At 42.8% G+C, this 144179-nt stretch overlaps 7 protein-coding genes and 1 long non-coding RNA gene across 9 annotated transcripts; 7 read left to right on the forward strand and 1 right to left on the reverse strand.

Moving 5' to 3' along the window:
- Positions 1 to 3913: 3913 nt before the first annotated feature.
- LOC105897865 (serine/threonine-protein kinase 35-like) lies at positions 3914 to 16472 on the forward strand. Its single transcript, XM_012824844.3, has 3 exons — positions 3914 to 4598; positions 6554 to 7356; positions 12115 to 16472. The coding sequence occupies exons 1-2, from the start codon at positions 3941 to 3943 to the stop codon at positions 7315 to 7317; spliced, it is 1422 nt and encodes a 473-aa protein (XP_012680298.2). The 5' UTR covers positions 3914 to 3940; the 3' UTR covers positions 7318 to 7356; positions 12115 to 16472.
- Positions 16473 to 24920: 8448 nt separating this feature from the next.
- bin2b (bridging integrator 2b) lies at positions 24921 to 34746 on the forward strand. Its single transcript, XM_012824857.3, has 13 exons — positions 24921 to 25279; positions 25429 to 25611; positions 26587 to 26667; positions 27872 to 27926; positions 29312 to 29406; positions 29603 to 29698; positions 30286 to 30393; positions 30643 to 30728; positions 31364 to 31439; positions 31627 to 31709; positions 32159 to 32876; positions 33665 to 33760; positions 33971 to 34746. Exons 1-13 carry the CDS (start codon positions 25277 to 25279, stop codon positions 34082 to 34084), a joined length of 1794 nt encoding a protein of 597 aa, XP_012680311.2. The 5' UTR covers positions 24921 to 25276; the 3' UTR covers positions 34085 to 34746.
- Positions 34747 to 37768: 3022 nt separating this feature from the next.
- LOC116220535 lies at positions 37769 to 39034 on the forward strand. Its single transcript, XR_004163728.2, has 3 exons — positions 37769 to 38145; positions 38301 to 38478; positions 38913 to 39034. It is a non-coding gene; the product is annotated as an uncharacterized LOC116220535 (long non-coding RNA).
- A 3181-nt stretch (positions 39035 to 42215) lies between these two features.
- LOC116220475 lies at positions 42216 to 43871 on the forward strand. Its single transcript, XM_031567182.1, has 2 exons — positions 42216 to 42793; positions 43134 to 43871. The coding sequence occupies exons 1-2, from the start codon at positions 42734 to 42736 to the stop codon at positions 43869 to 43871; spliced, it is 798 nt and encodes a 265-aa protein (XP_031423042.1). The 5' UTR covers positions 42216 to 42733.
- A 1918-nt stretch (positions 43872 to 45789) lies between these two features.
- LOC105897818 (testis-expressed protein 264 homolog) lies at positions 45790 to 86782 on the forward strand. The gene is made up of 4 exons (XM_012824799.2): positions 45790 to 47163; positions 56183 to 56404; positions 77852 to 78032; positions 85161 to 86782. The coding sequence occupies exons 1-4, from the start codon at positions 46906 to 46908 to the stop codon at positions 85658 to 85660; spliced, it is 1161 nt and encodes a 386-aa protein (XP_012680253.2). The 5' UTR covers positions 45790 to 46905; the 3' UTR covers positions 85661 to 86782.
- A 7413-nt stretch (positions 86783 to 94195) lies between these two features.
- Positions 94196 to 124938, forward strand: grm2b (glutamate receptor, metabotropic 2b). The gene is made up of 7 exons (XM_012824800.3): positions 94196 to 94643; positions 95050 to 95300; positions 103169 to 103821; positions 113120 to 113957; positions 116071 to 117134; positions 123061 to 123232; positions 123981 to 124938. The coding sequence occupies exons 3-7, from the start codon at positions 103297 to 103299 to the stop codon at positions 124052 to 124054; spliced, it is 2673 nt and encodes an 890-aa protein (XP_012680254.1). The 5' UTR covers positions 94196 to 94643; positions 95050 to 95300; positions 103169 to 103296; the 3' UTR covers positions 124055 to 124938.
- A 1244-nt stretch (positions 124939 to 126182) lies between these two features.
- Positions 126183 to 132317, reverse strand: rrp9 (ribosomal RNA processing 9, U3 small nucleolar RNA binding protein). 2 transcript variants are annotated; one of them, XM_012824842.3, is made up of 15 exons: positions 132096 to 132317; positions 131698 to 131783; positions 131478 to 131590; positions 131287 to 131354; positions 131152 to 131193; positions 130755 to 130881; positions 130460 to 130584; positions 129847 to 129939; positions 129628 to 129728; positions 129065 to 129199; positions 128597 to 128659; positions 128307 to 128461; positions 128081 to 128160; positions 127131 to 127204; positions 126183 to 126454 (listed from the first exon to the last, which is right to left on the reverse strand). In XM_012824842.3, the coding sequence occupies exons 1-15, from the start codon at positions 132171 to 132173 to the stop codon at positions 126334 to 126336; spliced, it is 1461 nt and encodes a 486-aa protein (XP_012680296.2). In that variant the 5' UTR covers positions 132174 to 132317; the 3' UTR covers positions 126183 to 126333. The 2 variants fall into 2 exon arrangements, with proteins under 2 accessions (XP_012680296.2, XP_012680297.2); XM_012824843.3 differs by having other exon boundaries at positions 128316 to 128461; positions 132096 to 132316.
- A 5876-nt stretch (positions 132318 to 138193) lies between these two features.
- Positions 138194 to 140261, forward strand: si:ch211-213o11.11 (probable G-protein coupled receptor). The gene has a single exon (XM_012824801.2). The coding sequence runs from the start codon at positions 138270 to 138272 to the stop codon at positions 139593 to 139595; it is 1326 nt and encodes a 441-aa protein (XP_012680255.2). The 5' UTR covers positions 138194 to 138269; the 3' UTR covers positions 139596 to 140261.
- Positions 140262 to 144179: the final 3918 nt, after the last annotated feature.

Consider the following 144179-nt stretch of genomic DNA (forward strand, 5'->3'; position numbering starts at 1 on the left):
CAACACTACACAAAAGGACTTTACAGTCACTATGGGGGAAGCTTTACTCTTTATGCAAATATCATTTATATAAAATATAATAAGACCATGGTCACACAGAAAACTTCTATTTATTCGGGATGTTCATTTATTTTACCTCTTTGCACTGAAACACAGCAAATATGCATGTCAAAAGCAGCTGCAAATATACCAACGTTGGGAAATAATGTTTTAGCAACCTTAAAGAGATAGTTTGTCTTACAAGTAGGTTTTGTTTCCATGTGCATTAGCGTCCCCCTCTTCATTTTATGCCATGAACAAGTTGTTTTGAAAGCCTCACCAATGCCTACAGACTTTTGAAAAGTATTGTTTTTGGTGTTCGGTGGACCAAAGGGCTAAATGGAGAAATAATTATGCATTTTAATTTACCTGGGTTAGGAAGCTTGTATGCCTGGTGGATTGGTCATTACATGAGCCAGAGGTGACGTCAACACAGTGCCAAAACCTTTTATGCTCCTGGGGCGCTTGGTTCGCTGCAGTCTTCTCCTAAATGATAGGTGTCGCTGTCGCATAGTGAAATAGACAACTAACTTTTTTCAACGGTATTCATTTGTGGATTAACTACTGGAAGCAGCAATAAGAAGCGAAAATAAATCAAAACTCATACTAGTACTAACCCAGCTCTTTGAGATAAATTGTTCCAATCAGACCCTAGATGGATCCAACCATTGAAGTGAGGGAGCCCTCCCCACATAAGTCCCATAGACACCACAATAAGTGGCATTAACATATACATAACACCAACATCCAGTTAGACCAATACACCCAAAGCTATATATTATAATATTTACGCTCACTATGCACACAACACATATTATTGACATTCATATACAGTACATACATGAACAAAATGAATATCCAACACCCCTAGGGACAATTCCCTTCACCTCCCCTGTGGGACATGGAGAAATACTGCTCCTTAGCGGTACGCGCCTCTGCATAGGAGCAGCAGGACGGGACTGATGACTGAGGAAGTGTGAGTAACAGTATGTATGAAGAAACCAGAGTTTTTTTAGGAACAGGGAGCAGATGGGACATGATCTAGTGGGTTCAGCACTGCATGCCATGGATGGTGAGCAAGTGAAAATTGAGTTTTTAGTATTTTCTGTGATACCACGGTTACAACCATCTATTGGCGTTAGCGCCTGCACTCGTGACAACCCTCACTAATGTCTCATAGATAGCAGTATGGAGGCTAACTGAATATGTGGACTTGAATAACCCGGTATTATTAAGTGGGCCGGTCTGACAATAACTCCCGGGCCACTTTTTTCCCCCAGTCCGCCCTTGCCACTACCCGCAAGGTATACAGCATGGGTTGGACCAATCACAGCCCTGGGGTCTCCGTGGGCTCTCCGTCATTATGACAGATAGTTACAAAATTTGGGAGGTGCACGTCAGGCAACGGAGAGGTGCTCGGAGAGGGTTTGCAACGACGGAGAGGGCTCTGCGTGTCTGTGTGTCTGCGTGTCTGCGTGTCTGCGTGTCTGCGTGTCTGCTTGTCTGCGTATCTGCGTGTCTGCGTAAACGGAGAACCATAAATTGGGCTTTAGTGTGGACAGGACCTAAGTGTTCCCAGCATGTCATGAGTGAGAGATGGTTTGTAGAGTTCTGATTTTTGTGCAAATGTTCTGTTGTAGAATGTTCTTCATGGTTCCTTCTGTGTCTAATGTTAGCATGTATGACTATTAATATTTTATCTGTCTTTAATGCTGTTTGATGCATGTGTAGTTCCACTTTGTTAGTTTAGCATTATCTGTCAACGTCTGTGTCCTCATTATGTAAAAATTAGACCTGTCTCTCATTTTCCATTGTCTGTATGTTTGCTTCAAAGTAAAAGGCTTGCAGCCAGAAGACACGACACTCACGGATGTCTTCTTCGAAGAACCCACCCATGTTACAATATGAATAACTAATTCTGGTTCTATCTAATCAAGTGTACACATACACAAACACAACCATCACTACCAGCTGCACGCAACCCAGAGTGTGGAAAGATAAATTCTGTACAATTACCACCAGAGGGAGCAAGAGCAGATTTTGCCCATGTTTTACTTCATGCAACTGTCCTTTGTTGAAAGTTGAGTGAAAAGGTATTAGCTGTGACTGATAAGATGAGTTTGATACTGATGATTTAGCTGAGACTCATGGATGGGTGACTATGAGAGTCCAGAGGTTGTGCCAGTGATATCAGCAGACTTTTAAACATGCCAAGCTAAAGGTATGTAGAAAGACTGGCATCTTACACATGTTATATAGAGGTCTGAGGAAAGGGTCTGTGTGCTACTGCCTTTGTGTGTTATATGCTTCTAACTAGTACATTAATGTATTGGCCACTGTAAGCTCAGCTCATATTCTCTTTTTCTCTCTCGCTTTTCTCCTCTCTGTGTGATGAAACTGAAAACAGTTTCTGTGGCCTGGGCCATCAAGTAAGAAAATAAAATGAAAATAAAGGTTTGACCAGATTATTGTCCCGTCTGTCAGCATTAGGTTCTTGTGGATATAGTGGATTTTTTATTTATTCTCCCTTTGGGTGAAATGTGTTGATGTCCCTTGATAATACTATAACATTAGCATTCAAGGAAGGCATGGTAAAGAACAAGACATGGTTCAAATGTTTACATTTCAACCAAGTATCAGTATTGTTTTGACACTCTTTAACAAAACTCCGTTATAGGGTGTGAATGTTCCTGGATCTTATTGGTTGAAAGAGTGGAAGAGGGGAAATGTTGAAATGTGGTTAACTGAGGTTTTGAGGTGGTAGGTTCCTGTGAATGATAAATACTCTGCACTTAAGGTGCAGAATTTGGCTGTAGCTATTGTTTAACATCTATAATAATGACAGCAGATGTTTATCATTCTAATACATTTAAATCTTTGCTATAATTAACAGTTGTTATGAGTATTAGACATACTGATGTTGTAAACGGACAGGTCTTTTTCAGCAGTGTATACATCACTGATTTCTATTGCTGATCTTAAAAAATAATTTGACAAAGAACGAGCGTAATGCTGGGATAGATGTCACCCATACTAAATTTGAGTTGGTATAAAAATGTTCTTTTCCAAAGAATAAAGCTGTGCCTGAGTGATATTCTGGGTGTATGTTGTAGATGTAGTCTCAAGAAATAAAACTAATTAAAATAATGTCAGAAGGCTGTATTATGTTTTATATAATGGCCTGCACTTACTGACAATGGGTTTGCAATTTCTTCAGGACAACAGTGATCTTGTAATAGTGGCCAATCACTATTTTAATTCGTTTATCTGGCTGTAGGCTGCCAGCATCGTACGTTCTCCTCTCAACTGAATGTACGCTGTGTTCACGTGCTGGCTTTTCCACGTGCCCCCGACGCGAAACGCACGCACGTGAATACCCATGCTTAACAGGACTGGGCAACCCATTCGAAGTTATTTCGAGGGGGTTTCTTTTATCTCAGTTTTAGCTCAGGTTTTTTTTATGTCATTTTAAGTATTGTTGCTACCTTTGTTTTGGTTTATTTAAGGGCATCATAAATATCGGTCTTTTCAAATATTGCATGTATAAAAAATTACATTTGTGCACTACTGGGTTATGTATTCCTAATTTGTGAGAGCACAATATAACAGAATGGCAATGTAAGCCGTAGATAGTACCCTGATATTCTTCTGAGTGCTGGTGTTCTTTTAAATAGGTTTGTGTCCTGCTCAAGATACGACTTTAAGATTGAAAACTGTAGTTTTGTTATGTAAAGGTGATTCGTGAGTTGGTTGTTGTATGAAGAGAGCTCGATGTTTTGTTTATGGCCTTGCCATAAACCTTGTAATGCTACAAATACACCCCCCCCCCCCCCCCGTATTAAAAAATGGATTCGTCCTAACCTGGCTCTTCTCCATTCAGTGTTTATTCAGAACAGTCTTCATGCGCTGTAGGCCCAAGACGAACAGGGCGTGCGTTTATTCATTCAACTCAAAGAAAAATATTGAGTGTGGGAAAGGCACAAGTTTACAAAGCTGCACACCACCGAAGAGTTATGAAAGCAGAGCGAGACGGTTTTTCAAAGCCGTCTTTCATAACGTAAAGACAGTCATGGATACGTTTGACAACGCGCCTCGGCGAACACGGAGAGCCTGTAAAAGAACCGGCTCCCAAGATGCAACGACAAAAAGGGATAGCACTAGCGTCCTTCGGTCGTTGAGCGTTGGAAATGTAAATGCCAACGATGTCATGGGTGAAGATTTGGAACATCTGAAAAATGGAAAGTTGGAGGGAAGAGTCATGTCCCCGCGCTATAGCTTACTCCGTGAGGTTGGACGGGGAAGTTATGGCGTTGTGTATGAGGCCGTAGCCAGAAGGTCTGGTACAAGAGTGGCCATCAAGAAACTTCGCTGCGATGCCCCCGAAAATGTTGAGCTTGCCTTAGCCGAGTTTTGGGCGCTGACAAGTTTGGAAAAACGACATGAGAATGTGGTCCAGTTGGAAGAATGTGTACTTCAGAGGAATGGCATGGCCCAAAAGATGAGTCATGGGAATAAACATTCCAAGCAGTATTTGCGGCTTGTGGAGACTTCATTGAAAGGCAAGGGCCTATTTTGCCTATTGTATAGTGCATAAAATATGTGTTATTTACTACGTATTGTCAGAGTTATGCAGGTTAATACCTTCTCCAGTATCAGATAATGGCCTGTCCTAGCTATATCTGACGTCAGGCTAAGGGAACAGTGTCCTTATTACAACATTCGTCAGGATTTCGTCTAAATATATGTGATAACTAGGCTTCTGTTTTTTGTCAATCGATTACTAATTGTATGCCACGCATGAGGAGATATCTGTATGTCTGGCCTAGATACAGTCAAGTTAATATCAGTGTGCATATTGTTATGGTCGAATGGCTACTTTGTTGTCTGAAGACGTTTCTTTGTTGAAGCGGTTATTTCGCTTTCATTGATGGTTAGACACTGAGTATGCTATAATGTAATCATGCATATCGTCAACAAAAATCGGTCAAATGTCCGGAACTCCACACGCCCCTCGGTCTGCATGTTATACAACTATACAAGTTGGGGTGGGTGTTTGGCGGTGCGTTTTCTGTAGGTATAATGTGAACGTTTTAACATGGACGCATAGCCAGTGGTAGGTGAAATGAGTGGTGTTTCTTCGTCTAAAATGGCTGGCTGGCACTCTTTTACGCGTCTTTACGTAAGAGTTGTTATTCAGGTCGTTTTAACACTCAGCCATTGAGGACCTCCTAGTTGTATTCAGTTTTTAGACTCCGTTACCTCGAATTGTTCAAAACAACGCTAGGGTTAGAGTTGCTGAATTGTTGCATTTCACCCAAGGGGTGATAATGTGCTGAACCCAGCACTTTTCACGTGACAGGAGGCCATGTGTTTACATGAAAACATGTCTTAAAACATATGTCTACAGTGTTTATTTATGCTTAAGCTTGTAGTATGACGAATATGTATCGTCTCTGTGTTCTGTTTTCCAAACACCACTAATCACATCATTTAAAACTTGACATAATGCACATGCACCATAATATAGTTAAATTGCAACATGTAATTAATCAGTCTCAAATGTGCAATTTGAACTTAGATCAATCTTCAGACTTGCCCCAGTATGGCTCACGTGGATTGCTGTAGTGATTTACTACGAGGTAAAATATCATTGTTTGATAAGCAGTCAAGATAATCTGATCATCCTTGATGCATTCCTGGATCAATGTTTGCCTCATTGACCTTGATGTAAGGACTTCCACTTTTTGTGTTTGTTAAACAAGTGAAGAAAGTGTTTGTGAAGGGGTAAACGTTTATTTTGTATTGTTTATTTTGACGTGCCCAGGTTTTATTAGCGCTGTGAACTTAGTTATTGTATTGTGTATCCTGTTGTTGGTAGTCTAGCTTTTTTTACCAGTGGTCAAACCAGGCACAGTCATTGTGGGAGTGTCGTGCCAGTATTCATGTCTGAAAGTACAGGAATTTGGAATGGTTTACAGAGTTGGATGTTCCCGCAGGGTTGGTATTCATCATGGACTATTGTTTGGAATGAGAGAACCAACTGAAAACATGTTGAGCTCAGCCTCAAACAGGTTCTGCACCAAACATCCCTCAGGGCTGTTCTGAGGAAGGCATGCATATCCTCATTTCTCTCTGTCTTGGTGGGGGTGGGGGGTGATTGCTTGATGGCCAAGGAGAGGACATTTACTTTCATTCTCAGATTGCTGAGAGTTTTCTATTAAGTAGTTTTCTAAACTAATTTCTGCTCACCTTCTGTGACAGTTACCAACCATTGCTTTGTTGGACCATTAGGCCCTGGGATTTAGTTCTTCATTATTGCTGATTGACTGTACTGCTAATCTGAGTCAAGGTCTCTGTGTGCATTTGGCCTTATTACCGCCATCTATGTAGAATCACTTCAGTGAAATATGTTCTAAGGGGTTGTCTTGATTATCTAAAGGAATGTATGTTAAATGTGACTCGTAATAGTTAAATAGAGAATCCGTGTCTAAAAAAAATCACGTCTTTTCCGCAGGGGAGCGAGTCTTGGACTACCCAGAGGAGCCCTGCTACCTGTGGTTTGTGATGGAGTTCTGCGAGGGTGGCGACCTGAACCAGTTCATCCTGTCGCGGCGGCCCGACCCGCACACCAACTCCAGTTTCATGCGGCAGCTGAGCAGTGCCGTGGCCTTCCTGCACCAGAACAGCATCGTGCACCGTGACCTCAAGCCAGACAACATCCTCATCTCCGAGCGCTCGGGAACGCCCGTGCTCAAGGTGGCTGACTTCGGCCTCAGCAAGGTGTGTGCGGGGCTGGGCACAGGCAAGGGCTCGGCCGCCAGCCGCGAGAGGGGCGCCGGCGCCGGCCGCAAGGAGGGTACGTCCGCGTACGTCAACAAGAACAATGTGAACGTCAACAAGTGCTGGCTGTCGTCAGCCTGCGGCTCCGACTTCTTCATGGCACCCGAGGTGTGGGAGGGCCACTACACGGCCAAGGCCGACATCTTTGCGCTGGGCATCATCATCTGGGCCATGATCGAGCGCATCACCTTCATCGACGCCGAGTCCAAACGCGAGCTGCTGGGCACGTACGTGCGGCAGGGCACCGAGATCATGCCGGTGGGCGAGGCACTGCTGGAGAACCCAAAGATGGTGCTGAGCATCCCTCAGCGCCGGCGCTCGCACATGTCCGACGGCGTGAGGCAGTTGCTGCGCGACATGCTCGCCGTCAACCCGCAGGACCGGCCCGACGCACTTGAGCTGCACAGCAGGGTGGGACAGGTCACCTGCGCTGCCTGACCCCCGCACCCACTCGGCCTGTGCGGAAGACACTTTCAGGTAATCACTCTACCTTGTTGATGTGTCCGTAAGTCAATTGTGCTGCAACGCTGCCTGGCCGTTTGACGTCGTTAGCTGTTACGAGGTCTTGCAGGTAGAGATGTAAGTGGTGCTTCACTCATGACCACATGACTTGGGGAAATGCCGTATATTTTGCTCCCTCAAACCGCTTGAGCTAGGTTTCCTTCTACATACCTTTTCTTCCTGACTTCCCTTCCATCACCCTCTATCTGTGTGGACTTCAGACATGTGTTACACAAGAGCTCACTAGGGGACAGATGTGTGCAGGGCACTTTCTTGTAATGTCACCTTCAGTCAAACAGTGGGTTTTTGGAGCTGTGCTTACCAATGCCTTACGAGGTTGTAGCAGGGATTCCTGCTAACATTTTCCATGGTGGAAGGGACCCCAAGAAGTTGACTAGCTCACGCTTGCATTGACAACACATGGGATGATATCTGTCATGCACTGTTCTGTCAAAGGGGCATTATGTTTATGTTACGTTTATTTGTCTAGGGGGCTAACTAGCTGAGCACCCATAGATGACAGCCTGTAGATGTTTTGCAAACACCAACAGCAGCACAGCTGGCATTGATAAAAACCTGCTAACATGCTAGTGTATGTTAGCCTGACGTTGTCATACTCATAATTCTAGTCAGAATATGAGTCTGATACTGCTCCATTGGGCTGTGATTATGGGGGCGTGTTTCAACCGAACCAGGAAAAAAAATGCCTCTTTGCTCAATTGGATATACCTACAACCAATCAGAGCAACGTAGTGTATGACCATAACGTAGACCATCGGGGCCAGCTGATAAATTAAACTTTTACCGGATAGGAAGGATGGCAAAAACATCTTTTTGATCGACAAATGCCTTGATCGCGTTTCTCTGTTCCTCTTTCAAAATGAATGCGCTGTCGATGTCTTCTAAAACAGACTCGAATCTACACATCTCAGCTCTCCAGCGGCAGCCATGTTTGTTGAAAACGAATTCAACCCAAGTGCTCTTTGGTGACGTGGTTGATTACGTTACTGTTGATCATCTGTCCATCATCGTATAAAGCCCGCCCTGACAATTTGATTGGTCCCAACAGCTTCTGTTAGGGCGAAACTATGCCCTAACGGAGCAATGCCAGACGGAACTTCCCGACCTCAAATGTTGTGGGCGGGGCTAAGTACGGCTGGAACCCAGGCTAAGTGTATGTATTTGTCGTGCCAAAAATCTTTTTTTTTTACATTTGGGTGGCGGGTTTTGTCCCAAAGCACAAAACTCCATTTTGAAGAGCCTGGGCTGCTCGTGTGTTTATGTCTCCTTCACATAACTATACACCGTCAAAATGAATGACAAGATATTAATACTAACAAAACTACAAACACTACAACAAAACTGCATGTTGTTGAGTGGACCCTCCACAACAGTTCCACTATCTCATGTGGCCCCTTGGGGAAATTAATTGACCACCCCTGCTCTAACCTAACAATTCAAACCTAGTGGAATGGTATTGTTATTAATTACAGTACACCAAAATTGAAAGTAAAATAAAAGTATCACAGCAATTTGGGGTTCCTTCATTCTTCTTGTCTGCTTGCATGATTGCCTGAGCTGAGATCCTTTTGTTTGCCCTGGGGCATGCTGGGATAGCTGTTACACAACTGAACTCATTCCCCCCGCTTCCCCCCACCCTCTTCCCTCGCTTGGTTCCCTCCAACTTCAGGGAGAATCTATTATCTGCCACACACCAGCATCAAGACGAGGTGATTCACAGGCAGCAGCCAACCTTCACCATGAAGTGCGTGTGGCTGAGAGGGAATTCTTCATTGTTTGGTCATTCACCTGGACAGAGAGGTTGAGTAGAGATTAAGTGGGCACCCATGAATCAGCATTTGTTTGACGTCATGAGGCCCTGCTTGTGTTTAAAGCAGTGTGCTGAATTCTTCTTCAAATTTCCAGACCTTACTGGCCTGGATATTTGTTGAATTTCCAGATTTTGGTGAGACTTGAAAATGCTGTTGCCCCAATGCAGTGTGTCAACATATAGGTTTGCACAGAGAGGTCCCAGTCATGTGTCACATTGCTAACACTGGAGAGAGCGGGGGCAAAGGCACCTTTCTTAAGAATGCTTTTGTCTGATTGGGGGTGGGGGGAGCAGTTCTCTTCTAATGAGGACATTACAGCTGTCCCGAAGCCTGCTCCTCAGAATCACTATTCATGTGTTTCACTACCATCCCCCTTCGTTGTATTCCACAACCATCCCCCCTTCCTTCTCCAGCTCTCTCGCTCGCCCTCTCTTTCTGTATGTTTTTCCCCCACACCTCTCTACTTGTCTGGCATAGTCAGACTGTCTGACACACACAAAGACTCTGTTGCATTTTAGGTTAATTCGGCAGGACAAAGTGCCTTAAGTTCCTGTGGATCATTGGGTTACAGGCCTGACTGTGTGAAAATGTGACATTATTCACCCATGCAAATGGCATTATTTAATCATTTTATGTATTTTTATACAGATTGATATTTGTACACTTCAAAAAGAGCTATAAAGGCATAGCCATAGGTCTTCTCCACACTCTCTTCATAGACCTTGGTGAGGTTCAGTGATCATCTCATAGAATAAGTTGCTTTATCTGATTAAGTAAACCATTAGTAACAGGACCGGGGACCTGTACATTGTTCAGAATGCAACACAACATAACACTAGTTTCTTGTTAGAAGATATAGGGCAGAGAAGGTGCAGCTCCCTTTAGAGGATACAAAGGAAGCAGGGCGAGAAAGTAGGCTGCCGAATGATAGACCCAACACATCCTCAGGGGACCACAACAAGGAGGTTCCCAGAACAGTGTCAGCATATGAGCGAGGTTAATGTGGGATTGTTCAGTATGGCGTGTTCTGCAGGAGCCGTGTGTCGGGATGGCATACGCATTGGGCGCTTGTTCTTTTCGTTGGCCTAAGAGAACGCACATTGAGGTGTGGGTGTTGTGTCTCGATTGCGTGTGGAAGAGGAAGGAAAATCTATGTAGGATCTTTAGCAGATTAGTGGACGGCTGAACTCATTGACCCCGCTTGTGTTTTTCATCCAAAAGCATTGCCTTCGTCGATATGAGCCTTCTCATCGGTGTTCCCCAGAAAAGGGAAAGGGTGAAGTTTGTTATGTGGGTACATATGTGTGCAGATTCTTGAAATGTGTGTGTGTGTCTCAAGGGGATACGTTGTATGGTAAAACCACAGTGGGACAAGTCTGAACTCACTGACCCCTCCAGGGTTTGCGTTATCGTGCAGGATTATGTGCCCCTCAACACAAGCAGATCAGTGCTTTGACAGCTGGGTTAGCAGTGCAGGAATCCGCGCCAGTTGTGCAGGACTTCACCTTCATCATGCAGTCCGAAGAGGGAGCCTGTCATTAGGGGGAAGGTTCACAGAAGAGGAGTGTATTTTGATGCTCTCTGGGTTACTGCCTTCGCTGCAGGGAGTTTGTGTGTGTGTGTGTGTGTGTGTGTGTGTGTGTGTGTGTGTGTGTGTGTGTGTGTGTGTGTGTGTGTGTGTGTGTGTGTGTGTGTGTGTGTGTGTGTGTGTGTGTGTGTGTGTGTGTGTGTGTGTGTGTGTGTGTGTGTGTGTGTGTGTGTGTGTGTGTGTGTGTGTCCCTGTCCCTGTCCCTGTCCCTGTCCCTGTTAGGGGTGGAGCAGGCAGCTGCTCACTCTTAATGGACTGCAGTGGCGCCTTTTACTGCATTACTTACTTGCTTACTCAGCACATACTTGAAATATTTTCTCTCTCTTTCTTTCTTTCTTTCTTTCTCTCTCTCTCTCATGCCATCTGTATGTCTCTTAAAAATCATGTGGCTGAGTTCAGTCCCCTGTGTTTTTCCTTGTTGCCCTCCTGGCCTGTGCTTTCAGCAGATGCCTGTGGCTGATGCAGGCATCAGGATGAGGTGGTGCCCTCCCCCCCCTCCCCCTCAGTGCTACAGCTTGAGCATCACGTCATGCAGCTCTGCAGGGGAGGCTTATTTGTTTGTTTACTTGCCTGCCTTGTCCTTACACCCAGGTCACTGTTTACATTACCCAAGCTCCTCTGCTGCTGTGTTGTGGTCATCATCATCGTCGTATCAGAAAGTGACCCATTTGAGCCTAAGCCACGCGGCACTGGCCGGGGTTATGCAACAGGGAGCAGGACTCGCACGCCATGCCTGCATCAGTGCACTCTTTACTTAGCCCCACCCGCGCCACCCGGCTCACAAAACACAGCCACTGAAAATGAGGAGGAACTCACATGGCCAGGCACGCAAAATGGAGGTGCCAGAGGCCAATCTCACTCACTCACTCACTCACTCACTCACTCACTCACTCACTCACTCACTCACACACAGCTCACAGAAGGTTTCGCTAGTTTGCAGTGGCATTGCCCCAGAATGAGCCGCTTAAATCTAAGAGACTGATCTGTGTTGTTGAGCAAAGTGAGGCATGCTTCTTCACAAATTTTGTCGTGATCTATTGCAGAAATCTTTGAAAAAGTAATGTGGGATTACAGTTGAGATGCACAGCATAAGATGTATAATGGCATGAAGCAGCGTTGCATTATCCATAAGTAAAGATGACAACAGTTGTTTTGTTGAACTCGACTCACGTTTTGTTCTTAATGTCTCTGTTCTTGAGTAATTTGAGTGTAACCCATTATTCTTGGGGGCCTGTGATCAAGTTGTGTAAATTTACTGTTTGCTTGAAGTGACTTGTAAGCTCATGTCTGTCTCATCTCTCTCTCTCTCCACAGATTCTCCTTGTCTGAGCCCGGTTCTTCAAAGGGACTGCCATTTTTGTTTTGTAACTGTGAAGCCCAATCGCCCCCCCATCTATATAATGTGAAGAAAAGAGGTTCAGCATCCTCCGCAACGAGAGATTCCACAGATCTTCTTTTTTCTTTTCTTTATTTACGCTATCAGATGGATTTTGACTTTCGATGACTCGAGGAATGTTAGAGTTTTTGTTACACTTTGTTTTTTTTCTGGTTGCCAGGAGGAGACAGTCAGTGAATGGTTCACGGAGGCTGTTTGTGTAGATCATTTCCATTTCCATTTTCATTTTCATTTTGATTGTTTGTCACCTGCTGCTGTGATTGGTGATGGAGATCAGAAGAAAGTGCCAGCTGCACGCCAGGTTGGGCTTCTGAGCAAGGGGGCGTTGTGTGTTCAGACAAGCCTGTTTGCTTGCTTGGAACTCAAACCCGGTGTTGCCTAATTAAGTCTGCACGCTTATAACAGCCCCACAAATCTCATCTTACCTCCACCCAATACACGCATGCGCATATATACATTATAACTGTACCTTTTTCAACAAAGGCATAATTGGTTATTAGCCCATATGTTTTATGATTTGACTGGTAACCCAACAGAGCAAGCCTGTGTTCGTATTCTTCTCACTTCTGCCCATAAATTCAGTAAAGACACAAATTGCTGTGTAAGAATGTTTGCTAATCAGCGCCCAAGATTGAAACACTTATCACGTTTAACATGCCACCTCCGTGCCTTGAATTCTGATTTATTTTGGAAGTGGATTTAATGTTTTGATTCATTTCTCCAATCGAACGATGTTTGCAGTAAAATCCCAGTTTTTGTTACTCCTAGAAATCCTCTTGTTAGAGTGCAGTTCAAGTCTAAGGTTGCCGCTGCGAATATCACGAGATTATTCTGAGATGAGACCCTCATGGTTGACCTCATCACCCAAAGAAATATCCTTTCGAATGATGCCAGTTGACCTTATTTTTAAATGTCAAAGAGATTTTTTAAGGAGTTTGTGTGAGTGTGGCCACCACCCGTATGTCCCGCTGATTGAATCATTGTGCTTTGTTGTGAAAAAGATTGGAAGAATCGATGGTCAACCCCAAGTGATTTACTGTACAATTTTCTCTGATTGAAATCCGATATCTAATCTTATCAGACTGCTCTGGTATTCAAGGTTTTAGGGCGAAGTAAAATCAATTAGCTGCGCACAAATCAATGTTTAGTCATTTTCATGTGACTCAACTTTGTGTTTGTATTTATTTTGCAGATGCCCAGGCAAGTTGTCTAGTCTTTACTTGCAACTCCTATAAGTCATTAGTGCCAAAGATCAGCCCAAAATATGGATATTGATCTCTACCTGATCTTAGTTTAAAATCATGTATCAAAATAATACCCTCTTAATTTAATGTTAATGTTTAAACTATTCTGACACATTGGGATTTTTTTTGTTTTGATGAATAGTTTAGGAATATTTCAGTTCAGATCCTAGATCTGATTGTCACCGATCATCACAGATCATATGTCTGTTGCAAAGATACTACTCTTCTGGTGTGAACACAGATCCGATCATCACAGATCATATGTCAGTTGCAAAGATACTACCCTTCTGGTGTAAACACAAATGTCCCCTTAGATCAGTAGTATTTCTCTTCACTGCTGTCTTGGCTTTGGCTTACCCCAGCACATCAAGCTTCCTTTATAGATACCTCGATGCAAATTAATATTGATCTTACAACTGTCTCAACTACAAAGACTGACTTAATCTACAGAAATGTGTGTACATGTTACATCAATGTGAAGTGTTTGTGCAGTTGTCATAATCTCACAGTACAGTCTCTTATCAGTGTAAGTCATTAAGAATCATAACCAGTGTCTGGAGTTAGTTTTAGTTGTCTGTGTAGTTCTACCTCAGTGGTTTTGTTGGCTGTCTCCAGAGACTCCAGATCTGCTTGTACGTGAATATGTGTGAACTGGTGATGATTAAGTGCTCCGTGAGGATGGGTAGATGTTTGGGCTTGGACTTGTGGCAATTGGGTTTGTGATGGACCAGAACGACTTCTTTGGAAAGGAAATGGGCTGTTTTCACTTCAGTATTCCTTGTGTGTGTGTGTGATACTTCCTATAACCTGTTTCAAGGAATTTCACAAGTTTTTAGCATTTTTATTTGTCTTTTGGGGAACAGTAACAGGAAGGCTCTGTTGTTATGCTTTAAATCAGTGTTTTTCTTTGGTTAAAATTATTTTTAGTTATTAAGGGTTATGTTTACCGGTGAACCAGGTTGACCAATGCTGAAAGTTTGTTTTTGTTTTACAATAAAACTTGGTGTTTTCAAAACAGAGTTTTTGTTCATGACCACCATTTTAAAGATTCGGTTTTAGATCAAGAGAAACAGAGAAGTGGCATTCTGTTTAGTTGAACATTTTAAAACAATAACTCTTGAAGCACACTTAAAGTGTTTTATTTAAATGTAATATAATTATTTAGAGCTCACATTCGTGTGATGGTTTCTTCTTTTTTCCTGGGTCATGTTAATATTGAGTAAGCTGCAAATACACTTAAAGTACCTCATGTTTCACTACCGGTTTTCATCTTGTTTGCAGTGAACCTTTGAAAAGCTACATGTTTCCTCAACTTGCGATTCCAGTTTTTTCTGGGAACTAAAGGGACTATTACTTTAGTTCTTGTCTGTGAAAATGATATGTTTAATTCGTTTTTTTTAATTTTTTTTATTTAGGGATTAAGCTTTTGAAATGTGCTTTGAATGGACATGGACATAAAACATTTACTATATGGTGGTTTCATGGATTGTGGTTTTTTCATGGATGATGGAACATTTGTTTTGTATGAATTATTTTTTTATGCTTTTTTAAATCCCTGTATTTTTTTTATGTTCTTGCCAAGTGAAAGCCAATTCGTCTTTGCTATTCACTTCTAAAGCAAAATCAGGCGTCATCCTGTAAGGCAGTGGATCTCAACTGGTCTGCCCTACACTTTTATAGAATTCAAACCATAAACATAATAAATGCCTGAATTCATAGCTCATTAGCCTGAGTAAGATTAGATAGATTTTAAATAGTTTTACCACAAAAATCTGGGGACTATTTGACCTTTTGCCCAACCTAATGATTCAAACTTCACGTTATATTCTTGTATTCATCAAATTAGCACATTATACAAACACAGCCTACATGTTGATTTCTTTCCCATACACAAAACTGTATAAAACCTAGCTCATCTCAGTCACATGCTAACTGCAAATTACAAGAAAATAAGTTTTTACTATCTGCCAAAATTATGAATTCTAACACAGAGATTCAGCTAACCTACCAGTGGCATCCCGTACTCACGTTTACAGCACTTCTCCAGCCGAGCCTTCAGACTCATACAGTAGTAGGTTCATGCAGAACTTCGTCTCTTTCTGAGAGATCCCTTTACCCTGTTACTGAGGCATGAGAACCATGAAGGCTGAGCTGTATCCATTTCAAAATAAAAGCTACTGTTCATATATTATCTACGATAAGATCTGAAGGAACACACATTCTGCGACCCATTCAGAATGATTCTGTGACTCACCAGTTAAGAAGCACTGCTGTCGTAGTGGCTTAGTGGAATTTTTAGACTTTTTTTTCTGATATGGTTTAGTTCTGACCCAAAGTCCTATGAATAGTTTGGTAATCAGTTCTTCACAGACAGTTTACAACACAATAGGTTCACTACCCCATACTCATGCATCACAACATAACTAATTGTACCCCATCTTTCACGAGTTAAGAAACACTGTAACAGGATCTGGCCAAAACACTTAAGTAAATTGTGAGACCAGGTCATATATTGTCACGGTGACATTGTGTTTTGGAAGCATTTTGGGGATGTGCTACTGCAGTTCAGTTATCAATTACTAAATAGTAGACAGTGTTCATACCGTCATGCTTTTAATGCTGTCATCAGTTTATTTGATCTGTGAATTCTTTTGATTCTGGGCAGAGTTCCACCATTTTGGCATTGGGTTGTTACAAATTAGCACTCCACTTGAACGCTTGTAACAAACCTGTTCTCTATGCAACCCTACCTACTCTGCACGTCAGGCGAAGCACCAATGTTTGAGTTTTGCATTTCACTGTTAAGAACATGTCGTCTTGTTCTTCTTTTCTGTGTCGGGCAGGGCATGGAGAGAGAGGGTCTGACCTTGTATAATGTGAATATATCCTGTTCTCAACTACATGTACAGTTATTTGTCATAGAGCCCACAGAGCTGATAGACCCTTCAGTGAATTATGTTGCTGTTATTGTAAGCAGTGGATAACTTTTTTTTGTTTTGTTTTTCTTTCAATAAACTCCTGCAAAATCATTATCTCTTGTCTCGTCTGTGTTTGTACTGCACCCGCAAAGATGAATGAATCTCTCACGTGAGCTAATGTGATGAGAATGGGGGAGAAATAGCATACAATACCGTTAGGGGATGTTTCTGTGGACTGGGATAAGCCTGCTGGGACCAATTTCATTTTCTCAGTGCGGGTTGGCGTTGGCGACTGTCTGTGGTTGTTTTGTTTGGCCCGGTACCGCGGTAGTGTAAGTTGGCATGTCATGGTTATTGGCTTGGACAGGATCATCCCTTTTCAAAACAAGACAGCTAGCCGCAGGGAACCTGTGTTTTGCTTAATCACAAGCCAGCTATTACAGAATGGAACATTATGTTCCTCACTCATGAGTAAAGTAAAAAAAAGCCTGCATGTCAGGGTTTGCGGGAGTGGCAGGTAATGACGTTTCAAATACAAGAAGACCAGGAAACAAATACTTGTGATTTGCAAGTAGTTACTTCAGTGGGTAGAAGCAAGTGTTCCCCCACCCCACTCATCCATGGAGAGGTCACCAGTGAAAGTAATGGTCACCCGTGAAACCACATGCTTCAGTGTCCTACACACTTGTTAACCTCAGGAGTCCTCCTTACCAAACAATTGCGGTCACTTCATGTGTAATCCTGTGAAATGTGACCCTTATGGCACTACACTGTCATGATGATCCTCAGTTTATGTAATGTTCAGTTTGGTGTTGCATATATAAAGTTTAACACCTCAGCCATGCTGTACTGTTGTCACGTAACAGCTTCTTCAGACGGGTTTGTGTAATGTATGTATGTATGTTTGTGTGTTTGCGGGGAGGTGGAGACAACACTGAGCTGTGAAAACCTGGGGCTGGGTAGGGCTTTTTAAAGCCCAGGTGTCATGTGCATGTGACACTTTGTGTGTACATAGGAACAAGGTAATTTTCTAGAGCTTTACTTAGAGCTTTACTTAGAGCACTTGGATTGCCTGTGAATCTTATATAGCAAATGACGATTATACCCCCCAGTTACCAAACAAGATTAGTTTTGTTAGCATGGGCATCTCCTCCAAACACACTGTAATGTCCTCTTACAATGCAAACAAAAGCTCTGCTTCCAGGGTGACTAATAGAGGCCTTCTTGGGGGATGGAACAAGGCAAAGTAAACGGCAGCCAAACGTTCGTAGAAACCCGCTGAGACCAGACTGAGCCAGACTGAGCCAGACTGAGTTGAATGTATGGCAATGGTATGTGCTTTGGTGCAGGGGGCGGGGATGTGTGCATGCGCTATATGTGTGTGTGTGTGTGTGTGTGTGTGTGTGTGTGTGTGAGGGTGGGGGATGGGTAAGCCTTGTACTCCCTGACCCCAAGGAACGATGTAAAACGCAGATCTGCAATGGAGGTCAGTCATCTGGTCGGTTACATCATCAGCGGCAGTGTGGGGAAGACTGGAAGTGTGCACCCGTTGACCCCACTCATTATGAATGTATAGACCTATATGTAGCTCAAAAACAGATGGATTTACAATGGAGGATTTTAGTTTTGTGTGCATGCAAGGTCATAATCCTTTTTTTTAAATGCTTTTGTTACACTCTAGTGACTTACATACATTAAAACATAAACATGACCAAGCATGGTGTTTTGTAATTGATTGAAGAGTAATTGAGCTGCAGTTTTGTTGTGGGGGAGTATATTTGATCTGAGACAATAGAAGGTTCTGGAGTAGAATGGGGCCTCGTCCTATCCCCTAGGTTTCAGCATACGTACAGCACACGCAGTGTTGCAGTTAACTACTCCCAAATGACGGCCTCTTGCTCTACATGCCCGGGCAAACAAGTCCCCCTGTGAATACAGACCCAATAATACAATTAGTGAAAATAAGGCTCAGATAAGGAGTGAGTTTTGCACGTGTAAACATCTGGTAAAGAACACACACATAGGCAAAGATGTATGAGTTGGGTAGATTAGGCATCTATGTCAATGCACCATTTCTTCTGTTCTCAGGATATGACTGCAAACTCACTTAGTAGGTGTTTTCCCCTCAACAGACAGTTCATTGTATGTTTACATTGAAACTGAATACACATACAGTACTGAGAGCCCAATTTTAGCCAGTGCTCCTGTAGACACCTGAACAAATGAATGCTAGTTCACCCTAATAATCCTAATTTGACACACAATTACAAGTTCCTTTGCTATCTTGCCTGTACTGCAATCTTTTCATGCCTCCCAGTAGAGACATTTAGATTTCGTTCTGGGGTTAAACAGGAAGTGAAAGAATGTGGATGATTCTTCCCTCCGTAATTTTAACTCTTGCTCCCTATTGATGTGACTGACACATTTAGGCAGATAATTGACAGAATCAGCGAACTGTACCTAAACTCATTCTGTAAACTGTATGGATATCAGCACAAGTAAAGAAAAACATACCAGAACAAAAATATTGACATGTGTTGGCCCGGTTTGCATAATACCTCATTCTGGTGCACAAACCCCACACAGGGGACCATTAAGCCTGACCCCACTAGGGGCAATAATACTCCTTTGTCTGGTGTCATGTTTTGACAGATGCCTGACAAGCCTGCTATTGTATGTTGAGTCTGGGATATTGACGTCCTACTCTACTCCTTGTTCTATTGTTTGGCTGAACTACTGTTTCCGCTTCTCTGTTCTGTCAGGGTCACTACAACCAGTTCAATCCTAATCTCACCAGACTAATCAGGTTTGCTGGGGGGTTCGTGCTGGGATCTACTTCCTGTAATGGTGCTACAGATATATAGCTCGCACCAAACAGTTATGGAGAGGAATGGTTTTTAGCTCAGACTGGTTTGATAGGTGAATGAACAATGTATACATTACAATGATCTGTTTCAAAGAATCTTCACTCAAAGTCAAAGTAGCTTTATTGTCAATAATTGTTCCATATTAGTATGTGCTCGCTTAAGTCAACCAATCTGATTCCAAATCCCAACAAGAGAGTGGTCTAATGTGCTTTATGTTCATTTTTAGCAGTGCTGGATAGAGGACCTGCCATGCAGAGAATGAAATCAATGTGAAATGGACACCAAGGCTGTCCCTCCAGGATTTTGTGATCTTGTGATTTTGCTATATCACACAAATTCAAGGGTTTCCCACAGTTGCAACTGCAATTATCTCTTATTGCCACAATATTTCTGCATTATTTGCGGTTGCTTTTTACTATCAAAATATTATTATCAAAATTACAATATTTGAAAATTCCCAAAGCAAAACAGTCACCTCTGGCAGCAACAATCACAATGACTGCCAAGGACACAAAGCACATTTGTCAATCAGGTAGTTTTGTTAGCAGCTGTTCCAAAATAAATGAATGACATAACTTGCTTATTATCCTCCCTGATTTGTTTGGAGAAAATTGTACCATTGTTGTCATGCGCTCTCTGTAAACTCTGATGAAGTATCTGACCTGTTACAAATGTGAAATGTCTAGTTATCTTGACAAAAATACGAATTAAGAAACTTTGATCATAGTTCCACTTCAAACAAGAATAATGGTGTGAGTACAAGCCCAGAAGATGAACTGTGTGTCAACCTAGGTGGCGCTGTTGTTAAGTCTTAACTGGAGTCAGAATGAGGAAGCGTAGAGACAAAACTACTTCCTGATGTTTAACCTGGATTTCAACCAGGCTGAAATAGCCTTGAGCTCTGAAGCAATCACCATGACATACCATGAAGAGACAGTATTATGTATCTCATTAGACTCATGTCATAACATCCACTGTCTCTTTCAGTGAATGAAAACAACTTGCAGCATATGGACCCAATGACCACATGCCATTGTGTTACCAGGAAAGCCCCATACAGACTCCTGCTCTCGATTTAACAGCCCCTATAGGCTGTGGCTATCCATGTTTAATCTCCATTAGGAGTGCAGCGTTTGACCTGGGGTGGATTAACCAGAGGGTGAATTGGCAAATGTACTTTCTGCTGCAGTTATAAATAGACCAAAGAAAGGGCTTGCCATAAATTAGCCTCATCTGAAATGTTGTGCTTCATTGTTACACTTTCCTACTCCTACATACATGACAGTATCTCATTGATCTCACAGTATCTCACAGCTTTAAGATGTAACTTAATTTAGTTATGTAAAATAATGACCATAAATTCATTAAACTTTAAACCCAGCTAGAGGATATAAGTTCTATATGGGGTTTGGTTGAGTTACCTCATTTGGCATACATAGTATACATATTGTAAACAGTGCTTTGCCAAAGTAACATATAGACTGGGTCAGTTACCAGATATGGATATTTGTGCTCTTCTGCTTCGCTTGTAGTGCTGCGCTTAATGTTCGTCCCTGCTGAAGAACGCTCTGAAATGGCCTTGGTCTTGCTGCGTCACAAATGTTTCCTGAGTGGAATTAGGTCACTTTAAATGGATGGCCAGTGCGTCAGTACAGGGAAAGAAGCAAAGGTTAGGTCTTCGTCAAGGCTGACTTAAAGGGCTTTAACAAACCAGCTAATGTCATGGACACCTCCTAAGGATGACAATCTATTAGGTCAAATCTGTTGTGTTCTGCTACGGCTAGTTGCATTACACGTCAGATGCACCTTCAAAGAAATGCTAAAGATAAAAGCCATAATTACTGACATAGATCTAGGTTATACATTCAATGTGAAATTAATTCTTAAACTAGTTAGTTTGTTTCATGCCATAATTCATGATTCATTCTGAGCTTAAATGCATTGTTGTCAACATTCTGTTGCAAACACTTGGTGATTAGAATGGACACATTTCCATGATTACATTTGAGTAGGTAGTTACTTCTGTTTTAATCTGAAATTATCACAGTTAATTATCTATTGTCACAGTTACACAGGGTTCACGAGTGACACATGGGTTATGACCATCTCTCTCTCTCTCTCTCTCTCTCTCTCTCTCTCTCTCTCTCTCTCTCTCTCTCTCTTTCCCTCTCTCTCTCTCTCTCTCTCTGTGTTTACAAGTATAGCTGGGCAGCAGGTAACAAAGTTGAGGCACTTCTAATTTGGTCCACCAGAATTAATGGACAATGATTAGATGTGCATGCTACAAACAATTATAATTTAATTTAGAGTTTTTAGACCATGATAAACAGCAGATGATAAGCTGAATATGTTGTCATTATGATGGAAACTTCAAAAGAACAACCATATGAAGACTACAGTCCGCTGAAAATATAACTTAAATGCTTCCATCTAGTGGCCAATGAAGGGACACTCCAAAAATAATCTATTGATGTTCTTGAATATTTTGTAAAAACTGCGTAATAGGTGTTCGAACTTCTATGTATGTATAATATGTCATAGGCTCATCTTAAATTGAAGGATCAGTCAATATGTGTCCCTGTCAACATGAAATCACCAGGATAGGAGCATGACAAGATCATTATATAATACAGCTCTTATATAACACAAGTCCAAATTTATCCCTGCTGCTGAGAACGCACTGTTTCCAAATAAATACATAATAAAATAAAATAAAAGATAGTTACATATAGTGATTTATTTCCCTCAAATGATCTGTCATCATTGTTTATTAAATTATATATTATACTCTTTGAATCATTGTTGCAGTGTCCTGGTAGACAGAAGGCAGATTATGGCAGACCATGTTTGCGTTTTTTTCACATCATTTTTTATATTATTATGCATTACAGTTGACTACTTTGGCAGTTCAAACAGAAAACAAATAGAAAAGAACATTATTTAAATGTGTAATGCACACAAATTTAGGGTGTATGTGTGTGTGTGTGCACATACTAGAGAGGGAGGGGTTCGCTCATATGATATCATCTCAGAGCTTAAGTTTAACATACGCCTTATGTAATAATACTTATGTAATAAGGTGTATGACAAGGCTGACAAGGCTTTCAAATGAATGCATACAAACTCAAATGCATTGAAATAGTGAGAGTGAGACATTTATTATTTATACATAAAAGCAGGTGGCTTGACTACCTGAACAAAATATGAATGTTCCATCCTCTGCCCTTTGTGTGTGTGTGTGTGTGTGTGTGTGTGTGTGTGTGTGTGTGTGTGTGTGTGTGTGTGTGTGTGTGTGTGTGTGTGTGTGTGTGTGTGTGTATGTGTGTGTGTGAGTGTGTGAGTGTGTTTTCAGCAGTATGCCTGTATGGAACTATAATACTAAATGGCTAAGCAACATAATACACACAGTTGGATCTTTCTGAGAAAACTGACTAGTTACAAAAACCAAGAGACTCAATTTTGTTAAGAGACATATATCATGGCATATTCATTTTTGCATTATGCCGTAAATTACATTTCACAACACGTGAGAAAAAAACTTGTGAAGTAGGCGTCCAATGTAGTAGGCATTTCTATTTTGTTCTAAGTTGACTTCAAATCTGACTGACTAATTAGCAAGCCAATTTCACATCAAAATAATCATCTTGCTAAATTAAGTAAATAGATAGATATAAATCTATAATGGGTCAGAATAGTGACATCAGGTTAAACGACTTGTGTTAATGTTAAGGCCTACTTCTTCTATATCAGACTTCTAGTGGGGTAGTTCAAATTAAAAGTTCATAACCATTGTGCATTTTATGATAAAAGCATCAAATTTAGCAGAAAAGGTTCTAATTAGATTTTTAAATGGAGGCACTTCACATACAGTGCCCTCCAGAATTATTGGTTTAAAAAAAATGTCTGTATTGTTTATCCTCATGATCTTTCATTCAAAATATTCACAAAAATCTAACCCTTAGTTGAAGTAACATAATTGAAAGAAACATTACATTCTTATCATGAAACAAATATTTTTCTCAAAAATATGTGTGCCACAATTATCAGCACCCCTTCATTTAATATTTTTTGCAGCCTCCATTTGCCAAGATAACAGCTCCAGATCCTTCAGATTCCGAGGTCAACGCTTGGGGACTCTCAGATTTTCAATGGGGTTTAGGTCGGGGTTTATACTGCGGTCAGTGAACCATTTTTGTGTAGATTTTGAGGTGTGCTTCGGATCATTGTCCTGCTGGAAGGTCCAACCACGGCCCATTTTAAGCTTCCTGGCAGAGGCTGTTAGGTTTTCATTTAATATCTGCTGGTATTTGATGGAGTCCATGATACCATGTATCCTAACAAGATGTCCAGGGCCTTTGGAAGAAAAGCAGCCCCACAACATCAAAGATCCACCACCATACTTCACAGTGGGTATGAGGTGCCTTTCTTTATGGCTATCTCGCTGTCTACGCCAAACCCACCGTTGATGTTTGTTGCCAAAAAGCTCTATTTTGGTCTCATCTGACCATATAATCCAGTCCCATTGAAAGTCCCAGTAACATTTGGCAAACTGTAGGCGCTTGAGTTTGTTGCTGATTGACAGCAGAGGCTTTTTTCTGCTTGATGGTAGTTTTGGAGACTTTCTGACCCCAAGACTCAACTTACCTCTGCAATTCTCCAGCTAAGATCCTTGGAGATTCTTTTGCCATTCGAACCATCCTCCTCAACATGAACTTGGGCCTTAGAGGGCCTCATCCCCCTCCCCAGAGTTTAGGAAAGTGGTAGGCCTCGTTTGGGAAAGCCCATCGGACCATCAGACTCCGGACCAAAGAGTTGATGCAACTTATCATCAATGTATGCCACGATAATTTGTTTAATTTTGATTTAGAATGTGTTTAGATATATACTTATGTTATTAGCCTATTTATATAACCTGTTATGGGATACAATTTCACATGGTGCTTGGGGGCCCTATTTGAAGCACCTCCCTTTCTAAATCTGATAATAACACCAAAGTTTATGCTTTTATCATAAAATACATGATTGTTACGCTAAACTGACCACTAGTCAGCCGTGGTCTAACCATAAATTACAATACAATTCTATACATCTGACTGAGCTCGAGCCCTATGTCACGTTTTGATTTGAATGGAATATTTGAGTTTTTAGCATGTTCTTGAAAACTTAACCAGCGTTTCACTACTACTACACTACCGCTGGGTGGGAGCATTTACCAAAGTGAGTAATACATGTCTACTTGACATATGCTTGACCAAAAACAGTCAACACACGTGTCGAGTTTTCCTTTGGGTTTTAGTGGAACTGCATCAGAGTAGTTGTAGGACAACCATGCTAGCGATAGCTATGAAATTAACGGAATCTATCGCTAGTCAGTGACCTAGCCCTGTCATATCTAACATATGCTATCGCTGACATCCTAACATTAGCTGCAACGTTAACGCTCAGAAAGCAACAACGTGCTCATCATGACCTTGCAACATGCCAAGAAATGACAAAAAGATATATGGCTGGTCTCAGTTTAATGCATTGAAATGTAAATATCAAATTGTTCGTAAATTGCTAACGTGCGATAGTTGACATTAGCTATTTGTGAGTCTTCATATTATAAAAAAGAAAAACCTGCACCACTTCTCTTAACTGAACAGGTATCAGCTGTGCTGACCTCAAACGATAAATGAACCCCAGGCAGGGTTGAGGTGTGAAACGTAGGCTACACAACCTAGCTAACAAACATTTGATATCAACCTAAGCCAATTTAGCTATCGATACCTAACTTAATTTGACAGGTGAGTTAAACACGATATGTCTAATTTAGGATGTTCTCGTAAGCAAACTACTCCAGCCAAGTGAAGTATTTGTATCTGGCCATCATCACGTCAGCTAGACTTCTCACTTACGCAAAAGCAATTTTGTGGGTAGTGTTTTTTTTACCTGTCCTAACACATCCCTAACGTGAGTAAGCTTGTGCACGCTCAGACAAGAAACAAGAGGGGGACTGAACTGAACCAAGTCAACTTGCGGTGTAGACTTCTGATTACCACTCTCAGAGATATGGTGTGTAGAGGAAAAGCACTTTAAACAGACCAATGATTTGTTACAGCAATATGCAGTAGCCTACAATAGAGTGTATGAAACGGAGTACAAGTCCGCTAAGAGACACCCTTCTCCGATTCTTCTCCGCCCCTCTTTTTTTTTATTTCAAGGAAGCCATAAGACCGAGGACAACTATCTGCAGCAGGAAACTCGGAAAGAGAGTTGAAAGTGATATTAGAGAAGACAAGATGGCAGAGAATAAGGCGGCTGGCAATCTTAGTGGCAATTTAGGAGCTGGAGCTGGCATATTTGCCAAACGCGTTCAGAGAACATTCAGCAGAGCGCAGGAGAAGGTAACGTGTCTGGATTCTTGGTTTATCGCATGTTTAACATACTGTTCTCTAGACGAAACACTTTTGCTTATTCGTGAATCAGAACAGTTTGTGGTAGCCTTGATAAGATTGTCTGTTCTTAAAGTATGTATTTGGCTGCATTCAAAGATCTAGGAGTGTTATACATGAGCAGAAAGTTGATTAACCAGTTGGGATGGGTGGGGAGGACACATGTAACATGACTGAAAATGATGTATCTTGTTATAATCCTGAACAGTAGGTTTTGATGTACATCAATTTTACTTGAGTTGAATTTTGACTGCAAAGTTATTGTTGGTTAAATACACTTCAAGGTCTGAGCTGGGCGTTCTGAGAAACGGTGATTCTTGAGACAAGATTAACATGAGCATATCACTCCTAGTGTCAGAGGGACAACACCCACGCGATGCCATCACATTGAGAGGCTCACATATAAACATAGTTAATTTGTTTAAATTTGATAGTGCACTCCTTTTTTTTGGTTAGGAACAAATCATTCTCTCTTGATTTTCATCAGTCAGTGATGTGAATGCTTAGCATATTCATATTGCAGCTGTGTGGACACAAAGCCAGTCACTTCCTGCCTCTCAGCTCACTTCCCCTCACCCTGAGCTACTGTTACTTGGTGGCTTTCTGTTTTTGGCCTGGTTTTGGATCTGACACACGGATGCAGGCTGTGGTCTTTCTCCAGCACACCTACGTGAACTGAACCAGTGCACCGGCCAATGACAGCTGCCCAATGGAGGAGTGTATTTCAGCCTCTGCTATGCTAAACAGTTTATGCTTAGCTTAAAGGTTGTTGAAAGTATGTCCCCGTATAAAATGTTCACTGTAACACACTGATGATGTGGGAGAGTTTGTGTTGATTGAAGTATGTGTACGTGTTTAAGGACAGGTCTTGTGGTGATGTATGAATTATGTATTTGTTGCCTGATGCTTGTCTTGTGTCTGTGACAGGTTATGCAGAAGTTGGGGAAGAGTATAGAGACCAGAGACGAACAGTTTGAACATTGCTCTCTGAATCTTACCAAACAGCAGGTATGACACTGGGCTCTGCAAAACACCCACATAGTCCCTGGACCTGAACCGTGGCTTTGTAGTGTACGTCAGGCAAAAGGCAAATGCATGACAACCAATCTGTGTGACTCCAGAAAGCCCCTGTGTTTGGTAAATACGGTGCAGGGGGCATCATTATCAAAATGATAACGATAATAGCCAGGCCATTAACATGATGAGCCTTCTCTGTGTTGATCACTAGCCTCACTCCTAAACTCAGCATCCCGTATTGAAGTCTTTATGAGATAGAGAAAGTTACTTCATCAAAGCTTTGTTATCAGTGTGGTAATTGTAATGAAATCCATTGTCACTTGACATTTGTTGGTCATCTAAAAACATGGCATAGTATAGTAAAGAACACGGAACATTTTAATGTTTTATTATAAACACTCATACGTTTATACATTTATTCTTTCCATACACATGATTTCTCTCCAGAGGTATTCAAATATCCACAGAATTGGCTGCAAATGTGTAGTGCTCAGGTAGACAGACAGTACACTGTTTGTACACTGTTCTGGCTCTATTCATTGATATTTCAGCATATTAGATGTACTTGTTGTCTGTGTGTACACACATGCACATGTATCTTCGCGCTATCACAGGAAGTTACTCCACCCTCAGACACTTTTTTTTAAATTTCCACAGCTACTTAGTGTGGTTGTCCAATAGTAGGCCAAGTTGCCATATTCTTTTGCACTTGACAAGTTCAAATCTCTGAACCAAATTACATTTAAAAACTCAGTAACACTGTCTGAACAATATAATGACAGTCTTTTGAAAATTACATTTAATAAAGAAATAGCCATACAGAAGTAATACAGGAGAATGCAATTCAATTAGTCTAATAAGTTACAAGGAGTGAGTCATTGTTCACCCATTGTGCGTGTATGTGTAGTGGATGAATAGCTGCTTGGTCAAACATTGTGACAAATCCTCATGCTGCAGTACGTCTGTATGCCACTCTGTGTTTGTTGATGGTATCAGTCATCGCAGTAGCTGGTTGCCAATGGGGTGACTGTTCATTCCTATGTTTTATAAGTTATTCTTAATACCAGTGACCTGCTGGTTTAAGTGGACAGTCAGTTTCTTAGTATGTAGGTAGAGGACCGCCTATGCCGGTCTTCATTAGTGAACTGTAGGACTCTCTCTCAAGTGTTCTTTGCATCTCCCAATCTGTTGTCAGACCGACGGAGCAAGGCTTTTCAAAGATGTCAAGGCCTACTACAGCGCTGTCAAAGGTACTCACTGTTTCTCAATTCCTGCAATTTGCTAAGCAGCCCACAAGTTTGTGAGCATGGCTGCAGATTTAGTTTTCATAATCAAATTAAAACTACTAGAGTGTACACTTCTCATTCAAAACTGTTTGGTTTCCTTGTAACCAACTTGTACAGGGCTTTGGTGCTGTGTTGTATATCTTGGATGTCTTTCTAACAACTAATTACAAAGTACAGTTGCTTTTACTGGGTTACTAAATTGCTACACTACAGCTGTGCCTTTGTTCCAGTGATGCGTGCATTCAGCAGGTTTGAAGGTCTGAGTTGGGTGTCTCATGATGATACAGTTTCAACCCAGTCCTTGCAGTGTGTAACAGATTTGTGTTCAGTCCACCAAGGGCCACGCACCGATTTGAGAAGATTAGAATCAGAAATGGCAAAGTAATGACTGCCAGGAAGAGTCCACTTTCTGATCTCGTTTTGTGGAAAAACAAATCAAGAAGTGAATGTCATCTATAATTAGAACACAGGACGTTCTCTGTGTGTGTGTGTGTGTGTGTGTGTGCGTGAGTGAGTTGGGCAATACTGTCTGCACTGCTTTAAGATGAAGGCCCACCCATGTTATGAACTGGTCAGCAGTGTGGCAACTCTACTCGTAGTGTACAGTAGAATAGGAAGATTAAGAGGAGATATGATTGCATTCACTAAACTGTTCATTGGCCCGGCATGTTTGCAACATAGTAGGAAACCACAAGGCGGTTGTTCTAGGCGGAAGTGTAGCCTGACTCTGACCACACGCAGGCACAGAATGCAGTACAAATGCTCTTTGGCTTTGCAGTGCCAGCTATACAGACCATACAAATGCTTACAGCACACTTACTGGAGAACCAGAGAAAAGCTGCTGTAGAAATATGTCACACAATCTGAAATCAGATTAACCACACTAGAGCAATTTTGCTATGGGGTGGGCATTTTCCAGTAAATGTTAAGCTATTATCATAACATGGAAAAGCAGCCTCAGTGTTTATCTTTGTCTCCTGTCCCCTTTCTGTTTTAGTGTACGCAATTGCAAGGCAAATTTAGCTTTCACAGGTGTGCACAGTTTTAGCCGCACTTATCAGGTGCGTGACCACGGGTATGGCAACCCAAGACCAGCTCTGGCAGTTCCCAATCCTCATTTCTTTGAGCCCATACTTATTTCCTATTTTATTAGATATTTTTATCTATCTGTCTTGTAAGTGCTATTGCATAAATGCCACAGCCCTTTAGTTCTTCTAGGGTTTAGTAGGAGTTGTGTTTACTGTAATATTCTCTCACATTTTCTCTCATTGTTTTGACTACAAAAATAATGTTGGTAGAAGTATTGCCAGTAAGCCATGTGTGATGTATCTCTTTGTAAATTCCCTCAGTAATGCATGAGACATCTAAAAAGCTCTCCCAGACACTCCAGAGTATCTATGAGTCTGACTGGGATGGACAGGATGATATACCTGCCATTATGGAGGTAAGACTGTGTGTGTGTGTGTGTGTGTGTGTTCAGTTTCTATACACATGGCTTATCATTTCATGTGTACATCAATGTAGAATACTGAATAAATATTGCCACTGCCTCATTATTTGAAGTCTCCCTGTAAGTCTGCTCATTCAATCTCTTTCTCTTTTATTGTGTTCTGGTCACTCCGTCCGTCTCTCTGTTTTAGAGTGAGGATCTGCTGTGGAATGACTATGAGGAGAAGCTGAACGACCAGATCATGCGCACCATGGAGAACTACAGCAGTCAGTTCCCTGATGTCAGAGTGGGTGTAACACAGTGGCTCGGCTCTCTCCCTCCTGCAACATCACTTCCTGTCACACTCACAGAAAAACAAAGTTCGGCACTTCGGTTAAGACGGGCACCTTCAGTTTGGTTCAGTTGTGGCTTGTGGGTTGCAGCCGTAGGAGTCAATGCATAAACACTGCATTCCTTAGCGCACAGACTCAACAGACTGTTGCGTAAATACTGCACAAGTGTTCTTTCTATTGAAGCCCATTTTTTTTCACTCCCTCTATCCAGTCAAATGTACTCAAGTCTGACATGGTTAACTACATACGAAGCCTCATTTTATATATTCAATGGACTGTCGTAGTAGTGGTAATCCCCTGCGTGTCATGCCAGCCTCGTCAGTCCTCTGCTAGGAAGTAAAACATTGAACAGAACTGGTGGGTTCCGTGCATAGGCTAAACAACACACTTGGAAGTCATTTTATTGTCTGAGCCAAAGCCTTCACTATTGTTACAATCTATTACACTTTTACAGTAGAAGGACTAATCAATTGACATTCAACTCAACAGAATTCTTTAGGTTGTCACGTTGGTTGAGAGCGATGTGCTTTCCTTTCCACAGGAGCGTGTAGCCAAGCGAGGCAGGAAGCTGGTGGACTACGATTCAGCCCGTCACAATCTGGAGACGCTACAGAGTGCCAAGAAGAGAGATGAAGCAAAGATAGGCAAGGTGGGGTAGTAGAAGCTATCAATCCCCACACACTGTGTGTCTGTCTGTCTGTGTGTCTGTGTGTGTGTGTGTGTGTGTGTGTGTGTGTGTGTGTGTGTGTGTGTGTGTGTGTGTGTGTGTGTGTGTGTGTGTGTGTGTGTGTGTGTGTGTGTGTGCGTGTGTATTTGTGTAACTCATCACTCCTCGCTCATGTTCCTTTCCCTCTTTCTTCTTTGATCTGCCTCTTGTCATCCCTCCCTCTCTCAACAGGCAGAGGAAGACTTTAATTCCGCACAGACCATCTTTGAGGACATAAACAAGGAGTTGAGGGAAGAGCTACCGCAGCTTCATCAAAGGTAGAGCGAGCATTCCAAAAACACAGTGAAGTGGGGCTGTTTTGATGGTTTAGATTTCATAGCAAATGAATCCTTGTTGCTTTGATGCTCTTCTCTCTACATATATTGTTAGTTTGTTCACTGTGACAGGTGAACGCAGCATAATTGCAACGACATAGACCAGTCATACACACATTTCAACTCCTACAGGATGAATTTCAAATTACAAGTCTGTTTTAGAAATCCAATTTCAAATCTTTACACCTGAATGAACCGTAACAGTGTTTGTATGGGCATTGAGTGTTAGGGAGTTTAAATGCACACAAGGATTTGAAGTTACTTGTGGCTAGCAAGGAAATCAGAAAATGGTAAGTACTGTATACAGTCATCTAAAGCAGCTGTGTGGTAAAATATCAAATGTAGACAGGCTTTTGCACAACTTCTAAACCAGATCTTATTTGCTGTCCAAATCTGACTCATTTTACTGTTTACTGGATTATTAGGCATTTATAATTCAGAAATAAGGAACGCTTGAAGACTTTCCAACAGAAAACTTTTTTCAAATACCCATTGTACCCACCTAGTATGTGCTGTGTCAGCCACTGATGTCCCTGTGTCCACTGATGTGTTTCCATTGTGCTCCTCTGTGTCTGCAGCCGAATTGGATGCTATGTGACCGTCTTTCAGAACCTCTCCAACCTCAGGGATGTGTTCTATAAGGAGATGAGTGCAGTAGGTCTCAGTTTAGTAGTACCTTTAGGAAATCCTTATATCTGTTGGAAGTGCTGAAACACAAAAAACTTGAAAAACAAATTATCAAAACTTCCAATAGAGGTAGAATAATATGATATTTGGTCTGTGTGTGTGTGTGTGTGTGTGTGTGTGTGTGTGTGTGTGTGTGTGCGTGCGCGTGTTTAAGCTGAATCATGACCTCTACAATGTGATGAAGAAACTGGACACTCAGCACTCAGGCAGTACCTTCATTATTAAGGGACTCAACAGGTAAATCACACAACTTGCAGTCTGGCAAAGGTTCAGTTACATACATTACAAGCATACAGAAACGTTTATGAAAGCTGATTGAAACGAGAATCAATACAGGCAGTATTTGTGAACCTTGATGTCAACCGATGTTCTGCCGACAGGGTTGTGTTATGACATAATCTGGGTTGATGACCGCATGTCATTTTGCAATGTTTTGAAGGCTAAGTATTTCTCTGTTATGTCAAGACCAAGTGAAATGACACCAGTTCATATTCTGTAAAAGCAGTACCAAAATATGTCCAGGCACTAAAACAGTGACAGTCTGACATACCAAAAATGTGTTTGTGTGTTTCCCTTTGTTTACGTCCTTCTTATTTTTACTGACCATTTCTTGTTTTTGTTCTTTTCTTGTACACAATGGCGCATATAACTACCATCCTCTTGGTATGGGTTCTTTTCCTGTGCAGCACCAAGTCTAAGAAGAGGAAATCCGTGGTAATTTCTGGTCCCATCCCCTGCAACACGGCCTTCCCCTCCAGCTCTGCCCCATCCGACCCGCACAAGTTGAGCTCTTCGCATGAACCTAATGTCACCATGGATGTGGCTTCTGTGGACACGGTGGGCCACAGGGACAGCGCCTCAGATTTGGAGTCCGTTAGCTTGACCGACAGCGACACACCGTCAACCCACAGACTGTCCATGTCATCGGAGGGTGAGGTTGCCAGGATGCTGACGTCAGCCAATGAGAACGGACACCAGACCACGGAGGCCCAATCGGAAGCTGGCTCAAGCATGAAGCAATGGTCAATGGATGTGTCTGACACGCAGGCAGATCGGGAAGAAAGCGAAGCGCCAAAGTCCCCAGGAACAGAGAAGCCCAAGCGACCACCTCTCCCTACGCCACGCCTCTCCTTGACCCCCTCTGAGAGCACAGCCCCACCGGAGACTCCTGCAGCCAACAGTGGGAACAACAACAACAAGGAGGAGGGAGAGGGAGGGGAGCAGCAGCAGCAGCAGCAGCGGCGGCCAGACATGGATGTAACAGAGCCTACAGCAGCAGCAGAAACGGCAGTAGCCACTGAAGACAGTGGAACAAAGGAGAGGATGGGTGAAACAGCTGTGGTCTCAACTCCACTCTCAGCCAGGGACTCAGACGACACAAACCCCCCTGGCTTTCTCTATAGGGTGAGCCCCTCAAATCATCCCTGCACCGTCCAATTGAGTCACGTTTGTTGTCTGGATTAAGTTATGCACTGGTCCTAATGCCCCAGTATGAATGCAGCAGCAGTCCTAATGCCCCAGTATGAATGCAGCAGTAGCTCTAATGCCCCAGTATGACTGCAGCAGTAGTCCTAATACCCCAGTATGAATGCAGCATTAGTCCTAATGCCCCAGTATGAATGCAGCAGTAGCTCTAATGCCCCAGTATGAATGCAGCAGCAGTCCTAATGCCCCAGTATGAATGCAGCAGTAGCTCTAATGCCCCAGTATGACTGCAGCAGTAGTCCTAATACCCCAGTATGAATGCAGCATTAGTCCTAATGCCCCAGTATGAATGCAGTGGCCCTAATGCCCCAGTATGAATGCAGTGGTCCTAATGCCCCAGTATGAATGCAGTGGTCCTAATGCCCCAGTATGAATGCAGTGGCCCTAATGCCCCAGTATGAATGCAGTGGCCCTAATGCCCCAGTATGAATGCAGTGGCCCTAATGCCCCAGTATGAATGCAGTGGTCCTAATGCCCCAGTATGAATGCAGTGGTCCTAATGCCCCAGTATGAATGCAGTGGCCCTAATGCCCCAGTATGAATGCAGTGGTCCTAATGCCCCAGTATGAATGCAGTGGTCCTAATGCCCCAGAATGCAGCAGTAGTCCTAATGCCCCAGTATGAATGCAGTGGTCCTAATGCCCCAGTATGAATGCAGAGGTCCTAATGCCCCAGTATGAATGATGAGTTTTGGATCTTGCTTCCAGGCCAGAGCCCTAGAGACTCAGGAGTCTGAAGATGACCTGCTGCTGCTGTTTGGAAAAGATGACATGATCCTTGTGTTTTCCGACTCCGAGGAAAAGGTTTGTTTGTTTGTTTGGTTGGATATTATTGGGATGGGATGTTTACATTGTGCTGTTCCTGATACATGATAAAGTAGAAGACTGATCATGTTTGCTTGTATTTCCTATTACCTGTATGTATATCTTTAGCTTCTCATCAACTTGTGAAGTTTGTGTACTGTTGCTGTTTCTCCACATAATATTTTCCTCTCATTGTGTCAACTCTCCCAGCCGGAGGGCTCGGTGTGGGGCGTGAGGGAACAGGACTGGATCAAGCACCGGGATCTGGTGCTGCTCTCAGGGACCGTCATGGAGAACCTGATCCAGCGCCTCGATGCTAACTGAAAGCTGACTCCCCCTCCATACTCACCTCCTTACCCCAACATGCTGTCACCCATGTGCTCTCTGACTCAGTGGGAACCCGGCCCCACCCTAACAACCAGAGGCCCCCGGATGACACCAGAGTTGCAAGCAGTCACAAGACGGAGCTATGGTCAGAATCTGCTCTTTCTCTGCGTCACACAAATAAAACACTTTGCCTAGAATTCACTGCCGTTTCCACTCGCCAACCCCACCTCTGCCTAGAAATTTGTACAATGTTGTGCCTTGTTTTTATCATTTTATGTCCATAACCAGAAGTTGTCACTCCTGGTGCAAAAAAGAAGACCCGTGTCAGTGTTTTGCAAATAACTTGTTAGCAACGAAACAATGAGTCAGTTCATGGCAGGCTCTACATTCTCCACAAGATCATGTCCGTCCCAGCTTATGACTGTGCTCTCCAGATAATGGTTTCATCACAGCTCTTGCTCAGTGAAGATAATCTGCTACGAAATGAGGTGAAATTGACAATTGCTTCCATTTTTAAAGTGGGTTGCTTTTTTTAAACTGTGAATATTATAACATTTATGTGTGTGTGTGTTTTGTGCGAATGTGATGTACAAAATATAAACCAATGTAATTGTATACTTCTGTTCTGTTAATGTTCTGTTGTAATGTTTTCTCTACAATAAAGTTACTCTAACCTTTATCAGGCTTGTTGCTTGAGACATCACCACAAGTGTCATAACCATCTCGGCTCCCCCCTCCTTTGAACACCTTGTTTTTAAACTGTCTGGCCCCAAACCCAGGGGCAGTCATTTACCGCCCCCCAAAACCAAACCCTGCTTTCCCCTCTGATCTGTCTGAATTTCTCGCACAACTCTGCGCCATCTCTCCTTCCATTCTGCTACTTGGCGACTTCAACATTCACGTCGACTCACCTGACTCCACAACCTCTACAGAACTTCAGGATATTTTTAACTTTCTCAACGTCATTCAACATGTCGACTTTCCCACCCATAAAAAAGGACACACACTTGACCTGGTCTGCACTGCCGGCATTACCATCAGCAATCTAACCAGCATTGACCTCACCGTCTCTGACCACCTGGCTACCACCTTGGACATTAACACCCCTACCCCCCACGTTAAGCAGAAACGCACCATAACATTCCGGAACACCAAGTCCATTAACCTCCCCTCGCTTTCCTCCGCCTTGGCCGCCACCGTCTCTGCCTCTGTTTCTATTCCTACTGTCTCCCCTACTGCCCTGGTCAACTATTATAATGATGCACTTTCCTCCTGTTTTGACATCATCGCCCCCATAAAATCAAGTCACATCCCTCACCCGCTCCGCCCCCTGGTACACCGACCAACTTCGCCACCTTAAACGGCATGGCCGTCAACTTGAACGTCTGGCCAAAAAAACTGGGCTCACTGTTCACCTGGATGCCTTTAAACTCCACCAGCAACAATATATAGATGCCCTCAACACCGCTCGCTCCTCTTACTACTCCTCCATCATACAATCTGGCTCCAACAACCCCAGAACGCTTTTCTCCACCATCAACAAACTCCTCAAGCCCATAGACACCATCTCTACCTCCTTCACCACCAGCAAATGCAACTCATTTCTATCTTTCTTCAATGACAAAATCACTGTAATCCACAACCAGCTGGCTGCCTCCTCCCTCCCCACTACCTCCCCCCCCAGCCCTCAACATGACCCTCCCCTACTCCCAAGCCACTCACTCTCATCCTTCAGTTTAATCACTGAAACGGACCTTTCCTCAATAGTATACAGCATGAAAACCTCGACCTGTGCCCTTGACCCCCTCCCCTCTTCCTTAGTCAAGGCCTGCCTCCCCTCGCTCTCACCTCTCATCACCAACATCGTCAACTCCTCACTGTCCTCTGGTCTTGTACCCCCCCCACTCAAGCTCGCTGCTGTCACCCCCGCACTGAAAAAACTTGGTCTTGACCCTGACATCCCCAACAACTACCGGCCCATCTCCAACCTCCCCTACCTGTCCAAAGTCCTTGAGAGAGCTGTTGGCTCACAACTTAAGTCCTACCTCAACCTTCATAACCTCTATGAACCCTTCCAGTCCGGCTTCCGTTCCAAACACAGCACAGAAACTGCCCTACTGAAAGTCACAAATGACATACTCCTCTCTGCTGACTCTGGCTTCCTCACCATCCTCATCCTCCTTGACCTTAGCGCCGCATTTGACACCATCAACCACTCCATCCTCCTCTCACGTCTCCAGCACTTCCTTGGCATAACTGACACTGCCCTCTCCTGGTTCACCTCCTATCTCTCAGACCGACATCAATTCATTTCCATAAACAACTGTAAATCCTCCACCTCCTCAGTCACCCACGGTGTTCCCCAAGGTTCCGTGCTTGGTCCCCTCCTCTTCATCATTTACATCCTTCCCCTTGGACAAATCATCCGTCGCCACGGCCTCGACTTCCATAGCTACGCCGACGACACCCAACTCTACCTCTCATCTAAGACCATCACCTCAGCCACTCACTCCACTCTCACCATCTGCCTTGCTGGTATTAAATCTTGGATGCAACAAAATTTTCTCAAACTCAACTGCAATAAATCTGAAATACTCATTATCGGCCCAAAACACCTCACCCACTCAGCCCAGACTTTCTCCCTCAACATTGACGGCTCCACCATCACCCCCTCCACCCAGGTTCGTAACCTTGGTATCATCTTAAATCCCACCCTCTCTTTCTTACCCCACGCCAACCATGTCACCAAAACCGCCTTCTTCCACCTCAAGAACATTGCACGCCTCCGGCCCTCTCTGTCCTTCGCCACCACCCAAACTCTGATTCATGCCCTCATAACCTCCAGACTGGATTACTGTAACAGCATTCTATATGGCTCCCCAAACACTGTCCTCAATAAACTTCAATATGTCCAAAACTCTGCCGCTCGCCTGCTCACCTCCACCCGCCGTTATGAACACATCACCCCGGTCCTCCGAAACCTCCACTGGCTCCCGGTCAAACACAGGATCAACTTTAAAATACTACTCATCACCTTCAAAGCCCTCAATAACCTGGCCCCTTCCTACCTCTCTGACCTCCTCCCCCTCCACGCCCCTACCCGTTGCCTCAGGTCCGCCGGCGCAAACACTCTCAAAACCATCAGGACTAAGCGCCGGACCTGGGGTGACAGGGCCTTTTCTGTTGCTGCACCCTCCCTCTGGAACGACCTCCCTCTCCCCATCCGCCTGGCTCCCAACATAGAACTATTTAAACACTCTCTCAAAACCCACCTGTTCAACCTCGCCTTCACCTGACCATCCCCTGCTCCCCCCCCCTCCACTAATAGACTTAGTTGCTACTTTACTTTTATATAATGTTCTGTTTGTCTGTTTTGTCCGACCCTTTTTCTTATATTTTACTGTTGTCTTGTCTTGCTTGTCTTACAATGTCAAAGCGACTTTGGGTATATAGAAAAGCGCTATACAAATTTGAAGTATTATTATTATTATTATTATTGAGATTGACTATCTCTGAATAGTTTACTTCCTAAGTTGTTTATGAATAAACCAACAGAGATGTATATTTGTTATTAGGCACTGTAAGATACCCTTAGCTGATTTCGCAAGCATAGAAATGGCACAGAATACAAACTAGCACCAAGTGATCCGTTAATATTGGGTTGTCGCCCTCTGCTGGACAAATGTAGATGTACTGTAGCAGACGACGTGTGCCATAGTATGGGATAGTCTACTACTCTGAGGCGCACTGAATTACTCCAAGGTTCACTGCTCTCCAATTTGGAGACACACTCATAGCCACAAAATAACAGTCACTAAATATTAGTCAAAAGATACATTGTAGAGGTTTGTCTAAAACTACAGAGGTAACTAGCTATCAGCCAATGGACTTGGCGTGCCTACAAACAGCATCACAGTTGGCACTGATCAAAACAAGCTAGCTCGCTAAGTTATATAATGCAGCGATATATTTTGTGACATTGTGCCGCATTGTGCACTCGGATGGCAGTGGTCGGAAACACAGTGGACAGACATCGAGATAAATTGAACCAAAAACAGGTAGGTAGGTGAGTTTACTGCTGTTATTGTGGCCATCAAATCCAGAAAATACACCCATGTAATGTCCATGAAGAACAAAGGTATGTATGCTTAATGTATTCAGAGGCAGCAATTCCAGTCCACTCATGCTTAAGTGCATCCAGCCTATTCTGCAGCAGGTGGGATGGTCCTCCCTAAACCAATAGCCTGGGTGTCATCCACACCGACCTCAAGCCCGACAGCATCATGCTCGTGGATCCCACACGCCCGCATAAGGTTATCGACTTTGCGGTTTAGCCTGCCATGTGTCCGAAGCTGTGTCTTCGATTTACCTGCAATCTCAAACTCCCATCGGTGAGTCCAACAGGCCCCAGAGTGCAAATTAAATATATAAAGCTCAATCTGTATTCTGACCTTATCCATACTCACATAAAGAACTCGAAGTAAAACTTGGAAGGAAGAGAGGAATAATTGGCTATACGGAATTCCAGGTCTTTTGCCATCATCCTGATAAGTTTGGCCATGAGGTTGCAGCCCCCCTGAATTTTTCTTTGGCTTCCCTTTCTGTGAGGCTATGTGGTCTGTGAGATGTGTTATTGCTGAGCTAGAGCTACTGATTATGACTAGCTCAATACTGTGGATGGATCATATTGATTAAAAGCCATTTTTAGTTGTTGCTTCCACACTGGTACATACCTGGCCTTGTGATGTTTTTCATAAGTTTTCTTCTCTTCAAGTTCATCATATTTGTTGTCTGAGCATTCACTGGACAATGTGATTTGACACAGATTCGCTACCTATCCCAGACTCAGGGCTTTCCGGGGGAGTAGCTGCTGAGTACGAGTACACAAAGACCAGGCCCTTCGACAGAAGGCCTGGCTCTAGCTAGCCTCTCTGGAGACTAAAGGCATGTGCAGCATGTTCCTGCCTAGCTGTGATATGCTGTGCTTTATTTTAGCTTCACGCCTGTATCTATCCCCAGAAATCTCACACACAACTCTTGTGTCTTCTTTCTTTACTCAGAGATAGAATGTGAGGCTGAGATTAGTACCCAGTCCATGGAGTCTCATCAGTACATCGTCAGCTGCCTGGATGACATGATGCAGGTGTTTCATTTCCATTGTCGTCTCACGAATTTGTTCCTGACGGTGGACGTTCAGAACAACCTGGAGTGACCTGATGGTACTTCTTCTGAGGTAACTAATGCCATCAACAATGCACTGTGCTCCAAGAGGCTCAGGACAGCATGACTAGTCTGGAGAGAGCTGACGTCTTGGCAGAAAAATGCTTCCGAACATGCTCACCCACTTAACCACGCTCCTGTGACCCTCTGTGTCACTTCTCTCACAGTGTAAACAGTGTGGTCTCATTTCTTAGTCTGTCTGTCAACACTTTTTACAACATCGCAGTATAAGTAGATATGGAAACCAACAGTGATTCAAATATCTTAATTCCATGCTTGGTCAATTAACACTGTTATTAGTCCCCAGTACAGAGTCAGCTTTGTACACAAACAGTGACATCTGCACTTGTTCCCTGTTTCCAGATGTGATGTCAACAGTGTGTTCTATAAAATGTACCCTTGTTCAGTTTTTGACATCCTTATCCCTTGCAGTGCCATGTCCTGCTTTCAAAACGTGGAGATTTGCAATTTGGTGGTGCAGCTCCTTTGATTGCAAGAATAATCTGGTGGGCACTCTGGTGTGAATGCTGCAACAGGGCAGGGCATCACTTGAGCAGCTCTCACAGCAGAGTTCAGTCCAGCGGAGGCAGGAGGACCAAGGCCAGATACACCAATAGCCACGCTAGGTAACTCACACCACTCCGGCCTTACTTTGTTTAGGGTCTTCTTTTCATAGACTTATAGGTGCTGTGTGCGGTAAAGTAATGCTTTTGTCAATGTGTACTCTTTATGCACTGACAGCGGTCATGAAAATTGATGCTCTATGAAAAACTTGTATATTCATAAAAGTTAACAGCTCTTGCTCTCACCACAGTTTTAACTTTATTGTTATGCATTGCAGAGGAGTACCTCAGTCTATACAAGAAGAATAGATGTTCAGGGCTTGACAAAACACACAACATTTAGTTACAAGCTTGATTCCATGATTTCTGTTTTTTTTTACTAGGGCTATAAGAGGGCTAACAACATTAGTTGGTTGAGTGTACATGACATCCAGGACTCTGACTCGTCCACAAGCAGCCATCTTAGATCTAGGCGGCTTCCTGGGTTGTGCAGAATGGATGGATTGTCTGTGTCTGAATATGCCTAGAATGCATAGGTAAACTCAAGTATGATTGTATGCAAGTGTGTATTGTATGCTAACACCCATATTTCTAATATTGTGAATCCTTCATTATTAACTCGTACGCACTGAAAGGAAAACATAGCTAGGTGGTCAAATAAGATAAAGGCGTACTACTTTAAACTATACAGGCAGAATATAAGCCTAAAAAGATTAGGATATGAATCAACCTCATATCTATATTTTACCGTTTTCCCCAGTCATTTTCACACTTGTCTTAATACCATGTCCACTTTTTCAAAACTCTTCACACAGTGGGCTTTACAGACACACACCTCACAGCACATCAGTTAACCTGTGCTGCAGAATGCACTACAAACACCAAAATGCTTCATACTTAACTACTTTAGCACTCAATGTACAATGAACTAAAAAACACAAACAACTTGAAGCATTGAAAAAATGCATATATTATGTGTTGCTGTAGCCTCTATTTTTGCGCAGCTTAGTGTTGCATTGCAAAAGAAAAGAAAAACAAATGACACCTCGTACATATTGTAATACAGTAAATATGAAATTCAGCTATATGCCTCAAGACAACTCCATTCTAAATTTTCTGTGCAGACACCTTTTTCCCCAGTACAGTAAGTGAAACAACAACACATGAGACTACCACTAGAAGTGTCCTGCAACCCTAATGCTGATCTGTGGTGAATTTTTTATGAACTTCACACTTAGAGTACTGCAACATTCTCTCTTGCCTGCAATCTTTAGAAGAAATCTTTAGCACATCTTATCCACCCCTAAAATCCCCCCATATTCCCCAAATATTTCAAGGCAAGTTGTTGTCATAACACCAAGAACAAACTTTTTTGATCTTGGTTTGCTTGTCGCAATATTGTATATACCAGTTTTGAGTGTGGCAAATGTACCATGTGTGATCAGTGGTAGTGATTTGTGTTGTTGAACAGCAAGTAGATTACCTGGGTTCAATTCCTGGGCAAAGCAAGATGCTATTGTAAGTCACCTTGGATAAATGTGCTTGTTCACAAGTTCTACATTTACATGTAAATGCCCATGTCTGACGCACCAGCCGACCAATGAAACAGATGCAGGGCGCTGAATAAAACCCACAATAATACTACAGGTACCTTCATATCGCTTTAATTGTCTGTTCATTCACTTGAAACTCTAGACTCTCTTTTGCGCGATTCAAACATTTTCCATTTCCAAAACTTTGAAAATGTCTTCTCGTCCATCTACTTTGGTAAGTTCGAACTAAATTATTCACCATATCTTTGGCTAACATTTGAACTATTTAAAGACTGAAACGTAAACTTGATTGCACTACACGCCACCACATAGGCTATTTTACTCAAACTAGTGTACTGAATTGATTACAACTGGGTAAGCTAACCTTTTTAGGCCTAAGCCATATGTGTAGCTATGATTCAGTTAATTTAACCGCTAAATGCGTACATTGACCACCACCTAATTTAGCCTAGAATTGTCTTTAGGACCTACGTTCTTTGCGGCACCTAGGCCTATAGGTCATACCCTATAGGCTACGTTCATGTAACACGCACCATTATTCAAATTGACACTGGTAAACTGCGATTTTCATGTTAAGGCCAGAAATCAAAATCTTTGCGGATTCTTTCACATTTTCTGCGGTTATTCAGACTCAAAATATACCGTTCTGTTGTTATAATGACCGCAGATGTTTTACAACAGTTTTATGTTCGACTAAATGTTGACAGACTTTGTAAAAAAAAAGTATTGATCCACACTCTTAAAGATCGCCTGAAAACTCCCTGTCTATTGATGTAATTTTGGTCTGAATGTCGGTATTTTTGGCTAACGTTTTAATATTTCCTACAGCTAAGTGAATGTTACTTATCAGTTTCAGGGTTGACAAACTTCCTTCAATTGCTATCACAGACCTGCACTGGTAGCAATGGGCTCTGTTTACAGATTAAATATTTCGCAAGAATAGACACGTAATATCAGTTGACATGTTTATTTAAAATTGGCCTCATACCAAAGCATTCTATTTGAATTTCCACGGGTCTTCGTCAGAATTCTGTGGTGGCTAATTACGTTTCTGCTGTAATGGCCCTAGCCTAGGCTACGACAGATCGTCTTCACAATCTTATCAAATTGGTGTTGTTATGCATGCTGTCATCTTGTTGCCTAAATGATTCTAACCTTTCCAATATTTGTGTCTGTTTTTATCTTCCCTGTCTACTTCAGATGCACACACCCACCAAGAAATCCAAATCCTCTCTGTGTTGGTTGGAAGCAGTACATCAGTGGACATCATACCAACTCTACACTTCATTCACCAACAACCAAGCACCAGAATGGAAAACAAAACCATAACCATAGCTGAAATATTAGCTAAACCAAGAAATCGTCAACAGGTAAATGTTTACTCCAATTTTCCAATACAATTTCATACACCACACAACTATATAAATTACACATTCATACATTGTCATTTTACACACAGTATTATTTTATTTACAAAATCAAACCTTTAATTCTATAGTCCTTTACAACACATTTTCATAATTCAACCCCACATAGCCACTGTGTGAACATATCTAATCATTGCACATTTCAGCTACACACACATTTACATTTCTTTCATTACCTTTTGAAACAACACACAATAATATATTGCAGTTACCTACCATCTACCATAGCCTACATCTGTTCTCACAGTTTCTAAAATGATGCTCCCCTCTTGTTGTTCATCAGGTAAACATCAAAGTGAAAATTCAAGACATCCGAGAAAACACCACCCGTTGGCTTCAACACGAATGCCGAGAAATACAGATGTCGACCTACTCCGTCGCCGACAGCACTGCCAGTATCCTGCTAACTACATGGAACAACATGGACCTCACTATAAACAGCTGGTACACCCTCTCACCTGTCACTGTTAAGGACTACAACAACACCATCACTGTCAGCACATCACCATCCACCGCAGCAGAGACCATCAATCGACCCCCCAGACATGGTGTAGCTGCACCAGTAACAGACAATTCAGAAGAAGTCACTGGACTCATCATTGGAGCCATGACTACATCAACAATCACCTGTCCCAAAAGGCACCCTCTTCCCAACTGTCCTCCTGGTGCACCTTTCCACATGTGCCCTACATGTAACCAACATTTCATTACAGCTAAGCTCCGCCACCAATGGAATGTTACCCTCACATTGGAGATAAATGACACCACTATAAGAGAATTTAAGATGGATCATACAGTCGTCCTAAACACCGCACCAAAGCACATCTACCTGGACACAGACCCAATCACAGTCACTGCACATTTCCTGTCCATTGGTTTAGTAACTGTGCGTGTCAAAGATGATGCTGTTTCTGCACTACACCCCTGCACAGCTTCTGCATCTGTCCAACAAGATACAGACATCGCTGATGAGACCCTCTTGACTTTTTTGGACGAAACGCTTTCTACCAGTGACGTCTAAATCAACACAACACATAGTTCTGACAACTTATTGCATTACACTCACCAAAACATACATCTTCACATACAACACTTGTCATAAACATACCCTTAACATTTCATAATCCTATTGTTTCACAGTTGTTATCTTAATAATCTTCATAATTGTTATACTTGTAAATGTTTTTATTTGATTTTCAATTGCACAGTAAATCAGTAAATCAGATGATGTAAATATTTTGCCTTCTTACTATTGTCAAACACATTAATTTTACTCTCACTTTAAATGTGTTTTCAATGTAAAACTTAAAATGTGTAAAAACACTTATTGTTCAACATACATTCTTTTACTTATCTTCATTGTACTTATACATTTGTCTTTAACTTGTATTTTTTCATTTGTAGTAAATTCTTTGCTTATTGTAAAAAATTACAAAAGGTTACAATAACAAATAGTCAACCACCCAGCATTCACATACATTTCCAACACAACATTGACATGGACATATCACCACATGTAACTACACTGACTCCAATTGATTTAAAATTCAGTACGTATGTTTATGTAAGACACATATGTAATTATTCTACTTTGACACCACAATAGCTATGAAAATAAGACTGAATGCAATTATGAAGCAACTTTGTACATATACAATTTTTCTTGATGTTTGTTTATAATTGGAATATCATAGTATGCAAAACAATTTGTTCCAATCAAGTAGGTTTACTTTTATTGGACAAGAAGCCTTCCATGAGTGGTGACATTTGACAACCTCAGACAGTCTGCCACTGGGCCAAATGAAAAGGCTCTTGTCTTTATTTGCAATGCACCTAGACCATAAGAGGCAAGCTGGGGCCTCTTGTACTGTTAGAAAGGCCAGTTACATTAAACATTATTGCTGTCATATACCATATTCCTTTGATTAAACGCTGCAGTGTTTATTACACAATGCTCATTTGTGGTGCACATTTATTCAAGGGTAATGTTCATTCAAGGGCAACGTTTAATTGGTAAAAGAGATTCAGTGAATTGTAGCTGCAGTGCAGCCATAGACAAACACAGAATAGACAAGGAGGTCAAACAAAAGCCCAGTGTAAAATGTATGCCGCGCGTCTCTCTACTGTGTGTACAAATCTGACGCAGCATACTGTTAGATTTCGGTTTCTTTGTCATAACTTCACATAATTTCACATTGTACAAATTGTGTGAACAACCCCCAAAAAGTTAGTTTGCATAGCACCAGGCCACAGCCATCAAGCAACTCCTGGCCTTTTGTCTATGTTGATGAGCCATCAGACATGGTTCCTGGCTTTTGTGTGTCTTGAAGCCGGAAACGTTAGGTGGCCTTTGTCTTCACCCATGACGAGATGGCTCAAGCCAAAAGGTTATTAGCATTTATATGGCCATACCTGGTATGACCATATAGGGCCTTTGGTCAAGTGTCATGTCAATTTTGTAATGATTGGAATGTTAAGGAGGAACCCGCCATTGCTGCCTGCAGCTATATTTATAGTTGCATTTTTGGGTCACTTTGTCTCATTGATAGCCCATGACTTAAATATACAGCAGTAATAATGGGAACATGTCTTCAGCAACAACTACATCTATATTTTTCATACATGTACATTTCAATGCAAATGCTGTACTGCACTACTTGTGTAAAGTTGTGTAGTATCGTTGGTAACCAGGCTGCAAACAAACAAAACAAAGCAGAGAACTGAATCTGCCTTATTTCCAGTGTACAATTTAATTTGTTTGTCAAAATACAACATCTTTCCATCTACAATGATCTAAATTTTCTCCGGTTTTGAACTTTTTGCTGGTGGTGAACATTGACTGAGACAGGTATCCAGGAATTTCGGAAGAAGTGGTCACTGAATGCATTTTGTATCTAAGCAATGGGAAAGTATCCACAGTTGTGTTCACATAGTCTACTGGTATGCTGATATGAAAAGGTGTACATGGTATTGAGACAAGTGTGAAAATGATTGGAAAAACTGTAAACCCAATGTAAAACATTCACGTTGTGCAGCCCATATTATTCTGAAGCATGCAGAATCTGAGCTAGCCAGCTGTAGCTATCCTAGTTGACTAATTAGCTACTGGGAACATAATGAAAGACTACCGTATACAATTTATTTCTATAGCCCATTCAAAAAACAATAGGAGTTGTACCAAAGTGCTTTCTAGTTGTGGTAAATAGATTGACAATAAGAATAAACATGAATTAAAGGAAATAAATGTTAAAACATACAAACAAATAACAGGAATAGAAGTAGAAAGAATAGAAGACAAAATAACACAAAATACATTCTCGAACACACTAAAGAAATACTGAAACACACTAATTAAATACTAAAACATGATACATGAGTACAATTAATAATGAAAAGACACATACAATGAACAAGATAAGCAAGTAAAAAGTTAATCAGATGATCTTACTGTTGTCATTATGTTAACCGGTACAATATTTATGAATTATGGTATTAAAAAAATGTCAGGTCTTGGGTCTGTACATTATGTTGGTTGTGTGTACGATCAGTGAGATTAAAATTATTACCAATTAATAAGAGTACTGGGAATCAGTACATTTATCATATTTGCCATTGCTCTTATTATGGAAAAGTAAGCACCCGGAAGTGAAAATCACTGAACTCAAGAACGCTCCTTACAGCTGGAAGAAAAGTATTGTTTGAATGCACTTAGTTGGACCGCAGCGACTCGGTCTATCAAAGAGAGCAAATGTTTCTACCAGACCACAGAAAAATACATCGCTGATGGTTTTGCACCCTCCTCCAAGTCCAAGTCATCACGTTTTTATACGATACTTATAGGTTATTTAGTCAGTCATGTGGCTAAAAACCACTAGCTTGCCAGCAACTCTGCGAGCACCTAGCAGTTAGCAGATAGGTATTTTAATTAGCTATCGTTAACTGACATCTGACGTTAACGTTGGCTAATTCGTCTGGTTTTACTGAGATTGAGGTTAGTAGAGCAAGCCGCGGTTGTTCCTTAATGTTATCCCCAGAGTTAGTTGCCACTGTTAGACATGTCTGGTTGGCAGATCCTTGGAGTTGTCACTGTGTTAGTATTAAGTGTGCTGTTGATGGTCGTTGGGTACGTAGTGTACTCGGGCCTCTTCTCCAAAATTATCATCCTGACTGGGTCGCCTCCAATGAGAAATATCACATTTGCCTACAAGTTTAGGCAAGGACCATACAAAGACTGTGGAGTGCTCTTTACAGAGAGTAGTAAACTTGGTCCGAAGCTCTCCACCATTGGGGTTTTCTACGATGATCCAAAAAAGGTGAGGGTCAGTCAGGATGAATGGGAATGTCCTCGGTGCTTGAATTATAAGAACTGATTCATTGCCAAAACATAATCATATAGCTGTGGCATAAATACAAATTGTACGTTCAACTATAAAATGCTGTCATAATTCCCATGCTTAGACAACGTATTTGTTGAAAGTCCATGTATCTTGAGTTGTTGTTGTTGTTGTTATTATTTTTATACAATATTAGGTGTGAACACAGGAATTTAAATTAGGTGATTCCAGGCCAGATCTAGCACTATTTGACTCGTTCAAAACTTTTCTCATACCTGCTGTACCTCAGTTACCTCAGAAGGAATAGGCTATAATTGCCAGTCAGAGTGAAACAGAGCAGAAGTAGATGGGGAGGTATTGGACAAACAGCAGCACAGGAAGCTGTATTGACTGTTTACCGGCACAACACAAACCATGGACAGCTGTCCTCGGTTGAGCACAATGTGAGTCAAATCATGTCTGGTAGGCTGAGGTTCAGCTTCGACTGTTAAAGACATAACATTGAATGTGTGACAACTCATAATGCCTTTAGTCAAGACCAAAAGCATTAAATCCAGTTCTCTTACATCCCAATGTACATGTAGGCTAGTTGTCCTCCATGATTAATGGCATATAACAGGGTGTAGATGGAGTTCACAATGTGTTTAATTTCTTCTGTAGTACATACCACGCTGTTAATATCATATTTAAGATTTATCCATTAATGACATCTTTATACACTTTTTCACTGACCAATTCCTGTATTCAAGTCCAGGTGTTGTGTATTCAGTATAATTCCTTTTGCAAATAGTGTCTTTTTGACAGCTAAACATCATAGCGACAAGTTGAAATGGCTGTGGTGAAAATTTGGTTGATTCAGGGTAATCTATCCAGTAGTGCCTGGATGCAGGAGGGCCTCCAGCAGAGCTCTAGAGTAAGGCAATAGATTAGAGATCACTGATGTAAAGGATCTAGTCCTTTGTTTTGGGAGAATGTGTGCTGGTGTGGTCGTACTAAGTTGTATATGTGATGTATATGGGAGGAAAAGAGGTTGAGGCTATTTTTTTATCGTTCTTACGGTTGTGGGTTACTGCGGATTACTGTTCCTTTTAGCTGAAGCCATTTATCAGGTTTGAGTCCTCAGATCAATATTGACTTCTTTTCAGAAACAGGGTAAGAACATTTCTTTGATCCAGTAATTAATCTGTTAACTTGATGCCTAATACATTTTTTCCACAGTTAAAACTTGTGAAAGCTGGATTGGGCAGTTCTGTTTTCTACCACTAAGTGGCAGTGTTGATGTGTGTATCATTGTGTGGATGATATGTTGTGATGTGAGGGGACTATGTTGCACATTTTCCTCTTATCAGAGGTGAAAAATATAATTACATTTCACATGTTTTTGCAAAGTGTTCCTTGTTATCATGATGGATGTCATCCCTGCTGTTGTTTCAATTAGAGCTTTATTTCTTGGTATTCATGTGGTGTTCTCCCTGGCAATTTCTGTAGGATCCAAGCAAAAATCATTGAGCTTATGCCCTAAGCCATTTCATAGAGGTTCAATATCTACACACAACAATATTGTAAAATATTGAAATTGTTCTTTCTAGTCTGTAGTTCAGTGTGACAGTTGCACTAACCAAGGACCCCGCCCACAAAGAAGAGAGGGAAATCAAGCCAGAAACATTTAAATCTACTGCTTAGTGCCAAATCAGGAGTTTAGGCTACCTTGTTTGTAGGATAACATGGCTTTAAAGGGAAACTTCTGGATTTTTTAACCTTTCAACCCTCAATTTTGAAGTCTTTCTGGGTCCAAACCTTTACTAAGGACAATTAACAATCAAAATCAATCCAGTATTGAATTACAACGCTATAACCAGCAACTGCAAAGCAGCTATACAATGTAATCCCATGGGGCAAACATCTGCGTCAAAGTACACTGCTTGTTTTCACCACTGACAGGCTCATAATGTTACTATAAGTGTTTGACAACATGGAAAGGATCCCTACAGAGATATACCTGTGTCTGTTTACCTCAATGACTGTAAAGAAATGACTGTTTCTACAGTTCCTCTAGTTTATGCTTCTGTTCCTGTAGAAAATGACTGTAGAGGCAGACACAGGTAGGGATCCTCTCCATGTTGTCAGACGCTTCCAGTTACATTATGAGCCTGTCATTTGCTGAAAAAAAAACCCGGCTTACTTTGACGTGGATGCATGACCCATGCATTGTACAGCCGTTTTGTGGTTGCCGGTTATAGCGTTCTTACATAGTACTGGACGAATTTTAACCGTTTTTGTCCCCAGTAAAAAAAAGTTGGACCCAAAAAGAAAGGAAAATAGGGCCCAGGTTTCCCTTTTAAGGTGTTTTCCCTTGTTCCGCTTCTGTCTTGGCTTGTCTCCTAGTATCTGGCTGCACTCTGTTGGGGGCCACACTAGTCAGCCTTGGAGTGTTAGCTCAGCTGTACTCTTCTAAGGCACTGGATTCAACTCACACTTGAGGGCAAAGTTCAGAGGTCACCCATAATAAACAATTTGCTGCTTGGGAAACCTGTCCTGGGGCATTGAATGAATGTTGCTATTTCCTCCTCTCTCTCAACCACAATTATACAGTGCTGAACCACTCAAAGCCATAGGCTGAAAACATAGGTTGTGTTTAAGAGGCTGTATTTTGGATTGATGAGGGTAATCAATAACATTCACACCATTGACATGAAATAATGAATGTTCTAATTGATTGCTGTAAGATCACATTATCATTATCAGATCAGGCAAAGTTTTTTTTGACTGTTGATATTGGTAGAGAGTTGGTACTGATTTTGTAAATGAACAATATGTTAGTTAACGGACGTGAAACCATGACTGCTGTTGTTACCTAGCCTTCTAAATGTCTATTGGGTGCATCTTGGATAAACCGTTCCCCGTCTACGGTTGAGTTTATATTCTGTATGTGTTTTAATGAAGTCCCTCACTAAATTATATACGCCACAGTAGGGCTGGGCGGTATGACGGTATATACCGTGCAATGGTAGAAATGTGTCTACCGGGAGAGATTTGGCCATACCGTTTCAACCGCGGTATACTCTTATTTTGAAATCCAATCGATTTATTTTTAGATAATGACCTCCGAACTATACTTCATCCCTCTTATTATACAGTAACTTGCCAAAACAATAGACATTCCTCCAAAAATACCTCTTTAACGATTTTGTAGCCGTTTTGTGATTTCTGCTGAGAAATAAAATAGAACTCTAAAGTTTCAGGTGTTGCGTAGCAACCCATTACTTCCCGTTACGTTAAATGACCGGACTACTTGCGGAATGATATGAAAGATGGTCAGCGGTCATTACATTTTCGCAGCAGTGAAAATAAAGAAATTACAGACCTGCGAACGTTGGGGTGGCCCATTCAAATAAACGGAACTTTTTTGAACATTCTGAAGAGCCGTATAATACGATACCCAGTACAATTTTAAAGCACATGACCTGCAAGGACTGCCATGCCTACTTGTTGAGTAATCCTCGACTGTTGGGCAAGATTCAATATACTGAAAAATATGGACTGAAAAGTGTCTAGTGTTGTTATCAGTATTTCAAAGTGAATGAGCTGTGAGAGCACAAGAACAGTGAGCGTCTAGCAGCGATTATCATATACATGTATGTATGTATGTCAACTAAACGGCGATTACGGCCAAACCAACGAGATTCTAAGTAATATGGAGACAAAACTTTTTTTGGTACTCCACGTAGATCATAAACCCTTGAATATAAAAACGACTCAGTGAAATCGGTTGAGAAATATAAACGCTATCTATAGTGCTTTTTATCCAGAAAAACTGCAGCTCCATCATTTACTTGCGTCTGTTTACAGACCAGTCATCACCTCGTCATCACGTTAGCACGTCGCAGCAACGGGATGAGGCCCTCAATGGAGCATCTATGTATATGTCTGTGTAATGGCCAACTTCTTAATTTTTTTTATTTTAATATGTGGCCATATAAAGAAAATATCTCATCATTATTGCGTTAACATATGGACACACATTGAAAAGAAAGTTTTAACACTTGAGTTATCTTCTGAAAGTAAATTAAAGAACCACTGAAACATAAGCACTGGACTAATTGCCACAGAAAGATTTTTCCTTTTTCTTTTTTTTTTTTACATACACTTTGCTTTTATTTTAATATTTAAAGATTCAATGGATACTGGCCACTATTGCTTAGGCCAATAGCCTATTGAGGCAGTATTGTTTCTGCACCTTAGTGTTCTTAAGGGTCAATAAATACATTTCTGTGGACACATTTCGCCACCGCTGAAGTGTCCTCTTTTTCAAAAACCTAAATCTGGTCACCCTACGTATAATAAACCGTGATATATACCGTAACCGTGATATAAAATTACAAATACCGTGATACAAGATTTTGGTCATATCGCCCACCCCTACGCCACAGTGAAAAGGGATGCTAAGATTCAGATTCATATTCAGATCCAGATTTTCCTTATTTCCCGTCACTGAAAAGAAAGAAATGGACAGGAGAGATGTGGCGCTGTGTATTGGGAAGAGATCCTGACTGACTAGACCACGAGGCTCTGATATTTGATGTGATTTGGTTTGATTGGTGCCCACTCACTTATCCAACACTTGAAAAAGATGGTGGTTGTCTGTTCCTCAGCGCACTTTGCTCTTTGGTGTTGATCTCAGACCCCAGGCACTGTGGTGTGACCAGCAGGACAAGCCTCCCTGCCTGTTTCATCCATTACGCAGATACTTGATCTTCTCTGAGTCACAGGGATCCTCCTGTGCCCTGTGGGGAAACAAGAATTCAATCCGACAAGAAAGGAGAAACAACTGTGCTGTTAGTGCGAAGTTAAAGGAAAGTTTCTCATCCTTCAGATGAGAATAGGAGTAAAATGAAGCTATTGACCCAGCAAGAAAGAGGCACCGATGTGAGAAATAAAGTGTGTTAAGAGCAATGTTTATGCTGTCAGTTGTGGGTGCTTTTCAGGATTTGTCGGCACTGATGGTCGTATTTAACTTCTCGCTTCAGATGGAATGCGTGAAAAATGTTTGTGATTGAATGTGGTGACCTCTGGGGCTGGCTGTTTTAATAGAAATATAAAGTGGTATATAATTGGAGCCTTGGTCCTCATCAAGTCTTTGATATGGGTAGGATCACAGGGTATGACCAGAACAGACTTTGGTTCATGCTGTCAGGAAATCATCTGTCCAGGCCAGGACCTACACAACAAGTCACTCACCAACACCCAGAGCTCTTAGGATTTTCCATAGTTTATGACGAGAGAAAAGACATCAACACGCTTGTCAGGCTCTGCAATTAAAGGTGTAGTCCAAGATTCTGGCGAAAGGTTGTTGATGTTTGAGGTCAACAGCCAATCAAATACACCCCACCCCTTCCATGCTCTTGCAGCAACGTGCTTATTGGCTGGAATTGTTTATAGCTCGGTTTGTGCCATAATGTTTGTTTTCATTTACAGAGCCAGGACTGTACTAACACCAGAGTTTTTTGAGTGCATGCACATAACGGACAGCTGGTGGACCGTGAGGAGCCATTATCTGAAATTGACTAAATGGATATTGAATTGGAGTCATAGACTGCACATTTAAGCCAAACACTACAGTAGGGTAATTGGGATTATGAACCCTTGAGACAAATCAGTTACATTGTCGCTCCCGAGGCAGTACAGTCTTCTGGAGATATGCCAGGAAAACCCACAAGGGCCCACGAAGGGTAGTGGAGCGTCTTCAAGCCGGGTTGAACAACCACATATGCTAATTGTTAACTAATAACTAATTGTTATTTGTGTGACCTTACATTCTACATCATTGCTTGTTTTACCCGTCTAATTGCCTTCACTATATAACATCATTCTATGGGAAGACACAGAGCATCATGCAGTAGTAGTTTGAACTTTAACCTGTCTGTCTACAGTTGTTCATCTTCAGTAGATCCATTTCCATGACTGTAGTCTCCAGAGCCTGTGTGTGTAGTCTTCGGCTCAGGTTGATTGTGGTCTCCTGTCATTTTCACAATTTGTGCCCATTTCTCCATGGCAACCAGCGGGAATGATGTGTGACTTGATCAACGTGTCTGGTATCTGTTGTCCAAAGCTGTCTTTGTCATTGGTAGCCCCCCTCCTTCATCTTTTCCCTCCTCTTATTCCCAGGCCTCCAATTAGTAGCTGGCTCAAGCCCCGCTTAGCATACAACCCTGGCCAAGTTCAGCCGCCCAACGCAAGTAACTGGCATAATGATCTCAGTTCATTAGGAGCCCACGGTGTCACTACCAGGCCCAAGGTCAGACGTTTTCACAGAGGCTGTTTTTCTCATCAGCTCAGGAGGGTTTGAATACAAGAACACCAGGCATGAGAAGATATCCCTTCAGCAACATCTCAGGCCACAGCATTCATGTATTGGGTTTCTGATATGTAATCGCCTTCTCTAGCAAAACAATGAGCTGCAGTGTGGCACAGGAGAAGGCCTGATAGGTGGTTTGATTGACTGTACAGTGACTTCTTTGAAATTGCAGATGAGGGATATGATTTTTCTCTTTGCAGGGTGGTAAAACCTGGCTTGGTATAGATCGTAGGTGCGATATTTTTCAAAAGTTTGATTGAGATCTTTTGTGAATCTCCTGGTGTGTGGACCAGATGGTGAAGGAATGTCTGCAAACTCTTCATTTCAGTCCCCACTCACTCCAGAAAATATTGTAATATTGTATTGTAAATATTGTGTAGTCTCTGTGTTTGGGGGGGGTGAAGCATACGGTTGAATATGAGTTGAATCCAGTTTGCAGCCAAAGTGGGCCATTGCATCAGTCATGAAGACTCTGCCTTGAGGAAAATAGATGAGCACAGGGCTGTCCACCTCCCACATCTAATCAGAGAATCAGATCCCAGGTAGTAAATCCAGGGAGGCCTCCTAATAGGGGTCTGATTCATTAGCCTACTCCGTAATAGCTCTAGATAGTAAGGTCTCAGAGCAGGTCAGAGACGCAGCTAAGAAAGGAAGCCGAGTGCAGGAGAGCAGGCTCCTCATTGGAAGAACTCTGGAGGCTTTGCCCAGAGCTACCTCGAAACTGTTCCCAGAAGGTCTTGTTGCAGCTGTGCTGTCGTGGCTTTTTGGTCCGCCGTGACCTACAGAGAGGCTCGCTACAGTCCCCTCCAGAGGGGAGTTCAGACCTCACAGAAGGAAGCAGCAGGAGACCAGCAGGAAATGACACGCATGGTGGGGTGCATGCAGATGTGCCCCCTGCTTCTGTTCTTCATTTTTGCCAGTCCATCAAGCGGCCTTCACTAACTCCAAATATCTCACAGTCAGGCAAGGACGGAAGGTCTCTGTGAACAGTGTGTGTGTGTGCGTGTGTGTGAGAGAATAAGTGAGTGAGTTAGCGAGAGAGTCAGAGAGAGAGAATGAATGAGCGAGTGAGTGAGAGAGTGAGGGTGAGGGAGAGGGAGGGAGGGAGGGAGTGAGTGAGTGAGTGAGTAAGTAAGAGAGAGAGAGAGAATGAGTGAGTGAGAGAGAGAGAGAGAAAGAGTGAGTGAGAGAGAAAGAGAGAGAGGTCATTGTTGGGGAAGTGGCCCAGACCCAGGGCTTCTTCTGTTTCATCTGATCCTGATGCAGTTGCATTTATAATGATCAGGCAGTGTGAGACACTGAGGCGTGTTGACACTGTTGATGAAACATCAAAAGTGCCTGGTGTCATGCCTGCCTTGCCTGGAATACGTGTGAATGTGCTCAGCGCTTGGACCAGCAGCAGTGTTGTATCTCAGTGTCAGTGTCAGTGCTCCAGAATGGTTTCCGTATTAGTGATGGGATACTCATCTTTGGGTTAAGTTATGTCCACTGACATTCTGAGTGGAGAAAAAGTAAGACAGAGCGTAGACTGGCAGGGTGACATGGCTTTAGGGCTACAGGCCTGGTTGGGTGACATGGGTTTAGGGATATGGGCCTGATGGAGGAGGAAATGGTGAAGTTCAGATTGTAATAATTTCTCCTCATGAACAGTTGTGTGTACCACGCTGAATCTCTTGTCCAAGGGAATCCCGTCTTTGTGTAAAGGGCAAAGCTTTCACTCTTCCACACTTTTCATGAAAATGAGCTAAAGAAATATGCTGAGGAAGACAACAGGGAATTCCCTGAGGCCTGAGAGAGATAGGAAGACAGAGAGAGAGAGAAAGAAAGAGAGAGAGAGAGGTAAAAAGAATAAATCTGCCCCTTTCTCATGGCTGTGTGAATAGCTAGATATGGCGAGGGTAAGGCCAGTCGTCTTACCACTCAGTGCTTCATTTATCACAATCGCTTCAGTGACTGGCTGATCTCCTCTTGCAAGGCACGAGGGACTCGCACTATGCTGACTGGGAGGGTTCTCAGATTTCCCATGAGTACATTTGGACTGTGATGTGCACTGTAGTCGCTCCAAGAAAAGCTATAGAAAGTGTGGATCTGCTGAGCCATAATAAATAGGGAATACCTGTCTGCCTCACTCCAGTAAAATGGAGTTATTTTTTGCCCTACTACCACTGATAATTTAAGAGCTATTTAAATGATAGAGTTTGATTATCAATCTAGACTGTGAAATTGTTCCCTGTTGTTTGTTATGGGCCTTAAGGTACCATCCTCCTCTTTCAGAACTCAGCGTTTTTTAGCCCTTAAACTTTGATTAGCCTACTGTTAGTGCTTACACAAGAGGTTGGTGTTTCCTTTTCTTCTCATTTGCACAGAGAAACAGTAAAGACATGGATTGGTGAAACCAGGCAACATTTGTCAGGTGCCAAATTGGCAGAAACACACTCATGTACACTGTGTGTATATAAATCCTAAAGTACATGTAAAACTGAAACATATGGTTCTTTCATTGTGTGTGTGTGTGTGTGTGTGTGTGTGTGTGTGTGTGTGTGTGTGTGTGTGTGTGTGTGTGTGTGTGTGTGTGTGTGTGTGTGTGTGTGTGTGTGTGTGTGTGTGTGTGTGTGTGTGTGTGTGTGTGTGTGTGTGTGGTAGGTGCCTGGGCCACTGTGTCGCTATGCGGTGGGCAGCATCTTGACTGAGGCGGGAAGCGCCCCCTGTGCGGAGACGCAGCTTCGCTACCAGGAGGCGGGCTTCCGTCTCTTCTCCTTCCCAGAGGTCACGCACGCTGTGTGTGCCAGCTTCCCTCACCGCACCCCCCTCTCAGTCTTCCTGGGGGTGCAGCGGGTCTACCCTCAGCTGGACACCTACATTAAGGTATGTTACCCTCGCTTTGCCAGGAGGTTTTGTGTTGTTCATGAGACTGTCTCGACCTTACCTGTGACCTCACTGGATCTTTGAAAGAACTCGAGATCATGTTTTCCTTTGCTGTGTGCAACAGCATTCACTCTCTCTATTGCATTCAGACAAGCATGGTAGGCAACAGATCAGCTAGACCATGTTCTCACATCTTACTCCGTCACCATATCGTCCATGTCATCAGACACGGGGGAATCTGAGTCAGGATCGCATTTAGTGTTTAGAAAGCTCAATATTCACCTTCTCACAAGCCATGTCGTTGAGATTAAGCAGTCACAGGAAGAATGCACTAACTGGTGTTTTGCATGAGGTAATAAATTAGCCTATGTACCTTATTTGTGGCTTGCACACATACTTACATGCATACATGAGAGTAGAAAGTGATGAAACGCATACGGCAGAGCTCCACAGTGAAGAAGAGACCAGAGAGAGAGAGAGAGAGAGAGAGAGAGAAGAGGCTAGAGGCTAGAAGAGACCAAGACCTGAAAGGTGGACTTGGAGTCGGATGGTTGGGGTGATCTTGGACAGGCCCGCCATCCAACTGCCCCTGGCGTATCGTGTCCCTCGAGATGATGCGTGGGTAGGCTGCTGACCAGGATACAGAATTAATTTTGTGGACCAACGGGTGCAAGTGGTCACATCACGGGGGGGAGAGTTGTTTGTTTGTGTGTGTGTGTACGTGTGGGAACACGTGTGCCTGTTGAATGTGTGTTGGCATATCCTTGTATGTGTGCACGCGCATCCATATGAGTGTGTGTGTGTGTGTGTTTCTGTAGGTTAACGTGTGTGTGTGTGTGTGTTTGTTTGTTTGTTTGTTTGTTTGCCGTCCCCTGGGGCTTGCTCTGCCATCTGCCCTGTTGCAGCTCCAGTGACCTGACACTCTTGGATCTGAAACACCTGTCCTCTCCCTGGGCTTCTCCAGGCTCCATCTGCCCATCAGTTTCTTACTCTTCTTACTGTCTTCTTTTTAAATCTCTCTCTCTCTCTCTCTCTCTCTCTCTCTCTCTCTCTTTCTCTCTCTGTGTTATCTATCTATCTATCTATCTTTCTTTCTTTACCCTTCTTTCTGTGTAAAAAATTGTTCCAAACTATCAGCTGCCTTTGAATATGTATGGCTGCGCGGCATATATTTGAGATGTAGTTATCGATTCAGAGGCTCTGTGGCCTGTAGTCTGACCTTTACCGAGACATTTAGCTCTGTGGGATTGATGCAGCCCAAGAAAACAAATGAACAAACAAACAGTGAGAATAACAGGCACCCCCTACAGACATGTCAAATTGTAGAGGTGAGTTGATGCAAGACTGAGTGCTTGTGCTCTTGTTTTGATGTTTGATGTTGTCTGGAAGCATTTCTGTAATTAATGTTTCACATACAGTGATTTTTTTTTTTTGGTCTTCAACTTTGCCCCCTGGATTGCTGGGGTGGAACAATTAAATTGGCACAGTCAGCTTTGGCTTCTGTGGAGAAAAGCGCCTGGGATCTCGCTGATCTCAGACAGTCTTTCCTGAGGAATGCCAATGTCACTGACTGCCTGATGGGCACTGAGGCTTTCTGTAGTGGGCTAGCAGTGTGCCTTACTCTCTGAGTTACTTTGTTGTGAGTGAATCTGCATGGTTTTGAGTGCTGTCTGACTGAGTGACTGTGGAACAGTGAGACTGTACGCCACCCTGAGTGACTGGAATAGTGAGACTGTATGCCACCCTGAGTGACTGGAATAGTGAGACTGGATGCCACCCTGAGTGACTGGAATAGTGAGACTCTATGCCACCCTGAGTGACTGGAATAGTGAGACTGTATGCCACCCTGAGTGACTGGAATAGTGAGACTCTATGCCACCCTGAGTGACTGGAATAGTGAGACTCTATGCCACCCTGAGTGACTGGAATAGTGAGACTCTATGCCACCCTGAGTGACTGGAATAGTGAGACTATGCCACCCTGAGTGACTGGAATAGTGAGACTCTATGCCACCCTGAGTGACTGGAATAGTAAGGTGGGTGACACCCTGGTGAAGGTGAAGGACGGAGCATTGCCACCCGTTCAGCAAGTGCTCAAAGCCATCAGCTACCAACCTGCCATGCTGTTCGACATGTGGCTTGACCACAGCCATTGCACATGAGCTAAGCGTCAAATCATTTGTGTAGTTAGTGATGTAGTGAGAGAGATAGTGAGAGAGGGATTAAACCCTACTCTTGTCTTAATGATGTTGTGTCCACCAGGAAAACAAAAACTCAACAAGCTAAAATCCATGGTTAAAGATGCTAATATTCTTTATGACTCTGGTTGTGCGCTTGTCTTGCAGCACACTGAGCCTTTAACTTTATTCCTGTTGTCACGCCCCTTAAAGTTACTTAGGGTTGTGAGTTAGCGAGAGTGGTAATGAACGTAGAGAGTGAGTTACCGAGTCAGTGTTTGACTGAGCAAAGAGGTCAGAAAGGTAGCGACTGAGTTTGCCAGGTAAGTGTGTGGATTAAGTGGTATATTATTTAGTAAGTGATGAAGAGAGATCGTCCTGCTAAGCAAGTCAGGTTGTTGAGTTGGCTACCAGTCCCACTGGAGAGGCCACTAATGTAGAAGCCATGACAGCTGTGCCAAGTCAGCACCCATAGGGAAAAGAGGCACAGCTGGCAGTCCTCGTGGCTCATTCACATTGGTGGCGGCGCAGACCAAGCAGGAGGAGGCGGAAAGGTCACACAAAGGTCACATGGAGGTGGCGCGAAAGGTTTTTGGGAGAAGGTCGGCATGGAGGAGCTCTTGCTAGATCTGGACCAGAGGGACGGCATCATGCCCAGTATGTCAGGGTGGGACACACACACAGACACACACACACACACACACGTGCAATAATTCACAAATCACATTGGCATGCCCACAGAACATGAGCCCATACACAGCACACCACTGTGGAAGTGGTTGGATTTCCCTCAACAAAGTTTCCATGTGTCTTGCCAGTGGACATGAAATGGTATAGCCAAGTATCTGTACATATACACATTGAAATACAACCGTCACAGTACGGGAAGAAGAAGTTGTTGTTGTTGTTGTTGTTGTTGTTGTTGTTGTTGTTGTTAGGGGTGGGGCGCCCTCTTCTGCTTTTGGGGGTGTGGATTTCTCTGCTGCTTCTTGTTTGTCTCATTGCTGCCTCAGGAGCTACTCATGTTAGTGGATGCAGCCATGTGAATCTGAGCAAACACATAGGCCCAATGTTTTCTTTGAATTATTTGGTATACAGCCTCGCAAACACAACATTTTCCTTGAAATGATTTGGTATACAGCCTCGCTAACACAGAACATTTTCTTTGAATGATTCGGTCCTTTGCTTATCTTGGATTATTAGGAATTAAGGAATTATCACCACCTCTAATTCCTTAAGTAAGATAAATTACATGACAATGGTCAGCAGTGATGCTACTATTAAAAATGTATTTCTGGTCCCTTTTGCTGTTATTGTACTACGTGTATCCTGATATCTGCTATTTGTACATCACTACCTTTTAGCAGAGATACTGCGTGTGAATGCCTGATACTTTATTAGTACACGATATCCTTTCCTCCTCAGGCAGAAATGCAGTGTCGGCAGGAACACACACGCACCTGAAATTGCCCTGGAGTCAATGAAGGAAATGAGGATTTATTTGTTTTGTAAAGCAGTGGCTTGAACCACTTGACTCGTGTTCTCTTTAAATTTGAATCACTTAAGGAAAGAAATGGAACTGTGGGGGCCGTGAAACTGCGAACCTGCACGCTCTTCATTCCCGTCCCGTTCTTCTTGTTTCTGTGTGTGGCTCTCGCTCTGCTTTCCTGGAAAGCTTGAAGCTCAGCCCCATAGCCATGTTCCCTCAGGTGGATGGCATCAGCTCTTTTGAGCCATTCGTCTTCCCAACCGTGTGCGTGATTTAGTGTGAGGCAGGGTTCTAGTGCTGTGCTTCGAGCTGCTGGTGTGTGTTGGAGCAGAACAGATCATGGAGACCAAGAGGGGTGTGTGTGTGAGCCTGTGTGTGTGAGCCTGTGTTTGTGAGCCTGTGTGTGTGAGCCTGTGTTTGTGAGCCTGTGTGTGCGCTTGCATGTACATTTGTATGCTAAGATGGATGCTGTGTGTGTGTTCAGGCCTTGGGGTTTTGGCTGACATCGCTCGGCTCTTCTGTACTCAAACATGACTCTTCTTCCTGCTGCCACAGGAAACCCATGGGATTCTGGGACATTTGCAAGGGGTAAATGTCACATTTCAATGCCATTGATCAGAGCCCTGGTGTTAATGTCACACAGAGCCGAGAGGTGGTTGACTGAGTGAGGAGGGGGAATATGCCACTGCTCAACAGTTTGAAATATCCAAACAAAAGTTTGGAATCGCATATATCAAATGTTTTCAATCACGTTGTGTTATTGTGTAATAATTTTGCAATAAGCAAAGTCAACCTTATAACCCTTTGGTCACCGGTATACAGCACAGCACGGCACTGTTCAGTCCCACAGGGATCTTGCAAGGGTTTGTTGTGAATGTTGTGGCCAAAAGTGACAGAATTTGCTACAGGAATTTTTTTTAAATTGCTGTGATTTTTGAGGTTTCTGTGAGTAATGCAGAAATTACTTCATTGAATTTGTAAGATTGTAAAATCCTGAAGGGACAGACTGTTTTTCATAGTGTGTGTTCTCATGCCATAGCTCAGGTTCAGTTGGTACTATTTTAGCATGGTTTATCATGGAGTATGATGTGTGTTATAAACTTTGAGAAAGATCTTTGCAGGTATTCTTACCTTCCATGTTAAGGTGGTTCTAGTGGCGCTGGACAGTGATGTCGCGCATGTTCAACAGTGAAACAATGGTAGAACAGCATCCTAGCACTTACGTCCCAGCATCCTACGGCGTCATAACAAAGGTATAGCCATGCTATAAACATGTCATAACCAGTATTGTCAAGAGAGCTGTCTCAAATTTGGGGTGTTTTCACTCTTGAGCTTTTTAGTCCGGTTAAATCAGACTCTGGTTCGTTTTCCCCCTTTGTGGGATTCGTTTGGGTAGGCGGACCAAAACAACCACACCGTGACCCTTGAGAAGAGGCGCTCTCAGTCTGGTCCCAGATGAATTCTGGAGCAGTTGTGGTGGGAACATTCTCCGGCCTTGATCCGGACCCAACTACCAGGTGTACTCTGCAAGTTTGAGCTAAACAGCTTCTGTAGCCAGGTGTGCTTTGCATTCAGAAATGTGGCAGAGCACGCCAACTGTAACAGCTTGCATAGTAGTGATGTTAGTAGCAGCGAGTAGCAGCTAGCAAGAGAATGAACCGAGGAAGTGTGAAGCAGTATTTTCAATACGCTTCCTCGAAGTGCATTTGGCATTCAGCTGGTATAGTTTTGCCTGGTATATTGCCCAGATAATTACCACGTTTAAGGGCAGATGCCAACTCTGCCGTTTCTCCATGTTAAATCGCACAGCAATTTTTCTCACAGAAATGTGCACTATTCCAACACAGTTTGTTGGAAGTGATGGATTTTGGATGGATTTGGTTTTTCTGATTTTGGTTTTCTTGGATTTTTCTCTGTGTGAAAAGAAACCGAACCAAGTGGAAAATGCTTCTTGAGAACATTTTGTATGACTGTATACTTTACCGTATACTGTATGCTTTGCCTTGCAGCATGGAGTTATTTGCCTCTGCCTCATCCATTAATTTTGTGTAAAGGGACTCCTTGACAGCCTTTATCACATACATAGATAGTGATAGAGGACTGCCAGGTGTGGTTGAGAAGGTGTAAATTAAACAAGGTTCAGACTTCAGAGGTGAAAATGAACTCAAAGTGTTTCTCATCTGGTGCTTACCCTCGCTCTCTCTCTCTCTCTCTCTCTCTCTCGCTCTCTCTGCCTCTCTCTCTCTCTCTCTCTCTCTGCCTCTCTCTCTCTTGTCCCTCTTGTCTTTCTGTGTCTATCTGCCCCTGCTCTGTACGTATTTACAGATAGTGTCATATACAGTGCCCTCCACAATTATTGGCACCCCTAGTGAATATGAGCAAAACAGGTTATAAAAAAATATGTCTTTGCTGTTTATCCTCTTGGTCTTTCACTCAAAATATTCACAAAAATCTTACCTTTTCATTGAAGTAAAATTATTTAAAAGTAAAATTATTGAAGTAAAATTATTTAATTTTTATTAAAAAACTGTTGACATTAAATAAATATTTTTCCCCAAAACCTGTGTGCCACAATTATTGGCACCCCTAGAAAAATCTTATAATTAAAATCTAACTGAAGTATATTTCCAGTCATGTTTTAAATTTTCAAGTTCACCTGTTTGATAAGGAACTCTTAAGAGGTCAACCATGACTTCCTGTTCCACTGGCGTACAAATATGAGGTGACGCAGGCCAAATTCCATTAGTCATTCATCACTATGGGAAAGACCCAAGAACACAGTGACGATGTGTGACGAAAAGTTGTTGAGCTGCACAAATCAAGAAATGGACACAAGAAAATCTCTAAACAGTTGAAAATACCCATTTCCACTATCATGGCAATAATTAAGAAGTTTAAAGCGACAGGAGATGTTAAGAATCAGCCTGAAAGAGGACCTATCTGTAAATTGACCCCATTTTTGTGAATATTCTGAGTGAAAGACCAAGAGGATAAACAGCAAAGACATATTTTTTCATAGCCTGTTTTGCTCATATTCACTAGGGGTGCCAATCATTGTGGAGGGCACTGTAGTCTATGCCTTTTCTATTGACCTCATGGTTATAAAGCTACATAAATGTTGTATTGTTTTTTGTTTAGTTTTGGAAATTACCTTGAAAATGACCTCCACATATTTTTCACCATCACACTCAGGGAGTTAGATAGATACAGAGAGAGAAAGAGTGAGTGAGAGAGAGAGAGATGGGAAAATAAAAGGATGATTTCTTTTCAGCTTTTCCACGCTTCTTGTCCAATTTCATTAAGCCCCGTTTGAGAGCAACCAGTGATCTTTGTCCTTGGGAGGCTGCACAGGGACAGCTGTTTCATCAGTAATAATGCTGATGAATACCTTTTGAAGTCTGGCTTTGACCCAATCCACCAGAGTCACTGCACTCTCAAATATTGGTCACCAGCAGTGCAGATAAATTAGCTGCTAAACGCTAACTACCAAGTGAAACTTGTGTCTTGTGTTCTTGACTAGGTTCTGGTATTTATTGTTACACTAGGTCTCTATTGCTCGTTGCTTGATTTTTCTCTCCCTTGTACGTCGCTTTGGATAAAAGCGCCTGCTAAATGACTAAATGTAAATGTTTTTCTGTAGTTAGTTATAACCTTCATAATTTCATGCTCATAGTTGTCTTTTACATACACTTTTTAAAACAAATTTTCAAAATCCCCAGTAATATTGTTTCAAGGAGCTACATCACATTTAGTAATATTATGGATATGGTCTTGGAAAAGTGATAAGACTCATTGTTTCAGTCGTGCTTCAAGAGCATCTGTATATCTGTCTAAGAACACAACTGAATATCACGTGCATTGTACATCAGTGAAGATTGTTAATATGGGGTGTGAGTGGTTGTCTTGATGGTGTGAGTGAGCCGTGCTCTTCAAACAATCCTTTGCGATCCAAACTCACAGTGACAGCACTCCTCCAGTCTTCAATGAATTGTCTCCTAATCTCTGAAATATCAAAGGATCTTATCTCCATGCAAACCCACCCAGACCGTGTTACCTTGGCAACAGGCAGAAACCTCCGGAATCTGTGATGTAATTATCCCAGCATAGTTTTGCATGTTTAAAAGTGTTCTCCCCGAGGCCCATGCGGTCAAGCCCTTGTAACCTGTCCGTATTGTCTGTGCCGTAGAGGGCCTATGAAAGCATGTAAGTTTGCCTGTGAAATGGCAGCCACGTTGAGCTGTGTGGAAGTCAACTGTAAGCCTTTTGACCAATTTAAGTGAATTAAGCACATTGCACTGCAGGTGCTTTTTCCTCTGTGCCTCACTGCTGGTGTGATGGTTGGAATCCTAGCAGGGCTGATCTCTTCAGTCCCCAGTCATGCACATCAAGGAATGTGGGGGTGTGTGATTGGGGTGAGACGGATGGGGAATCTCCCCTTTGTTGGGCTTTGATGAAACCAAGCTGTTAGTGGGACGCCTGTTACGTCTCGAGTGAAGCCGGGGCGAACCAGTGCGCCCCTCCAACATGTCAGGTTCCCTTGATGGTGCTCTTAACTAATACATGAAAAGTAGCAGCCAGCTTGTATGTATTGCATTAACACAGGAGTCGTGCAGAGCCTGAGGGCGGAGGGGAGTGTGAGTGTGGGTAATTGGGAGAGGCAAAGCCCAATGTGTCGTTCGCCTGTCGGCCAGTACTCCCAAGAAGAGCGATGGTTTGATGGTTTGTTTTTTGTGTTTCATGAAAGGAAAAAACATGCACAAGAAGGGCTAGGCTTTGAACACCGATTACATTCAAATAAGATTGAACAATTTGGATGGCAGTTTTTCACCCCTGGATACTTATATACTTATAAAGACTACAGTTTTCCTATGGCAACAACCATCTCTAAGGAGACCGGAGGCGGCTGTTTTGCTTGGACCCCTTCAAGAAACGCTAGCTGCCAATGTGCACAGGGGGTACTATATGCTAACTCCCAAAGGACAGCTGAAGTTCGTCAGTTCATTTCCATATCAAAAATGGAAATGCCTTTCATTAATCTCACAAACGAGGTCATCTCCTATGGGCTCAGCCAAAAATAGCACCAGTATGGCCTTTGTCCTTGGAGCCCCTCCCACACCTGTCACCGGCCAATCATCCCAAGCTCACCAGGACCGATCACAGCGCTCCACTGGCCAGCGGAATAGTAAAACCAAACTCTGTGATGAAAACCAGTTTCACAATCAACAAGCAAAAAACATGCATGAACATGAATGGCTCATAAGGGGAATCGCCAAAGCCTTTCTCCAGCATTATTAACAGCTAGCCAAGTGTGAAGTCGAGACTCTCCAGACGCTCGCCAGGGGATTTGAGAAGCTCCCTGAACCATGTTGGCTTAAAAGAATAAATAAATAAAAAACACAATTGGGCAGATATAAAGCCCTCCCCATTCTTCACCGTCCATCTTGGCTTTTGGCTTCCATGCAGGCCCCCTGACAAGTGCATTCACTGGGTAAATATTCTGACGTGGAGGAGGTTGGTGGCCATGAAATGGCTCCTGTAAAAAGATAGTACAGAGCTTTGTCAACCTGTCACTCTTGTAGAGCTTTAGCCTACTGCCTGTAGTCTACAGTTGCATTCACAAACTTTTATAAAGGCTTACATTCACAAACATTTGAAAAGGCCGTTTCAGCTTATCATAAAGGCTGAATGTTTTCATTTTGTCAACATAACAATAGGGCTGGGCAGTTAATCGAATTTCATTTTTGCCACATTACGCTTTGCAATGAAGCTCTCATTTTTTGTGTGTTATAAATCCAGAGCACCTCTTGTGCTCTATTAGAGTGTTGTGCTTTCGCCCCTCCCTAAAAGCCCAAAGTCACTTGCCAGGCTGTGGCATGTTTAGTTCAGCTCGAGCCAAGAAGACATGAAGAGAGCCTTTGAATTAGTAGCGCCACTGCTGAAATTCCACACGGTTTATTATTCATGACGAAATGTAAGGTAAAGACATAGCTAATGATACAGGGCAAATAACTGATGCCAGCCGGAAGATAAGTCAGTGAGTACAGTAGCCTATGAGACAAAACACAATGTTTGTACAGGGAAGAGTTAATCACTCCATTAACATAACCCCCTACACCCCTGTCCAAGACATGATTTAACATTTTCTCAGTTATTAAGTTATTAATATCATCTGATCTTGTCATCCTTGTCATCATCTGTTTAGTATGAAATGTTGTTTTATTTACCACGTGATGTCCTGACGTAAACACTGGAACAGCTCGGTTTGGATTAGTGCAAAAATGATGGGCTTTCCAGTATCGTGTTCACGTCCCAACCTGATATGGAAACATAACCTAAATCAGCAGATTTTTGTTTAAAGTGGCAAGGCCCTATTAATCAGTGTAGCCTTACGTCATCGTACAGTACTTATCTTTTCAAGTATAAAAAAACTCTCAGTGCAAAGTACTCGGTACACAAATTAATGACGGATGATTTTAAATAACACTTAGTCTATTTACTATTTCTAATACATAAGGAAGACAAAATATAGGTTAATATATTATTATAATGTATAAACATAATATGTATTGATGATAATACTGCTTCTTCACGACATTCAGAGGCCTCGTATTTCTTGACAAAATCTTCAATTCTCTCTCCACGCTAGTTATGTGCCCATTAGGGCAGTGTGCCTTTAAGTGTTCTTAATGGAGGAGGAGGAGGAGGAAGAGGAGTGGAAAACTGCTGTGAAAGTGTAAAGAGTGCTCTTAGGCTCTGAATACATGCTTTAGAGTAGTTGAGCAGGAGGTGGGTCAGAGAGAGGTTCGGGGTGGGGGGGGGGGGGGGGGGGGGGGGGTTGGTGCTGACAGCTAGCTAGAATTAATGGTGGTTTAGATAGCCTGTCTCCTGTTCCTCTGGTCCAAGATTACAGTCATTACGGAGGGGGTCAGGAAGAAGACCAGATTCATGAAGGCTGAAATTAGAACCTCTGGTGTAAATCTCCCATGCTTAATAATCCTTACTTTTGCACTACCAATGATTTCACGATTGTGTGTTTGGTATGCGTGTGCACGTTTGCGTTTGTACTACTACTCACCTGAGAAGTGTGTGATCTTGTTTATTTGACGTCGAACAGTTTCATCAGGCAGGAGAGCCCCCTTTTCCACCTCCAGATCAGACGTGTGTATGTGTTTGTGCGCATTCCACAGTGTGTGTGTGTGTGTGTGTTTTTATGCATGTGTACGTGTGTGTGTGTGTGTGTGTGTGTGTGTGTGTGTGTGTGTGTGAGAGAGAGAGAGGCACACATGTAACATGTGGGCCTAGAGTTGCATGTTGGCATGTGGTAAGTGGGTGTGTGAGGGTGGAAACTTGTCTGCCTCCTGCCCCTGAGATCCTGTGCTGGAGGGGGTAGCAGCTGTGCCCCCAATGACCTGCTGTGTGGCTGGAGTCATACATATCACTTCTTCTATTTGTGTGTGTGAGTGTGAGAGAGAAAAACAGAAAGGGAGAGGGAGGAAGGGAAATTGGTTGGGTGTGTGTGGTGGTGGTGGTGGTGGTGGGGGGGGGGGGGGGGGGGGGGGGGGGGCAAATCAGCTGTATATAATTGGTCTGCTATATTTGATATTTGATCAGTCAGTGCTTGATTAATCTGCTCTTGATGCCTTTAAGTGTGTGTTTGGGTGTGTGTGGAGTGGGAGAATGTTGTGTGTGTGTGTGTATAAGGGTGAAACGGGCCGTGTATCTGTGCCTAATCTGTCCTTGTGTGAGAGTCTAACTCTGATCCCCTGTTGCCTTCCTCCTCATTAACCCACAGTTATTTTCAGCCCTCACCTCTCCATTGCAGCCCTCAGAAGGTTCCCATCTCCAGATGCGAGGCCCTCTGAGAGCTTCCTATAAATGTTCTAGGGTAAGGTTCTAGATTGGAGACATCTAGCAGTGGTGGGAGCTGTTGCTGGACCCTACTAAGAACACAGATCCAGTAGATGGGGATGCAGATGTGCTGATAACATGCGTATCTCATGCTAATGTGCCTTTGTTTTTTACCCTCAGCCTGGGTGCATGCATACATTAAACTCCATGTGACTCTATTCTCACATGCTTGGAGGCTGAGGGCTCTGGGACGCCCAATGAAGGGCTCTCATCATGTAGGCTAAGACTCTGTTGGCGTATGCACACACACATCTACACACACACACACACACACACACACACACACACTCACTCTCTCTCTCTCACTCACTCACTCACTCACTCACTCACTCACTCACTCACTCACTCACTCACTCACTCACTCACTCACTCACTCACTCACTCACTCACTCACTCACTCACTCACTCACTCACTCACTCACTCACTCACTCACTCACTCACTCACTCACTCACTCACTCACTCACTCACTCACACACACACACACACACACACACACACACACACACACACACACACACACACACACACACACACACACACTCTCTAGCATGATTGAGCATGCCCTGCATGTCACTGGTGAGTCAGACCCCATTGATTAGGGCCACGCTTCAACAATTAATGACAGCTAACGATGGCAGTGATTACCAGAGAAGGCAGCAAGCAGGCTTATTATTATCATCATCACAGGATGAGCACCGACCGTCTCAACCCTGCAAAGCGAGTTGTCCCCCAAATATTTTATAACTCTAGGGGCAATTTCATTGATTCATGAGATACATGGTCTAAATCTGGCCTTTCTTTTGTGTTTAAAGAGAGACTCTGGGCTCTATTTTCACAAGGAGCAAAGTCACGAGTAAAGTCCGTCACCCATGAACTAAAGCCAACGTGTGGCTTGCGGGAGCATTGTGCTGACCCAGCCATGCTTGTGCTTAGGAGTATGCTCATGGTATTGAATTCGCTAAACGATTTTGCCAAAGTTATTAAGCTTTAGTGAATGCGTGGCAGACTTTGCTCATTGCCAGTCGCCCGTCAAGGAAATCAGGGCCCTAGGTGATTCCATCGGCTTTAAGCATTGTCCAACTAGATGTATGCTTGTTGCAGTTCCAGTATATGCTGTCTGTTGTCGAACTAGACTCCACTCTGCCTGAGTGTGACCATCCTGTGAGCAGCTGGATTCCCCACCAGCCAATAATGGCCCAAGATTGCCGCTGTCTGGTGTCTTTCATTCTTCTTCATAGTCTGCATTAATGTTTTAGTGTTTTAAACAAAGGCATCTTTGGTATGTTTTAAACTATGCTATTGCCAAGGTCAGTGGTATTAATTGAAACCTGGTAGTGGTTGAAAGGACCGAAAATGAGAGTCCTAAAGGAATGTCTAGCCAAGCGCACGAGGCACAGCGTGTTTAGTGTGTGCCTCAGCTCTGGTGGACTGTGTTTCTCTGCGGGCATGTGTTTGTGTTGTGTGTGTTTGTGTGTGTGTACGGGATGCTGAGGGGGGTGTTGAGTGGTGGTCTTCAGGGTTGCGTGATGTGGGTCTGACCATTAGAAAGGCTGACTGTGCCCCCCAGCTTCCCGGAGCAGTCATGACTGGCACCCATGCTGTCACTAAGCCTTCCTATCTTTTATGGTTGCTGTTTACTGTAGCCACATTCCTCTGTCTCACACGCCACTGTCTCTTTCTCTATCTGCCTGTCTCTCTCTCTCTCTCTCTCTCTCTCGCTCTCTCTCTGTTTGTCTGTCGGTTTCTTCTCCATACATGTTTCTTCACAGTTAATGAATCGGTTAATTAGTTAATCATAAGCAAACAGTTCTGATTAAGTGGCTGGGAAGAGAGACGGTAAGTGTTTAAAGTTTTCCACAAAGGAGGAAATGTAGGAGGAAATGTTGTTCATGATTGAGCATCACAATCTTAGATGTTACAAGATGTATGTTTCCGGTTTCCGGGTTAAAAAAGTTAGCATTCATTTATTTTCTTTACTCCCACAGAGGGGAGGGGAGTTGCTTCCTCACGATGGTGAAAAAGTATCATGTGGTATTATTAAGACTGGAACAGCATTAAGAACATACTGTACGTTACTACACCACGGCCAGTGACAACGTTCCTGTGGAAACCAACACAGTGTCTAAAGTAACCTGTGTGCTCGAACGCGGACAAGCTATAGTGAATTCTAGACTCTATTTTGGATGAGTAAATTCAGTGCGTTAATGTGGCTGTAGAAGAGTATTTCATTGAAGGCTGAAAACAAAGCCAACATATGCTCATATTGGCGGCATAATACTGGCTAAGGAACTACATTCGTGGCCATTGTTGAGTTTAAGAATGTCAACTGGCTAGCAGCAAGAAAAGTGTGTCCGCTATTCACCCCTTGCAATTAAAATCGAACTGCTTTTGTCTGTATGTCTGGGTATTGTGTGAGTATATATTCTATTGAACATTATCTGTATATCTGTGGATATTATCTTGTACCTCAGTCAATAAGTCAGTGTGTCGTGGCTGATTTGTAGGTTTGTGGTAAAGTCAACACTCGTCTTTTCAGATCTGAACAAAACTCTTTGTTCTTGGTCGTTCAGGAAAAATCTTCAAAAGTGAAAAGGAACAAAAAGTGAGTGGAACAAAAAGGTTGATTTCGCCACTACGGTTTTGCATTCCCTTCTTATACATCGGATGAACCCCTCTTGTCTCACTCAATCTTCCTTGGCCCTGCCCTATGGGTTATTATGTGTTGTTCTTTAATTGGAGGATCCGTGGGACGCGGAAAAATTCATGTTTGGTCGCCCATCTGTGCCTGCCTGCAAGGCCAAGGCCCAACAGATAGCTCCTGGTATACTAGAAAGTAACCCATGTTGGAGAATATGGGCTGATTTTAGGTTAAGAATGAAGAGCCTGTGGGATACAGTGGGCAGCACTCAGCCAGCATGCAGACAGCCCCCCTCCCCGATACACCCCACACGCATCAGTATGTTTGCTATACTTGATACACCTTTAAACATAGAGTGCACAGAATCAAATTAATTTTAATAGTGTAAATCATTTTTAATAGTTTAGCAGTTTTAGTAGTTTGTCATCGTGACTTATCATAGTGGTTATACTAATTGTTGATATTCTTCACACTTCATATTTCACATCACACACCATATGGACTCCTGGAACTTTCACCAGCAAAAAAATGAATAAATTGCGGTGATGACCGTACTCAAACCCCGCAGAAGGCATCATATGGCCGTGGTAATTTGGTTATCGTTGCAGCCCTTGGTGAAACGGCGGAGAGAAAGAAATTGTCAGGGTTGTTTTTTTGTCTGGTGAAGACTTCAGGGTTGAAATGGTGCAAATAATGAGCAAAAACATGAGTGTGTTTTGAACTCTGGTTTGATTGGCAGGTCCTGCATATTGTAGCTTTCGTCTTCACAATAAAAAAAGGATTTAAGATGGTTTGTGAAAATTGGCTCTCGCTTCTTCTTATTCATCACCACGCTGAACTACCTTTTACTTTTAAAATAATTCGTCCTCCAGCCTAGTGCTTATGCTTTTATTATATAATCAGGCTGGTGTTCAAAATTCCCACACAAGCACAACTCTACTCCGGAAGGCCCTTGGGAACGTGTGTGTGTGTGTGTGTGTGTGTGTGTGTCAGTCTGTGTTTGTCTCTGTGTGTATTTGTGGTTTTTAATGCCCTGTTGCCTCAGTGCTCTGTAATTGAAAGGAAATGGATGGCTGGCAGGCTAGGAGCAGCCAAGAGCCCAAAACTTCCTTTTTTTGTATTTTCAGATGAAACGAATGCTGTTCCTCCTTACATCCTCTACCCCATAGACATCCTGTCTTTTCCATCAACCCCCCCCCTCCAATATCATCTCCCCCTCACCATAACCTATGAACGCTTTCACTTACATGTCTCTGTCTCTCTATCTCTCTCTCCCTCTCCTGATTCTTCTGAGAGCTCCAGGTAAAAAAAAAAACACACACACAGTTTCGTGCTGCAGTAATGAAGATGCTCTGTTTGAAAGACAAGAGTGTGGTAGGAAGGAGGGTAGCGAAGAGAGCTGGTAAGTGGGTGGATGGGTAGATGTATGGATGGAGAGGTGGATAGATGGTGACACATGATGAGTTTGTGCTTATTTTTGCCACACCGGTTTTTTTATTTATTTTTTACTCCCATTTATCAAGCTTTGGACAAACTTCACAAGAATAAGAAAAAAAGGAAAATACCAAGAACTGTGATTGATATTAATGTGTAATATTAACAAGGTGTTTCTCCCTTTGCTCTAAAGCCTTTCACATAAAAGAGGTGTACCATGGGATCTTGTTGCATTGTCTGTGCATTTAGTTGTGAGTCATCTTTTATCGTCAGTGGCTCCATTCCATAATTCCTCGTACAGAGATGAATAAAGTCACAACAGAATGGCACTGCTCAATCTACAACTCTGTTACTACGGGTTTCTAAGTGCTGTTGCATTCTGTAGAACAGTCTCATCTCCAAAGGGTTCTACTAAGGGGATAAAGACTCAAAGCAGCAGAACACGTTCCTGGTTAAAGTTAACATCAGCTAAACACAAGAAATTTTACAAAAAACCCATCCCTCCCTTCACTCTCAAAATGGCAAAATGACCGACAGGCCAGTAAGAATTGAGAATCTGTACTAAATCAATTCAATTCAATTGTGTTGATCTAGCAGCAAAACAATCAAATTGTCTCAAACCCTCAAGAGCAAGCAGGTCCAAATAGGCCTACCTTATTTCCATTTTTCACCAAGACCAAGACAGCCCTAGGGCGAGATATTGTTTTTGTTGTTCCCTGAGTATCTGCAGAGATGAAGATGACAAATGGCAGCTTTGCACATGGTAATGGTCATTGTAAATGGGCTTCCATAGGTAATTGGGCTCTCCTGGCACTGTCAGTTTGGCATCACGCCAAACTTCCCACTCTGAAACTGTTCTGAAAAGGTGTGGGAGCCCTGCTGCGTATGGTAGTTGCTTTGGTATGAAATAAACATGATTCCCAGCCCCTTTCGCAGACTTTTAACATAGTTTCACCCTTCATATCCTAGCATGTTCACCAGACATCGGATGGCCAGTTGTCAGGAAGTCATATCTTTCAGGGAGAGGGTATATTGCAAATTGTCTGACGGGTTACAAAGGGTAGGATGGTCAGAATTGTTATCTTCGATCATAGTCATGTAAATGATTAAACACGGTTTCTATGTATTATTTATTATACATCTCCACATGAAGTGAGTAGGGCAGTTATGTCTGTGGCGGAGCTTCCTTGGCCTTACTGTCAAACCACTGCTTTTTTTAAGCCACGTTGAACCAAACAGTTGTCAAGGTTCCTCCACTGGATGTAGTCAAGAAGTATGTTTTCTGCTCCTGATGACGTGACCAGTTGGGTCTTATGGGTGCTCTCACCCTGTGGCCAAGTGTCGGTCAGCAGCTGGTCCTGTCCTTAGATTTGCTGACAGACCCTTTAGCCTCCTAAGATAGTATATTAATACCATGCTACCTTCTTTAGAATTTGCATACTGTCAGTCATTTGTCAGATTCAGAAACCTTGTTTAGTGTCCTAGATGGCCTATGCTATTATAGTATTTACTATACAGTGGCATGGAAAAGTTTGGGCACCCCTAGTCAACATTTCTGTTACTGTGAATAGCTAAGTGATTCTGATTTTCTAAAGGCATAAAGTTAAAGATGACACATTTCGTTAATATTTTAAGCAAGATTACATTTTTCATTTTCATCTCTTACAGTTTCAAAATAAGAAAAAAAGGAAAAGGGCCCTAAACAAAAGTTTGGGTCCCCTTCATGGTCAGTACTTACTAACACCCCCTTTGGCAAGCATCACAGCTTGTAAGCGCTTTTTGTAGCCAGCGAAGCGTCTAGTTCTGTGGGATTCTTGGGCCGTCTTGCATGCGCTGCTCTTCTGAGGTCTATCCATAGATGTTCAATTGCGTTTAGGTCTGGGGACTGTGAGGGCCACGTTAACACCTTCAGCTTGCTCTTGCTCTTGAGGTAGTCCATTTTGGATTTTGCAGTGTGTTTAGAATAATCCTCCTGTTGTAGAAGCTTTCATCTTTTCATCTCTAGCTTTTCTTTTTACAGATGATGTTTGCTGGCAGAATTAGCTGGTATTGAATTGACTCCATTCTTCACTCTACAAATTGCCATTCCCTTCCCTCAATGAAATGTACCCCCGTTCCACTGACTGCAACACAAGCCCAACATCCACCGTTCCTGTGGCCATTTCTTAATTACATTACAAACTGAGGAAATGGTTACCTGAAAACGCTTTATCTTCGTATAGCCTTCTTCTGATTTGAGGGCATCAACTCTTTCAATTTCAGAGTGCTAGGCAGCTGCTTAGGGGAGCATATGACTACTGATTGTTGGGAAAAGTTTTGAGGAGTCAGAGTACTTATAAAGCTTTGAAATGTGCATCATCTGTCCTTTCCTAACGTGCTACGGTCTGAGACCTTGGTATCTGACCGCTCAAATCTCTTGGTGTGCTCTTTTCCTTTTCTTCACTCTAAAATTGTACAAAATAAAAACAGAACATTAATCTTGCTTAAAATGTTGATTTTTGTTTTTTTTACTTTATGCCTTTTGGAGATCGGTTCATCTTCTAATCGCTTAATTAATCACAGTAACAGAATTTTTTACCAAAGGTGCCCAAACGTTTGCATGCAACTGAGTGTGCAGATATGCCCATGAGCGGGTGTGTTTTATGGAGCCAGTTGTTTGGAGTGTGAGACACAACACTTTGCGATGGACTCTGATGGCACGTCAGCGTTTGAAAAGCCACGGAAACGGCTGCTTTCCCTCGCAGAAGTCATACATAATTTATACATTTGTAATTACAGATACATTGTTGTTTGGCAGTCCCGTGCATATCAGCGAAGGGAGAGGCATCTGCAGCAGATGGTGAGAGTAAGAGAGAGTCAGAGCGACCAAGGCCGCGGATAATGAGAAAAAAACTCTGCATTAGACTCACTCTAATTAGCCCTCGACGTTTTGCGACGTGTTAATATTGCACTGAAAACACTGCTTGCTCTGGGAATCCGAGACATGTGGAAGACTGGAGGGTTTCAAGGTTAGAGCTCAGTCCATGTCAGACTGGACACACATTTACACACAGTCTCCATGGTTTTGGTGTCTTTTCAGTGAACTGCTAGTATCATTTGGGTTCTATGACGTCATGATTGTACAACTCTCAGTGCCAATAAAGAAATTATTTCCTAGAATGATTTTGCAGGTGATGAGCCGAGATAGCTAGTTGGTTACTGATTCTAGAGTAGTAGAACACGGGGTCAGAATACATCAGATACTTGTCAGTATACGCAAACAATGGCCACTGCTAAATTGTCAGGGGTGTAGCAGTGATCAGAGTGTGCTTCAACTATCCTCTTAGCATAAATGACACCTCACTATTGCCTGCCTCAGTCTGTGGGGTGGGGTTGGAAGCAGTTGATCCTGTCATAAATGGTCTGCTGCCCCAGTGTGAAGAGATTTACTTGCTTGTTGCTAGTGTTTTCTTTGTTCCCTGTCTGTCTATCTGCTTCTCACCATGTGTGTCCATCTTTGGATTTACAGGTCTTCATGCTTGATGCCACTTTGATATCTCTTATCAAGTGTGACGCCATCTTTTATATGAGAGCCACAGGACATACATGCAGATAAACTGATAATGCACACAGCATGCGATTAGCATATGTTAGCTCTTTTGGACTGAAATATTAATGGTGTTTCCTACGGATCGTCTCCAGCAAGCCTGAGGTAAAAACGGACGCATGTGGCTGTGCGCAAGGTGGAAACGGACTGTAACAAAGGAAGTGATAATTATTCTGACAACCACCCTGCTCTCCCTCTTTGCAAAAAAAAGGGAGGTGGGAGAAAACAACGAGATGCAACGATAATGACCTCGGAGAGGCTTTGAAAGTGCTCACACCAGGATGCCAGCTTATTTTTTACTTCATTTTTTTTATTCCCTTTTTATTATAATTTTTTGGCGACAGGCATCTAATTAAAGCCATATAAAAGACGCTCGTCAAGGGAAGATGCGGGGGTTGGGGCGGATTGGACGGCGCAAACACTTCAGTGCGCGGCCTCTTTTAACGGCACACACAGTCACTTGGCAGGCCTAACAAGGAGTGGCTCGTTCTGTGTTTGATGGAGCTCTGAAGGTGTTTGAGGAGCTCTGCGCGTTTAAGCAGGTAACAGCAGGGCCCTCAGCTGGTGGCCATTTTGGAAGCTCACACAGAGCGCGCCCGGGGAGTTGCCAGTATAATGCCACTTACAGACTTCGCCATATGAGGTGCCTCTAGAGTGAGAGCTTTAAAAGTCCATCCTGCTCCTTTTATGACAGTCACAAAATGTACACTTGTTTACATGCCCTACTGTTTACAGCGCTGTGCCTCTTGGATATCTCGCAGTTCCGGTGGTTTAAGAACTTGCAAATCTGTGTGAGATGGTTGGTGTGTGTTTGTGGAATGATAGCGGTATGTGTGTATTAAAAGTTAATGCGCAGGGAGTAGTCTAATGGTCTCTGTCAGTGAGCAAGAGCGTAGGGGAACAACACGTGTCTTATTCAGGCAGCCTGCAAAGGTTACTCCTACATTAAAGAGAGAATGAGAGAGTGCCAACATTAAAGAGAGAGAGGAGGGAGAGGGAGAGATGGGGACGAGGCAGTGTGTGGGGGTGGGGAGCAGAGTTGGGAAATCTCAAATCTAATACTTCTGTAGCTGCTGCCTCGGTTCACCAGTCTTTGGCATCTCCCACCCCCTGTGATCACACGCGCGCAAACACACACACTCACACAGACAAACTAATGCATGGTGAAATGTTTTGCAACGCACAGACAATTGCTCACACACATCCACCCAGGATTACAAATTAAAGATAAATTCATAAGAAAGTTCAATTCTCAGTGTCTTCTTTTGTTGCTTTGATATGGTAAAATATATACTGAATGGATCCCCCCACTGGCATATACACACTATGAGTAGGTCATCACAATAGAGGCGCTCTGCACATAAACCGTCGGAGCATTAAAGGTCTCCTCCAGTTCTGTTGCGTGTCAGCCCGAGTCTGTTCTGGATGCAAGCTGGACATTTCATCAGCCTTCATCAACAGCGGCAGAGTCTCTGGACGCCATTTAACAGTCAGACCATTTAGCCAAACTTCACCACTTATCTGACTACTGATGCATGACCTCTGCCCCCCTGGTCTGGCCTCATATGGTTCTGTGGGTTTGCAGTCAGACCTGATTACCACTCGAGGGACTCAAAGGAATAATAGATTTAAACTCGAAGAATGCTACAGAATGAAAGTAAATATTGCATCACTTATTCACCCAGTACCACATGTTATGTTGTGATTTATTTGGAACACTACTGTGCTTGATGTAAGATCACATTGGCGCACCTCCACAAAAAAAATGATGAATTAAACTTTAGTTGTGCTTCAAATCCAGTAGCTGACATACTCCTGCATACAAATCTGCTATCTAACTGTAAAGTGAGATTGTGAGATTTATCAAAAAAAAACTGACAAAGAGTTTGAGTCACAAGCTGTCTTTCTGTTTGTCTGTTCAGTTTGTGTATGTTTATGTCTGTTTTCTATTTGACTTTCTTTGGTTAAAGATGCATCTGTAAAATGAAATCGGTCTCTCACCTGCTTTCTCTGTCTTATATTAAAACATTTTGAGCATGACGAGTTACAAGTCTTGCCAAAGCACCGTGATACAGAGCAGTTGTGTAAAACACAAAGGAATAATGACAACAGCCTTGAACGCAACAGTATGCAATACTATAACAGCAACATGAACAGCCATGACTCAGTCTCTCTCTCTCTGTTTCTGTCTGTGTCTGTGTCTCTCGCTGTCAGAAGCGGCAGCTGTGTGCCCACCCATTCCTGGAGGTGTACAGCGGGCAGCTGATCCACTATATGAGCCCACTGGCGCGCCAGGACGGGTTCTATGTGCCCGAGGTGCGGGAGGCAGAGCTCAGAAGAGCAGGAGAACAGGATGAGGAAGAGGATGAAGATGATGGGGCAACCATTGTCTCAGGTATGAGATGGAGAGATGTCACCCTCAGTGTTCAACTGTTACTTAGCAGCATTTTGTGCTTGTCAGTGATGGTTTACTGGGCACTAGTATGACGTTTCCATTATTTCCATTAACTAAAAGCACATACTGGTGGTCTGGGCATGTTCCTGATGTGGGCATGTTGGAAATATTCAGCATGCTATGTAAGTATGAATGATTGGTACACTTTTGCCTCAGATGTAGTGGGCACAAGCTTATGTTACAGTATGGTTATAAGGTTCCCACAATAATCATGTAGGTCTGTCAAGTGTAAAAAATGTATGGTGTGCAAAAAAAAAACCACGGTGTCAAAATAAGGATTATGCATTGTCAAAGAGTTCTTCTGATCGCCCCAGTACCAACTAAAGTATTCTAACACTATCTGTGTGGGACACGTATTTATTCCAAAGTGTCTCTAGGTAAACAGCCATGGTTACTACTTCTGGCATTTGTCTAGCTCTGTCGAAATGGTCTTTTTTCACGCCAGAAGGGAAGCTGTGACGTGGTTGTAGGACAGGGGGCCCTCAGGAAGCTGCACGGTGTTGATAGATACACTGTTTTAAATCATTTTCTAATTCATCAAGTGAAATACACAGACATTTGTACGGAGAGATTTTGAAGTATACACTCAAACCCTTTTCTATTTAAAATTAGATTAGAATTAGTCATGAAACATTTAGCATTCACATTTTGTGTTTTAAGTGAATTGTGGCAACTTTCAAATGCTGACACACTTGGAAGAATTGTTAAATGAGGCCCATTACATAGTGCTTCAATCACAAAACCTTAAAACTATAGTCATATTCATCTAACATAAATAATATGTTAATATTATACAATAATAGCCATTTTACTCTTTGTGGATGTATGATAATGAGAAAATGGAAATGAAGGATTCCTCTTGTGATATTTCGGCAAAATGTGTTTTTGAATGTTTTCATGAGGTCAAATGGAATTTGCATTGGACACCGGAGTGTGTCCATATCGAGTCACAATGATGACAGGCAGACAGGTCATCACGTCTCCTCTGTAGGGGGCTGGAATATTTCCTTGCACACAGGGGGCTTTGGAGGCAAAAAGCTTGAGAATCATTGTAGAGCATTGCACAAGCACACTGATTCCAGGACCATTGGTAATCCTGAGAATGAGGCAAGTGAAGGAAGGATTGATGGATGTCACTTAATGACCCAATATGCTAATTAAGCTAATTAGGGGGAAATTAGACAATTTAGCGCTTGCAGGCAAAATCTGCATACCTCATGGTTCAGTGTCTGATATAATTGTGTAGCACCATTAGAAAATGCATAGCACTAGGTTGGAGATCATTATTTTTGACAGGGGTGTCTCTTTTATGCAGTGAGACAATACCAGTGCTCCTGGCACAAATACAAGCAGGTTGAACTGGAAAACATTGCAAGCCTACTCTTTACGTCCACTGCTGTCCTGTGACATTGGGCCAAGCGTTCGTGATTACCACATCCTTGGCATGTGAAGGGAATGTGCTGCCCACAGTGTTGGTCAGCTCTGACACCACACCGATAGCCATGATGTGTCAAGTTTTCTGTTTGTGCCTATTAATACAACCAGTCAGAACCACTCTGAAAATATGGGCTGTGATGTTGATGCCTTCTGGGTGGATCTTGGCTTTTAGGCTAGCTGCTTAGGGCAGACTGAACACTAAAGATTTCTCTCTCTCTCTCTCCTCTCTATCCTCTCTCTCATTTTTGTCTCATGTCCAGCTTTCTCTCTGACACTACCTTAGGTGTTAATGAACAGCCTAGACTCCTGCATATGTCTATACGTGTTTGTATACACCTGGTAGGAATCCTGGCATTCATGTATTTGTAAACAAACTCTCTCTTTCTCTCTGTCTCTCTTTCTCTCCCTCTCTCTCTCCCTCTCTCCCTCTCCCTCTGTCATCACTTGTATGCACACACTCATGCACACAGTTGGTTGGAGGAGCAGTGGGGAGTCAGGTTGTGTCTGTCAACACCTGCTGTCGCTAGGGCTGCTGCTAGGGCTGTCGCTGGGGCTGTCGCTAAGGCTGTCGCTAAGGCTGTCGCTAGGGTGGCTTGATAACAGTTACTGTGACCAGGCTGCCCCCCCGCTGGCATCTTTACACATACTAGTGTGGAAATAGCCTGTGCCATATAGTGTGACCGGTTGAGTTTCAACTGAATTCACCAAAGGTCACATTTTAGTGGCCAACGCGGAGCATTAGCCAGACGAGATGCTGTGGCGAAATGCGTTTCAGTGGAGATGTGAGCGGCGAACGGCTGTAAACATGCCTCGAATCACTAGTTCTCACACTGGGCTTTCACTCTGTGGAGGCGCTCAACCCTTAATTAGATGTTTTCCCATCACTGCGGGACAAGAGGCCGTAGGGGGTCTGCTTAGTTACAAAGCCTGTGGTATTCGAGATCCTCCACATGGAAATCAGGGTGATTATGCCATATCCCGCACCGGTGGGGATCGAGGCGCCCGGCAGAAGTCACTGTGCCAGCTTGGGTTCAATTCAACCACGACGCTTTCAGTGCCTCTACCCCGCAGCTTTGGCTGAGAGCGGGGCTTGTTTCCGCCCGCTCCTCGTTCTAATCCCGGGGAAACAGAGATGGCGTCTTCTCCGTGCCCCTCGTTGAGCTGTTATTGTTCAGCTGTCTTCACTCCTCTCATCGGTGATCTCAGTGAGTCTCTCTCTGTTTCTCGCTCTCTCTACTTTTTCTTCCTGGAGTGGCAGCTTTCAGAATCCCCCCCTCCACTGAGAGAGGAATGAGCCACACACACACACACACACACACACACACACACACACACACACACACACACACACACATACATACACATACATACACACACACACAGTCAGTGCCCCCAGGCAATGGCCATGTTACACAGGGAACTGACACAGAGAGAGAAGGAGAGAGGGTGTGTGTTAGTATGCTAACAGGCAGCATGTACATCGTCACAGCAATAACTGTGGTATAACTGTGGACAGCCATTGGCATTGAACTTGCCGGAAGTAGTTGTTGTTGGCCCTGTAGGTGATGACCACATTGCCATATTTGCCCATTCATTAGTATTACATGTGATTTTTGTGATTATTTTACGTTTACATCAGTAAAGTAACTGTTACATTAGGGGCTGACATAGAAATACAAACAAAATGGAAAAAGTTAGATCTCATGAGCGCTTTCCAAGAATGGAGTGGTATACCTGTTATTTGTTCAAACAGCAGTGGTTTGTGTTTTGGCCCTACCTTGTGATCTTACTGCAGCGTAAGCTTGTGCCCTCTACATCTGAGGCAACACTGTCCCAGTAGGTCTGACTGGCTGATTGACTGTGTGCAAGTCAATCCTCATGGGTTTTCCAAACACTTCCTGAGCTGCATACGACATTTTGGAAATGTCTCATTTTATGACATTGATGTTTCACTCTTTAGGCAGTTCAGTGTTTGCACAACACAGTCGTCATAACCCAGCAGTCATGAGTTTCACCCGCCTCTGGGAAATAACCTGAAGGACAACACCAACAAACAAAGCACATCAAAACTTTGCGCGTTGTGACCAATAAACCATGCAGTTTACAGCCTCCATATGGACACTGATGTCTCATCCCTTTTGGCACTTCCTTTAATCTCTTCCATATAACCAACTCCCATACAGCTTATTCCCCTGAGATGTACCTTCAACCTCCAAACCATCATACTGCCTCCTTCCCCTTGCACATCACAAGCCCTTCATGTCCTCACGTTAACAGGGATGAGTGGAGGCCTGGTGGCAACTCTCTTTATAAACACGGATGACAGCCCCAGACACGTCCACCGCCCGTCACTCACTTGTCAGCGTGGGATCCATCAGGCACTTTGACAGGGGTGTTTACCAGTGTCAGATGGCTGTGTTTGCCGAAGCGCCTGTCTGAACGCCAGTCGCAGCTGTCAGGCGGACCACCAGCCCGGCCGCCCTCCACGTGGCCAAACACGGTGCTTCACCCCTTCCCCCTCCACTCCTCTCAGCTCTGCTCAGGTCTGACAGCAGCCATCAGGCTAGAGGGATGTGGGGTCCTACTACTGGAAAACTGTTATCTTTCTGGCTTTGCATTTTCATTTTTTCTTCTTCCGTTCACTCTTTGAGTTTTTCTTCTTCTTCTTCTTCTTTTCCTTCTTCGATTGATTTATTTTTCGCTAAACTATTTATTTAGTTTATTGTTGTTGTTTTGTTGATCTCGCTCCTCTTCTCCCTTTTTGTCTTATTCATGCTTCTTTTTTTCTTTTATGTGTTTCTCCTGCACCCGTGTCTTTCTTTCTCTCTTCCTTCCTTCTTTTATTTCATTCATTCTTTCTCTTTTATGGGCCTACCGATCTCTTGAAGTCCTAGAAGCTGCTTTTTTGTCATTTTTGTATCGTTATTTTTCTATTTGTCCCCCATGTCTTATCTTTAATCCATTCCCCATCTGGTCAGTCTTTCAGTCAGTCTTTCTCTTCATCCTCTTCATAACTCATCCCCCCCCCCACCTTTCCTCTGCTGTCCTTGAACTGCTCGCCAGAGAGTGAGTGTGGGCAAGAGCCGATATAAATTAACAGTGGGGAAACAGGCAGACTAATAGACAGACAGCTAAGGCGGCCATTACTCTGGTGCGGCTCCCGGACGCAGGCGGCGCAGCGGTGTGAGATAGAATGCCCTGTTTGGTAAATCCGTCACCGGAGGACGGAGAGCCGGAGCTGGCACCGCAGATCCCGCCCAGACTCGGGAGGTGTGAATCACACATTTGAACAGGCTCAGCACTATATGACCTACCTGCGGGCAATACCTCACGCCCCCCCGCTCCGCCGTGACCATGATCTCTGCGGGTCCAGACAACAGGAGGAGCGAGGGGGGGGAGCGGGAGACGGAGCTGGGGGAGATAGAGGAAATGTTTGTTGTGTTTTTTGATGATGCGACGCAAAGAAGATGGTTTATTTTTGGTGGAATAAAATGTTTTGAGGTAGATGTTTATAAACCCGCAGACAGTAGTGGTGGTATGACAGTTCCGAGCCACTGATAAAGCTGACAGCCACATGACATCTCTGCATGTGGAAGATTATAGCCTCGACTGGAAAACAGTACAGTTGTTCTGTTTTGTCATGTCCCCCTAATGAAATTTGACATGTGGTGTAACAGCACCATCAAATAATATTAGATAAACCAAAATCATATTTAGACTTTTGCATTCGGCGTATGCAGTACTGGTGTGTGTGTAGGTATAGGTGTAGGTCTGTGTGTGTAGTTATTTGTGTCTGAGTGCGTGTGTGTGTGTGTGTGTGTGTGTGTGTGTGTGTGTGAGTGTAGGTGAGTGTTATAAATAGAGGGGGTTATATGGCATGAATTAGGTGTTAACCATTAATTGGTTGGTGTATTTGAAGCGTTTTTCCGTCTTGTTTAGGACATAAGCACTGCTCAGACAAGGCACTCCAATTAAAATTAGCCGCTTTTTGAAACGCACACAAACGCCATCGCAACGTTTTTCCTTTAATTATCGAAAAGGTCTCACAGAGTGGTGCCTGCAACATTTCTAACACCTCACACACACACACGCACACACACACACACAATGCCCTTCGAGAGCTCATCCGTGCCAACCACTCCTGCCTTTCTCTCTGTAATTAACAACCAGCAGGATAGCCAAAATGATGCACTTAAAAAAAAAAACAACGCAGACGTCTCTTCTATTCCTTAAATGAGAAAATGGTCCAGCTCGTGAAACCGTATGGAAGACATTTTGGCATGTTTTTTGCTTCACTCACAAATATGTGTTGTTGAGGAGGCAGCACAGGAGACATTTGCAGTCGACTTCTGCTCTGTGGCTGCACTTCTAATGAACAAATAATGCAAATGTGACCGAGTCGGCCATCATCTCGCTTTCGTTATAAAAACATCCGGACCTAAATTTGGGTTCATTTACAAGGAGCCAAGTGGAAAAAACAAATCTAAAACACCAACCGCGTGCAGCTGGAAAAATAAGAATATATTACATAAACCAATGTCACTTGGAAGCTAGGTTTTACCACAGCCCTCGTGCTTTGTGTTCAACCCACTTTAATGTAGTCCTTTGATTTAATTGAGTATGGTTTTTCAATATAAAAATGTCACCTGTGTATGTGCTAGACAGGCAAGTAAGAAGACAAGGCTTGAATGATGCAGATCCTCCACTCGAAAAGTAATACTGAAATAATTGCAAGAAAAAAGGGCTTCGCCACAGCTAGTTAAATAAGCATGGGGGGGCTATTTTAAACATTTTCACACAGTCTAACAGCCCAGCACAGCTTGAGGAGTGAGGAGTTGCTGTTTTGTTTTGATTTTAAATCTTTTATTACATTCTCCAATATTTGGCATCTCCCTTGGTCAGTGACAGAGAATCAAAGGAGCCTTGTTTATCTAAGCACCATGCAGTGTCTCTGATGAGTCCTAGACAAGGATTAATTAGGGAGCCTTCGTGGCTCTGGAGAAGAAGTCCTTCAAATGTCTGCACAGACTCCCAGACTTGTCTGCTGTGCAATTTACAGGACTGATGATGGACTGTACGGTGATGGCTCACGGCTGTCGGCCATCAGCAGCTGTGCGTATTCCGCTCTCATGATGTCACAACAGTTCAGTGGAATTCTGTCTTGTCTGATCATCTTAATATGGCTATATGTAGATGTGCTGCATGCCACAGACATTGTGAATGTCAATGAATGTTAAAGGTGCAGTGTGTACTTTTATTCTGAATGTCCATGAATGTTAAAGGTGCAGTGTGTACTTTCATTCTGAATGTCCATGAATGTTAATGGTGCAGTGTGTACTTTCATTCTGAATGTCTATGAATGTTAATGGTGAAGTGTTACACCATCTATATATATATATATATATGTGTGTATGTGTGTGTGTGTGTGTGTGTGTGTGTGTGTGTGTGTGTGTGTGTGTTTGTGTGTGTGTGTGTGCACTTCTTAAATCTCTGTATGTATAAAGGTGCTAGTATAGTGGTTAGGCATGTGATCCATAAGAAAGGTTTACTTGCATTAGCTCATTGGTATTTATTGTCTCAGCTATGCTGAGTTGTGTCATTGGTCTAACCTGAGCTGTTCTATGCCAACAGGTACAGGATCCTATAGCCAGTGCAGCTCTGTGAGTGGTCGACTCCGCCCACACAGCCAGTGCAGCTCTGTGAGCGCTCAACTCCGCCCACACAGCCAGTGCAGCTCTGTGAGTGGTCGACAGCACTCCCACAGCCCGTGCAGCTCTGTGAGTGGTCGACAGCGCTCCGACAGCCAGTGCAGCTCTGTGAGTGCTCGACAGCGCTCCCACACCCCGTGCAAGTCTGTGATTGGCCAGCACCACTCTCACAGCCCGTGCAAGTCTGTGATTGGCCAGCAAAACTCCCACGGCCACAGGTGCAGCCTCACCCCCTGCTCTACTCCCTGTTCCCTCCCATTGGAGGGCCGCGGGGATGCAGCAGAGGACAGGACTGAGAGGACCCGTAGATCTTCCCCCTCCCCACTCAAAGGGCTGGACTTAGAGCTGAAGGTCCACGCCCGCTCCTCCTGCCAAAAAGAGCTGGTCCAGGAACGAGGGATGGCCACTGAGGGAGAGGAATGAGAGGAGGATGGAGAGACATGATGCTGGCTGGAGAGAAGGGAGCCCATGTTACAAGTGCCTTGTTTTTGTGTGCAACTGACTTAGTGTACCGTCAAAAAAAAAAAACAGATTTCATTGTTAAATACCACTTGCTAGATGTGGCCTTATCCTTCGATTGGGTAGCAGTAACCCATAACACTTGTCAACTCAAAAAAAAGAATGGGATTTCAGTTTAGCCACTACCTGCTATTCAGTGCTAATTTGATTTAGCTGTGACATCATATGTTTTAACACTAACCTCAGTTACGGTGATGGAGCTGTACATTGAAAATGCATGATTTGATTTTAGAAGGTGCTAAGGACCCAAACGTTGGTTTGGGGTTACATTCCACTCTATAGATCTGCATCAATCATAAGACTCCAAATACTTCACTGTTCCTACTGTTGTAAGACTCACTGTTGTCAACATTATTATTATTATTGTAAGCCGGAAGAAGAAGAAACAGGGACACTTTAGTGCCTATTTAGATACCAATAAAACAGCCCTCCAAACAGAAAGCCCAGGTGTGAATGCCCAGGTGTGAATGCCCAGGTGTGAATGCACAGGTGAATACCATTTACATCGTAAAGTTCTGGCTCATACTTGAATGAATGTTGATGGAACGACAATAAGAATCTGGAATTTTTGTTCAGGATCGAAAGCAAAGCCATTCTTATCCATTTAGGCTGCTGTTAAGAGAACGTTATTTAGTGTTACAAACTAGTAATATTACACACACCTTATGTGAGTGTGTATTTATATGATGGGATTAGGTCCTTTTTTTATCTATACTGTTATGGTTTTGTCAGATATTTTGAATGTTTAATTCTGTTATTATTAGTGTGTACGTAGACATTGTTTTATATTCATTCAGTTTTTTATTAATTCTTCTCCTTCAGGGTTGGAAACTATAAACCTGTAAATCTCTGCTTGTAGAATGGTACACCACCAGAATTCGATATGACTTGAAATAATAATCTGTGATCAATATTTCACACACAACCTCAAACTTCAGTTGATGGCCAGGTCCGTCATCTGATATATAATTTACTGATCTGTGAATTCTTTCAAGACACTGGATATTAAATATTATTCTTTTATTACTGCTGCCTGGCTGTTTTGATCTTTCTCTGACTGTGTTAATGTCTCATTTCCCCTAGATCAACCTCTGACCTTGACAGAGGACGGAATTGAACATCATTGGTTCATTGGTAGTTGTCGTTTGAATCTTGAGTCTTTAGACCCTAATCTACCTGTGTAAAAGCCTATGGTGGGGCCGTAGAGGTGAAACCAATAAAGTGTGTAGGCATGAGTGGTTTGGCTAGATGAACTAGCATGGTTACAAGTTTACCCACATTAAATATTGAGTTTTGAGATACGACTTGAACTCCAAGGTATACATATATACAATGGCTTGCAAAAGTATTCAACCCCCTTGAAAGTTATCACCATTTTCTATTTTTACAAAAGATACACATATTTTACCAGCCAGTATTGTGAACACTTATGTGTAGTATATTTCTAAAGTTATCTAAGTACCAAAATTTAAAATGAATAAACTGAAAACTACACTAGTATTAAAAGATTATGTAAGTCTACCCTGTACATTAATACCTGGTAGAGAACCCCTTTGCTGCAATAAAAGCCTTAAGTCTTCTAAAGTGAGACAGTACCAGCTTTGCACATTGTTCTACTGTGTACGTAGAACATCTAGGTTGATGGGATGGCAGTCCTGGAATGTAGTGCCAGAGATTTCCAGTAGGATTTTGTCAGGGCTTTGACTGAGCCATCCTACAATATTCACTTTACTGTTTTTGAGCCAGTCCTGTGTTGCTGTAACCTTGTGCCTTGGGTACGTGTCCTACGTGTAGCGAATCTCTCTCACAAGCCTTAGTTTTACAACAGACTGCAACAGGTTATATTATTCTTGTTATATTGTGTAGATTTTATTTCCATTCATCCTACAATTCTAAAATGTTTCCCAGTTCCTACACATGCGAAGTATCCCCAGATCATGATGTTGCCACAACCATATTTCACAATTGGGATGGTGTTAATTGAGGCATTGGCAGTGTTATAGATTCACACCGGATATAGTGTTTGGAGGATTGGCAGTGTTAGATTTAGGCAGAATATAGTGCTTTGAGGATTGGCTGAAGTAAACAGAGAGATTTTTATATCCAGAGGGAGATCTCTACTTCGAGCATTCATAGGTAGTACCTACTTATGACCACTTATGATCAAATATGTAGCACTTTTGTATTAGTTGAAACAATTGCCTTTATCTGGAATTCAAAAGCACAGGGGTTTAAATACTTATATAGATAATATATACAGTATATAATATGTAATATCATTTCCTCTCAAGGCGAGGATAACCCTGAGAGACTGGTGGTTGATTGGGTGAGGGCACTTGTGGGGGTGGGGGTGGGAGGTAGAGGGGTGGGTTGTTGTTTTTGGAACCTGAGTGGGGTGCTGATGAGCCGTTCTTCTCTGAGCTGTTTGGAGTTCAGGCTCAGTCGGGGTTAAACACGCCGGGAGAGAGGGAGAGACGGAGAAAGAGCCGGCCATAAATATTCATCTGCCCGGGTTGTTGCTAAGCCCAAGGCCTGAAGAATTCGAGTGCTCCTCTCGTCGAACACTCCCATTCTGTGCCTCTTCATATCAACATGCTCTTCTCTCCTCTCGTCTGCACACACACACACACACACACACACACACACTCTCTCACATGCAGACACTCACAGACTTCTCTCCCTTCATCTCTGTCTCACTCATCTATCACTCTCATCCCTCCATCTTAACTTTCTTTCCCTATGTCTCCGACTCCCACCCACCCTCTTCTCTCCGCTCCTTCCTTTCACCCCCTTATTTCTCTCTTCCAACCCCCTTTCTTCCCTCACTAAATCTCCATGAATCCCTCTGTCCTCTCTCCCCCTCCTCCTCTGATTCGCAGCAGCTGTTGTCTGGGAGCCCACCCTTGTGATTGACAGCGGGGGGAGGGGGGCTCACATCCACCCGTGTGGTGTAGACGGTGCCTCGTCCTCCCCTCATCTGTGCCAGGCTTTGGGCGCTCAGGGCTTCCTCTGTCCTAGCTTCGTCCTCTCCTCCAGTTTCTCCAGCTTCATCTACAGAGGGAGGGATGTGCCCAGAGGCATCCAGTGTTTACTGAGTCTACTGGGAGCCGTAGGCATCTTTCAGCTTCGTTATTTTACCACCCGGCCTACTCTATTTATACATGATGGTGTTAAAGATCCATGTGTCTAAAGTAACCATGAAGGTACACTGACGTGTGTGTGTGTGTGTGTGTGTGTGTGTGTGTGTGTGTGTGTGTGTGTGCACTCTCATGAGTGACACTCCCTATAGCCTTTGTTTTCATTAGTGATCTCATTACAGTGGTGACCGTGATGCTGAATGTAGGTCCTCTATAACTGATCTGGTTGGTTTTAGCGATGTAGGCTTTCCCCAGAGTAGCTGTTACTCTCAGGGAGAACAAAGGAATGGGATCTGCGTATGAATTTCCCCTCAGGTTGAAATGGTATGGCAGTGTTGTCTATCGAACACAGGGAAAACGGTAAGAGTCAGCAAGTGTGTGAGCCAACCATGATTACCTTGTGAAACAGACAGAAATCTGCTGTGATGTGTAAGTATCCATTTCTCTGAAAGAATTTCTCTGAAGAGTTTGAATGAACAATGAAACACTGCGTGTGCTGAGGTGTCCTACTTTTGGCACCTTGGCATGGACTCACAACACACACACACACACCTCTTTTTCCCACTCTTAACGATCACACCTTAATGATATTCCATGACGGCAGAGATGCCATCTTTGCTGCTGTGCTGCTGATTTCCTCTCTGCTCTAATAACAGCGCGGTGTGGGCGTGTTTGCAAAGTCAACTTCAAAGTGTCACAGCCACCCACTGCGGAGGAGCCCCAGCCAGCCACGCTCATCCAAACACCACCACTGGAGCTTTGTTTGAGCGTGCTTATTGTTGTTGAGTCCCACGTCTCAGGAGGATGGGAAAGTTTTAAAGACAGGAGACATGTCTGTGTGATTAACTGCTGCAGCTCAGTGATCTGCAGCTCTCGATTTTCAGGTCCTTGGCCGGTTTGTCTCCATGTCTGATGAGGTACATGGTCTTGAACCCCCCCCCCGGCGCTGGCAATGAACCACCAGATTGGTGGCTGACATCTGCAGGAGGAAGACTCTGTCAGATACTGATCTCTGAGCCAGTGAGCAGCTCTACAGTATGAATGTGCCGACATGTCTCTCTTTGGTGTCAGTGGGGTTAAACCCAAGCAGTTCTTCATACGGTGCATTTCTTTCACAGCCCTTTAATTGTCATATATATTTGTGTATGCATGTGTCTCTCCCTCGATTTATAAACCAGTCCATCCAGTTTCTTTAAAGATAAGTAGTGTCTTCTGGACCACACTTGTGTAGCTTCTAAGATGTTGCTGACTGGGCACAGAGCCTCATGGAAGGCTGAGAAACGTGTATAAGGAGATGTGCATTGCTATGATTGAAGGTGGCACATGCAGGTAGCACAACTTCCCTGAAATGAAGATAATTCAGATAGTAAATAATACAGTGAAATGGCCAAAGTGAGATGTCAACTTATGGGAAAACATATAACACTTCTGAGGAAGATAGTAGTTCATGAGCTTATGGAAAATTGACATATCTGCACAGACATCTTGTAATAAGCAGATCCTGAAAATATTCGTTCTCCTTCTGTCCCTCCGTGTGGATATGGATGTGCCATGCGTTAAGGCAAGGCAAATTAATTTATATAGCATGTTTCAAACACAGAGGCAATTCAATATGCTTCACAGAAATAAGAGCAGAGGGAACATCTAAATGAAAGATAAAGACAAGTGAAGAGATAAAAAATTAATTAAAAGGAAGTAAAGAACATAATTAAAAAAACATATTGAGTACATGCAAATACAAAGTACATAAAATAGAATAAAAACATAGTGGATGTACCCCCGACTGTGTGTTTATCTCTTTCGGAACACTGAATCGAGAACTGTAGAACAATAGCCTGAATAGAGTCCTTAATAGTGTCCTTGATAGAGCCTGATAGAGCCGTTTTCAGAGAGAGGCCCAGGATAGAGCTTAGCCTAAGAATAGGGTGTAGCTGTGTGCCTGAGACTTAACTTCGTTGTCAAGAATGACTACAGGTCTACTTCCAGAATTAAAGTCCATTTTAACAATTCTAAAGAACATAGAACAAATTAATAAATAAAAAAGTTAAAAAAAAAAAAGGGTGCATTTGATCAGTATGCACTGGCTACAGTTGGAGCACCTTTGATGTCATCAGGAAGTTGGTTCCAGACATGTGCAGCATAGCAGCTCAAAGATGAGAGGTCTAGCAGGTGTGAACAGCTAAAACATAGCTGAGAGGTCTAACAGGTGTGAACAGCTGAAACATATCTGAGAGGTTATTTGGTCTTGGTCCCATTTAGTGGTTTTATAATCAAGTAGTCAAACAAACCGTGCTTTAAAGTCAATTCTTTGACTTACTGGATGCCAGTGTAAGAACTTAAGTATTGGAGTAATGTTGTAATTTCTTTTTGTTTTTGTAAGAACTCTGGCAGCTGCATTCTGTACAAGCTGAAGCTGTTTGATGGTCTTTTTAGGAAGGTCTGTGAAAAGACCATCGCAATAGTCGAAGAAGGAGTTTTTCTAAATCATGTTTAAGTGTGTTAATGAACAAGAGGACTTAATTCACTGAGTTTAGTAATTGGTTTATAACTTGCAGGAAGTTTCCTGGTTGGCTTGTGTTCAGCTCAGACAGGGATCTATGAACTGTCGACATGGAGAATGTCTGCTGTTCTGTCTGGAGAACGTTCATTGATCTGCACAAATCCAACCTCCTCAATTCCTGCACACTTCACTGCAAAAGAGAATTCCCTCACACTCCGTTTCCCTTTCCCTCACACGACCACACACATACAGAGAGAGAGAGAGAGAGAGAGCGAGAGAGAGAGGGGAGAGAGAGAGATGCACCCATGCAATCTATTTTGGGAGAAAATTAGTCCCTTTGTATTGGCAGCAGGGGAGATTATGTAACAGACAGTGACCTGTAGTTTTTCTAATTACCAGTGTGTGTGGGTGAGTGTGTGTATGTTTGTGTGTGAAAAATGGTGCTTTCACCTCCTCCTTCCCCAAATATCTACCCACAGGCAATGGGAGAGCAAGTATTTGTGTTTGTGTGTTAAGTGTGTGTTATGAGAGAGTGGGTGAGTGTGTGTGTGTGTGTGTGTGTGTGTGTGTGTGTGTGTGTGTGTGTGTGTGTACGTGTGTGTGTGTGTGTGTGTGTGTGTGTGTGTGTGTGTGTATGTTTGTATCAGTGTGTATGGGTGTGTATGGGTGTGTGTGTGTGTATGAGAGCGAAAAACAAATAGAGAGAGAGCAAGAGAGAGAGAGAGAACACGAAAGATAGAAAGATAAAGATAGAGAGAGAGAGAGAGGTAGAGAATGAAAAAGGAGTGGTGGTGATTCACACAGAGCGGGTTTTGTTCCCCACTCCTGCCCTCAGTCTCCTTGATTCCATCATAATTGGCTGTGCTCAGCCAGGCTAAGGAGCAGCGCAGATTTAGCTGTGGATTTGGGGAGAGGCTGTGGGGTCAAAGCTTGCAACTGCTTCAGACTCATACCGATGCATGAATGTATGAGAAATGACTGGATAAGTTACCTACAAAATGGCAATGTATCTCAACAGAAATGACTGCTAGTTATCAGGGGCGGACTGGGGAAAAAAGTGGCCCGGGAGCAGTGGCGTAATGTAGTTTCGTGTTTGTAACCACCGCCACGCCCCCTCACCCCGCGCACATATTCTGCCTATAACACTTGAAACTGTGAAATTGTCAGGGTGGATCACTAACCGCAACCGCCACGCCCCCTCCCCCCGTGCACATATTCTCTCTTCAGACTATTTAGGTTGATGTAAATATGTCTATGGCCCACGACTACGGGCCCCCAAGACCCACGGGCCCAGGTGCAATCGCACCTGCTGCACCCCATATAGTTACGCCCCTGAGGTGGATTTCCCCGGTATCCCCGATGGCCAATCCGCCCCTGCTAGTTATAGTCATGGTCAAACTAATCACTTGTGGCAGTGTATCAGAGATTATAATGAAAGAGATGTTGTGCTCACTTGACATAAAGCTGTTTTACTGCTAATTTGTCTTGCACCATGCAGAAATATATCACATTCAAATTTGATGATGTATCATAGCACAGCAACATGCCTTCATGAGTTGATGAAACTGTTGGGTCATGTAAACCACTGGCATGTTGGATGGGCCAGCAATAACACAACCAGCATAGGCTATGGTTAGGCACACTTGATTGCCAACAGGTAAACATATGTGAACCAAAACAAATCTGCCATGGTAGAGCTGTGACATTCTCAATCATGGCCCAATGACAGCCAGGACATATACATTCTGAATTCTGTTTGTCCTGCATGTTGGCAAACTGTATCTGCGGCCAAACAACGAAAACAACTTGAACTCCTTAAACAGGGGGGTGGCTAGGATCAGCCATCTTCAAAGTCCTGACTTTGAGCAGATGCAATGCCGGCAGTTCTGCTGTAGAATACGTTTTTTTTTCTTTTTTGCCAACATGTCTAACAGCATGTCCTTATCATTGACAGCAAGACTGTTGATATTTGTGACTCAGGATATGAGAATGAAATACATTACAACTTGAAGCGATTTCACACCCTACAACCTCCCTAGAGCTAAGGTTCCTTTTTTGATGCGCTGGTGTGAAACTTTAGGCCATGGCGGCTGTGGGCTAATTATACAGTGTCATATACTACATTTTTGTTTTTGTGGACATAGATACCTCTGCTTTCAAAATAATACAGGGAAGCGTAAACAGGAAGTTAAGCATTCAGCCCTGTGGTTTTCCCCAGCAAAGATAAAGTTAATGATAAATATCTCTGACCATGAGGCCTCCTCATAAAATATGAATGAAAGATAGTTTAACATTCTGAACTTCCTTCCACCCAGTGGATGGCTATTGAATGTAAAAGCACTTTTGGAATAGCCTACATCAGACAGAGGTCGTGATGTGTGAAAAAGCAGCAGGTTCGATCTGAATTTTGTATTGACAATGGTCAATTCAAGAACTGTGAAGGCAGCCTCATACTTTCACATATTTCCCAGCAGAAGACTGTCAGAATGTAATTTCACCTTCATGAATACTCATTCACATTCGTTCATTTGAAATGTGTTTGTTTCTATGGTTTTGGATTACATTAAATCTCACGATCGACCGGGTTTGAATCTACTCCGTTATGCTACTTTGCTCGCGACAAGAATGGTGGGCGGCGGTTTTGGCTAAGGATTTCGCTTTTGGACATCACCAAAAGTCTCAAGTGAAGTCTGACCCCGCGAAACTGCACCGTTGATGCAGAATAGTCAGAACAGCACGCAGCGTGTCTATATGACATTTTCTTAAACTAGTGTGCTTGCGAGCTGAATGCTGTATAGGCATTTGGCAAATATGCACATTTGCTATTGCATTTTAAGTCACAGTAGAAGACATGCTTCCTAGCCCCCTTCCCATAAAGTATCGCTAAATGTGGTTTAGCACAAGTGTTGTTCCCAGTACCCCAAGCCCTAATCAAGTATCCCTCGACTCGGGCACACAGGTCTGCAAGGCGGTCGGTCCTGCCAATCAAATGGCCATTAGAGATTTCTATCTCGGATTACACAGCAAAGGAATCTTCCCTTGAGTTTTGCATATTCACTTTCATTCGTCGTAGTCGAGAAGAAACGAACCTCCTTTACAGTAGCCTGTTGACCAGTGTCTGAGAACAGTGACTTACGAAGGAACTCATTCGAGTTTGCTAAAGAAAGTTATATTGAGACAGCCGTTAAAGCATAAACATATGTCGAAGGAAAATGTACGTTTAAGATCAAGTAACCCATTAGTTCAGCAGGTAAGTCGTGACAGCTGCGTTTTAAAATTTATTTATTTATTTACTTGCTACTGAGTCGGTCGGAGCTCTCTGCACTGAGGCGCGCTCAGTCCGCGGTTAAGACAGAAAGAGATCAGACGCTCGGGCACTTCACAACTCTCTGCGTAGACTACATATCTGTTATCACTGCAATATATTCTGCAACGGTATTCCTTAAGAGACAGAGCCGTTTTTTGCGTTTTTCTTTATCTGAGACGTCCTACCTAACTTACCGAGTTGTCAGAATGTGCAAAACTGCAAAATATTAACTGTCTTTAGCCTATGTTATGTTATGATATGATTGCCTGACGAAGATGTGTTAACACCTTTGACGATCTTGAGGACTTCTTTAAAGTTAATTGTTTTCGTTCTTTGTGCTACCTCTCAGAAAATGCACAAAGACCCTATTCATGACACCGGGCCCTTTTTCAGTACCAAGGACAGATCCCTTTCTTGGCAGCACCTGGAAGACCCTTCGAGAGCTTCGACTTGTTGACTTCTCTCTGGATACACGCACTCCGAGGCAACACCATCAAGCTAACCACATAAAAGTTGTACTTTTAATTAATTGTTTCTGACCTGCTGGACACTGTGAAGTTCAACATTCTTCTGGATTCTGATACCTTCTGAGTATTTCAGGTAAGGCAATAACTACGATACAGAGCATGGTCCTCACGTATAAAACCCGTTTTATCCATCGATGGGATCAGTTGTCAGTGTCATATTGATCTGATTTATACTTAAGATAACATCTTGAAAGCATACCGCTAAATAGTTTAGAATCATTAGCGCACATGAAGCAAAATCAGTAAAGAGACGCACACGGTTGTCGCTTACACTCCTGGCAGATGCTCTGTCACACTCACGTCCAAAACGAATGATATGCTCCGACTGTTGTCTTTAATATATTTTGTTTGAATTTGCGAGTGAAATGTATTACCTGGAAGGACATATTCTTTGGGAAGAATTGGAGTGTTTCTATTCTGCACGTGCTCTCACAAAGTCAGCATTTTGAATGTCTGTCCGCAAAGGTAAAGGTAGAAAACAGTCGCGGTTGCCATAACAATTACATTTTGAACCTTGTGTTGAAACAGATCTTCGTAAGGCAGATCCATCATGCCATCAGTATATTTTATTAAGTCAGCATTTAACCAGTGGCAGAACATTCATTCTAAACGTCAAGCCTTGGATTCATACCTTCTAATGTTTAACCAATCAAATAGGTCAGCCCATGTAGAATTACATCCCAGTTAAGTTGACTCGGTATTTCCCATACAGTCTTGTAAAATGCATTCGTAGATGGACATGCTTTTCCGGGGGTAGTTCGACATTTGTCTGGAACATGTTTGGATATGAGCGGAGAATTATCTCCCTTAGCTGTTCTGAAAAATAAGAATAAGACGTGAATTTGAACTTAACGAACCCATGTCTCCCAAGCATACCCTAAATGCCTATCAGTGAAGACAATCTAAATAATTTCCTTGTTGACAGTAAGCTGTAGTGACACTGACCACTAAATATGTACAATTCACCATGACACTATCCACAGCATAAACCAATGTGTTGGGCATCTTGTCAATTGAAAAACTAATAATTGACATGTTTGCTCTGTAAGTAATGGATATGACTGAAAGGTCAAATACGCATTTTCACACAGAGAGTTGGGAACAGCTAGCCAAGGATAGAAAAAGGATAAGAACCTATCAGGACTTATTTAACAGCACAATATAATGCCTTGTTTGTGTGGCACATTTGCAACATGGACAATTATTCTTTTTAAAATAATTTGCAAGAGAAACATGAAAAAGAATGGTGCGATTATAAGCATTTAGCAAGTTTCCGCGTGGTTAGAGGACCCTAAGGCTGTCTTGCTATAATGATTACTGATTACTTCTGAATCTGTTATGACTGCCTTGACACATTGAAGGCATCATAACAGAACTTGCACAAATGTCCTACAATTATTTGCACATTACCACAATTTTGTAATCACTGTTACAACAGTCAGAATTCATTCTGAATGAATTTTTCAATTTTAGAGTATCTGTAAATCTACAATTATTTTCTTCAGTCCTTCTGTCTGGCAAGAGAAGTACACAGTTCTGCATAAGGTATATGAAGGGGGCATGGTTTTATAGGCTCACATGCACTTATAAGAAGCTGGGTGTGATCGATCTATTTTAATACGGGTTACAAACACTGTATACATCAATTTAATGTGGGGCTACATTTTATAGGTAGCTTATTGATATCAGTTCTTAAGGAGGACAGAGAACAGAGGTTGTCAAGGTGTTCATAGTGTCACCTTCAGTACTATGACAGGGGACTATACCTCAATATTGGTACTTAGTGCACAGCTGTGATATCACGTGTTCAGGTTTGCTATTATGTGTCCTTGTGCAGCACCAAGCTGCAATACAACCTACAATACCAACAATAACTCAAATCAAATCAAATCAAATCAAACTTTATTTATACAGCGCATTTCATACCAGGAGATAACACAATGCGCCTCACAGAAAGAAAAATGGGGGGTTACAAACACTTGTATGAGACACAGATTTTCCAGAGGCATGAAAAACCATATCATGTAAGTGCAAATATATTACAAGGCACGCAGACATGTCCAGCAGACCCACTACAGACCACTGAGAAAAGATAAATATTACAGAGAGTGATGGGCGAGATTAAAAAGGTATGTCTTAAGTGCACGTTTAAAGGTTTCCACCATTTCAGCCATTCTTAGGTATATGAGTATTCCAAAGGCTTGGAGCATAGAAACTAAAAGCTGCTTCTCCATGTCTCTTTGTCCTGGCTTTTGGAACTGTTAAGAGTTCAGTGCCAGAAGACCTTAGGGATCTACTGGGTGTGTACCTTGAGAGCATGTCTGACATGTATTCAGGTGTATGACTATGGAGTGGTTTATAGACTAGTAAAAGAATCTTGAAATCTGTTCTGAAACTAACAGGTAACCAGTGCAGCGATTTTAAGACTGGTGTGATGTGCGCCTCCGTCTTGTTTTAGTGAGGACTCGTGCTGCTGCATTCTGTATTATTTGTAATTGACTAATGGCTTTTTTTTGTAATATCTGTGAAGACAGATGTGACCCACCTACACTTGCTGGTCTTATGGTCTTATTGACTCTGCCTGAAGCACGTTACCTCCATGTCTGGCTCGCACAAACCTTGAAATGTCGGCTATCTGTGCTGGGCAAAGCAAAGAACCAGAAGAACCCTTTCCAGTAGAGCACAACCCCATCCCCTACCAACATCAGGGTTAGACTAATTGACAAATCATACTTAAAATGGTGAACCAATTATCACACTTCATGCATAACTGGAAGCTGAGTGGGAATGTGCAACAAGAACGTGTGTTTAACTGGGGGAAGGGAGCGCTGATTCTGCCATTCCGTGTAAACCTCTAATTCAGTAAACAGGACTGTAGGGGAATGCGGCTCGTGTTGCCTTGATGTGAGAAACGCCATATATACTATATGCTAATGAGGTGCAGAGCTGTATATGTGATTGAACAGGATGTTCTAGACTCATGTCTCACAGGTCATAAATAAAACCTTGTAATCATAATTGCACTGTGCATTGTGAAAATTTAAGATGAAATCTAAAAGGTTACATTACAGCGTAGCTTATATCATTACAATGGTTGAATTTTGAATACATTTTGGAAATAGTCAGTGGTTTCCTGTGGTCTAATATCTTGGTTTATGTACTGGGTCCCATGATATAACATGTATACATTTGACAAGCGCTGACACCATTCATCAAGAATTCCATGGGGTTCCTCATCATTGGCTGGCATAAGACTGTTTTATAGTGGAAATCCAGAGAAAAAAAAATGTCTTAATAGTTCGGCAGTGACACCACTGGCTTGAGATGCTTTTCAGCTTTTTGGTGAGGTTGGGGTATACAGTATGTGGCAGCGTGAAGAGCCATCAAGGAAAGAGCCAAAGAACCTTTGTTCCTCATGGGAACTCCATTCAGTTTCTTTCACTAACAGCATGAATGGAGGTGAAGAATCCATAGAAAACTGCCCCAATGGAGCCCTCACGGGAGATGCCGAAAGAAACACCATACAGGTCATCCCTCTGAATATAGCCGAGGTTCATTTGGACTTCTATGATGGGGCGGCTGCAAAAGAGATTCTCTCTGTAGAAAGATTACATTTCCCGTCGTCTTGAGGACAGATAATACAAATTTCACAAGAGGACAACCATGATTGAAACGCAATGTGAATGTTAAGCACTTATAGTATTACAATAGTCTTCGGTGTTCAAATGTGTTTACATCAAGGATTATAGTTAACTAACACTTTATCACTAATTGTAACTCATTTTAAAAGGTAATTAACTGACGCCATTAATTTCCAAAGGATCTGAATGATGAAATGAAAATGTTATAAATGTTGCAAGGCAGTTTATGATGAATGTATGCAAAATGAGATCAAGAGGGAAGGATCCCAGGAAAAATAAATGTACAGATTTCAAAAGTCACCACCCATATGGAAAAGGTCTGTAAAAAACCCAGAAAGGAACCCCACTTGTCATGTACAACAATGCATAATGCCCTTCCACATGCAAGGTAGGTCACATATAAAATTAAAAAAAATTCTGTTTCTGTATATGAAAGGGCTATAATTATTTGTGTTAACATGCTGGTATTATATATACTATACAAAAATGTATTTCACAGACTTTTTTCGTAAGGGAGTGGCTGCGGGTTTTCAAGCAGGGTTGGTTTTACTGGGGCCCTATGTGTAATGATGTTAAGCTTCAAATGTTGCTCGTTCTCACTCTCACTCACATCAAAGCAGAGACACGCTAAGTGTCCCAGATCACTAACTTTGGTAAACCTGTCAGGATTCACTACAGACCTTGATTTTGCATCACTTAAAAAGCTTTTTCTATGCCCCCTCCCAGCCACGTCACCCTTAAGTCTTTACCTGTCGATTGCTACACTCCTGCCGTACAGTGAGCAGCTGATCAGCGGCTCTGGTTTGGGTTCGTTAGAACCATTTTCTACCATGTTCTCTGGCTACTGGAACCACATGAGTTCAGTCCAGTAAGAGTCATTGAATCAGCCAAGCAGTAGACTGCCAATTAATGCTGATTTACATGACTCTACATCTGTCCCAACTTGACCTGAACAGCTTTGAGAGCCTATACTTCCACATCAGACTACATGTTCCTAAAGAGGGTGTGGAAAGGCAGTGTTTGATGTTAACGTGCTGATATTAAGCACGGACAATCCCTTGCTTTTGTAACTCCTTCTGTATATGCTTTGATTCGAAGTTCACTCAAAGTGAACCGTACCCCAGAAAAGTAGTTTGAAACGTGTCAAAAGTAGAAAATCTCAAGTGATCTATTTTGAGTCCTTTCCTGATGGAATTGTTTGCACAGTAAATTGGGGACGCTTCCTTTGGCAGGTGTGTCGGGTTGGCACATCGGGTATCTGTCCTGCCAACTGTCCCGTCTAATGATCCAATCAAGACAGAGCTAACAAGTGCCACAGTGTTCACGAACCAGGAAGCGCTTGCAATCACAGAAAATTGCTTTGCCATCCTTGTCATTGAAAACCCCATTTCAAACACAATTTTAATCAAAAACATTGTCCTGGCATTTCTTTCTCCAGGACACTCACCCAAACCAGACCGTATGTGGAGCTGTATCTTGGCGCTGATTGGTCCAGCAGCTTGTGGCCCCGGCCCCTGTTTGGGCAAATGGAAAGCTCACACTGCTACCATCTGTTCCTGAAGACAGCACAGAGGAGTAATGTGATTTTAATGTTGGTTAAACGCTTTGCACAGTATGGTAGCCAGGGGTCTTGCTGATCACTGCAGAGTGCAGACGGCAAAGCATTGGCTCATATACGAACAAGGCCAAGATCAGACGCCACCTACACCTGCTGCACTCAGTCTAACATCTGGCAGAGGCTCAGTGTATGCTATATGATAGGAATACTTTATTCCATTTGAATTATCCAATTGTATTATCTTTATCTTGCCAAATTTTTGCTCTGGGATGATTGGTGCTGCATTTCACCTCAGTGGGTAATCAGTAGCACTTCATTATTACATAGTGCCATTAAAAGGGGGTTTACTGGTGTAAATCATAGCATAGTTACAGAGGACAGAAATCTCAATGGCAGATGTACTAACACACTAGTGCCCTTTTTAGGCGTATTTTCATCACAATGAGTCAGATCACACATGGCTAAAACTGCTTTCTGCATGGCACAGGAGCGCAGAATTACAAGATCATCATGTCCCCGGGGCCCGAACAAGACGCGGCCATGTGAAAAGTGGAGTTTTGGGCAAAATGATGGGAGGAGATGCGCAGGGAGAGACTGATTGCATATTCTGTTGTATGCATGGAAACTACGGGGGACTGCACACGCCTGTTTTGCAGTGAAATTACCCGTCTTTTAACAGCAGGTGCAATTCAGATTGCATGCTTGAAGCGTGTGTGGCAGTGGAACTAAGTTATCTCCACCACCCCAGGAATTAGCTCCCAGGAAATACCCAATAGGTCATGTAGGTTCATTATACAAAGACAGAGACTTGTCTTTAATCAAAAATACAATAGTCTATTGAAACAAATGAATAACAAACCAGCAGGGAGGAGAGGGTTACCTAGTCTGAAACTTACCAGTTAAGTAAGGTATTCCCAAACAAAAAGGAAGGGATGTCTCAAGAGGCCACAAACATTCTCCACACGCACATACACTAAAGGGGTGATAAGCAGTACACTACACTAGAGGGTGACTAGCCTCCCCACCATAGACTCTCAGCCTAACAAACAAGTTGAGGCAAAGTTGGGCACTACTTGGGCAAAGGGTTCAAATATTAACTAAGTTCAGGTTAACAGGGTCAGGCAAGTCTAGCACTCAGATAATCGTTCCCACCATCAGTGCAATCCTGTAGGTCTACAGACCCACAACTCCAGCTGCACGCACAGGCAGGCAAATAAACTACGCCAGGCCCGGACGTCGGGAAGAAGACGGAACAGAGGACAGACAGCAGATGGAAGCAGTGCCCCAGGTGGCATCAGTCTACCCTCTTTATAGATGTTAGGGGCACGCCTCAGCCCCAGGGTGAATGGACGGGGGAAATACATTGCAGTGAAGCAGCAACACGTGCATGGGGAAACTTCCAGAAACAATGGCCACAGCATTCCCAGCATTCCCAGCACCAGTTTTGCTAAAAGCAGCCTTTACTTTTTTTGCCTTTTTGTCTTGCCATCTGTTTTTCACTTCATCCATTTCCCTACCTGAAGCTGTCAGCAACACTATTGACTTTGTTTGTTACAGCCGCACAAATAGTCCTGGTATGTTTTTTTTGAGTGGTGTAGAATTACGGCCCTATATTATGTCTCTGTTTGATGACACTTTGTTAGCATGTCTATCTATTTCCTGATCGCTAAATTTCTGTTTCTTTTTCTGTCGGTCGGCGGTTCCCTGATTCCACTCAATTGCGCTTCCATTCAAATGTGCTCGCAATTAAATGATTCCTGTCAATCAAGATCTTAGGCCTCCTGTTGATCCTGGTCTGTAATGTTAGCGGCACTTGAAGACTGGGAATATGCAGTGTGTTAAGGGGTGAAGCATGAGTGGGGTGGATTTTGTAATCATGCCGTCTTTGAGGAAGAGCCCACCCTCACCATGCTGATTTTGAGATACACTTCAGAATCTCATTATTCGTACTATACGTAATAACACGAGAACTATTCGAGCAAGTGTGATTGAAAATTCTGTGGTTCCTATGATAACGCTGAACTCCACACCACCCCCCTTTGGCTTGTTTCCATGGCAACCATTGTTTGAGATGAGAAGTCCTAATAACTTGTAAAGGGTTTCTTATCCACAGAACTCCCGGGGTCACAGCCAGGAGTCCCGCCCACCGGCTCAGCGGCTTAGATTACTACGAATTAATACATACAAGGTTGATGCTGTCTGACTATCTGGGAGGAATGTGCTCAAAGCAAAATGAACAATTTCAGTTGAGCACACAAAACCTAATTAAACTTCAAAACTTCAATTACCAAGTATCTGTTTTTTTTCCATGTGTTGTTTCTCTATCAATGTATGTTCCAGTAAGTCAAATCCTTGCACAATAGTTCTTTATGTATTTCTAAATCAAATCACTAAATCATTTACTATTTAAATATAGTCATATAATGAGAGAGAGAGAGGGAGAGAGAGAGAGATGTCTATAGCTGATAAAAACTAAAGTTTTTTGTTTTCAGGCAAGAGAATCATTAGAGCTCAGCGGAACACATGGAGTAGTCTCACTTCTAACTGTTTTCAAAATCAAGCTTTCTCCACCTCATGTCCGTCATTGCAGGTTCACACTCAGACAGATATTTATGTATATAGATTTTGCTGATTCATTTCTATTTGTTTAAGTTGAGTTGAGTTTGAGTTGGACAAGTTGATGGCTGTGCTAAGAACACGTGTCCCTTTAAAAGTGTATCTTCATCATTCTTTTACCGGCAGGTGCACAGCAAACAAAGATGGAAGTCCTCCCACTTGAAGACCAGCTCAACATTCAGGCATAAAAGGAAAGACAAAGATACCGTGGCAGTGATCAGCATCAGGTACTCCCTTGCTAAAGCAACCTAAGCATGATGGTGACAAGAGAAGCCCACCTCTCCAGGCCGCTCAGGTCATCGCCCATCACCCCCCACTGGTGGCTCCAGCTCCTCCTCATCACCCTGCTGGCTCCTGAGGCCCTGTCCAGCCCCAGGGTCCCACCGGCAGAGGCCGCCTCCAAGCGGGAGATCATCATCAAGGGCGACCTGGTCATCGGGGGCCTGTTCCCGGTGCACGAGAAAGGCGACGGCTCCGAGGACTGCGGGAAGATCAACGAGCACAGGGGCATCCAGAGGCTGGAGGCCATGCTGCTGGCGCTGGACGAGATCAACCAGGACAACAACCTCCTGCCAGGGCTCACGCTGGGCGCTCACATTCTGGACACCTGCTCCAAGGACACCTACGCGCTGGAGCAGTCGCTGGAGTTTGTGCGTGCCTCGCTCACCAAGGTCCACGAGACGGGCTTCATCTGTCCCGATGGCACCTCGCCGCAGAAGGATGACATTCTGGCCATCTCTGGGGTCATCGGAGGTTCCTACAGCGATGTCTCCATCCAGGTAATGTTAGGTATCTTTGAAACACTGAGACAGGTGAAGAAGTCGTAGCTCTTCTCATGCCCTACTAAGAACCAATTAATACATTATTCCTCAACACATCTCCAGAGAGCTTGGTAGGGTAACCTTCAGGTCTCTGAATCCCCTGATAGAATATTGCCCTGTACAAGCTAAACGCTGATATGTATAGTGATGTAAGAGGGCTGTTTTACAGGAAGTGGTTTTGGTTAAAGCACTACAATAAACAACTGCTTTTCTCAATCAAAATAGCCTCTAATTCAGATATTCTATAAACAAATTTGTGAAATTTTGAGGTACCAAAGGCTATTTAAAAACTGTGTAAAACTTTGTTGTGTTTCCTAGACCATATTGAATAGATATCTTAAAGCCTGAGCTGATGATGCCTGCATTGGAGTGTCTGTAAAGCTTGGCTGCCAGTTCCTTGTGATGGAGATATCTGGCATGTTCGGCTAGCTCAGGGCATCAAAACATCAGAGAGAGCCTTCTCTTAAACTAACATGTACTATATGTGTGCAAGCGTGCATACATGCGGAAAATGAGAAGGAAAAGAAAATGTCACGTCTAACTGGGCAAACATTGCCTTCCAGACTGTAGCACGCAAGACGTTTACATGGGAACGCTACTGTACAAGGCACGCTTAAATATCACCCTGTTGTCTAGACTCCAGTTTCATTTTGTAGGATATAATGATGGCAAAACATTACATACATTAAAACAATAAATATCTAAATGTCTTTATGGCATGAGACAAATGGTTTGAATGTGTCCGTGTTCTCATGCATATATATTTTTGCACTGCTTTTCATTAGCATTATGAGACAGATTAAGCAATCCATGATGGATCTACTTACTGGTAAATTACATAAGCATTGAAGAACTTTGTGTAAATAAATTGTGGTACTTGACTGGTCCTTTTTCCCATGAGTAAGTATACTGTATACTACAGTGACAGCTATACAGCTATTCGTCTATCATTTCTACTGGTTTGATAGTGAATACCCAAATGCCTTGTTTCAATTCCAATACAAGCATGTCAGTAGGTTTATAGTGCTGCCTTTCAAATATGCCAGTCAGTCCAGTGCATTCTTCAAGGTCAGAAGGCTGACTCCAGGCTCTGGGTTTGATTAGTGATAATTATTAGGTTAGAAATTAATTAAAGAAAGCACCTCTAGGTCATCATTAGCATGAATTGAGCAGCCACTCATTATGCAACCCTTACATATGTCACATGAGATACAGCAGTGAACGTGCTGATCTGATGAGCAAAGTAGAGAACTGAGGAGGAGGAGGAGGAGAAAGAGGAGGAGGAGAAGGATGGCCACTGGTGCAGCTACCATCCAGGAGGTCTGTTTGTGATGTGAGTGAGCAGTCAAGATGAAGGAAACACTGAACCTCAAGGTAGCCTCCACCACATATTCAGTCCAGTGATGTTAATTACTTGAGAATCATGACCCAGTTGTCCCTATCACTTTCGTCGCTGGTGTTGCCACTGTCGGGGCTTTTGAACTCTGTCCGGTCGCGGTCAGCGGTTGGTAGGAGGCTAGGCTAGGCTAGGCTGGAGGATTGCAGTGAGGCTGCAGATGGCTGCTGGCTTTGATGTGGTGAGGAAGAAGCTTGGCATGGAGGAACATCACCCCCTCCCCTCTTTCCCTGCACTTGCCACAGGGGAACCACCGCCAAGATGCTGTTCATCAGTGGGCTGGAGCTTTTCGCTCATGTCTGCACAGAGAGGAGCTGGCAAATAACCAAGACCAGCGTGACGTTGCAGAACCTGACTAAAAAAAGGAGTTTAACACATGGCATCACACTCGCAATTTCTGCTCTATTTCTGCGCTGTTTTCTCACTCCTCCTCGCCATCTGGATGAGAGGGAAAAGATCAGAAGAGTGACTGTGTCTGTAACTGACAGTTTGCTGCCAAAGTGTCATTTGGTTAGCTACATTATTTAAATTAAAACGCTTGCTTAGAGTATACTTTGTTGTACTCCAGAAGTCTACCATCCAATTATGCTTGGGAGATGTGAGGGCTCTTTCTGTGGAAATTTCGGATTCATTGTTTTTTTTTCCCTGCTGATTAAAATTCTTGCTGTGCAGGAACATGAGTTTCCGGCGTAAGTTTAATGACAGAATTATTTCCATTTAAATTGTTTTCTCTCTGCAGTACGACAAATGATTCTTAGCAGACTTATCTTCTCTTTTGGTCCATTTAATATATTTGCAACCAAAAAATGTATGCTTATGGACTAATGGTGAAAGCAAGCTTCAGCATCCTTTTAGTTTATTCACACTTGGCATCTGAATCTAATCTAATCGTAATCACGTATACACACACACACACACACACTTTATTTTCTAAGCAACCTGATGCTTCCACAGTGATGGTGAAGCTTGATGTTGTATATAGAGATGCATTAACCATGTGAGTTAGAAGGTGATGACAGTGTCTATGTCACTCTGCAGTTTGCTGCTCTATGTGTGAGCTTTTATGTGGAATAGACCAGCTCAGTGCAACTGCAATTTGAACCAGCATCAGACTGAGGAGTACTGACCGTGATGTTTGTGTGTGAAAGCCAAAATGGTAGACACTACATCATTAAAGTGCAAACATCAAAAATATTATGATGATGACAAGCTATGAAAGACTGGGTAGATTCATTGGTTTCATTGTAGTTGGTATGGCGACTCATCTTTCCTGTCACATCATACATGTCCTTCTGAGAAAAGAAAGAGTAAAATGAGAGTCAAAACCAGCTGAATAAAAAATGCAATTACAGACACTCAGGACCATTTTACACCTCTACCCCACTCCCTGATATTTCTCTATTTTCAAAAGCATAAACATGGGCCAAGCTCATTACCCAAGCAGCACTGCGTTAAGAGGGGGGTCCGATGCGAGGGAGGGGGGTTTGGTCCTATTGACACTGACATCTACAACAGACATCTTTGCTTGGTCTCCTCTCTGAGAGGTGTTGTTTTCAGTCCTCGCAAGGTGACATGGAATAAATTATCATATTTTCATACAGAACCTGTGGGAGACTGGTATTGTGAATACTAATAACATGCATAAATATGTCCTGCAGAATTATATCCTCTGCTGTGGTATCAAACACTCTGAGAAATTGTCTGCCTATGCAAATGTGTTTCTTGTGATGCAGCGGCACTGTTTTTGTTTTTGTCTTGTTGAAAGTGTAGGCGAGTAGTTTCGTTACTCAGGGGGACTATATAGGTGTTTGCCATTACTTTTGAACCACTACTAGGCACAACCGACACCTCCATCTGAAAAGTGTTAGGCATCCACGGCTGAAGTTTGCAATCAAAATCATTGTGTATTTGCATTATCATTGGGTGTGATTTAAAGCAGTCAACAGCTGAGATCTTTGCTCTTCAGCAAAGAGTGTTGAGGATGTTAGAGAAACATGCCACGCAGGTGTCGAAACAGGGTGTTAAAAGGAGGGTAAAACAGATCTTGACTGTTGTTGAATTATTACATTTAAAGAGAATCCCACTCCTTTCAGGCTTTCTGATATACCCCATCCCTTCACTGGGAATTACTAAACTCAGAGTGGGCACACACAGGCGAAAAACTGACTACCTGGCTACAACATAACTTATAAAAAATATTATTTAAATTTACCAGCCCCTGTGTAGTGTCTTAGAAAACCAGAGAGGCAAACACTGCACCAGTGTATTGGTCCACACACTATTTGCATTTACTGACCAGCTATCAAGTTAACACATCACGTTGGTACCACTGATGTTAACTTCCTGGATACTTGCATTTCAGTTGTTAATGGGCATATTGTTTTCTCTCTTTCTATAGAGATCACATAAGAACAGTCTCCTTCATACCACCCCACCCCACCTCCTTCAAATGTGATTTGTCCAATAGCCAAGTCATTAGACTCAATTGGATCTGCTTTGATAAGGTTCATTTTGAAGCCAAAGCACAAAACCTTTATCAGGGCCTGTATCAGTTCACAAGGACAAGATGCATCTCAGAGCTATGAAATAAAACACATTAATACCCATTGGTGTATTATTGAAACCGATGGGCAACTGAAGGAGTTATTTACTGATTTTCCACTCTGGGTGTTCTCTAGGAACCCTTACTTGAGAGACAAATTGGTTCACGCAGACATCACAACACCCTACATGGATACCCGTAGACACCAGCAAACTCCCTATGCAATGACTGCATCTCCTGTTCCCATTCTCTTAAACTGAAATCTAATCTTAAGTATGAATCATCCACATACCCACTCACATCTTAAGAACTTGTTAGTGCAGATTCACACACACACACACACACACACACACACACACACACTCACACACACACACACACACACACACACACACACACACACACACACACACACACACACACACATTTACATTTACATTTATTTATATTTATATTATATTTATATAATATGCCCATCCTCCATTATATGTGTGGATTATTGAGCAGTTATTGAACACTTCACCTGTCTTTCGGCACTTTCAGTCTGCCAATTAGGACAGAAGACTTTTACAGTGGGAGGATTTGGGGGATTTTTAGTTGAAGTCATTGTGTCCTGTTGGCATGAAAAAAGACATTATAGCAGCAGGGAAGAGTTTTTAAGAAGCAAGCTAGCATGAAAAAACCTTGCAAACACCAGCAACGGCAAAATTGGCACAGATAAAAACTTGCTAGCATGCTAACTGGTGTCTAACTGCTAACTTTCACAGATCATTTGTTTTTCAGTATAGACTCTCAACTTTTTTTGGCAATAAACATTAATAGAAAACACTAAGATGTCACATAATCTTCTGAATATCCATATGATCGCAACATTTTTAGCCAATGACATAAACACTAACATGTCACATACTGTAATCACAGAAAATGCTATTCAAAATGGCAATGCGAGAGTGATTCTTCTACATCCTCCACAAGGAGGTGAACAAAAACTAGGGCTACAAGCACATGACTATGGAGCCCCTATCTGTTTGTATTGTGTAATAACGTGTATTTACATCTAAAATACGAAATATAATGTCAGTTATTCATTGTTAGGATACAACACTAATTGTAACACCAAATACAAAACCGGTGGCTCATCTTACCATCAAGGCTATGGCTAATTTTGCCCCACAGTTGGGAAAAGGCCTTAGTCTAACAACCCATAGCTACACTTTTGCTAATTCACTCACATCACACACATGATTTTAGACACTGCCAGCTCATCAACATCACTGATATGACTTTTTAAACTGAGTAAATTACGTTTTATGTCACACTGGTTATGCCTGGTATTTAAAAAAAAAAGACATTGACAGGCAAAAAAAAAAGGTTTTTGGTGAAAAAAATGCTTTCCACTTCATCCACATGGTTCTGTTTTCCACAGCAATATGAAAAAGGGATAATGCAAACTGATTGTAGGGTCACATGACCAAAAACTGTGTATGGTTGCCCAGATACAGACGGTGGGTTAACTTACCCTCTGGCCCATCTTACCCCACTCTCCCCTATATCTCAGAGAGAAGGTTTAGTTCCGTTCTCTGCAGGACAGTCTGACATGGTGAAGTAAACAATGCTGTCATTATTTTTGTGTTCCTTCAGCAGGAATATGTCCTTAAAGTCCACACACTATACTTGGCGGTGCCCTATGGGAAAACCAGATGGGCTCTTCATGATTTAAACATGATAAAAGCCCCCAGAGAGCCCATGGGCTCTTTCAACTAGTATATAACATACTATACATTCATAGGGAATTTCTAGAAACACACTCTAATGAAGTCCTTGCCAGTCTTTTCTTTTGAACACTCCTTATAGATCATTTTTTTACCAGCTTAATTGACGGAGTTAATGTTAGTGTGTGTGAAATTAAACATTCATGGCAAGTTTCAATCGGATAGTTGAAAGCAGACACAGCCGGTTCTTGTGCAGATGGAATAGTATTGGAGAAGCTTTTCCTCCCTTTGTCAGAGAGGAGAAGGGGAGAGAGAGAGACTGTCAAACGCTTCACTGAAACTCTGAGGAGGTTCTGGCCAAGGCAGGACACAGCTTTTTTATTGTAATTTTTAGATTTGACAGCTAACTGACAAACCGGTGACAGCCAGTTGTTCTCGGAACCATTGTCCATTTTTGCTGCCTGTCACTGTAGAGATAAAGAAGAAATGAAAAAAAAAGAAATTCAGGACAATAAAATCATAATTACCTTTCAGTAATATTGTGGCGCTCCAATGCCATGGCATGTCATCATGGTAATCAAATGTCTTGATATTTTTCTGGTATATGATTTTCTGACCAATTCTAGGTACTGATTGTTATGAATCAGTCAACTGGTGCCATCATGCATTCAAAATAAATTGGGTTTCACAGGACAGATTGCCTTTTGAACAAACTAAATGTCTGTTATGTTGCCAAGAAACTGTCAGCGTTTACATTTCATAATATTTATTATTGTTATTTGTTCAAAGGTTCATGCAATGAGAAATTTGTTGAGAATAATCATTGGGGTAGTTGGAAAGTATCTCTCTGGTTGTAAAGACCCAAACCCCTTCTTGAATGAGACAAAAATCCCTTCAGCATTTCAGAAGTTTAGGTGCACGTCTGGAAAATGAAAAGATATACCGGTATGCCCCATTTTCTCCACATGCCATCTCTCTTCACACCCCCAACCCATACAAGGCTGTTATATTTAGCAAGAGAGAGATCTTGTTATGATAATAAAACATTTGATTTATACAGCACCCTTCTGACTATATAGCCCAGGCGCTTTACAGAAGGAATACAGAAAATAACAATAAATACAAAAAAACAAAAAATAAATGAATAAACAAACAGACAAAAATATACAAAGGCGTATAAAAAATTCATAAAATAAACATAGGTGTATGTATACTAAAATATTAATGGATACACAACGTATTAACTTTTAACAAACCCAGGTGACCGACATTTAACGGTACCCAGGGAGCAGGCAGGTCTGTTTGGGATGCTGAGTGCTCGGCGTGGCATTGCGCTTGTCTAAGTGCATCATATGTACTCCATTTCATCTCAGAGGCCAGCGGATACCTCCGTTCCCCAGGGCTGATGGCCATTGGATGGTAAAAGAGGGTCTGTCAGAGTGTGTTAAGCCCTGTGACTCAGTTCAGTTTAATGTCAGTCAGCTCACGAGAAAAACCTCCAAAGGCATAATAAAATTAAGGTTTACACTGAAATGCTAACACGTACACAATCTATTCACTGACTACTAATTCACTAATTTGGTATGCATTCTAAATGTTTACTGGTTCTTTTGCTCCTAAGAACTCTATTTATAATGTATGCATGGTCATATTCAGTGTATAGTTCAGTATTGGTACCTTGTGGAGTGGAGAGTGATGTCCATTAGGGGATGGTAGGCTTTCAATTCATGGTGATTTCTTTTGTAAGAACAGAAGATTCCTTATAAACCATATTATAAATTCACAATTAATATAATTTTGCCTTTGATCTCAAACATACGCAATAATATTCTGATTCTATTTTGATCCTTTTTCAATGTGAGGGCACCAATTGCATCACCATGTTCATTTCCTCCATCGTTTTCTTTCTCCCCAAAATCTCCCGAAGCCACATACTCCCCAAACACAGTAGTCACATGCTAATGACTGGTTATCTATGCAGTGTTCTCCCCGCACCGATGACAAACACGCCACAAAACACCTGTGAAGCAGGTGAGAACAGATGAGCGCTGCAATGTTTTTGAATAGAGCTAGAGTTTCAATAAGAACCAGGGAGAGAGAGATGGGGAGGGGGGGGGGGGGGGGGGGGAGGACATATCTACTCAAACCCTGGGAATCCTTCTGCCTGGGGCTTTATTTAGGCATGTGCAGCGCCAGGAGGGGAGACGCTCCCAGCAGTGGCGCTTTTAGAGGAGCACACAAATCTCAATCACACAGCCCCCCAGGGCTTAATTGTCACCACAAATTGCCTTGCTCTGCACATTCATGTCTCCTCCATCTCGCCCGCCTCGACACAAACCCACCACCCCCCACCCCACACCACCTCAACCCCTCCCGTCTCACATAGAAGTGTCTGTGCCTGCAGATTCTGACAGAACATTTTTTTTCTTAAATTATGCTGAAGTAATTTAGTCATATTTAAAACAGATAAATAGTCCCTGTAAAAAGCTGTGATCATATAACTATAACTGTCAGCAATGTGGAAGGGAATCAATGCCTTTGTGTATAAAAGTCTGACAAACTAGCCAGTTATCAGGTTCACTGCACCATGACCAAGTCTGTTTATGCCAACTAAGAATGTATGGACCACAAACAGAGCTAACATTGCCTGTGAAGCCACATAAGAAGCACTTCTTATCTGGTGTTGCTGCTATTATCTTTGGCCATCTGGATGGGTCCTGGCATAGCGCTGTTTTTGGGCGGTTGCCTGAAGATTTAAGCACAGATGCACCAGAGACAGGGGATAGAGAAATGGGGGCGTCACGATCTCTTGCAGAATCTCGGCGGAGAGACACACAAACAGGGATGAGAGAAAACTCTGGGCTGCTGAATGCATCTCGGATTGCCAGGAAAACAGATTGCAGCTCAGGGCTATCAGCTCTGTTCGATCCATTGATGTGACGGGTGATTCTGGTCTTTCATATGGCCCCGAAATGTGTGAGTAAGAGATTCACTCCCAGGATATTTCTGCGTGAGGGTCAACTGAGGGGGAGTCTGTTTATGAGTCAATATCTTCGACTCAGACAGGAACTCCAAAGATTCGTGGTCAACTTAGCATTTCTTACTTTTGCATGGGCAAAACTTATTTTCCTCAAACATATGTGCCTATAATGCCATGTCTTTAAACATAGGCTCCGTTTTCACACAAATGCTGTGTACAAACTCACATACACGCGTGCAGCTTTGGTCAAACTGTCTCTCTCTCCCTCACATACACGCGTGCAGCTTTGGTCAAACTGTCTCTCTCTTCCTCACATACACGTGTGTATCTTTGGTCAAACTGTCTCTCTGTTCCTCACATACACGCGTGCACCTTTGGTCAAACTGTTTCTCTCTTCCTCACATACACGCGTGCACCTTTGGTCAAACTGTCTCTCTCTTCCTCACATACATGTGTGTACCTTTGATCAAACTGTCTCTCTCTTCCTCACATACACGTGTGTACCTTTGGTCAAACTGTCTCTCTCTTCCTCACATACATGTGTGTACCTTTGGTGAAACTGTCTCTCTCTTCCTCACATACATGTGTGTACCTTTGGTGAAACTGTCTCTCTCTCTCTTTTGCAGGTGGCCAACTTGCTCCGTCTCTTCCAGATCCCCCAGATCAGTTATGCCTCCACCAGTGCAAAGCTGAGTGACAAATCCCGTTATGACTACTTCGCTCGCACTGTTCCCCCCGACTTCTACCAGGCCAAGGCCATAACGGAGATCCTACGCTACTTCAACTGGACCTACGTGTCTACGGTGGCCTCAGAGGGTGACTATGGCGAGACGGGCATCGACGCCTTCCAGCAAGAGGCCCGGACGCATCAGATCTGCATCGCCACCTCCGTCAAGGTCAGCCGCTCCATGAACCGCTACAGCTATGACAACGTGATCCGCTCGCTGCAGCAGAAAGGCAACGCCAAGGTGGTGATCCTGTTCACGCGAAGCGAAGACGCGCGGGAGCTGCTGGTGGCGGCCACCCGCATGAACGCCTCCTTCGTGTGGGTGGCGAGCGACGGCTGGGGTGCACAAGACAGCGTGGTCAGGGGCAGCGAGGCGGTGGCCAACGGGGCCTTCACCATTGAGCTGGCCTCATACCCCATCCGCGAGTTCGCTGACTACTTCACCAAGCTCACGCCGCACGGCAACAATCGCAACCCCTGGTTCCGGGAGTTCTGGGAGCACCGCTTCGGGTGTCAGCTCAACGAGCCGGGCTGCGCCCTGCGGAGCCTCCGCGACGGGGCCTTCCAGCAGGAGTCCAAGATCATGTTTGTGGTGAACGCCGTCTACGCCATGGCACATGCCCTGCATAACATGCGGCAGGCCGTTTGTCCCAACACCACAGGACTGTGTGAAGCCATGAAACCTGGCAACGGGAAAAGGTTTTATCGAGAGTTCGTCCTTAAGGCAAAGTTTGATGGTGAGTGCTGCTCAATGTTACTAATTCATGAATATCAGGGAATTTATCATAGATCTGCAACCTCACTAGCTTGTGTGGTCACAGACATATTAGCTGAACATATGCTAATCAAGGTATCAGAGCTATAGCATCAGAATATTTCAGTTGCAGACAGAAATAGATTAAGATTAATAATGCTAATGCCAATATTAAACAATACACCACTTAAATAATTAAATGAAAGCCGATCTAGTGTTATAAATCAAAACATTAAATAAAAATGCCAAGAAATCTATTGTTAAGAATGTATACTTTTGAGCAATGAATGAAAGAGTAACACACAGTATACCACTGATGCTAACAGTAGTTCCTTTGGCTTCTGAGATTTGCAATTATTAGCATTTGCAAGGGAGGAGAAGGGCCTTAATTATCAGGTTTGAGCTCATTTAAAGATCCACTTCAGCACGTAACTGGCTGTGAGATTTATTGAACCTGTGCTCTCTGAGCATGTGTCACAGGAAGAATTAAAACCAAAACAAAACCTACTTGGCAGTGGAGACACTTTTGCAGTAAATACCCATCAAATGAAAACCTGCATAAATGCTGAATTTTAATGCATGTAAGCTGTGGCTACTAATGGCAGCCTTTGGGCATTTGTGTGTTTTGGAATCTGCAAAGCCGTATCCTACAAAGCCTGCTGTTATGGATAACAGTAACACTTCCACCTTCAGAGGAGAGTGCTCAGTGCCTTTCTGAAGAAGCATAACAAGGGCTTGACTGCTTGTCTTGGTTTAAGTCTCTGATAGGAAGGATGAGAGAAAGGATGTGTTCAGAGAATAAGAGAAGACAACCTTCTGGTGGCTTGCACTGCAAATGGTCAATATTGGTCAATACTGGGAATTTCAGCGGTCAAAGGTCTGATGTCCCCATAGTTCTATTAGTTCTAGTACATTGTCATTTAGCAGTGCTACGTATCATCTGAAGTGTCCCAGATCAATTCTATTCATTCACGTATATGCTCTTCCTAGGAGATGGCTGAAAGTTAGGCATTAAAAGTTTTGACCCACAGATTGAAATTAATTGTATATATTTTCGATACAGAAATACAGATCACCCATACTTGTGAAACACTGGGTATCAAAACAGTCCATGTTTTGAATCATTTTCCAAAGAGCTGTAAAATATTGCTACAGTGGGTGCACCTAACTGAACTTGCCCACGCAGAGCAAGATAAACAGTTTCTCCCCTTGTAGCTCAAAGAGCACCTTTCAGAGTAAGGAGCCATGTGTAGTTTCACATACTCATGCATACAGAGACACAAAAACCACTGTCCCACAGGGCTCCCTTTAAATAGGTATGGCGATATCTCTTATGAGCCTAATTAGTGATGTAAGCTCAATGGCATGTTGCAAAGAGTTAAATCACAGCGGTTTGCTGCTCCTTCCACAGGGAACTGTACTGACTCGAACAGGATGTGGACTATAGGTTGTTTTAATCAGCGCCAGACCCAGGCTTGAAGATGTAGAGGCAGACTTTTACAGAGCTGTGTTTCAGATGGGAAGCATTTAAAATGCTATTCAAACAGCCTTTGTGAAAGGGGTGGTTCACTCAAAACCAAAATTGTGTCATTATATACTTATCTCTTGTCAATTAAAATGCATATATTGAGGTAAACACAATAGGAGTTAGTGAGCAGGGTTTCTCTTAATATAGAGTGTGTCTCTTTTCTTTTCTATGAACGTGAGTGGTAGCCAGACCTCTGTGGTTACTGGGATTTTAGTGAATACATTCATTTGTGCTTCACAGACAAGCAGATCTTTCCCTACGGGTGACAACTGGCAGGAGGATGAGTGGAAAATGCCAACATGTAGGAGCTGGGTGGTTTTTGGCTTTCACGGATAGATTTAGAGATTTCTCAGTGCAGGAGAAAAAAAACAAAGTTGTTTTTGTGCCTGTGGTTCACACAGCTAGTTTGGCTGTGGTCCGTTCGATAACTCAAATTCCTTCTGCCAATAGGGAGAGTGACTGTCAACACAGGACTGAATCAAATATTCTTCTTACTTTATTTGTCTGGTTTTATGTCTATCAAAATGTTCAACCACTCTGATTTTTCTCTTAACTTCCCCTTCTGTAGCTCCTTTCAGACCGGCAGACACAGAGAATGTTGTTCGTTTCACCTCCACTGGAGACAGCCTCGGTCGCTACAACATCTTCCACTACCACAAGGAGAACGGCAAGTATGTCTACAGGAAGGTGGGCTACTGGGCAGAGAACCTGGTGCTGAACAACAGCCAGATACCATGGGGAAATGGCGTGGTGCCCACCTCGCAGTGCAGCGACCCGTGCCACCCCAACGAAGCCAAGAGCATGCAGCCAGGGGACGTGTGCTGTTGGATCTGCATTCCCTGCCAGCCCCACCAGTACTTGCTGGACGAGTTCACCTGCCAGGACTGCGGCTTCGGCGAGTGGCCTCTGGCTAACCTGACCGGCTGCTTCGAGCTTCCAGAGGAATACATCCGCTGGTCAGACGCCTGGGCCATTGGTCCGGTGACCATCTCCTGTTTCGGGATGCTGTGCACGATAATGGTGGCCGGTATCTTTATGCGGAACAACAACACTCCGGTAGTGAAGGCGTCGGGCCGCGAGCTCTCCTACATTCTGCTGCTCGGCATTTGGTCGTGCTACGCCATGACCTTCATCTACATCTCCAAGCCGTCGGCGGCTGTGTGCACGCTGCGCCGCCTGGGCCTGGGCACGTCTTTCGCCGTCTGCTACTCGGCGCTCCTCACCAAGACCAACCGCATCGCCCGGATCTTCGGCGGCGTCCGCGACGGGGCCACGCGGCCCCGCTTCATCAGCCCGGGCTCGCAGGTGGCCATCTGCGCGGCGCTCATCTCCTGCCAGCTGCTGGTGGCCATGACCTGGCTGCTGGTGGAGGCGCCGGGCGTCCGGAAGGAGGTGGGACGGGAGCGGCGCGACGTGGTCACGCTCAAGTGCAACAGCAAGGACTCCAGCATGCTGGCCTCGCTGGCCTACAACTGTGTGCTCATCATCCTCTGCACCGTCTACGCCTTCAAGACCCGGAAGTGCCCCGAGAACTTCAACGAGGCCAAGTTCATCGGCTTCACCATGTACACCACCTGCATCATCTGGCTGGCCTTCCAGCCCATCTTCTATGTGACCGCCAGTGACTACAGGGTAAGTTGAAGTGAGGCTGTGAGTGAGTGTGTATGGGGCCGGGGCAATGATGACAGGTTATTCAGTGATTCATGGAAGCATTAGCATTAAGTTAGCAGGTGAGTGAACCAAAGTGTTGTTATTGTTTTATGGAATCATAGGCCCAAAGGACTGCTTCACTTTTAAAATATTCAATTATCACCTTTCAAAATGGCCTTCTCTTGGACGGGAGAGTTGCTTTGGATTCTGTTGGCAAAAAAAACTAAAACAAAACAAGCACTCCAAGACCACAGAGTCAGTGAATTTTTATTTCTGAGTTTCATTTTGATAATGTGGCTCTCACACACAGGCTACAGTACTGTGCCAAGCTATTTAGATAAGCATTAAAATCCTATCCATTAGCAAGACAGTCTTTAAATGTTACCTTCCCGGGACCCAGGTGGCATATCTCAACTCCACAGAGTCTTATGAAAGAGGATGGAGTTCTTTTCATCACTCCCAGGGAGTCTTCTAAACAGAGAACAAAGAGAAGGCGGTGGCCTCATCTGGGTCAGATTAGCTGGATTCTCTCTGACTGGTGTCCCAGCTGGCAGGATGGCTCTGCCACAGAGGGAGCACATCATCAGCTCCACTAAATTTAACCTCACTTCCAGGAGACACAGGCTGTAGTGATAAGACAGTTGAAAAAGCAGAAATGACCGTGGCTCTTCATCTTCACAGATACAGAACTAACTGCTAAGAGTGGCTAAAAATAGTGGAGTAAAATAGGGGGATTTCTATAGCCTGATTCATTTTAAATGGCAGAAGTTACAGTACATTCAGTAATTTCCTATACTGTATCTTATTACGCACATAGGAAACATGACTGTAAAGAATACAAGTAAGCATGGACCGTGGTAACTACACAGCGAGATTGTTTGGGGTCAGGAATTTGCCCGCTGTTGAAATTTTGTGAATCACCAGACACCTGTCCTGAGTGAATCACCAGACACCTGTCCTGGAGTTCCAGTTTGAATGAAATATACGGGTACAATAGAAAATAGGGGGAAGTTGTGGGTCTGTTCTGTTTACTGGGTGGGTTATGTTTACTTGATAATTACACAGAAGCAAAGAAAGAAGTTTCAGTCGCTGCTCTATCAGAATGAGTATTTAACAAACCAGGGTGAACAACCTTCAGTAAAGGCCCACAGCTCGGCGCATAATTGAGCTTTGCTCGAAAGCAGTGGGCAGTTTGTACCTGCTGAGTGTTTTTGTGTCTGTGTGCTTACATGTTTGTGTTTATTTATTTATTTATTTGTGTGTGTGTGTGTGTGTGTGTGTGTGTGTGTGTGTGTGTGTGTGCTTCTGTGTGAGTCACACACGGCCCACACAAATGCCAAACCAGATCAAATCACATGTTTATTCCAAATGTATGATGTGCATAAAAAAACTGTTATTTAAAAAAAAACTAAAAAAAAACAATGTCTCAAGGCTATCAGGGGCTACAGAGGCCCTGCTGTGGCTTTGAGTAACAAAGTGTCAGTATTCACTTAACACCACGGTAAACAAAACCATTGAGAACGGCTGTAAACAGGCATCCGGCTCCAGCTTGCTCCACACCAGGTTGTGTCAGAAAGAATAAAACAGCCTTGATGAACAGCCAGGTATTCCCAGAGCATGACATTCCCTCTACTCCCCCACAGAGGCTATCAGGCATCAAAACAACAGAAAACACTCACCCAGGGGGGCTGTTAGCTAAAAGGCAAACAGGATTTATTAACAGACACCACTGACCCAGATGACTTCATACAAGTATGAACACTAATGAACTACTCATGGTTTTTTTTTTACAAAATAATTTCTTACTCTTTTGGACATGATTGTATACGGATTCCTCTGGATAATGTTTACAGTATTACACAGGGTGTATACAAATGTGTGAATTTCTTGGTGGTGTAATGTAGTGATGGAGCCCTTTTCCCCCAACTGGTCATATAGTCAGGTCTGTCTATCTAGCATCCGTGGTTCCTCCCCTCTGTTAGACCCTGGTGGGGTCGCTGCTTTTGCAAACAGTGGTTATTATCCGCTTTCAATCAGTGTTATTCCCTCGAATTTTACATACTTCTGGGATCCCAAAATGACTCACCGCAATATTCAATATATATTCAACAGCGTTTGAAATATTCATAGTCCATCCTTTACAATGCTTAAGGCACAAAAATCTGTTGGTGTTGCTTTAATGAGGTAGAGAAGGGAATTTAACACTTGACTAGAATGGGTCTAATTCAGTGTCAGTATACATGGCATCCTGCATTAATCAAAATGGCTATTCACTGATTTAACACTGGGGTCTTGTATGTGGCTGACTGGAACTCCATGGACCTTCACCCTGTCCCAGAGGTCCTCTATTCATCTGGCCTCTGTGCCTGCGTGGGCTTACCTCTGAGCTGCCTCCACACTGTGGGCTGGGCTTGAGTGAAAGGCCAGATTAGTGCGCTGCTCTAATTACGTAGGCTTAATTTAGGATCAGTGTGGCATGAAATAAACAGAAATGTGAAAGTTGGAGACACATTGGGCCTTCACATACCGTCTTATTAAAGTAACGCTAGCATCGCGTCCATCTAATTAATTATTAATATAATTATTAATTATCATATCACATCAGCAAAAGAATGTCTGGGTTCTCTGAAGCTTGCGTCAGGATTCTTGAGACTTTTATTTGACATGGAGCTGTATAAATAAATGAAATTAAAATTGAAATTGAAATTGATATGTGGTCTCATGAGTGTTTACGATTTGTTTTTAAAATCAAGAGCCAAATTTCACAGTTATCATTTCCAATTTCAAACACTAAGTATTCTTTTTGTGTCTCTGGCTGATATTTGGACATTAATTGAAACTCTGTCTTCCATATCAAGTCAGAATACCAACAAACATCAGGCACATTCCATAGTGGTTAACACAGTTGATCAGCTTTGATTCTGAAGCTGATAAGGTCTGCCTGATTAGATTGGGACTAGCCCTGTAAAAATACGTCTAGACGGTTTCTTTTTGCAACCGCCCTCCACCCCACCCCACCCCACCCTGCTCAGTCACTGGAGTTTCAGGCATTGATGTGCCCTTTTCTTGGGTGTTCAGCCTTACAGACTTCACTGATTGTTTTTGTGTTGAGGCATAAATCGAGGCACTTTGCTCTTTCTATCGTGAATAAGGTCAGCTGGAGACTTTGGGGGAGAGAAACCCACAGCTAAATATTTTTGGAGGGAGTCATGTGTTCATTCAATATATCAGTTTACATTGCACTGATTCTATCCACTATGATGATTATTCCATGTTGAACACGAGTAAACAAATAAATGTTGTTTAGTATGTGTCATAATCTAAGGAATGTTACATTTTATAATCATATATTCTCTAAACTTTTTTCATGGTTTGACTGTAAACATACCGTATATCTGCCTGCAAAACCAGGCATAATAGTTTATGCTTGCGTTTTTTTTCCCAATGGTCCCAGATGCTTTAGAGATATAACCCATGATCTTTTAACTGGAGTCCAGAAATCCCAACACCAGCACCACTGCTTGTTAGCATTGGTGTAGATTTTAAAATGCTTGGAGGGTTGGATTGCTGTCAGAGTGAAGAGTGTGCACAGCATTTGCTTATAGCCTCACTGCAGCATTCAGACCACAGCTCCATTTGAATGCTGTGGATGCGTGCCTGTCTAACATGGCAGGGGAAAAGTTTATGCCGTCTAGTTTCTACTGCCTGCAACATTACCCGGTGGTTCAACAGAGGTTAAGCTGTCAGGATGAGTTTGCCTTATTCTGATAAGGAATACGATCTGGCAATATGAAAGTTAGCAATGGCCAAAAATCTTGCGCACACTCACACACACATACCCGCACTCACACATACTCCAAGCAAGTTCACAAAAGGGCAAACAAAGACGTCTCACCACACACATACACACACAAACTGACACTGCCCTTTCTCTCCAGCCAAAGCATCATTCAAACAGGTTTGAACGTAGAAACTAAGTAAAACCCTGGATACAGACACTTAGAGACTTCTGTGTCCTTGGGATTCTTACACACAAATGCAAGTCAAGCTAACCAAATTTGTCTCTTACATCTGTTGGCTTGCAAGCATTATTCAAAGGAAACCTCTGCTGGACAGAGAATGATATTGAGAGAATTTTAGAGATTGTGGACTAGCGCCCATCTTGAAGGTTTGTTCTTGCCAATGGTAATAACAAATGTATAACATCTTTATAACTTACCCTAGGTTTATAGCTTCATCTATACAACCATAAGCAAAAGGAATACAGGCATGCAGGTTATTTGAATTCCCTTATCCTACTTTTTTCCTATTATCTAACAGCCTTAGATAGCCCTACATGAACACACTGATATGATAAACACTGAGAAAAAGGATGTGAGCCAATGTTAGTTAACAAAGGGGGTCTGGCTCTCCTATGGTCAGTCTTGAAAAACAACTTAAAAAAAAAAAACCTTCCTTAATGTCCGCTTCCCTCTCTTGAGAAGTGGATCAAGTGATTTTGGCTCCATAACTGCACTGTAACAGCGGTGAGAAGACGGAAGTGAAAGAAAAATATGCAGCTCTGCTGATTAGACTGGAGCACAGTATGCTCTAACTGTATGTAACACATCAGAAAAGCCCCCAAGAGAGAAACATTCTACCACTGACGATAAGACTTTCCACTTGGTTTACAAAGGACACAAAGGCTGTCTTTTAACTTGTGTAAGTGACATTAGAATTTCTTGCTACATTCAATTATACTTAACGAGTCTCCCCTCCCTGCAATGTGCATCCAAAATAATTGGCAGGCAAAGATCCCCTTTCTTGGGATGGTTTGCGATTGGTAATACTTTTTTAAAGGAGTTGGATTTGTTTTGTTGCTGATTGCAAAGTGCTCAATAGTCCTGGAGACACGTTTCCTTTTCAAAGTACCTATTTTCATAGCTGTTATACAAATTGAATTGGTAATAGTAGTGATTATTTCTTTGTAGCTGTGGCCCCAGCTCTGCCAAACCAAAACTCGCAGCATTCATTAATGTCTGAAAATAATCATCCATTCCAGTGGTTTCCATTTAGCTCAGGGGCACAGCCAAATTATACTGGAAGGCACTGGGTCAGCTAGAAGCATACTTCATGAGTGCTGAGATCGCTCAATTTAATGGAAACCGTCAACAATCCCAGTCCCAGCATGAGCCACAATATCCTTTACCTCAACAGACCTATTGTATGTGACTTACTGCCCGACTAATAAACTAATAAGCACAACAAATCTGCACAACTTCCAATAAAAGCGATCCAAATGTGGGAACTTGTAACCTGCTCAGCAGCAGCCATTTTGTTGTGAAAACACACCTGAATACAAGGGGAAAACCGGGTTAATTACTTGTGCTTTATTATGATGTCAATACTTATCTGAATTCTCACATTTTATCAAAACGTTTTTGAATATTTTGATTGAGTATGATATATACAAAGTGAATGAATGAAGATGCTAGTAAGGCGAGAATTACTTTGTAACACAACAATCTGTATAAAATATAGTATCGCTTGAAGTGTGGTATATGTCAAGCGATGGACTCATGTCATATGTTAAAACCAAACACAATGTAGCAGAGTAACAGCAGCACAATAAGGAAAGGACGATTGTCTCGTACTTGACTTCATAGGTGATATATACAGTAGTGGTATGCAGTTCAATTTGCATCATGATGGCACGTGTAGCACCGTGGCATTTTCAGACAAAAATGGGGAATATTGGCTTTTGAACCACTGTATCTGCAATGAAAATAAAAGAACTTTGAATTTGAATGTTGCATGTAGAGTTTAATAATTTCAACATCAGCCAGCCCCTTGTTTGAAAGGTATGTCTTTTCCTAACTTAGCTTTGTTTGAGGGTGTGAAATGTTTGCGTGTTCATTTTGTTTTTCAGGTGCAGACTACCACCATGTGCATCTCTGTGAGTCTGAGCGGTTCTGTGGTGCTGGGATGCCTCTTTGCCCCCAAGATCCACATCATCCTCTTCCAGCCACAGAAGAACGTTACTAGCCTTAGATCTAAGGTTAATACCAAGATCAACACCGCTGGCTCCAACTACTCCCAAGGTGTCTCTCTCTCCCTCTCTCGCTCTCTCTCTCACACACCCACCTGTGCCTTTTGTTTTTATCTGATGCTGGTCAACTCAGAAGCTTGAAGTTTTACAGTTGTCCGTGTGTCCTATACATTTCTAAAGGCCCTTGTGACACTACTCTCCTTTCTGAAGCATTAGGAAAGCTCAAGACTAAAAACATGGCATACACAGATGCCAATAAGAAATCAGAGTAGCCTGGGTGGGCATCTGATAAAGACTGATAAAGGCCACCCGATAAACAGCTTCTTAGAGTTTTTGTCAGAATGTATTATTGTTATGAAGGAAACATAGAAACAGATATTGGAAATTTTGTTGTAAAAGCAGTGTGTTGAAACAACTGAGAGACAGCATATTGTAACTTGCAAAGGGTTAGCGAAGCTTCAGCATTGCTGATGTAAGAGCAGACAGTAAAAGACTGAGAGACCCCAGCGTGCTATGCAGTAAAAGAGTTGTTAGGGAATGGAAAAGTGTTCTAAATTAGATCTATGTGTTTCATGCCTCCCTTTTATGTCCAGTGCCCAAGAACATGTGTGAATGTTAGCTTTGCTGCCTTTGTCATGTGATACTTAAAGCCTGAGTTTAGCCCTGTATTCGTTTAGTGTTATTGTGTGCCTTCAGTGAAGTCGCAGAATGACATCCGTCTTCAGTTTTCCCTGCTCAGTGTCAGAGTAACCTTATGGCATTTTAACACTCACACTGTCACCAAATCTTCTCTCCTTCAGGTTCGGCCACGACCCCCGTGCCAACTGTTTGCAATGGAAGGGAGGTAGTGGACTCCACCACATCCTCTCTGTGAGACAGGGAGTAAGAAGAGGCACACACACACACACATCAGTTGTCCTCCGATGCCCTGCGTGGATGCTGAAGACGCCCCGTGTTAGGAAGGCAAATCAAATCCTGATCTCTCCACTCTCTAAAAGACTTGCACACCAGAATAAAGCTCAAGAGGCAGGGAGCCTGTTGCTACTAAGTACTAAGACAGCAGCTATCAATGTGACTATACTGGACTTAATAATGTACAATCCTAACCTGTGTAGTTTTAACATGTACCTTTTCGTGAGACACTGGGTTACACAAACCTGAAAAAAAGAATACAGTGAAAAAACAATTCACTATTTAGGTTGTTTAGATTCCGTCCTTATTCTATAATGAGGCATGCAGTGGTATAGTGTTGTGTTGGCTAGGTATTTAGCTAACCATGTGGACTGCACCTGTCATTATGTTACTTAGCATCCTGTATCGCTGTAGCAGTTTTCATGTTACATCTTCTGTGGTCATTGCAAAGGCTCTAGTGCTGCAGGTGCCTCTATAGTGTTGTAGATTCTACAGTTTTTGGGGCTCTGATCAAACTATGCTGCCATGTGATTATGCTCTATCGAGTTGGAGCAGTGATGGAGGTCCACACTGTATCTCTCAACGGGTGCTCCCTCCCAAAGTGCTGTGAATCAAACGTCCTATCGTCTCTTCCTGTTGAAATAGTGTAGATCCAAGGAAATTACAACTATACACAACAGTAGGTTATTTTCCTTCTTTTGACAAAGTTTAATGAAATATGGAGATTAATCGTGTTTTTTTTTTCAAAACGTAGGCTATTATATGAAATGTTTTAACATAGAGTCCAGTGAGTAAGTCAGTGCTTTCTTGTAATTTAAATTGTAAATAAACTTTTTAAAATGAAAACTGAGGCTTCATGGCACATTTATTCGGCCCCAACATGAATGACGTAACAGCTAAACGCCCACTGTCAGTGTTTGAGATGCATGACGTCAAAGTTTAGAATACGGTTCTATTTCTTGAGCATCAATTTGTCAATTTGAGCCAACTTCTATGGCACTGTGGGTTAAAATTAGTACTTTTCTTTCCTTAGCAACTATTGCCATTAGTAAACAAAACTAAGTAATGTTACCCTGCTTATAGCAAGTAGTCAGCTAATAAATATGATGACTCAGTGGTATAGTAACATCTACCTAGCCATTTAAAATTTTAATTGCACTGAAACGCTGTGCTTCTGCCATTGTTCTGCTTTAAACTATCGCTAAATAAGTTTTGTTTTCACCGTTTTGACGGCAACAGTGTCAATGGATGTTTCAGAACATCAGGTGAATTACATGACTCGCCCCCGAACGTCGCCGCCAGTGGGCGTTAACCTTTAGAATCATGCTAATCTGCATTAATATGGTCAAGCGTCAGTGCTGAAGGGGTTTGTCACGTACCTAAAATACAGATCAAAGCATTTTATATTATAAATGCCCCCATTCCAAATCCAGTGTGTGCCAATTTCACGTCCATCAACTAAATCCACGATGTCTATCAACCCAGCACGGTGTTGTAATTGTAGCCCTCACAAGTTTACTCTGTCACAAATATTAGCTTATGGAACCCAGTATGACGGTCAATGCTTTGCTAATTCTTACGCTCTTTTGAAAACGTACCCCTACAAACTTGAAAGGTAACCTTGCAGCCATTGCTTGATAGTTCGTTACCTTTGAATCCACGTTTGTTTACATAGCTGCGCCCTCCTGATTGACACCTCATTCGACTAGGTTCTCACAGTCAGCCAACCACAAGCTGTGAAACATTCAGCCGAGGAAAAGCTTAAGGGATATGGGCTTAAACAAGATTCAGACTGGTGTTGCTGACATATACAGGAGATAAATCTGAAGTTTCCTCAGTAATCATTCCCTTCCCTGCACAACTCCCAATGCCTGCAGGAAACAAACCTCATGTGAATGGTTCCAATCCTACCAAATGTATGCAGGGCTGAGGAATAACATTCTCTTGCCATGTTATTATCTGGATTATCTGGCAATTAATGTATGCTCTGGTGTCAATACAATGAAAACACCTGTATTATGTAACTGGAAGATCACCTTTTCGAACACACTTCAAAAGACAATGTCATTAAATGAGTCAATACCATCAAACCATGATTAACATAAAAATTTAATTCTAAGCATTCCATACTGTATGTAATTTACAAATGCAAATGTGAACAAATTAATAAACAAATAAAGCTCTCTAGAATGAGTTCTCCATTCATACAAACATACACAAACACGTTCACAGCACTGGTCCTCAACGTTCCTCCTGCTCGGTTTCCATTTCTGGAGCTGTTATTAATTCTGGATCTTTCCTCTTCAAAGGTATAATATACAATCCATTCTTAGCTTCCTTTACTCTCCACCATCGGCCAAGCCTGGGTTAGGGCAAAGACACAAAATGTCATATATGTTAATGTCAAATATGAAAAACTGTTATCGCAAACATGCAATCTGTATGTTGACGAAATGTATTAGTAAATAGCGCCCCCTTGTGAAATAAGTATGGAACCGCAGCATTGATGGTCTACATCAAGGGGGTATTCCACGTACGTGGTTTAGTGACAAACCTGGATAAGTTAACTCAGAGTAAGTGGTAAACCTCCTAATAGAAGAGCCCTCTGACGTTGTTCTGCTAGTAGAATTAACCAATGGGGGTTCCTTTATTAGGAGGTTTACCACTTACTCTGAGTTAATTTATCCAGGTTTGTCACTACAGTGAACATGAACAGGTAACTTCAAAACAAACACCACAGGTCACAGAAAGGAGCAATTTTAGTCATATGCTGTAAAGGATGGGAGGGACAGCTGTAAACAAACTGTTTAAACAAATAGTTCAGGCTCTTTGATTGGCTAGAATTGTTTATGGCCAGTTCAAGCCACTATGGTTATTTCCCATTTACAGAGCCAGGACTGTGTGTACACCAGCGTTTTTTTGAGTGCACACACTAGAGGACCACAATGAGTAATTTTCTGAATTCGGCAAAAAGCAGACTGCACCTTTAACAAAAAGATGGCATTTCCATCCTTGTGATCATTTGGTAATGTGCTTACCTGTGTTCCTGCCCCACTCCTGCCACAAGGAACTTTCCAGAATTTGCAAATTTTAAGCTGTTCACAAATCCAGCCTGAGAGAGGAGCATATAATCAATATGATCAATATATAAATGTGTAACATAATCAAAACAATCAATATGTTCCTGTGCTACACATAGCAGAGGCTAGTAAGCCACACACCACACCAGTAATATGTCAAATTCACCTTCACCTTCTGCTTCCTCTGTATCTGTGTAATACTATGATTGGTCATAATTATTAAGTAAACCCCTTCAACGTTTTTGCTGTTCAGTCATGTTCTGCCTTGTCTTTTGCCATGAGAACCTGATAGCTGTAAGCTGTATATAAATAAAGGCATTAGAGGACTGTCACTCAGTGGGGTTTGGGGCCAATACCCACCGCTCCAACTAACGTCAAACAGGAACACCTGACAGATGCTTGGTCTCACTGTTTCAGTGTGTTATTCTGGTTAGGGCTAGAAACTTTGTTCCTCAAGTCAATATGTCCAGTCAGTATTTGTTTGTCAGTAGACATTCTAAGGGAATAAAAAAATGTAATACTGTATTTACTACTAATACCCCATGAGGCACGTTACGATATGACTTCACAAACTCACAATGTATTACTTCAACACTGCTGTAAGAAAATAGAGTACCCTGAAATGAGGAACACCACACTGAACTATTCAAGGACGGAGGGTAGAGTACTGGAAATTGAATAAGTCAAGGATGCGTCCTTGTATTCCCTGTCTCAACACCTAAATCCGCTCTCCACTGGTAGAAAGACCAAAAGCAGCTGCATTCTTAAGCAACCTTGATCACAACTGATTGACTGACTGACTGACTGACTGAATGCCCTGGAACAGGGTGGTTAAGAGCATGGGTAAGGGGAACAGGGAACTTTAAAATGCTCTGTTGCTGAGTGCAGTCTGATGCTACTGTATTTACCATTGGGATGTTGAAGAGCGGCTCCAGACCTCGGAAGCCTTGGCCACATTTCCACAACTGCACGTTGGAATTATGGGAACCTGCAAGGGACAAAAAAGAGAAAAAAAAGTCAGCTCACTGGTATCCATGGGTAATACATATTTAAATCAGTCTATGTCTGAGCTGAAGTGGGATTATATGCATGTGTCTGGCTGGGGTGGGTGTGGGCTATCGGGGAGGCGCGTGCCTGAGGCACCTGAGGCGACCGTGTCCGAGTTGAGCAGGGCGGCCACCGAAGACACCCAGCAGGGCTGCTCCAGCCCGGGGTCCCCGCGCATGCCGTGGGCCCGCTTCACAGTGGTCAGCGGCTTCTTTCTGTTGACCGACCAGATGGACACAGAGCTGTGGAGAGACACCAAAGTTAAAGCAACGCTATGCAACAATTTGCCACTTTTTGAGGCCACTACTAATCTGTATCCTCTAGGTACGTTACTAATGCTAATCTTTATCCTCTAGGTACACTACTAAAAATCTCACCCATCGTCGCCGCCTGTTACCATGTGCTCCTCATTAATAAGCTGGATGCAGTCTATGGAGCTCCTGTAAATGTCAGAAGAACAAAAAATAGTAATTAAAAAACTAAAAGAAAGAAAGAAAGAAAAAGTGCACAGTAGCAGAGTGAAACAGCTGATTAATATCATATATTATCCAACCCCAACAGGATCTGATGTCTTGAATGAATTCTCTGAATGGAAAACATTTTCAAATGCAGCATCCTCAGTACAACCTGATGTCTGAAGGGCTGCAAAATGCTAAGAGGCAGACACCAGCTGGTTTTTACTTCAGACAGCGAAGGCCCAAGGCGATTAAAGCATAATTAAAATAGTGACAAAGGGAAAAAGATGGATAAGTAGAAGACTAAAGGCAAGTGATCAAAGGGAAGAAGGGAGTAAAAGGGGCGATGGAGAAGAGGGGTGGGTGGGGGTAGGAGGGAGAAGGACTCACTCATGTCCGTGGAACACCAGTTGGGACTCCTCTGCTATCTTCCAGACGCGTACTGTTCTGTCACGGCCCCCTGCTGTCACACAGCGCTCACGACTCAGACAGTCTAGACCCGTGATCACGTCCTGGTGCCCAAACCTGTATACACACACACACACACTACTGAGCCTCGTGTAACCTCAACGATCTTCTCACAGCAGCACACAATGAGGTCCTACGGGACAGTTTGACCACACACACTGAGCACACAAAAGGATTCTGCGATTGTGGTGCGAATGTCATTGATATTTGAGCTCAACAGCCAATCAATGTATACCCCTCCCTTCTGTGCTTCTGAAGCTACGTACTGATGGGCTGGAACTGTTTATGGCTCAGTACAGGCCCCTATATTTGTCTCCCCATTTCCTGAGCCTGGGCTGTACAAACACCATGGAGTTTTGAGTGCACGCACATAACGGAGAGGTGAGGGTAGTGAGGAGCAATTCCCTGAATTTGATAAAACATGTATTGGATTTGAATCTTTAGCTTCACGTTAAGGCCTGTATGAGAAGAGCAAGACAACTTACAAAGTTTCCACATAGGCGTTCTCATCCACGTTCCACACTTTGATTGAGCGATCGTGTGAGGCGCTGTACAGGTCGTGAGTACCTCTCCTGAACGCCAGCCCCTGGGGAAAAAACATAGAATTAGACCAAGATAAAGTAGGACAGCAAGCCACAGACATGGAAAGAACTGAAAATAAAGTGGGGGGCGGGGAATTGAAGCCAAAGAGAAGGAAGACTTACAGACACTGGACCTCTGTGACCAGTGAACTTGTACACATGCTTACACGTGGCTGCCTCCCAAATCATTATCAACTTATTCATGTCTCCCGTAGCCTGGAAACAAGAAAAAGGACACACAGAACTCCCCAGTCATCACAGGGGGGATCCACAAACCACAACATTCCCAGACTAGGCAGTTCAGTTTTCAGTGTTGAGAGAAAAACTATTATCACAGACATTACATAATGGCATTACTGACATGAGTAAGAAAGTAACAAGCTTGTTACTTTTATAAACTGAGCAATATCATATCATCAATATCAATATCAGTGTACAATTACAATGATCCAGATGTAGCTGTTATTTAGGTTCCATTTTTTTTATATTAATTACAATCAAATGAATTTATTTTCATTTTTTTCCCTCTAGATTAGAACATTACCAGTTTATTGAAAAACAGACTGTAAAATCCTAATGACTCCCATTATTTCAATAAAGGAGAAATTACTCCATATGGAAAGCCATTTCATAAATACCATATCGGATCCATATCTTATATCAACCCACTGTAGCTTAGGATCATATTGTCACGACAACCAATAATCTTGCACTAAATATAAGAAGGTGTTCTCACCAGGTATTTGCCATCGGACGAGATGGCCATGCACAGAACATGGGCTGTGTGTCCTACATGCCTGTCCTCAGTTCCCTTTCTGCCTCCTGCAATTTTGTGAAGTTTCTTCCCACTCTCCACATCCCCTGGAGGTAAAATACAAAACGCAAATCACTTGAATAAGGTCAGTTCTAAATCAAATATAAGACGTATGCATAAACAGACATTTAACACAAAAAAGCATCACAAAGCAACACAGGCCAAACAGAGGTTGTTTATCTTCAACAAGCAAGCAGCTGACAACAATCCAGCTTACATTTGATGATGGAACAGTCTTTTGCTGCAGAGAAGATCTGCTTGTCGTCGGGGGTGATGACCAGACAGATGACTGGGAGCTTGTGGCCTCTCAGCAGGCGGATCTCTGAAGCCTCTGGGGGCACCAGCTGCGAGAGAGAGAGAGAGAGAGAGAGCAAAAAAGAGAAAGAGAGAGAGAGCGAGAGCGAGACAGGCCTCAGATTGGAAACTCACTCTGGCCGTCCACGGCAACACACAACCCGTGAGTTTTCAAACTAAAACGGGCTTGAAAACTCCGGAGTAGTACGGATGCCGGGCATAAACATAGCAAAAGTGATGTGTTTGAAAAACTAAAACGTATTAGTGTGGATGTAGCCTCACTGGTTAAAACTCATACATCTACTGAGAGTGTAACTCACATCATTTGCAATAAGTCGTTGTAGCTTCCCTCTCTGTTCCAGCTGTGGACAATGAGAACAAATAAACAGTCAGGTATGAGAATATCAATTAGTGAAGTTGTTTATCTGAATATTCAGTGGGTGAAGGGACTTTACCACATCTTCCTGTAGTCTTCCTGCAACCAGGTCTGACTCAAAGGCATCATCCTCTTCTCGCTTCTCATCTATACAGTGCAGAGGACAACAGCAATGACCAAAGATCTTTTTACAGGACTGTCACTGAACTTCAGAAGTAAGGAAAACTAAGTGGCTCTACGGAATGGGAAAGAACAGTGCCATATTCTCACCCTCTTCTCTTAGTTGGTCAAGGTACCCTTTAGCTAAGCGTAGTTTCTTCTCCTGGGCAGTCTCTTCGATCTCTACCTCATCATCTCCCCGTTGTTTCTTTCCAACTGGGTCACTAGAAAAACAGAGGGATATACGCGCTGACAAGGGCTCATATATTGAATTGGTGTTGACAAAAATCAGGAGTAGCATTACAGTTCAGAGATGGGGCCATTTTCGTACCTTTCTGTCTCGGATTCACTGGAGATTTCTTCATTAAGTCGTTTACTAAGTTTGGATTTGTTTCGTTTGTCACCATCACCATCGCTCTGAGATACAATGATCAAACACAGACAACCGAGATCAGTAACGTTAACGTTAGCAAGCTAAATTAGCTTTTTAGCTTAACTTCCGATTGTGAAGCATACAGAGCAGTTCTGTGCCCTAACTTGGATCTTAGTTTACAGGCAAATATAAGAATAAAACACTGGTGTTCATTCGGTGAAAATATCGGAGAGGACATTGACCATTTGTAGGATCTCGGGGCAATCAACATTTTCCAGCTAACAGCTTAGTTTAACGTTTTCCATCTTAGTTTGTTAACAGACGCTAACGTTACTTGTACCAGTTCAAGGTTTTACCTTCCGTCCAGTGCCGTGTAGTTTTTCCTTTGATTTGGAAACCTTCACGTTACCTTTGTTCTTTAAGAAAAAAGACATGATGAAACTCACTGGTTAAATAACTATTGCTGATGTACACTTAATGAAACCTTTTAGCATCTCTCCATGCCCATCTCTATTCAGTCCACACGTGAGTTTCTGATTCTTCTTCTTCTGGTATTTCAATTGCTGACACAACTTAACAGCTCTTTACCGCCACCAAGTGTGGTGGGATGTGATATGCAAAGCGGAGGCTGTAGTACAGAGACGGGCGCTGCAGGAACTCGCTACAGGCCGTTTTATGGAGGCCGGCACCTTAGTTAGCTTGGATGATAAAGTGTTCTCCCTATTTCTCTGTAATAAGCATATCATAACTGAGACTTGTTTTACATGAAGACTATAGCTTGCTCATCGATTCATCATTGATTGTGTTATTGATTGTGCGTTCAGTCATGAAATTGCCGCACCAAAATAAAGAGTGTGACTAAGACCTTGTGGTTGAATAAAAATAATGTGTTGCTAGTTGGTTTAATTTGCAACACACTAACTAATCTCAACATCTATGTTGTGGATATCTATGGAGCCTTTTCTTCTGGAATCCCACAGTGAGCTAACAGCTCTATGGTCTGGTCTATATGGAACAAGGTCAGCATTCCCAGCTAGGGTTGCAAAGGGGCGGAAAATTTCCAGTAAATTTCCGGAAACTTTTCAGAAACTTTCCATGGGAAGTTAAGCTCGGGAATATTGGAAATTGTGACATTTTTTTGCAAAAGTTAGCCTATAACAGGGAACTTAAGTGTAGTTGAGAACAAGACAAGGCAAGCCTAGCTCAGCTGGACCCTGGATGCAGTTGGGGACATTGTCTGCCAGAAACGTAAACCTATGACTTTCTGTTGTTTTTGAACATCTTTGTCTTTACCTAGCATATTGATTACTTGTTATAGGGTGAATTCAGGTATATTGGGACATCAGGTAATTTGGGACAGCATAAGGAAAAAGGATTTTACGTCTGCTTGAAAAGGCTATGGTAAAGTTAGGGGTGCTAATACATTGCTTAGGAAGTATATAACTAAAGTCACATGATCACACAGGGTGGTATGGTCAGCATCAAACCGGAAGTTGACCCCGAAAATCAAGAGGTAAGAAAAATGACATGTGCTTTAGGTGGATTTTAATATAAGGCTGTAAAATGTACATGCTTAATTTAATGTGGACACCCATGTTGAGCAAATATGTGTGATGTAGTAGTGTACTAAAATAAAAAATAAAAATTTTGAAATTATGTTTATATAAATTTAATTTGAACATTTTCTTGGTGTCCCAAATTACCAAACATGGTGTGGTAAATTGGGACAGCATGTTTCAGGTAATTTGGGACAACATTTTTTGGATATAAAATTAAATGTGTCAATAGTTTAGTCATAAATAACCTGATTAAAAGTGAAAAAGTCACATTTATAACAACACAAAACCTAAGTCATGTATCCTAGGCCATTTTTAGCGGAAGGAATTAGAGGTTAAGGTTGCTAACCGTCAGAGCTGTGTGTAGTGGGCCTTGTAATTTGGGTCAGATTATTTTATGTCAATAATATCCTGAAAAATTTGTAATAATAATGGCCATGTTGTTAAAACATTGAAGCAAAAGCATATTTAGGCCTTGTGTGGTATTCACAACACATATTAAGTGAGCTATCAAGCAGTAAACCTAGCTTAGGCTACTGTTAATATGTAGGTGTAGACTCTTCTGCACTTTCCCTAATCTACAAGTTGTTCTCATTTATTAAACTAATTCATTTTGCGGAATAGAATGGCACCCAGGAAAGATACAGACAGACCAAGGGAGAGTGAAGTGCGAGGGAGAGTGAACAAACAGGGAAAAGTAAAGGGCAAGTAGGCTACAACATGTGGAAGGAGCACAGAATGAAGGGAGCATTACAGGAGTACAGATAACTTGAAAGGGCAGGCCAAATCAGAAGATAACACATAATGCACAACCTTAAAGATATATTTATGGTTAACAAATCCATTACAATGTTTTTTTTTAAATGTTTAATTATTGTTCAATACATTAATCTACACCCATGAGTCTGTGTCCCAAATTACCAAACATACTGTCCCAAATTACCAAACAAGTTGCTTAAAATTAGTTTTGTGTCAACTCCACTAAAAATAGTGAGCCATGCATTCATAAAATATCATGAAGACTTATTTTTTACACTTAAATAATGTGGATACCTTGAGGAATTCAGAAAAGTCTCATTTATTGGGTTATGTTTGTAATTTGATGACAAACTTAAGCTCAGAAGATAAAATTACAAAACATGTCCCAATATACCTGAATCCACCCTACTGAAGCCATGCTCATTTTAAGAAGTTGTTTATTTGTATACCGTGGGTTCACTTTTTACAGTACGTCTGTCCACACAAAAGTAGCCTACATCATCACCTCGATTACTCGCGGCTGTTGGGGTCCTTAAAAAAAGTGCGAGTTGGGGCGACTTATCGAAAATAAAAGTGATTACTGCAAATGAAAGGCTGAGCAATAAAAACGTCATTCAAAACTCTATTTTGTATGTATGTACGATGTATGGAATGCCACACACGCTGTTTTTCTTTGTAAACCAAATTGGCAGATTTAATGGATTCGTGTTTTATTTATATTTATTTGTATTTATATTCCCGCTAATTCCCATGGAAAGTTTCCAACTTTGAATATTTCCTGAATTTTGCAACCCTATCTTACAACCAACTGCAATGCTGAATGTGTCTTAATGCCTCTGGTTAATTCCAGCAACTCCTTGTGTCCTGTCTCTCAAGAAAGGTTGGAAATGGGGCGCTTTATCAAAGTCAAGTTACGCCTGCTGGAATAATGGCAAATGGAGCTGCTATGATAATCTGCCGGAGGGGAGCTTCTGTGATCCAGACTCATGCTACTTCAGACAAGAGTAACACTGCTTTCAAGTGATTTAAGGTTCTTTGGTGTAAAGCATGTTAAGTGTTCATGACATTGAACCATGACTGAAAGCTTTTTTGATAAGTTTGGGAAAATGTTCAAGTCAACCTGCAGATGGTGCTGTAAATTCCATGAAAACAACATGAACGTTCTATACTTTGTCCAAGAACCAAATGTCAAGACAGATAGCTTTGATACAATTACTTTAGAGTTAGTTTGACATTTTGAATAATCAACTGAAATACTGCTAAATCAGAATTTGTTCCTGAGGAACTGAAACCATGTCATTTAAAATTCATTTTAATACCATGTTTCCAGGTAAACCCTGTTTTTTTCACATGCACAGTTCGTTGGAGGTGGACGATATGCAGTATGTATTCAGTAAGACGGAAACTCACACTTTCTATTTTCTATTTGTTGTGACAGCCATTGTTGTTGTGTGTCTGGGGGCATGATAAACAGTGGGTGTGTTGAAGGGGAGGGTGTGTGTGTGTGTGTGTTTGTGTTTGTCAGGAACTGAGTGGGCACCTCTTGACTCCTCCCCTCCCACACTCAGGCGCTTCCTCCTCCTCCTCCTCCTCCATGCTTTGGTAGGGCAGCACAGGCCAGCTGTGCTCTGTCAGCAGTGACACACTCCAGCACATTCCCCATCAGTTGGCCCTGACTCCCCCTGTCTGCCCGAGCCTCTCCCTCCCTACCTAATGAGGACTAAGAGACTGGCTTAGGATGACTCAGACGCCGGCCCAGAGAGAGCTGAGAGGTGCCGACAGACCAGTGATTAGGTGTCTGTCAAGGAAACAGGAAGGAGAGCTTGCAGGTACAGTGTTTTATTAGGAGAGGAGACAAGTATTGAAAACCACCACTCCATCAGGGAAGAACAACAAGATCCAGTCTGTATATGATATCAGGTGAGTTCAGATTCCACTGAAAATTGTATTCTGTTCTGTAATTTTTTTTGTTAGCAATAGAAGGAATATATACATTTATAATACATGCATATGTATATATTGCATAAAGATATCTTTTTGTTGTGAAATTTTGTTTCATCTCAGGTAGATTGTTTAGGTTTTAAGGGATTTTGCTTCAGCAGTATAAGAAATGATCCCTTATTCTGTTTCAAGCGACATTATGCAGGTTCTTACTTTTTTAATATGGTATGTTGTCTAAGGAAACTAGTTTTTATAATGTCTCTGCATTCATTATGATGGTGGCCCATATGGTCAAACGAAGGAGTAATGACCACACCTGTTTCCATTCGCCACCCAGGCTATTCACTATGTAGTTTGACACCCTAGCGAAAGTCCAGGAAAATCTTTTACAGCATGGTGTTTCCAAATATAATGCCAAAATCAGTTAGTAATCTCGCTAGCTTTTAATAGTGCTGACTGTGCGGTTGCTGGTGTTTTCCAGTCTGATGTCTTTTGGCAAGTTAGTTAGCATGTTTTAGACAAAAACTCTGTTTTAGATAAGTATTAGTAGTAGTATTTTGTGTCCTGGGTGTTTGAGGTTGTGATTCTGTGTACCAAACGAAAAGTTTAGAATTGTTTGAAAGTGTGAACAGATATCATAAGAACATAAGTCTGAGAACGAAGAGGGGGGTCTTGATTACTTCATTATCATGACGATGGCTCCACTTCCTGTTAGAATTGAAAGAACAGGATTGAGCCTACTGGACTCCTCTTGCAGTCAGAATGTGATGAGGTGATTGGAGCCACTGAAAGTGTTAGGCTCTTTGCCTCCATTAGAATTATGACCAGAAACGAGGACAGTCTTATCTTATGTAACATGTGCCATGCAAAACTACGGGAAGCCACATCAACCATGTCCTTGTCGTTCCTCAATCCCATTAGCAAACATGACATGTCAACTGCTGTGTACAAGAGGAGAATTCTGCTCTGAGAACTCACGTTACATGGACATGGGATACTGTGAAAGGAACAACAGTGTTTTTAACAGCTGTACATGTCCTTGTACATTGTGTGTGTGTGTGTGTGTGTGTGTGTGTGTGTGTTGACTGGTAGTAAAATACTATATGAAGCATTTTTATTGTGTTGCTAATCTTCACATAACACAAAAGGCTGAAGCGAGGGGGTGTGAAGAGATAAATCCAGCTTTAAACAGCACAGCGATTACACACACACACTCTCTCTCTCTCACAAACACAAACGTACATACGCACACACACGCACGCACGCACACACACACACACACACACACACACACACACACACACACACTTCCTGTTGAGCACCCCTACACTCTTCCCACACATACTTAAAGATATTTGAAAAGGAGATGTGCAGGGGACAGCACAAAAGAGAAGAGTGGACAAAGGAGACTTTGAAACATTGCATGTTCATTAGTCTGTGAGGGGCGGTGGTGTTTGAGGTGAGGGTAAGCATGGTTGAGGTGTGTGACAGGCGGGAGATAGACAGACAGACAGACAGAGCCGTGGGCAGATGCACACAAACAAGCGTGCTCATTATGCCAGCTCTTCACAGGGTCTGCATAGGAGAGTGGTTCGGCCGCATGAATTATTCCCATTGATCAGCGTGCCTGTCCTTTGAGATCACACCATCACGTCCATGGTTGGAGGGAAGACAGATGAGCACACATGCACGCAGAAGGGGAATAATTGTCATTTTTTGTGGTTTCAGGACTGTTAGATTGATTTGGATATGGGAGAAATATTTTGCCCGATCTTGTCTTTTTCTTGCCACAAAAAAACAGAAGTGTTGCTTGTCTGTAAAATGCATTAAGTTAATTTACACATCATCAATCTAATATGCACAATGAGGATATTGATGAGAAAGCCTTTCTTTATAAAGGCTTTTAAGTAATGAACCCGATGTGAGAGCTTACATCCTCTTACTACACTGAAGAGCGATATTCCATGAAGTGTAGAAGTTTTAATGTTTAATCTAGTCGGGAAAGGCAGTTGCAATCAGCACCCCTTTCCTTTGAAGAAGCACTGCATGGGGTCAACAAATCTCTATCTTGAATCAAAGACTGTGCGTTTGTGTGTGAGCACGTGCAAGCTCATTCAAGTATAAGTGTACTAATAATATCCCTTTTTCCTGATTTCGTAGAATTATGACATGGAGTCTTTGTCATCCATTTGGAGGGTCCTTCAGATCCAAATGAGTGGAGCCAACTGGAGGACTGTGGGATGGTGATCACCCTCTGACATTTCCCTGTTAGCAATGGAGCATGAAGAACCTTCAACGATGGCCCACAACCTCAACAGCACAGCACCCAATGGCTCTCTTCTCCATGAGATGTCCCTTTACTCTCCCAGCATGCACTTGGGCTTGCCACCCTCTGCCCAGTTTCACCTGTGGGGCCTGGTGGCCCTGGTGTTCATGGTGGCGCTGAACGGCGTGGCCCTGCTGGCCAACGCGGCCGTGCTGGTCGTGGTGGTGCGGGCGGCTCACCTGAGGCGGCTAGTGTTCGTCGGGCACCTGTGCGCCGTGGACCTGCTGTGCGCGGCGCTGCTGATGCCCCTGGGCATGGTGAGCGACTCGCCGCTGTTCTCTGGCGTGCTCTTCTCCTCGCTGGCGTGCCGTCTCTACGTCTGCCTGCATGCCACGCTGGTGGCCGCCTCCATCTTCACCATCACCGCCATCAGCGTGGAGCGTTACTACTACATCATCCACCCCATGCGCTACGAGGCCAAAATGACGCCGAGGCTGGCGGTGGTCATTTTGGCTCTGCTGTGGCTGGTTTCCCTCCTGCTGGGGTTTGCCACGACGCTGGGCTGGCCGCCGGCTCACGCGCGACACGGCTTCATCACCGCCTCCTTCTGCTCCCTGCGCTGGAGCCATAGCAGACACTGCTGGGGTTTCGCGCTGCTGTTCGCCAGCCTCTGCTTCTGTGTGCCGGCCGTGGTTATAGTGGCTGTCTACGGGAACGTATACAAGGTGGCCAGGGTGGCGGCGCGTCACCAGAACGGCCCGCTGCCCACCTGGGCCTGCAAGCCCCCAGCCGTGGGCCGGCCCAAGCACCGTTCAGACTCAGTCAACAGCCAAACCACTATCATCACCACGGTGACCGGCCGCTGCTACGGATGCGCGGGCGGGGCTCCGCGCAGAAGAGGGCAGTGCGGGGGGAAGGCAGCCGTGACCCTGGCCGTGATCGTAGGCCAGTTCCTGCTCTGCTGGCTGCCCTACTTCGCCTTCCACCTGCGTCTGTCCCTGGCCCCTCAGCACAGCGGGCTGGTCGAAGCCGTGGCACCCGTCACCTGGCTTGCCTACTCCTCTTTTGCCGTCAATCCTTTCTTCTACGGACTCCTCAACCGGCAGATCCGTGAGGAACTGTGCAAGCTGCTCTGCTGCCTCCGACGGCAACACGTGCTTGTGCGACCAGTCAGGGCAGAGATGGCCACTCCTGAAGGTGTGGCCAAAGATGACTTTCTGCACTTTCTGCAGAGGACCAGCATTCCCTCCACTTGCAACAGTTCAACCCCTAGGACTACTCTGGACCAATCAGGTTTCAGGATACCTGGACAAATTCCTGAGGAACTCGCATGATGCATCATGAAGTCATACCTGAAAGTCAGGAAAAAAAGACAATGACAGTATTATCTGATCTTTTTTTTGTGATATTGCCAACAGCACTGTTGCTTGAGGGATTGTTTGAAGGATGGTTTGAAGATTGATGACGACAATAAATCCTCTAATGTAAACCTTACATTGGGGAAATCCTTTATTAATTAATTTATTATTAAAGTACAATCATGTATGTATTGATTTAAGTGAAGGAATTGTATGTTTATAACTGATGACCGAATTGATGTTGTAACTAAAAGTAAGTAAATGGTTCATTTCATACATTAATTGACAGAGTTGATGGCAAAATCCTATCAAAGCTAGGAATATGTCACACAAAGACCCGACCAACTGTTTCTCCTGTAGATAAAGTTCTGCATTCACAGTGCCCAGCTCAGGTTGTAGAATCACACAGCAACACACTCAGGAACTCATTGCTTCTACTGCCATTTCCCTCTGGATGACAGAAAAACAACATTGTTCTTGTCGCCAGTGAAACCATGTTCTGCCTCCCATGTTTTTGTATTTGATGTATGAAAAGTGAGAATGGCAATGAATGAGCTGTTATGAAATGTATTTTTATCTGTTATAAAATCTTATAAAAAATTAAATATTCTGTCGTATCGAAGCACAAATAAGTCCGATTTATTTATTGTTGACACTAATTACAATGAATTTGTCATTTTGTGTACAATGTAGCAGAAATATATTCACTGACAAAATATGAAAATGTGTAGCATGAAAATGGAATTAAACCGCCATTCTGTTTCAGTTTTGCGAAAGGTTGTTGATATTTGAGCTCAACAGCCAGGCAAATTACACCCCCCTCTTCTGTGCTCCTGAAGCACCGTGTTGATGGGCTGGGATTGCTTATGACTCGGTCCGAGTCACTATGTTTGTTTCACATTTAGGGAGTCAGGACATGTCCAAACATGTACAAAAACAGAGTTTCTCTGAGTGCAAACTCTATACAGACAGCTGGAGGACTGTGAGGAGCAATTCATTGAATTTGACAATAGGTGTATGCGATTAGAATTACAGACTCAGCCTTTGATAAGCAGCCTGCATATGTCTGTGAGGTGAGCAGCAGGTTGTGTCCTCTTTGCAGAAGGACTGCCCCACTCTCTGTGCCCTGCTCTCTCTCTGTCATATATTACCGTTATGTAAACCAGATAATCTCTCTGAACAGCTGGAAAACAACATTACTAAAACCCTTGCTTGCCAATCCATGACCCCCCCCCCTCACACACACAAAACATAGAACACTGTGGTATGACAATTACCAATATCGCACAATATTCCTTGTGGACTGTGATTGGAGATCACGGTCCGCGGCAGGCAATAATGAGCAGGTCCTACATTGTGCTGGAAAGGGAAGCGTGTAGTGTGAGTGGGAAGCTGTTATTTTTAGAGCGAGTCCTGGCAGCGTTATTATATTGTGGGGCGAGCAGATTAGTTTTAAAGGATAAGTCGAAATGTTTGCGGATCATGACAGCAGAAGAGAACATCCATCACTACTCTAGATGGGAGGATTAAAAATGCACAAAGGTGAACACCAAAAGGAACAGTGTGTGCTCAATCGCCAAATGTAATCGTGCTAAACATCCAAATAAATGTAGGAAGTTCTCCTACGAGATCCCCTCCCCCCACTCATCAACGCTTATATTGCAAGCCTTTTCAATTACCCTGATTTCTCTCAGGTCTCTCCAGCTCAGAGCACTACCAATACAGACAGTGGTAGACCTTTAAGCTCTGTAGTTAACCACCACTGAACATCATGCCCTGTGATTTGGTGCTTGGTGATACGTTGGTATTCTGAGCTATCTTAGGTTGCTTTAGTACCTACTGCATATAGGTGCAGATGGTATATAGGGCTCTCTTAACCATATGGGTATGCAGATCGACTCTTGGACTCTTGTTTTCCCTGTGCGTTTCTGTATAAACCATCCACCTGTTAGCTCCCATCCCTTTTTTTCCTCTCCCCATCTCCCTTCACATCCTCATTCTTCAATGTTTCTCATGTCCTGGCCACGGGCAGATGCCGCCACCATTTTAAGCTGGAATCAGCTCAGGTCAGCTCAGAAGAAATGATGGGACAGTGAAATGTAGAATAGCGTGAGGTAACATCTCTCTATACAGCTAAAAACAAAGGCATTGCAGTGACTTGATCCCAAACACATTCACGTCCATGTCATTCACCTGGGTGGCCCTTACCCCTTACTAACCTCTCGGAGTTCCTCCAGTTTTACTATTGTAGATTTGCCGCAGGCCTTGATGTTTAGCTTGGGATTTAAAAGATTCAAGACCTATGCCCAGCTAGTAAAATGCCAGTGCAACTAATGGCCCAAGGTCTGCCCAGCAACCATACACATTAACTGAAAGTTGAACATATAAATTATTTGTCTAAAGTGTGGGTAAATCAAGTTAACTTATGGCAACCGTGTTGCAAAACTAGTAATCTACCAGAAGAAGGTGGTATATCGACAATATACTAATGCTTTGCATGGTGCCAGCAGTGCCAGTAAAAGTGGATCATCTTCCATATACCAGTCATGTATTACTGCTTAAATATCACCTATATATCACCTTAAATAATATAACATCACCTTAAATATTGCTTAGGTCCAACTACCTATAGTTAGCCTATGGTGATAAGATATATCACACACTAGGATGGATCCTGAGAAAGATGAGGGTTTGGTCCAGCACGTTTGGTTTGACACCTAGCTGCATTTCCAACAGAGGGGATAAATGAGGATAAGAGATTATGAAAATATTGAATTACCATCAAAACTGATGAAAATGATTAAAACTTATCTCCAGTGAGGCGGCAAAAACCCATAACGACATGAACACAACAACCTTTTCGCGTGAGTAATTTTCTGTGCAGTAGCACTAGCTGGTGAACCCTTTAGCAGTTTCTGGAAATCGATATACATTTGTCATTGGATTGGATGTCATTGGAAAACCAAAAATGTCACTGGATCTTCATCAGTGGATTGGTGAAGCCAAACTAAAAAGGTCTAAACAAATCCACTTTGATTATGGTATTAAAACACCCACAAATGTACAGGGTCGCATGAACATAAAAGAGGTTCACAGACGTATTACCAACAAAGGCGTTGTATATAACATATTATATTACATACTATACTGTATATAAATAAGTTTGCAAGCATACATTAAGCACAGAAATTACATTAAAAACCAGGTCCACATTTTAAAAGCATTTCCCTTAGACATGGTTGCTCCGTTAAAACAAATTTTATCACACATTATTTTAAAGTCAAAGTCACTCGAGCTTTGAGGGCCGCAAATGTCTTTTGTATTTAATAACAAATTACCTCACATTTTGCTTTTACAAAAAAAATAAAAGGAAATTTAATTAAAAAATAATCACACCACAGCAATAATGCCTGTTCCTCATCAAGGGCGCTGCGTTCTATGAATATGAAAATTAGACAGCCCCTTCATAACAAACGCACAGTCCTCTCACATATCGTCTCTACTTCCAGCTAGACACAAAAGTAACATAATACATAATACAGAAGCAGGATATTTCTAGCAGCACAGGGTGTTCAAAGCACTGGGAGAGGAAAAGGAGGCACCCAACTACCATTTCACACTCATTCCGTTTCCTTGCTTCCAAATCACTTATAAAGTGGCACAAAAGGCATTTAACAAATATTCAGCATAATAATTGATAAGCACATCACACATGCTTGCAGCTGTGTGTTGGTTCTAAATGTTGACATGGCATGTCATTGTACCTGTGTGTTGGTTCTCTATGTTGACATGGTATGTCATTGTACCTGTGTGTTGGTTCTCTATGTTGACATGCTATGTCATTGCTTACACTTTCCCTTTCTTTCACCCTCTCTCCTGTTTTCTCTTATGTTCATCCTTCTTCCAAGAGATAGACTGATCATGGTCATTTATCATGCCCAAGTGCCTTATCGAGTAGCTTCTTTAACCCTGCGCTCTTCCCATAGAGAGCTTATTTTTGGGTCTGCAGAAGATTATTTTAATATTTCTTTCTTTTTTATTATTTTCTTTTTAGCAGCAGGGGCTATATTTTGGCACATAGCCTTCCTCAGTGCCTTCTCACCCTCTCAAAAGTGAAGAAATGTTTTTTTTTAACAAACTGGCAGGTCGAACTTTTCCTGAGGAGAACAATGTTACAAAAGGAATAGAACCACCTAGAGTCATATGAAAAGTTTAATTAACAAATAATTTGTAAAATAACAGTCAGGAAGGCATTTTGTCTAATTAATTCAATTCTATCTTTTCGCAAACAGGGTTCTCACATGCTTTAATTTCTATGCTGTTCTGTTCCTTTCTGTTTCCTTCATAGTGCTGAGGTGCATGGTGTTTTTATAGAGCGCATCGTAAGAGCCTCGTGTTTGTGGAGTGTCGGAGGTGAAAGGGTGAGAGGATACTGAGAGGGTGAAAGTTCCAGTGCGCTCCGTCTCCACATCCTCAAGCCACGAGCGCAAACACTCCAGGCCATCTGCCACCTCCACAGTCCCCCCAGAGCCATTATCCATTAGCACCTGAGCATAGTCA

The sequence above is a fragment of the Clupea harengus genome, chromosome 5 (assembly GCF_900700415.2).
Source record: "Clupea harengus chromosome 5, Ch_v2.0.2, whole genome shotgun sequence".
Taxonomy (NCBI): Eukaryota; Metazoa; Chordata; class Actinopteri; order Clupeiformes; family Clupeidae; genus Clupea; species Clupea harengus.

Bases quoted from the DNA above. Each gene is read 5' to 3' on its own strand.
- LOC105897818 (XM_012824799.2), top strand. From the start codon at position 46,906: ATGTCTGGTTGGCAGATCCTTGGAGTTGTCACTGTGTTAGTATTAAGT. The intron at 56,405-77,851 runs GTATGTTACCCT...TCTCGCTGTCAG, and splicing joins AGCTGGACACCTACATTAAG to AAGCGGCAGCTGTGTGCCCA. The intron at 78,033-85,160 runs GTATGAGATGGA...CTATGCCAACAG, and splicing joins TGGGGCAACCATTGTCTCAG to GTACAGGATCCTATAGCCAG.
- bin2b (XM_012824857.3), top strand. The intron at 29,699-30,285 runs GTGGGTGTAACA...TCCTTTCCACAG, and splicing joins GTCAGTTCCCTGATGTCAGA to GAGCGTGTAGCCAAGCGAGG. The intron at 30,394-30,642 runs GTGGGGTAGTAG...CTCTCTCAACAG, and splicing joins ATGAAGCAAAGATAGGCAAG to GCAGAGGAAGACTTTAATTC.
- LOC105897865 (XM_012824844.3), top strand. From the start codon at position 3,941: ATGCGCTGTAGGCCCAAGACGAACAGGGCGTGCGTTTATTCATTCAAC. The intron at 4,599-6,553 runs GCAAGGGCCTAT...TCTTTTCCGCAG, and splicing joins TGTGGAGACTTCATTGAAAG to GGGAGCGAGTCTTGGACTAC.
- si:ch211-213o11.11 (XM_012824801.2), top strand. From the start codon at position 138,270: ATGGAGCATGAAGAACCTTCAACGATGGCCCACAACCTCAACAGCACA.
- LOC116220475 (XM_031567182.1), top strand. From the start codon at position 42,734: ATGGAAAACAAAACCATAACCATAGCTGAAATATTAGCTAAACCAAGA. The intron at 42,794-43,133 runs GTAAATGTTTAC...GTTGTTCATCAG, and splicing joins AACCAAGAAATCGTCAACAG to GTAAACATCAAAGTGAAAAT.
- grm2b (XM_012824800.3), top strand. From the start codon at position 103,297: ATGATGGTGACAAGAGAAGCCCACCTCTCCAGGCCGCTCAGGTCATCG. The intron at 103,822-113,119 runs GTAATGTTAGGT...TCTCTTTTGCAG, and splicing joins ACAGCGATGTCTCCATCCAG to GTGGCCAACTTGCTCCGTCT. The intron at 117,135-123,060 runs GTAAGTTGAAGT...TTTGTTTTTCAG, and splicing joins TGACCGCCAGTGACTACAGG to GTGCAGACTACCACCATGTG.
- rrp9 (XM_012824842.3), bottom strand. From the start codon at position 132,173: ATGTCTTTTTTCTTAAAGAACAAAGGTAACGTGAAGGTTTCCAAATCA. The intron at 131,784-132,095 runs GTAAAACCTTGA...ATTGTATCTCAG, and splicing joins TACACGGCACTGGACGGAAG to AGCGATGGTGATGGTGACAA. The intron at 128,161-128,306 runs GCACGCGCCTCC...TGTCCCTTGCAG, and splicing joins GGTCGCCTCAGGTGCCTCAG to GTTCCCATAATTCCAACGTG.